The 121,896-nt window shown below is 40.9% G+C and overlaps 1 protein-coding gene across 2 annotated transcripts; it reads left to right on the top strand.

The window, feature by feature from the left end:
- The first annotated feature begins 1,641 nt into the window (after window positions 1–1,641).
- BCAT1 (branched chain amino acid transaminase 1) lies at window positions 1,642–61,758 on the top strand. 2 transcript variants are annotated; one of them, XM_019288773.3, is made up of 12 exons: window positions 1,642–1,841; window positions 17,632–17,703; window positions 33,523–33,723; window positions 34,914–34,970; window positions 37,023–37,133; window positions 38,026–38,145; window positions 39,969–40,132; window positions 41,448–41,590; window positions 47,404–47,489; window positions 49,181–49,321; window positions 50,468–50,542; window positions 54,441–61,758. In XM_019288773.3, the coding sequence occupies exons 1-12, from the start codon at window positions 1,833–1,835 to the stop codon at window positions 54,480–54,482; spliced, it is 1,221 nt and encodes a 406-aa protein (XP_019144318.2). In that variant the 5' UTR covers window positions 1,642–1,832; the 3' UTR covers window positions 54,483–61,758. The 2 variants fall into 2 exon arrangements, with proteins under 2 accessions (XP_019144318.2, XP_019144319.2); XM_019288774.3 differs by lacking the exon at window positions 34,914–34,970 and having other exon boundaries at window positions 1,649–1,841.
- Window positions 61,759–121,896: the final 60,138 nt, after the last annotated feature.

The following is a 121,896-nucleotide window of genomic DNA, read 5'->3' as shown; positions in this document are numbered from 1 at the left end:
ATTCAACAGCTGCCTGTAAAATCACAAATGACACCCAGGGGGTGAAATGCTCTTCATTTGTGCTTATAGTCTCACAGTATAAGAAAAATGGAGAATGATGTGAAATTTGCAAGAGGCAAATTCAAAATAAAGCATTATGAGTTTTTCCACAGAACAGAGCTAAACTGTGGAACTGATGGGCACAAGATCTGATAGATAGCAAATTTTATGTAGGTTCAAGGACCAAATTAATAGAACAAAAATCCACAAGGAACTGTTAAGCCTAGAGACTTCATCTTTCAGGAAGTTGATGTGGTATAAACCCTTTGAGGATAAGAGTGTGTGCTGAAAAGAGTATATGGAGCAAAGTGCCTCTATGTGCTTATTCTCTTCTTGAAACTCTTCTGCAGGCATTATTATTGTGTACTGTCAGTGACAGGATATTGAATTAAATGCACCCTGTCCTGATGATGAGTTTTATCTGCCTGAAGCCTCTTTGCTGCTTTCTCTGCCTCCTGTTTTTCGCTCCCTCTTTCTCCTCTCCTAAACAGCTGCTGAAACATCATTGCTCATGTGAACTTGCATTTTGGGTACTGTCACTTACCTGTGTTCTTTTGGAATCCAAAATGCTTGCAAATCCATTAAATGGCACTTTTTTACCTGTCTGAAGAGCAGGAGGAACAAAAATCTACTTATGTAACCAATCTCTGGCACTGTGCAACAGAGAATAATTTATGTACATCGTGCAAAGCAGAACTTCGCACTTCTGACAGTCGCACTGAGATGAAACGGCTTCCTACAACAACTCTAAAGGAGATCAGAAGGGGAAAACTTTTATGAAAACATTAGTAAAGGAAGAAAAGACATAAATGTAAAATCAGCTATGATGAAAGTAGGCACTTTGTGAACATGACACTGGCATTTTCTCTGAAAAATTCGTGGCTTTTTTCTTGTATTAGTTTCACTAGCAGCAGCACGGGTAGAAACAACACAGTGGACAGGCTGCTATCTTTATTCTTTTGTCTTCGGGTGCTGGTCAGCTGCCTGCCAGGTACCAGAACTCGGAGGGGTAAGGCAGGAGTGGTGGCCAATGGTGTGCAGAGCTGTGCAGGTACCTACCAGCCCTTCAGCATGGACTGGGGGCACGGGTGAGCAGGGAAACATCTGGCAGCCCCACTAATTCCAGCTAAAATGCAATGGCCTCCCTGTGTTGGGTGGCAGTGCTGGGGCACTAAGCACCAGCCGTGCCCGGAGCGGTGGCGGGGGAAACAGGGAAGAGCTGGCGATGGGAGGGATAACTGAGGTGTTGGTGTGTCAGCCGAGTCGGACGTGAGACAGAGGAAATGACTCAGAAAACGATGAGTGGGTTAAGGCTCGCTAAGGAGACGGGGCTGAGGAGAACGTGTCGCCCTCAGTTTGAATTACAGCACAAGCACTGAATTGTCTCCGCTCGGCCGGCGCCGTGCACGATGCGGGGCCATTTTAGGGCCGGGGCAACCCGGGCGGGAAAGGTGCGGGCGGGGGCTCGGTCGCGCCGGTGCTTCCCGAGGCTTCGGCGGGCGGGGGGAGGTGTCGGTGCCGCCGGGAGCAGCGGGGCGGGGCGGCCCCCAGCCCCTCGCCGAGCTCCCCGAGCGCCCGCCGTGCGCGCCGCCCTCGCCCGCTGATGCAATCCGAGCCCGGCGGCAGCAGCAGCCCCAGCACCGGCAGTCGGAGCAGCAGCCCCAGCCCCGGCGGCAGCAGCGGGCGCTCCGGCCGGCCCCGATCCCGCGCAGCGCCGGCGCCGCTGTATCCGCCCCCGGGGCTCGGCGATCCGCCGCTCCATCCCTCCGAGAGCCCCCCCCGCCCCTGCCAGCATGATCAAGGTAAGCGGAGCGGGTTTCCTGCCGAAATCCACTCGTCCATCCTTCCGGAGATGCGGAGCAGCAGAGCTTCTCCATGGCAAATCGGTAGCTCGCCGATTTGTGTCCGCAGATTTTAGTGCCCCGATTTACTTGTGCTCTGCGAAACGGATTTCTGTCCCCGATGGATTTGTTGTTTGAGATTTAGAGGCAGGATGTGTGTGATTCTACCTCTTTCCTTGCTCTTTCATTTCAGACAGCATCTGTGGAAAAGAAGTAATTCTGTGGAAAAGAAATAATGAGGGGGGATGGAGATGGAGGAAGGGAAGGTGTATGATTTCCTTTAGGGGAATTTCTTGTTTATGGGACTCTCAATGATTAAAAAAACCTAAACAAAAAAACAACAAACCAAAAGCCTGCAGAGGTTATGGTCTCCTGGCAGACATCAAGTATTTTTATGCCTGTGAGTTTGTTAAAGCTCTTATGTCTGCCCTTGTACTAAAATAGACTATGGGTAAAATCCAGTAACATGTGCTTAGAGGTTTTTAGTAATTTCAGAAATAACTTTAAATAATGAGAGAGGAGTTGTCGGTAGCAAACACTAATGTGGCGCATGAGCATCTGTGGGCACTCTCCTTTTATGAATGTCATGTTTATGCTCTTCTACTTAGTGAGGCTGATCTGGGGATTAAAAAGAAGTCTTCCTTGTCAAGCCAAAGGGCATGGAGTTAGCACTGGTGCTTTTCAATTAGACCAAGGAAACACCATAGCCACGTTACACCCTGTGGAACAACTGCAATAATGCTTGGGTTTTGAGGAAGGTCGGCGCTGGGCCGACTGTGAACTGCACAGCTGCAGTCTGATGCCAAAGTTAACAGCTGAGGAAAACACGGCTGAGTTATTTGCTTTCCTTGGGTCACTTTAGCAGATGGAATATAGGCGCAACAGGTATGTGACTGGCAGGTGTCTCCCCAGCTCCTCTCTGCTGCTGATGGCAAGTGTTCCTCACATCCAGCAATACTGTCCCCTGGGTGACTCTGGCAGTGGTGCAGTTGCTACTCATGGTGGCAGGGCTAGGATGGATGAGCCTCTGGAGGAGCCTTGGGATGCTGTCATAGCCCTGTTTGCCCTCCCTGCAGCTGGAGAGTGGCAGACCAGCCATGGCAGAAAACTGGTCTGAAACCACTCAGGGAAAATACCCAAGAGCTCCCCCAGCCACAATGCTCAGAGCCAGAATGGAGCATCTGAAGGAAGGGGCAGACTGCTGTGTTTTATTTCGTTTCTGATGTACCTGTTGTGTGTCAAGGAAAGAGGGCATGGCTCCGGTTTCCACGGTGTCCTCCAGCACCTCTCAGGAATGCGCTGGCATGGCCTTACAAAAAAAAACGAGTAACAGGGAAACCATAGACCTACCAACCTGTCTGCTTAAAGCAGCGCTGACATCTCGTTGGCTTCTTCTCACCTGCTCAAAACCAACCTTCGCTTTGTCTTTTTACTGAAGAAGACATGGAAGGAAGCAATAGCTACAGCAGTAAAAGGATGCTCTTGCCACTTGGAAGTGATGTGGCCTTGGGCAGGTCGGCGCTTGTCTGAGCCCTTTACCCTTTATTTGCCTTGTCTGTTCCGACTGTCAACTCTCCAGGGCTCTGGCTGTCACTGTGTGTTTGTAGCGCATTTATCAAAGGTACAGAAAATTATGATTTGATTATCACCATACTTATGTAAAAACTGATACATTTGTAAATGTTTCAGTAATCAATAGCATTATTGCACCTCCTTGTCCCTTCATCTCTCCCTTCATCATTTCCTGTGTTTAGTCACGACCCTCTATTTTTCCTTGAACTATTTCCAGCTCAACCACAACCCTCCCTTTCTGTCCTGTTTAAAGTAATGTATAAGAAATGATTTACGCCTCTGGTTTCTGCAGTCTCTGCCTTGTCCACCTAATGCACTGATTGTTACTGACAGGCCTAGCACTCCTGTGTGATCCAGTGGATATGCTGATTTTTTGCCATGCAAATTGAGCACTGAAATATGCTGCAAAGTCATAGGTAAAAGAGAAGATTGCAAAGTCATAAGGTAGCTTTAACACTACTGGTATCTTGCTAAAATAGTCCATAGGCCGTATTCTTGGTTTAATTTGATAGATGAAAATAATTCAGATGGATTTCATTAGTCATAATTTATCCCTGGGAGGAAAATGTTAGGAAAGGAGGTAAATCGGTTCATTAACTGTGTAAACACTCAGGTGCTCTGCATTTATTCAGGCATTTTAAAACAAATTAGGTGACGTGGGCATGGTAAAGAATTAGAACAGGCATTTTCATTGCTTCCCTGTGTTATGCCATTTTCTTACATGAATAATCATAGCTGAATGTATAATGCTGAAAATTACCAGTAGGTTTGAGGGTAGGACCTTCAGTGTCAGAATGAAGGAGCCAAGGGGTAAATTCTCTCTGTAAAATTCGCACAATCAGCCTTCTTAGGCCACAGATGTGAGGGCTGGCACGTTCGTGTTGCCACAGGGGCACATTACGTTCTTCATGCTGCTGGATAAGCTCAGCAGGCAGCTCCATGAGTTCAAGGCACTCAGTATTGATTGTGGCTTTTGATAATGAATTGTGGCTACCCGCCTGCAACGATGGCTGTAGTGGAGAGATTAAACGCCCAAACTTCATCTTAAAAGTCTGACTTTAGATGGTAGTTGAGCATAAATCAAAGTAGTATGTGACCCTAATATGTTATGTTCATAGTCACTTCCATGCTTGCATCTTAGCGCCTCCAATTCTAACACAGGATGAAGTGAATGGGTGGCCCTGTTTACCTTGGAAACAGCTTCATTATTTTATGGCTTTATACATTAGAGGTCCAGGTAAAATTGCATCATAAAATAGAGCACCTGTTGCAGAAGGGCAATTTAGGAAGTATTACCATATGCTGTTGCAGAGGAAAATCCAGCGTTATGCTTATGGAAAGCACCCTTTGGTGTGTACATCTGAGGATCCCAAACTTAACATGAGAATAGTTGAAACTATCTTTAAAATGATCAAGAACTTTTACCCATCGGGTTTTTTGTGCATCTTGGCCCATAGTTTATTACTGGTTTTGCAAACTAATGTCATAATACCATTCCAACAGAGTTATTCATTTACTTCTTCCCTTGAGGTCTGCAATGTGTTCCAAGTTTTATTTTAGAGTATACCTGAAGCATTAATGAAGGGCATCATATAACTTCCCAGCAGGTACACAGCTACTGCTAACTGCTGCTAACAGTTTGCCTGTTAGAGCATTTCACACACCATCTTGATAAAAACATTCCTAGTAAGCACCATTTGTATACCAGGAAAAAGTTGTTTTTCCTGGTATACAAATAGGGTTTATTTCCACAAGGTTCTGATTGGAATAATTTCCACTAGGATTCAGAGACATCACTGCCACACAAATCATGTCCACTTGTTTAATTTCATTTAGACTGTTGTCTTAAGGGTCATCACTTCTGTAATAAATGTTTGAATTTGCATTACTCTTACTGAGAATGAAGTTTTTGAAACCTTTGACACTGTGAGTTTGAAGGAACAGAGTGTGTTCAGTCCGGAGAAGGCTCTGGGATGCTGTAACAGCAGCCTTCCACAATCTAAAGGAAAATGATGGAGATGTGGCGAGGCTTAGCAGTGCTATATGGCAGGAGGATGAGAGATGATGGCATAAACTGAAACAAAAAAGGTTCAGATGGGGTATAAGGAGAAAATTCTCTCCACAAGGACATTTGGGAAGTGGGCTACCAAGAGAGACGGTGCAGTTTCCATCCTTGGGAGCTCTGAAGACCCCGCTGGATCAAGCCTTAGAAAAATGGTCTGAGCTCCGAGCTCGCCCTGCTTTGAGCAAGAGGTTGAATTAAAGACATCCTGACGTCCCTTCCAGCCTGGATTTTCCTGTGGTCCTGAGAAGAAGCTTACAAACTAATTTTTTTTAAGTCCAGTCTTAGTTTTTGACACACTCAGTGGTGTGGACCAATACATCTTTGTCCAGAGCCCTGACTGCTTGGCTTTTAACAGCACAAAGAAGTCTGTGCAAAGGTGGTGTTTAAAGTCACCACTGCAGGCAGATTTCTTTGCAGAAGGTATATTCTTTAACATGTCAGTATAGTAGTATTATTTTCGTTATTATCTTGAGGAAGTCCCTGTGCTTAACAGAAGAGGTTAAGCTGGAAGACTATGAAACACTGAATAATTTTTGATTTCCAGGAATGTGAACATTAAATTGCTGCATCTGAAATACAATTTATAAGGTTACCACATAAAATTGCATATTCTACTCTTATAAAATGATACATTTGCATATCATCATGCAATTAATTGACAATTACAGATAGTCCACCTGAAATCATCAGTAAAAATACAATTTCTTTTGATGTAGAGTTTCCAAACCTCCATTAAAATAAAGGAAATTCTTAATCAAATGAGTATGGAAAAGAAACTTCAAGTGTTAACATTTACTATGAAGTTACCCTTAACATAGCTGGCAGGCCAGTTGCTAAGTAAATTTCTTACCAGATGCATGATGCAGGTTTTATTTCCCTGATTTTAAAGTTTGAAGAAACTGGTGGAGAGGCTAAGTTTTTGATCCTGGATGAAGAAAAAGTGTAAGTTTTTTTTTTTTTATAGGCTCTATAGTTTATAGTTGGTTTGTTATGAACTATTTTTATAGATTTATAGTTGAGTACCATAATTATTGTTTGAGAACAGAACATCAAGATTTATTATCAAATTTTCAACATCACAGCCCTTCTGAATTCTGCCCTGTGGCAATGCCTGCTTAAAATTTGACAAACCCCTTCCTAATTGCTAGAAAGTATTGCCTGAAATATAGAGGGTAAAAGCTAGAAAGAATGAATAAGCATGAAGTAATAGTTTTAGCACAGGGTATTACTACATGTAGTGGCTACACAGGTACAGTTTTGCCACAGCTGTTCAGCTGCATGTCTACATGCATGCAGAAAAACCATAATTTTATTCACGTGCTCATGTATTTGAGGCGTTTATCCATCATGAGTACATCATCTGTGCTTTTCAATATTTTTAATATTATCCTTTATCTTTCAACACTTTTTCAGAGACCATTTTTGGCATTTACCATTTGATTCCCGTCTTGACACCTGGAGATAGAAGTTCAGTAACAGCATTCCTTTCTGATTGGTCACTGAGCTGAAAATTAGCATTTACAATTGTTTCCTTTTAGATTTTCTATTAAGGTGGTGTGCTGTAGCCAGCAATGTTTTCACCATGTTAATTGGGCAAAATATTTATTAGAGCATACATATAAAATTAATGTTCTGTCCTGCCATTTCCAGGTGAACTGGATTTCAGCAGTGGACAAATCAGATGCAATTCTAAACTGTTTTAAGGTGCTCGAGATTAGCTTCATACATTCCAAAATGTCAAAAACATTGATGCTCACCTAGATTGAAGCCCCACAAAGCCTTTTGTTCATGTTATAAATGAGTCATTCGTCAGTTTAGATTTGGGGAGCTGAGCAGGGCTGTGTGATCAATGATACAGATGTTGAACTGTAGGAGGACAAGCCTACGTTAGTTGTCATAGGCCAGTTTATTATCTTCATTACCAGTGCATTTCAAAGCTGTCATTTTTCTAATAGAGACTGCATCACTCCTGATTTATGTTTGTCATAGCTTTTGCCATGCTATGATTTGGGCAAAGGTCCTCTCTTTGCTTTGTGTACTTCATGTGTGCTGAACGCTCACACCTCTACAAATACCTCATCTGTGACCACACTTTTCCAAGGCCACTTTTAATGTGCTGAGTGATATTTTGCTCTCAAATTCCCTGGGCAGCATTCAGTTTGCTCTGGGCACTGTCAACAAATGATAGGGGATTTCAGATGAAGGACTTGCTCATGTTCTTTAGAAAGGACACATAGGATAAGTTTAACGCAGCTCCAAAATTTTGGAGTGTTATAATCCATGATTTTTTCCTCTCTTAGAGTTGTTACACAGTTGAATACATATTAAATAAGTGGGATAGCTCGTTCTGTCACTAGTTTGAAATATTTTACCTCTTTTGAGCAGATGATATTAAGAAAAGCAGCTTCTTCTGGGTGTTATCTTCTTGTACCACATTCAAGGGAGTAACATGTGACACTGCAGTGACCCTGTAGTTGTGCCCTGCTTTTCCTGCCTTGTTAGTAAGCTTCCGTGGGATTATTTACGTTTGCTTGGTGTGGTGGATAATGCTTATTACCTTCTGTTACACCCTCTGCAACTCATAAAGGATGTAAAGCAATTAAGTTCCTAGAATATTCTGAGCTGAACATCTATCATGCAAATATGCTCCCTCTTTGTTGTTACTGGAACAAGAACATTTTTGTAGATGCTGTCCTCAAACAGGTCCCAAGGATTTTCCCTTTGGTTTAGCTGTGTTCCTAGTGCTTCAAAAAGGAAAGCTTCAATTTCCTTTCTACTTTGTTGAACTGTGTCCAGAGCAGTGTTTGAACATACAGCAAAACACACATCACAGGGGGTATAACCCAGGCTTTGGAGAGGTCTCTCGTTGCTTCAAACCAATTATGCGAGGCTTAAAACCCACTGGAGCTGGTATAGGCAGGTGTTCTGCAGCCATCACCTGTGTGTTGGTAGGCAAGAAACTTGAATAGGTTATAGCTGTGAGTAGTGAACAGCCAAACCCACTGTAAATCAGTCATTTGGACCTGTTCTTCTTCCTTGGGAAGAACGGTAATGGATTTGATGGGTATGTTTTAGTTCCTGGGGGGCTGTGCATACCCTATTCTGGCACCCCAGTGAATTCCCTGAAGGAGCTGCCAAACCAGGTGAAGTGTGCCAGTGGGACAATCCATGCCTCAGTTTCCTGTTTGTAGAAGAGATGGATATTTCTGCCTTCTTTCACCTAGGTGTTGTGACTGTAGAGCCAGGCTTCCAAGTCTTACAGTGAGGAGATCCTTTAAAGCTTATAAATAATGAGGGTCTTGGTTCTGTATCTAGAACAAACAGTTCCAGCCTGCCATCAGAATCCAAGAGAACACAGTATTTGCAATATTTCCAGAAAGCTTGCTGTCCTGTTGGGGTTTTCTTGGGGGCTTTTTTTGTGGTTTTTTTTTTTTTCCCTACCCTGCCTTGCATCATCTGTTTGAAGAGATACAGGATAACTTTAATGCATCTCTTAACAAGACCTGCTAGATCACTGTGAGCCCTGAAAGCTCGGTTCAGGGTCTTTCTGCAGCATTGTGGCTGAATGTCTAGGAAGAGCCCACATCTGCGCGTGCATGGTTCTGCCTGCAAGCAAAGAAATGTGGCTTTGCTCAGTCATTTGAGAAGACTGACACAGCAGAGGAACACATTTTTAAGGAGCATTCCTCTGACTAGTGGAGCAGAGTGTGCCTGCAGACTTGAGCCCAATCAGATCCCCAGGTTAGATAGCTGCTGCCGTGCTTTATCAGCTTCATCTGTTGGACACTTCACAGGCATACCAGCCTCTTGGGAAACAGAGAACAGGGAATAACAGCACTAACAGCCAACACACTGCAGAAAGTCATGCTTCTTGGGCTTTTCAGCAGTGGCATTTGATAATGGATTATGATTAAATAGGCCATGTAAAGTTACCAGAGCTAGATGTGGTATCAAGTCAGCCTGCATCAGCCCTTTATGTACCAGCAACCACACGTGCACTTGCATTCGTGAGCCAGCTGTGTGAGTTACAGTTCTAGGATCGCTAGTGGGACTGTCCATGGGACTTACGGTGGAAAAAGTAACTCCTTCCTCCAAAAGCTGTTTTTTTCCCTCCACAGACCTTTCGTTTTCAGTGTGTCATTTTTCTTTGCTCAGTGTCTTATGTAAACCTTTATTCCAGTGCAAAATGGACTTAAGTGGGACACGGTCTGAGCACTCTGAGAATAGCTACAAATGACCCCTTATACAGGCCAGTGATTCTGGCCTGACCTCGTGCTTCTCCTGGTGCTGCTGTAGTTAGGAAGGAGCTTGCAAACAGGACTGTGTCCTTAAAAACAGGTTTTTGTCTGCTAGCTCTTTTCTTTGAGCATGTCAGTTCTCATTTTGGAATCCATCACTGTCTCTGCCGTGGTTTGGTTGGGTTTTTTCCCCCCAGGAGTCTACAATGATTTATTTTGCAAACTGCAGAAGCTTTGGTCTCCTGCACTAAATTGTCTGCTTCCAGTTCTAAGCCCTCAGTAACTCTTCAGACAATGATTTGATTTGTTTCTGCTCTCTATGCCTTCATGTTATTTATATTTTCATTTGGTAATTGCATAAAACCAATTGCCTTGGTCATCAGCTGCAGGATCTGTGTGGAGTTTCCACCATCAGGCAATTTCACAAATAAATTGCAAGCTATATTTTATGCATCTTTAAATCAGATCTATTGTTTATCTGTACAGCTGTTTCAGAATAAAAAATATAGTCAGTGTAACTGAATCTCCAAGGAAAATAAACAAATTAATTTTTATTGTTCTTAGGCTCATCTTTTCTGGTATAACAGTACAGTTAAAAGTGCATCCTGCTTAATTTTACTATAAAATCTTAAAATGCCAGTTTAGTACCTGGCATTATAGAATATGTGAGCAAAATGTTAGAGAAAACATAATGAACACAAGCTTGTGATAAAGAGCAAAACCCTGTTACAGTGCTAGGGGAAAGCATATAATAGCATTTATACCCTTTCTTGTTGCCAGTTTCATACAAAAAATCTCATATCAAAGAACGGGGCCTAGACACAATGAAGCTGTGGTGCCTTTCAGAATTTTCATTTATTTTGTTTGAGCAATCACTATATCATACAGCCATGAGACACTATCTACTTAGGAAACAAGCAGATGAATTTATAGGTCAACTTGATCCAGCTGGTTGCTTTAACATGTTTTCCTTCATGCCATTCTAGCAAACAATGCACTTGTTAAAAACCTAATTAATGCTAGAAGGGACAAACAAACCAACAAAAGAGTCACTTAGAGGCACTGTTCATAGGAGTTAGAGATGCAAGAGCTCCATTAGGTCATCTGCCTCTTCCCCTCGTTGTGCGAGGCTGTTTTCCCAAATCAGAAGGGAAGAGCCAGTAAACTGTGAAGACAGAGGAAATGGCACTGGGGAATGACAGAGCAACAGGAGGGTCATAGGAAGTAAAACAATCAAGAACAGTGTGAGCAGTGGGTTTAGAAATCGAGGTTGAAGCACACTGCACTTGGAGGTCATTTGTGAAGAGAATTTCTTTAGAGTACTTGCCTATTTCTGCAAAGAAAATAGGCAGGAGAATTGTATAGATGTGCAGGAAATGTATTAAGACCAAACTGACTGTTGATAAAGGGGCACCATGCGGAGATTACAGCTGCTCTGTGTCCTTTATTGGATGGGACTGGTGGGAGGCTTTCAGTATTTTTCCACTGGGGAGGATCACGCTTGAGACTCCATGTTGTATTTCACAGCTCATGTAAATTTTCCTGAAATATGTGACAAAATAAATTCAGCCTGAAGCTGAAGATCACTGGTCAGGTTCTCCTTAGGGTATTAGTTTCCAGCAAATTAATTTGTTTTCTATTTCTGCTGATCTCTTTGTTCCTTTACGGTTCTTGATAATTCAGCTTGTCAAGCACCCATTCTTCTTGGACTTCAGAAGTAGTTCTTCTTCAGCTTGCCTAGCCTCGCTATCTTTCAGGTGAACTGAGACAAGCTTTCTTCTGCATCAGTTCAGGCATTACTGAACTTACTCAAGTATTAAACACTGAGTCAAAAAATTGATATTAGTTCTGTAACAGGTTCTTCACCAGAGTGCTGCTTGCAATGGCTTTACTTTGCAAGCATTGTTCTGCCTTTATTTTTCTCGTGAAACCAACTTTGTGTGCTTTTGCAAAGTGATATAGCTATAACTGTTACTGAACGTGAGTCTTGGATGGACTAGCTGAGTATTTCCACTTCTTGATGGTCTCTGTTTTAAGGTTTTTCTAACCAATAAGTTGTGCTTATTGTTCATATAATCCGAATTGTCTTTTATTTAAGCATAATAAAAACAGTGATGCTTGTTTTAAGAGGAACATATTTCAGTTTTAGTCAAACTAATTAAACTGCATTAAATTAAAGACAGTAAACTGCTCAAGTCAGGGATAAGTGCCTGCACAGTTCTTTGGACTAATTTAATTACAATCTATTTCAATTCAGCTTTATTTTATGCAATTCAGCTTTCTTGGACATAGAATCTCTTGTATGTTCTAAGCCCCAATGCCTTCACTGTGAGGCAAAATTATTATTAAATAGCATGGAAGCCTTCTCTTTCTGCTACACTAGTTGCCTTGTGTTTTTCTTTGTTGTATGCTGTCATTGCACAGCCTCTGTTTAACCAACATTAGTGCCAGCCCAAGGCTGAACAAGCAGCCACAGTAAGGTGATAATGCCAAGCTGACAAGGCATCAGGGAAGATCTATGTAAAGAGGAACAGTCTTAAAAAATGTATTGGAAGTGCAGGAATCAGGACTGTAAATTGCGTAAATGGCCCAGCCCAACAGATGTGCTTGGTGACACTTGCATGGTAGCATATGTGTTGTGTATGTTCATGTTCACATACCTGCAATATAAAAACAGGATTAAAACACTTTTGTACTACTCTGAAGCTGAAATAAACATGCCTGGCTGTTGGCTTCCACAAATGAGCTTCTTAAACTATGGAAGTCTTTCACAAATGTCATTAAATAAATATTTTTTAGTTGATATTAAAAACAGTATTATATGACTTGGCCCTTCAGTAATTTCTTTCTGTCTGACAGTGTGCAGGGTTTTTTATTTTGTTTTGGTTTTTGTTTGTTTTTTTTGTTAAGCTGTGAACATTATTACTGGTGGGGGGGGGCATTCTGCAAATTCATCTTATGTGGTGTGGCTGCAAAATTGTATTAACATTTTCTAGGGACAGGTAAAAGCTGTTTTGAGGTCATGGAAGTGGTTTTTTTCTGACTGTAGCAATACACGGAATAGATGGCATTTGTGCATGTTGGATTCCATTGTATACCTGGCGCAGAAAGGCAGCTCTGATTTTTACAGCTGGGAATGACAAAGTACCTGTCACCACACACCTCATTTGGCTTGCCTGTACGCAGTACCAGGGTATGAGTCATGTATCGGGTTTGTTGATCTGCTGTATTCCTGCAATCTGGCAAGTGTTCTAATTTCATTTTCCTTCCAGTGCAAATTAGAGCATGAAATATTTCTTAGACACTTAGTAGCCAGAAGCAGGCCTGGGGAAAAAGCAGTAAGACACCGTTTTGGCTTGGAGAAATGTCTCAGAAACCACTTTCTTTGTTGAAAGCTGTCTTTCATATGACTTCTGACTGAGAGGAAATTCCTGATCCATCTTTTCTGGGGCCTGATGACTGCTACAAGATATGATGGTGTTTATAGCAGGAGATGGGTTTCCTTTGGTAGAAGGAACTCTGTGCAATCACTGCTGTGCATCTGTGGCTTATTTGGTTTCTTTAGGTTCTTGTCCTCCATGAATAGCTGATGCTTGCCCAGAAAAGCACTGTCTGTGGTTCTTTCATGGGCATGAAATTAGGTTTCCAGATGTTCCCTGTCACTGGTGGTACTCTACTAGGGCACTGGTGCTGTTGATGAAATGTTGATGAAATTCTCCATTAGAATGGAGTCTGTGGGGGGCTTCACACAGATGACTGGTGAAACCAAAAAAGATGACTAAGGATTTTGGGAGCTGCAGAACTTGAGTAGTTTTGAAAAGCATCCAATATGATTTCCTAGCTGAAAGTGTGAGCTCTGTAGACAACATTTTCAATTTATTTCTTTACTCTTGCCTTCTGCTAGGGAAAGTTTTCTGCTCCCTGGTGGTGAGAAGAGTTCTCAAACAACAGGGAAAATTAAGTGAAGAGAGAACTGATTAAAGAGTCAGTTTTCTTTGAGAATGAGTGACAAAGTACATGGCATATAGAGTTAACTGCAAAATTTTTTTGAGAACTGGTGACTTTTTTTTTTTAATAAATCATCTCATATGCTATAGATTAAAGAAATGCAGTTTGCAGTTGAAATTCACAGTGATGAAGCTCCTGGTAATCTTCAGTTCCTGTTTCATAACTGAAGATGAGCCAATGAGATAGAGTAGCTAAACCCCAAGTGCAGCAGTTTGACAAAGCACCTGGTGGAAGTTTATAGAACAGACAGTCCCAAATGAGAACAAAGATGCTGATGCTTCTGCTGAGTGTCTTAAAAGCACTGGAGGACCTAAGGCACACTCATGCAGTCTAGGAAGCCTGGGGAGTTTAGGGAGGAGATGGGCCTGTTTCTGTAGCAGAAGGATGAATGATCTGACTGCATAGAAGTAGAGAAGGTGGGCCAAAGACAGCAGGGAAAGCATTGACTGCAGCATCATGATACTAGAAGATGTTGAAGATATGTATGTCTAAGGCAGCCTGAGGACCAAGTGCAGGAGTTGAGGGTCCAGGTTTGGGAAAGCTCTAGCAGAAGTGCAGGTGACAACTATTAAGCCTAAAATTTGCCAGAAGTGCCAGTAAGTGTTACATACACAAATACCCACCTAAGGCTTTACCTCTGCCTTGTATAAGAGTTAGGTTGGAACTAAGTGCTAATGTGAGGGAGCACTGTTATCCAGCTGAGTGTATTGTGATCACTTGTGTCAGTGCTAAAGGATTTATAATGGTCATTATATCATTGAAGTCTTCTGTAAAAGTAAGAACAGAATTACTACTCAGCAGGTCTTTATTTCAGTAGTGTTCCGCAGAGATTAAATGACATATAAACCCCATTTTTTAACCAAGTTTAATCTGTTGTAAGACTTTACACCTCATTCTCATACAGGCTTTACAGTAATGTTAAAATCAATATGTTTTCAGTATTTTTGAAGAAACTCTACGAAATACTCTTCTATTTCCCATTTAGAAAAAGCGGTTACATGTGCCACAGAGAAAACGCTGATGTCTCTAGAGCACAACATAGGAAATAATGTCATGCTTGTGTAATTGTACAGCAACTTGAGACAGTCTTGAGTGACTTCTGAGAACATGTTGACCCAGTGGCTCAAATGTATCTTTAGGATAACATCAGTGTTTTAATGGAGGCAGTTTTAAATCTGCTGTGCTATTAAACACAAAGGGCAAATTTATGCTTGCCATATCTCCCTTGGCAAGGTTGGCACTAAACCAGGGAGCAATTTTCCTTATTGCATTTAGCAACATGTTTCAGATTTATAAGCCATGGAGCCATTAAAATATGACTCCATTAATTAGAAAGTAATTGTGGTATTTCTTTCTAGTGCCAAGGGATTAACTCAGTTTAATCTCAGTGTGGTTAACAAAGGCAGTTAGCTATTTGCTTTAAATATGAGTTAAATCTGTAAAAAATAATGACTTCATGAAGAACAGGATTGGCCCCATGGCATATACCCAAAAATTGGGCTGTTGACTTCACTGAGTTCAGTGGTAATCTTGAACTGAAGGGCAACATGATGGAGCCCCCAGGGGGCTGTTCCTGTAGGTGGTCTGTACTTGAAATTCACATGAAAGCTTGGTATCTTTAAAAAAGATCATGAAAGAGAATATTAAACTGTATCCAGCTTCAGTGCTCTGTGTTGATGCCAACTCTTGCTTTAGGGCAACTTCACAAAGCAGCAACAGGAAGAAACTGAAGCATAATGGTTGAGTACTTGTCAGTATTTGCTGTCACCAGTAATTATTAGAAAATCCAACTTGGCATAGTGGATATTAGACAAAAGCCAGCAATGGAGCTGGAGCTCCTTGAGATATTCTTGTTCCACAGCTGGCAGTTCCCATCCTGTTAGCTGGTAACCAGCACACTCTCCATCTTAATTTGTTGCGGTGCACAGAAAAATCAGTTGGCTCAGTTCATCTGTGGAATACTTCATTACTGTAAACTGATGGTGTCATGAAGGCTTTCTAGGATTTTACCAGTGAATTTGGAAGTATTTGAAAAATTACAGGGAAAGCAAGGACCTGTTATTATACAGTGTCCTTTGCTTTGGGTAACACTTTAGTCCTGCTTGGGTCTGCCACTGAATGCCCATGCACACTGCCGAAGTCTTGTCTTTCTGGAGTAGAAAACCGTAAGATTTAAGGCAAATAAAACATACTTTTAGTGAAGGATAAAGCATATTGAGATATTGTAAAGAGATTTATGATATCTCTTGGCACATTGTCCTTTAATGGATAGGGAGGGTCCTGTAGCCACGATTGCCTGCTTTGCTGTAGAGGGTTAGAAAAAAAGAGGAACAGAAGGGTTAAAGCTGAGAAAAGGCAGGAGGGATGTGGGGGGCTCCCTGGGGGGAAGGGGAGAGGAAGTGAGATCTGCTGTGGCTGAGAGTTTGCCTTTTACTTTTTGTTGGTAGCAAGGCTGTGATCTGTGGAAGGTCCACTGAAAATACTGCTTTTTGTTTTTTGTATGTTTTACCATGTTCCCAAGATCTGTAAAAAGGGAAAAGAATCATGTTATTTACTTTGTGTGTCATGCTTCCCAACCTGTGATGCGTGTGGTCCCAGCCTTGGCCCCACTCTTTGGTGGCTGCTGCAGGACTGGGGGGGCTGCTGTGTCCCTGCCACTGCCATCCACCTGCATGCAGCCCTCCCTGTGGGGTGAGGGCTGCTCCCTGGTGAAGAGCTGGGATCTCATAGGCTGACCATGAAAGGTTTTCTGTGCATCTTTTCTTGGGGGGATTATACCTTTCATCTGGGGCTTCCCCACCTGGACTGGGAGTTCCTACCCAAGATGCAGCCAGGCTGAGGGGGGTGGCAGGGTGAGAGGCAGCCACCAAGTTCTCTCCATCTTTCTGGCTGTGGTCCCTTATGCCATCATCCCAGCCATCCTCTTTCATGGCTCATCACCCCAGCCTCTTGCTCTTGGTTCCTTCTTCCCTCTCCCAAGCCTCTGCACCCACTTTACCTTTTCAGCTCTTTCTTAAAGGCTCCTGGGAAACAAGGAACCCTGTCAGGGCTGTATTTGTCTCCTTTGTTCCATGCTGTTGGGTATAACATGCATTTAGTGGCTACTGGCAGAGAAGGTCCAGGTAGTGCAGGAGGGATGCTAACCTGATGCTGTGGGAACTGGGAATCTTGTTTTTAGGTAGATGGCTTGTACCTGTCTGTTATCCCTCTGTTGTTGAACAGAAGGATGCCTGGAACTGGCACTCCTTTTTTTTTTTTTTTCCTTTCCCCTCCTGGTTCCTTGGCAGAAGCCTGAAGTTCAACATTGTAGATGATGCAAAATATTCTCATTATTTATTCATATAGGTGAGAATTCCTTATTACTGTCTTTGTTTAATGAAGGATTTAACGAAACCAGTTCTTTTTTTTTTTCTTCCATTCTCTTTGTCTACTCAGCCTTCTCTGAGAAAAGGCAAAAGCAAACCTGTTAGGTAGATACTTTAGTAGAGAAACTTGGCTCTGATGGAATTGTGTAAAAACCCAATTTATTTATTCAGCTCTGAATGAAAGACTTGTGATGTTGTCCATAACCTTGTACACTTCAGTCATAATCTAGTCTAGGATGTTATATGTGTATATATATATATATGTTATATATATAAAGCCCTGAAATGCAGTTGCACAAAATAATGCAAATGAAGTAAAACTGAGAACTGAGAAGACGGAAAGTTGTGCTAAGAACCTACCACAAAGTTCTTACTAATATATTTACTGATGACAACGTCTGATGATTCAATACAATCTGTCCCTGAAATGAATTAACTGAATGTGTGTCAGCTTTTCTGCAAAGTGCATTGAATTTGATTTTCTCTGGTTTTATTTTTTCTAGGGCTGCCAGAATGAGTGCACGGGTGGCGGATGTTCGGGAGAAACAGGAAAGCAAATGACTGAATCTTTCAAGGTATGTATCAGTGGTCTTCAGAAGCAAGTTTTTCCATTGGGTCCCAAAGTTGCAGAGCTAAGGATTGCAGAAGGACTCCAAAGTACTGCAGCTCTGGAACATTATCAGCACTCCACAACAAACAGGGCTATGACAGTAAGGAATGCTGAGCAGCTGCCAGGAACTGACATGAAATTGCATCCTTCTCTTTTTATTTTAATCTTATTCTTAGAAATGAGCTCAGTTAAGATACTGTTCTTTTCCTCTGCTTCCTTCCTGAATGCAGTGCTAGTAACTAAGAGCTGATTTTAAAAACTGTGTGGATACAGATGTCAGCTGCCAGTTTTCTGTTGAAAGTGCAGAGCCTGTCAGCAAGTGCTCCTTTGAATTCTACATCTGTCCTAATTTCCTTTTTTCCCTGCCTTTTATACTTCTTTTACCTTTATTCTTTATGACACACATCTGTAATTCTTTTCCTCTTATATTCCCTGATTTACAGTCTTTAAAAAAGCCTCATCTATATTTAGCAGAAATATAAAAGTAGTACTCAGAAAAACTCATGTTTTTTCAGCAGTTCCTTTCCTGTTATTTCTGACTATTGTCAGCAGTACATGAGATGAAAATATGATGATACACTTTGTAAGTGACATGTTCTTCCTGATGTTTTTGGTCAGTGCCACTGCTGCGCAGTCATCTGAATTATTCTAAAGTAATTACTTCCCCTTCAGTTGTTAGGCTTTAAATGGATATGAAAAATTAATGCTGCAATAAATATGTTGGACCCTTTGATAAGGTTTATTCTGATGTTGGTCTCATTGAAAACACGAAGAATTCTTGAGAGTCCATGACTACAGAATTTCACCATGTAGTAACATGCAGTTTAATTTCTATTTCCTCATTCTCAGCCCTTTCCAGTTCTTCTCTTCCTCATTTCTTCTTGTTGTGTCTCTCTGGCAATTCTGCCCAAGGAGGAAAACTCAGGATAACTTTTCAGCTAGAAGGTCTGATTTGAAAAATGTTAACAAAAACAGGCATGCAGCCAGTTTTGAAACCACAAGAAACCACACGTCTCGAGTGCAAGGGTTGTTTTGTGAATTCACCTTCAATAAATAGACAGATCTCACTAGATTAATTCAGCAGAGTGTGCTGGTGTATTTGCAAACAAGAATTGCTTTACAGAGAGGAGACTCTTGTGTAACCAAACTGAGCTGTGTCTTTCACTCATTGAGGCAGTCCATAAGGAAGGCAAAGTGACGACAAACTCTTGGTAGTGTTTGGGTCACAGGTGAACTTGGCATAAACTAAAGCAGACTTAAGGCAGATTTAATTATACCAGCAGTCAAGCAGGTGCCTTTCCAAAGCTCCCAGTACTGGGTGGCACAAAGTTGGATTTAGTCCAGATTTCTTTCTATTGATATTTGTGTGTCAGCCAGAATAGCAAATCATTGTAGTGGAGAGGCTGGGTGAGGGGAAAAATACATTAGCAGGTGGGACAGATGGTCATAAAGGGAATAATGCTAGGAGAAAGCAGCTGGCTCAGGCTGAAGTCTAATTTGTAAGACTTCATTCCTGCCTTATGGCATTGTTTCTGAAGATTAGCTGCAGTCATCAGAGGGGAATAGATTTCTAGAAAATACTGTACTGTGGGAGGTGTGTGTATGAAAGTTAAGGTGAGAGTATAGGTCCTGGTTGTAGTATCATACATTATAATAATTATTTTCAGCCTCTTTAACTTCATAGTAAAATTAAGAAGGAAAAACTTCATAAATGAATCAAAAAACAGCAACATAAAATGAAAATAAAATAGCATGGATTAATTCTAGGAAACTTCACAAACATTTTTTTGGAAGACAGTTACAGTTACAATTTCAGAAACTATAGCTAATAATATTTCAAAGGAATCAAGTTGACCCATGGGGCTGACTGTACTGAAGAAAACTGCAATTTTGTGCCAGTGACCTAAGCAATCCAAGATTGTGGGAATGTAGAAAACAGGGTATGGTTTTGGTTAAAGCTTACATAAAACATATTGTTTACAGTGGGTCATGCCCAACATTTGAATGCCAGATTAGCCCTCTGAAGACATTTCTGTTTAGAATGCAGTGCTGTGCTTTTTAGGTGGGGTGAGCTGCTTTGAATTTCACTGCAGTTTCTGTCTGACTTTGAAAGGCGGAGTCAGAAAGTCCCTGTACACTGGGAGGGAAGGAATGAATGTTACCTATGATTTTTGGCAGGCAGTGAGCCCCTCTGCTAACTGCTCGCTGTTCTCTAGTCTCATGAACTTCTTTAAAAGCAGCAGGTCGGAATTGGTACTTCCTTCATCCTGACTGCTACTGAACTACCTTAATTTGACTCAGTTCTGCAGTTAAAAATCTCATCCTGTCGGGTCTGTGATTTATTAGCATTTAATATATGGCATTTAGAGTTGACACATGAGCAGTGATCTTGGAACAGCTAAGAAACATTAAAGGAAATCGTGATTGTGCTACAGTTTCCTGTATTGTATAAAGTGTCAGAGCTCCAGAATTTATCTACTAAGCTCCTTCCACGTGAGTGAAGTCTTCCTCCCTCCCTCAACTGTTGTATGCATGCATTAATGTATCTGTTTATTTAAATAGCTGATGGTGATTTGTGCCCACACCTAAGTTGTAGTTTCTGTCTATTGCCAGCATTGGATCTCTGTGAGGGGGATATTGCACCAGTAAGGGAGAGTACAGTCATCCTTTGTGCCACTGAATGTTTTTTGGGAAGTTGAATCAAGAAATGCACGTCTGGTTTTATTCTTACACTTGCATCCAATAATACCACTAAATAGCACACAGTTATGTCTAAGGCACTAAATTTTTATGACTAAAAATCTGGTAGGTTCTTTAATGCATTCATTCTGCTTATTGTGCTGTCACAAGACAGAATGACTGTTGTTTGGAGAATGTAGCAGTCTGTTTCCATATGTAACTCTGATTTGGTTTCTTTTAATGTGTGAATTAGCTCTGACTTGGAATTCCTAACGCTTGATGTTAAGAAACTAAAGGCATCTGTGATGTCTTTTATTTCTCTCATATCCAGAAAGATGATTTAATGTAGTCTTTTGTCTTGGAATTTGTCTTTGTTTTCTCTTTGAAGACTGATACATGGAGCACTTTAAAAAGGTATTACCTACTCCTGTTATGTTTCTCTGAGTTTCAATGATCTGAAGCTCTGGAAAAATTGGCATCTTAGTGGTGCAAAGTTCAGTTCTTTTGTTTTACTTTTTAACAGCCTATTCAGTGTGCCAAAGTAGTGCAGACTTTCTAGGGAATTTCTAGGAAATACTGGCTAGTCTTGCTACACCAAAGCAGAATGGAGTAGCTGTAGCTTGCAGGCGCATCTGGATTGAGTTGCTAATGTGAAGACCTGTGGTGGCAGAATGAGAAATGTTTAACTGGGGCTTCTGTGTCTCAATGGCTGCTCGTGCTACTCTGAATATCTGTGTGTGCTCCCACACAGTTTTCTGCAGACAGACTCAACCTTCCAGGCTCCGAGCCAGTGGGATGTGAGCCCGTGGCAGACTGGAAGCTGCATGGGCAGGTTAGTGCAGTGCTGTGCTCCAGCTGGTGATCCCTGTTGGGATCTTGGACTTGCTAGACGAAGTACAGTGCTCTGCTAATATGCTTGCATGGCTTCCACTTTGAAGCTATCTCACGTCTAGCCAGGTAAAATGCTGGTTATATTGAATTTTCTGTAATGATGTATGGTTTATTATTTGTTTCTTGCATTGCTCTAATGTTTTAACGCCCAAGCTGTGAATTAGCTGACACTGTGCTAAGTATTGTACAAATCAGAACATAAAGATTATTTCCACTCTACATGCATAAAATCCCCCAAAAAATCCTAACCAAAGTCTGAAAATTTTTCCACAGAATCTAAAGCTGTAGTGTATTTTACACTAGAAGAAGCTGAAATTCTTTTTCCAGTGCAGGCATTTGTGGTTCAAATTGAGAGATTGCCAAAGAAAGTTTTCCATTGCTGTGAGCCAAAACCATTTTTATACTAAATGGGCCTATGATTTGTGGCAAATACAGTGGGATATAGGATTCCTTATTCTGGGAATTGGAAGAAGGAACAATCCATTTTGAAAAAATAGACGGTTTTAAGCTTTATTTTAGAAAACTATTTTATATGTGAAAGGTTTGCTGACAGTGATAACAAACAGTTCTCTGATCCTGTTTTTTTTAATGAAAGCTGAATATTGTTTTTTCACCAAACTTTCTTGTTTCCCATCCAATGCAAAGATCAAAGTGTATAAAATAAAGAATAGTCTAATTTTTGAATTAAGGTCTTAAAGTCTAAACTAATTGACTTTATCACATTAGCATATTAGTGTGACAGGGTTAAAGTTCCACTCCTTGAAGAGTTTAGGAAGTACCGAGCAGTTTTCCTTTGTTTAGGTAAAGTTACTGACATGCTCAGAGCATATGGATCAAGGGAACACTAAAGTAGTTTTGGAATGAGGAAATACACGCAGTATAGTTACCATATTACCTGCAAGGCCAGTGAATATAAAGCAATTTACGTGGGTTTTATGTAAAAAATATATATAGTTTTCAAATTATATACATGGTTTTAAAATATATATTATTTCCTCCCCAGCTTGTCCTCAATTTGTCATTTTCTACTGACATCAATAAATTATTTATCTGCCAAAGCATATGTACACTCAGTGAGGCTTTTTGTTGTATTGCAGCTGATGATTCTTCAGGGGTTTGACTGTTGGGTGGGGATATTAGAAGAATACCCTTCATTGCCATTTTAAATTCTTAAGTTATATTAGAATCCTTTTAAATGGATATTAGAATCCATTTTAAATTTTGCTTGATGAGACAGCACATTTCCTTTATATTAAGTTGTATGGGAAAAGATTTATTATAGAAGTTTAATGATATCTTGATGCCGTGATGAGCAGTAGCTCCCCAGAGTGCGTGTATAGAAAATCTGCTCTTATATAAACTGTCTTGAAGCAGTAAGAGACAACCAATTGGATATCTGTGTGTGGGTATGTGTGTGTAACAAGCTACAGTAAGGATCTCCAAATATTTCGTGAAGTAGAACCTTAGCCCATCCAGTCCATCCTCCCACTGAAAGTGCAGCTCTCATCAGCACTACAGCAGGACAGCTGTGGCTTTGTCTGCTGAATGCAGTGCTGGGCTGCTCTCTTAAAGAATTTTTGTTTTCCTGGTGTCCAGTCTGATCCTCTTAAGCTAAAACCATGTCAGTTACCATTTGGTAGGTCATCTCTGTATCACCTCCACGGAAGTACATAGCTGTAGCCACTGTTAGATCAGGAATACCAAGCTAGAGGCTGGTTCTGTTATTGCCATAACAGTATTTAGCATGTGTGGGCTGGGCATTGCTTGAGAAAAGGACATTCCGATTTTATCTTGATTTCAGCTGAATCTGTTTACTTTGTGTTATTGTCACTGGTAATAAAACTATTTGCTTTTTGTGATGTGTTGGATAAAAACAGATTGACGAGTAAATATTGCTAAATCACTGTACTTTCATCTCACCTGATTATCCCTCCTAGTAGGTATGTATATGCTGAAGAATTATTTCAGGTGATACAATCGAATCCATTCCCTCATCTTTACCTGCCAAGAGGAAAACCAGCTCCAGGACAAAGAGTGCTGAGTGGTTTCTGTGGTATTCTGCATCCACATGGGCATGGCATAAACTCTTTTGAGTATTACTATTAATAGGTGGACCAGACTGACACATATCTGCTGCTCTTGTTCCAGTTATTAGGAAAGAATTTGGGACCTGTGGCAGCTCCTTTCAGTTTCAGCTTGATGGCAAGTGGTTCTGTGTTTCTCTTCAAGTGGGTAATGTTCTTCAAATAGTTGCAGGCTTTTAGCAAATAGATTTTCTAAGCTGTAGTAGAGGAACTGATTGTCCCATTATCTGAAGCTGAAGGATTTGCAAATAAAGCTAATTGTCTTTAGCAAATAACAGGAGCTTTTAGCCAAGATAAAAGGAAACTGCTAAAAAAACAGCCAAGGGCAGTTTGGCTGAGTTGATTCATAGCACAAGAAAGTGATGCTTTATCACTTTTTGCACTAGGAGCTTAAGATGTAGTTGGTGTCTGTAAAAGCACAGAAATGGTACTGGAATTTTGGAGATTACTTTTAGCTTGTATCATTTTCTGGGTTCGTTTTTCCCAAGGTAAAGAGTTGCTTTTAAAATGCAAGGCTTAGCACCAGTCAGTGATTCTCAAAGTAAACTTACAAACTGACTCCAAAACTTAGTAAATCCATAGTGTCCATACCTACTTCCAAGATTTCTTAAATTTTGATGTCATTGTGATATCATATCCCCAGTTTTGATAGTGAATGTTTTCTTTGCTGAACACACTTGAATGGAAGCTACAATTTAGGAAGAGAATTAAGTTTGGTTGGTTTTTCTCCATAGGGTTCTCTTGGTTTTCCTGCTTGCTTTTGGAAGGATATAAGAACTTTCAATGAATTAACAGCCTAGAGAGTTGGAAGAGGTTTATGTTAATCCCATATTTAGTCCCTGTTTCTAAGAAAGTACTGAGTGGAACGAAATGGCAAACTCTGGCAGTTTCATTGGCAGATCAGACACTGAATTTCGTGGCAATTTGTAAGTTTACCTTCTGTCTACCACTGTGAAAAGGAGATGGAATCAGAGAAAAAGGCAGGTGTGGTTAACTGAATCTTTGAAATGGTTCCCATAACCTCTGTATAATATAGACACTGTACCATGAAAGCATTTTATATTTCCAAAAGGTTTTGAATGCCTGCATTCCATGAATCCTCTTCCCTGCATGTGTGCAAGCTTATTAAAATCAGGTAAGAAGATTTAATTGCAACTGCTCAGGACTTGGACATGTGAGATTATGATTCTATTCTTGGCTGTTCCACACAACATGTTTGTAACTGGCCAGGCTACTTAGGCAAAATACTTCCAACTTGTTTGTCTGACATTTAGGTTTGCAATTCATTTCTTCGTTCAGCATGGCTACTTCTTTCAGGGAAGATTAGTTGCAAAAATCATTTTTTGTTTCAGTTGCTTCATGTGAAATACAAATGATGTTTTCCAAATCAGGAGACGGTAGTATCTTGAATCTTTGTTCAAAGATGTGTTATTGGTGAAATGTCAGAGACTTCTTTATTCAAGACTTGTGTGACAGGCCAGTGTGAGCCCTCAGCTTGTATTAGACTCAAATCTTCTCCCAGGCAAACTCTTTCTAAAAATGAAACATTGTGTTTATGCTACAATGCAGAAATACAGTGGTTGTGAGGCAAGGAGCAGCACAGCATCAGGAATTGGATTAACCAAGCTGTCAGATCTTTGAGAAGAAGCAGTTTGTGTTAATACTGGATCATATGAATTAGGTAACTAGCCAATGTCTTCCATTAGTGAAAAATGGTCCTAGTTCTGTTTTGATGGAACGGTTTGTGTACGAATGCATGAGAGGACTTTCTGCTATTAGAGAATTGCAGTCTGTGTTTGCCTAAATGGAATTGCTTCTTTCTAATCTGAATCCCAGGTGTGTCTACACTGCAGACGTGAAGTGCAGTTGCACAGACAAAGAGGATTTTTAGAGTTGAATTGCCCAAAAGTAACAGTGGGCTTGCAGCAGTGTGTTTTTCACACCAGTGCAATGACTGCATTTAAGCCTGCTCACACTTCCTGATGACCCCACTTAGTTGATTGGAATAGCTGTTACCAAACAGAAATGATTCATAGGACCGAAATACAGTAAGTGTGTCTGGTTTTTATTCCAATGTTAAATAGTCTCATCAGCACCTTGGTGGTTTGAATTATATAGAGAGAATCATATTTGAAATGTTTTAGAGAACTTTTTGATAGAAGAGATACTAAGTGACTGTTCCTTGTAGATCTGAAAATACAAATACCTGGAGTAGAAGAGGTAGACCCCACTAAATTCAAGTAGATTATTTTCTTAAGATTTCCTTAATATCAGATGGAAAGTTTCCTTAGGATATGTAGGAGCCCCATCCCAGCTTCTTTCTTAGCCTTAAAAACACATCTTTCAAAACTTCTCAGTGGAGAACAGACTAATGAGTAATGGAGAAGAACCCCCCAAACCTAACGATTATAAATGCATGTAATTTTCCTGAAGCAGAAGAAATGGATGAGGCTGTAAAGATTCAGGTAGTTTTACCTGTCTTACAATCCAGATTCCTACAAAGCTGGAAGAAAGGGTCTTTATTAACTTAAATGGTTTCTGGAGCAAATCAGTGGGAAGTTATGCAGACAGCATTTCAGCAACATGGAAAAACTCATAAAATTTAGCTAGTGCTATTGAAATGAATGATATGTTTTTAGGGCAAAATAAATTTCTTCTATGCTTTCTCTATCATCTAGCCTGATTGTAGCTTTCCAAGATCTTTATTTCCCTTCTGTTGTGTTTTGAGGGCTTTAGAATATATTCTCAGCTGTGCTGCTGCCCTAGGTGCCCTTTTCACTCCTTTAGGCAAGAATTTTACGTCAATTCCAACCACTTCTCTGTTTTCTTGTCAGAGCAGGTTTACTTCCTGCCTGCTGCTCCAGATCAAACATTGCTGCACCAGAGTTGGAGCCTCTGCAGGATCAGGGGAAAGGTTAAAGAAGCCAGCAGTAGGTTATGCTGCCCTCATTTTCTTGCAGAGTGTAGCAGAATTTCATTCTTTGGTTAGACAAATATTTGAGAAGTATCTGTTATGAATAGTTTAGGTTAGATGTCTTGCATAGGATGGACTAGATATAGTCCTTCCAGCCATATTTTCTGCTGTTTCCATGACTGTCTCACAACTGATTCAGAGCCTTGACTGTCTTTTGCTTTGTCATTTGTTTTGTGGTTTATTACCCAATGTACAGCCAACCTGATGCAGTGATTCCAGGCCTCAGTCCAATTACATGTGCTAACATATTCTGAGATTAAGTTTCTGGGAAGCTTTATGTTGAAAGATTTCTGATATTTTTGATATGTTCCCTGGGATCGCAGAAGGATAATTTTTTTAAAAATTTTTAAATTTTTTTTTTTTTTTTTGGTAGTAGTAGTAGGAAAAATAGGCCTTTCTTCCTCCTCAAATCTTACTGCATCTTGGCACACTTTCCATTCTCAAGCCTTAGGCTCTGCTGTAAATTTAAAATAGTATTGATGGTAAAGGGATTATAGGATAGCTTACATGAACGTTAATTTTATACTTACAAGCTGGTAATAGATTTCTAAGAATTTATTTGACTTTCTTACTCTTGTTTTGAGTTGATAGAATTCTGTGTTCTTATTATTGCTACTGTAGACTTTATTATTGTGATAAGAGCTATACAGGGCTCTGTATAGAAAGTGATGGTCTCTGCCCCCAGAACTAGTAGTCTTTTCCGAAGAAGATGGTGATGGGAAAAGAAACAGGGCATGACTGGGAAATGAATGTGGGATCTCCCACTGCTGACGAGCAGAATGACTTTGTGGTGGGTGAGGGGCCTGGCACATGCCTGGTTCTGTGGTGCTTTCTGGGCTGTCTGTGGTGCTTTCTCACCCACCATTGTTTCTGAATTGACCCAGGCTGACAGTGGTTGTCCATCTTGTCTGCCATGGAGCTGTGGGAGAGCCACGTTGGGCTGTGTGGCGTTTGTGACTGCTGTTCATGTCCTGAGCAGTACTGGATCCTGTCTGCTCCGGGTCGGGGGGAGGTGGCTGCTGCTCAGGATGCCGCCTGGCTGACAGGGCAGGGGCTGCTGGTCTTGGCAGTCTGGGCTGGCCCATGGCTGGGGGACCTGCGGTGTTTTTCAAGCTGTGTGTCTGAGTTTTGTGCTCACTGTTATCTTTGTGCATCAGATGTGGTCTGTCCCAGGGTGCCTGGAAAGGCTGCTGCTTTTGGACACCAGAGAGCCATGGGAGAGCCTGGATGTTGCCTGACTGGAGGGTCTGGGGCTGACAAGCTCTGTATTGTCAGTGGGGTCTGCAAGAAAAGGCACAGCAGCAGTTCCCAGATGGGAAGCAATGAGTTGCTGCTTGTGAGGACAGTGACAAAGGACAACAAGTGATGGCCTGGCACAGCCCTAGTTCTTAGTCCTTCCTCCCCGAACCCCCGCGGGGAGTTGGAGCTCCCATGCAGAGCACTGGATTGCTGCTTTGGCAGCTAACCCCTCTTCCTCCCTGTGCTCCCTGCCTCCTGGGCAAAGGCATATTCTGGCATGGTAGCAGATCTGCATCTCATCAAACTGCCTGACTGCTTGGTCAGCTCCCATCATGGGGCTCTGCCAGAGAAGGAGGGGGAAGTGTTGATCCCCAGCTGTCCCAGCATCAGGCAGATCCAGGCAGTCCCTGCTCTTGTGTCTGCCCTGTTTTCAGCTTCCCTATGAAGCTGAGGACAAGTTATGGGACAGAAGGTGACCAGGCCTACCAGGGAATCCCTGGGCTGGCACTGTGCTTGTGCCTGATGTCTCATGAGAACACCAGTGCACAGAGCATGTGGATTGGTTCAGGATGGGATCAAGTTAGCTTTGTGTGGTGCTGAGTTTCGGATTTGTGGCCAAAGCAGCGTGGGTGACATGCCACTGCTTGAGCCACAGCTGAGCAATGAGTGCACAGTGCCGAGGCCTTTTCCACTCCTCACCCCAGCACCAGTGAGCAGGCTGGGGGACACAGGATGCTGGGAAGGGGATACAGCCAGGACAGGTGACCCTGCTGGGGATAGCCCACTCCTCATTACATCTCAGCAACACAACTGCAAGCTCCTGCTCCTCCTCCTGCACTGGTGAGGCATCAGGTGGCTGGTAGTGTGAGCCGTTGTGGCCTTTTGCATCACTTGTTCAGTTTTCTTTTGTTTTCCTAATTCATAGAATCATCAAGGTTGGAAGAGGCTTTAAGATCATCAAATCCAACTGTCAATCCAGCACTATCATTGTAACCCCTAAAGCATATCACCCAGATATTAAACTGTCTTAGCCCGCGAGGTTTGGTCCTATCACCTACTGAGCTGTAATATCCTAAGTGTGTTGAAAACCAAGATCCGTTCAGTGTCCCATCAGCATTCCCAATACCAGTGACATAAAGACCTGCACAAGCTTGGTTCCCCACCCCTGCCCTGTCAAGCTCTCCGCCACAACTCACAACAACCCCAGGCAATACCCCAGGCGTGGGGAAGAGTGGCTGGAAAGCTGAGTGCTGGAAAAGATGAGCGAGCCACAGCCATAAGGACTGAAAGGCAGGAAATCCTCATCCCTGGAGCCTGCTTCAATAGCATTCTGTATAGAGCCAAACTCATTCTCTCCGACTCTTCTCAGCTATGCTTTGTTACCTTTCCCCTTTATAGTAATTCCTTGTGCTTTTTGTAATCTGTGTCCTTCTCAGAATTTGCTCCATTGCTGTTCACAAGTGCAAGGGCAAAGCAAGTTACTTGATTTTGCCTGTGCTTGCCTGTTTGTTATTGCATGAGAAGGCCCTGATCTTTCCTAGAATATGCTTAAAAACTCAGTATAAGATAAAAAATTATTGCAGTTGCTTGTGATCTTGAATTAATCACCTTGACTGGAAGTCAGGGATGTTCATACCCTTTTACTTATTTCATTAGAAGATATTGCAGTGAGTCTCACTGGGTGCATGTTAACATTTTGAGGATCTCTGCTGAAACTTGCTGCTGTTGTTAGGTAACCTGTGAGCTATTTTATAGCTGAGGCTGCCAGTTGTGTTTTTACTCAAGTAAGTGATAGAAATGCATGGCCTAGCACAGTGTTTAGAAGGGTTTGGGTATGTCAAATGAATTACAGCTGTTACAGCTGCCCAACCTACTGCTTATGGTCTAGGATTTTCAGTGAAAATAACTGCAGCCAAGGATGATTTGGGAAGGCATTGACTTGGTAGAAAGAGTAGGACAAATATGATCTTGCCGTCTGCACCTACCTGAGACAGCTGTGTAGGGTAAGAAAGGTAGGAATGCAACGATGAGAGTAACAGCTCTGGCCAGGGGCTGCTATCAGCTGCAAATCAACTTAAAGCTATTGCCAAGGCCAGGTAGAACAAGCATTAAACTGACGGCTCGGCCAGGGGCACCAGGATGTCTTGTCACAGCTTCGGTTAGAATTGACATGGACCAGCATGTCACCTTTAATTTGACCCATCTCATAAGTGAGAAGATCTGTTTTGATCAAATGATGAATTTTAGTTTCAAGAGGTCACAGTCACATTATATCTTCTTTATTTGGGCTGGGTAAAGCTTTGCCCTGAAAGAAGCTGCATTGGAATTAACAGGCACTTTTCAGATGAGGGGGTTCTCAAAAAAACCATCTTTTTGAGCCAGTGGCCCTTTGCAGGTATAATGTTGCCATATAAGCCCTGAAAATCAGCAGTATCCAGCTGGCTTCCCCATCACTCCATTTTGCCTCCCACAGGCAGGGCAATCTGATGCTTCCTATTCCCTTACCAGAGTGTCCTGGGCTGGCATATTGGCACGCACATCTTGTATGTACGTTCCTTTCTGCTGTGACATGGAGATTTTGCAGGCTCGGGACAATGTCTTTATCATTTTACTTCAGGCAACAGGTGCTAAATAACTGCCTCACCATGTGCCACATCCACTTCTTTTTTTAATCTCTCTTATCCTTTTTGTTCGGCATTTACAGGTTTTCCTTCCAGTTTAATGGTTTTATTAGGCAACAGCGTCAGGAGGTGCTTGAGAGCATGTTGGATAAACAAAGCCAGCAAAACACAAGTCCAGCTGAAAATTCCCCTTTGTGTTGGCAGTACAAACTGTGGAGAGATCTGGATGGGTGCTAATGCCAATCCCTAATGCATCCTTAACATGCTGCTTTCAGGGCTTGGGGAATGTTGGCAAAGGAAAAAAGTAAATTGCTGTTTTTAAAGGTCATAGGAGATAGCGGGGTAGCACTGTGATAATCTTTTAATGAGTGATATTAACATAAGAGGCATTGATACTTAATCAGTACCCTGGCATTTGTCACCTGGCTGTGCTCTGCTTCCCTTTTGTGGGTTCTTCTGTGTGATTTCCCTCTTGGTGCTGCTTGAACAAGTGAAGCCCAAAGGGTTTGTGAGCCAGGTGAAGTGTTGTGTAGGGCATCCTACTTCTCAGGGACCCAGAAGAGGCTGAGGGTGCTAGTAATACTTTGTGCAGACCACCCTGTGGTGGGAGTACTCCAGAGATGATCCTCCAACACCTCCTCTCAATGTGTCATCCTTCACAGAAAAAGAAGACCAAATGCATTGCAGCACTTGATGCTGTCTTGACACAAAAAGCATTTAGATTCTGAAAGATTTGGGTGCTTTTGCATGCTGTTAATTTGCACTGCTTGGTAAAAACAGGGAGAAAAAGACATAGTGGATAGAGTCCTAAGAAAGGATATTAAGAAAGTAATGGCCAAAAGAGTGGCTCTCCAGAGATCTTAACAGGATTATAAGAATGAGAAAAATTGCCTCTTTTCCTGTTGGATGATTGTTGCCCTACTGGTCTGTGCAGTTTAGCCTCTCTCTGAGGTCTTACCAAGGGTGTTCCTACTGTTGTTTGAAGGAATTGTTACGGGTCAAGTGCTGTACCTGACATTGTTGACTCAGGCATTGGCACGGTGTCTGGAGGAAAGCTGGTTTCCCCAAATTCTGAAGGAGGTGAGAAAGAGCAAGTGGGATCCCTGGTCAGATTGTGCACTTCCAGGAAGCTCTGTGGTCTGGGAACTGTTTCTTTTCTGGATAAGGATCATAGTTTCTTACCTCTCTAGGCTTTCTGCCTTCAAGGGACTCAAACTGAAGTGCAGTGAGTGTATTCACTTGTGGCTGCAGCTTGCTGCTCCCTCTACATATGCTTGTGGGTTTATGAGAAGAGCCAAGTTAAAATTCATTCCCATCCTTAAATAAAAGCCATTTGTTAACCCCAGAAAACTTAACAAACTGTTTTGGAGTGATGCCTTTCAAGCAGTTGTGCTACCACCACTGAGGAAGCAGCAAACAGGCATAAAAGCAGAAATCAGCACACTGATGGGAGTTCTAGGGGTAGAGGCTTCATATGATAATTATCGTCCCCAGGCCAGTTTATTGTAAAGATAATTACCCTAATGAAAGTGACCCGAGATGCAGAAGGCTGGACTCGAGGGAAAGCAGATGATACCACTGGAACAGGGAGTTCTTTAGAAGCTGTGGTTCTGTGCAGAGATAAACACAAAGATATGGTTGTGTTCTACATACTCACTTAAGCCCCACTGACATCCCTGCTCCCATGTAATTGCTTGAGCTGTCTTGCACTGTGGATAATAGCAAATACTCCTCTGTGGCTTTTATTTTGATCCCTGTCTTCTGTGATACCTTTTTTTTCTAAAGCATGGTAAGAGTGGTAAGAGGTTGCCAGGTAAAATTAGTTTTAGGACATCATTAGGTAGTGCTTCTCCCGTTGGAGCATTCACTGTCAGAAGAATAAAAGGAAGAGTTAAGAAGAGTAATTGTTGTTTCATCAGATTATGTATTAATTCAACCAGACTAATGCACTGTAATATCTCGACAAGCCCTATAATTGGAGATAGTTGAAACAAGCTTTTAACTATTAATGTGCTCCAGCTCTAAGTTAATTTCACATCTAAGCCATTAAGCAAAAAAAACCACAACCAAACCTAAACCAAAACAACCAGTCAATAAGAAACAGGTTCATTAAAGGCATCTTAAAAATTAGGTTGTTTAAAGAAGCAGGGGTACACATATTCTTTTTTCAAAAGCTTGGGACCGATTTTGCCTCATTTTGCAAAATGTGTGCAGGGGCTTAGAAGTCCAAGACACTGATATTTCTTGCGGAAGCACCTTTTTACAGCATTTGCGAATCATTTATCACTATTCTGGATTACCTGTGTTCCAGTCTATTCCATATGCGCCCAGCACAGAGGACCAGGATTTCACTTGGGGGTCTGTAATAAGGGACAGTGCTTTCTGACTTACATTAGGAAGGAAAATGGAGCTTTGAATGTGATTCTTTGAATTCTCCCTTGCTTTTGAGCAGCACGGTTTAAATGCTCAGATGGTATAGGAAGAGAAGGGAGAGGGTGAATCAAGGCTCTGCCTGCTTTGTAGCCCTTTCTAGTTGTTCAGCCCCTACCTGTGAATAAAAGGGGAGTGACGTGCCAGAGATCCTGCATTCCTTATTTCCCTGCTGTTCTTTCGGATGATTCACACCACAGGAGCTACCATAAAGAAAAATTAACTATCCCAGCCAAAAACAGTACAAACCCCTGTAGTGCATGTCTGCAGCTAGTCATGGCTTACAAGAGAGTCTCTGCAGTCCCTCATGCAGGGAAACATTTAGCCTTCTTTGCTAATGGGTTCTTTCTAGGAAGATAAGCGTGTGAATGAGCAAGTTATTGTGACATAAGTAACTTGCTGCCTGCAGGCTCTGATCTCTCACATTGGTTTTATGTATTAAAGGAAAATCAGTGTAACATCTACTTAGTTGTGATGGGGATTAATTTCTGATGATCAGCTTATATTCTGTGGTACAGCAATTGGGTGTTTCTGGAACTTGTACAGGGGTGTTAACCTTACTGTCCAAGTGATTTCATGTGCTAATTTTCTGGTTTTATACCTTGTACTGCTACTTTAACTCAATTCTTAAACAGAATTTCAAAATATGCTACTTCTTGTATAAGAGCACTGTGTATATGTTTGTGTGCACTTTATGAATATTTCTCCAGCTACGTAGAGGTTAGTTGCCTTTAACCATCATGTCATTAAATATCCCTACAGAGAAAATGTTAAGGCTTGTCTATGTTCACTGATGCAGAATAATTTTAAATCAGTCTGACTTCATTATTTTGATACACTTCATTTTTGTCTCTGTGTTCCTTCAGGCTTCCGACTTGATTATCACCCCAGCTACGACGTTCAAGGAAAAACCAGACCCCACTGGTTTGGTATTTGGAACTGTGTTCACTGATAATATGCTGATGATAGAATGGTCCTTGGCTTCAGGATGGGAGAAACCCTATATTAAGCCGCTAGAGAACCTCTCATTACATCCAGCCTCCTCAGCCCTGCATTATGCTATAGAAGTGAGTATTAAATTGATTTGAAAACCACTATTTTATTAACTCTGGAAGACACAACTTTGTAATACAAGGACTATTACTGCCTTAAGTTCATTAGTATTGAGTTACATTTTGTTTTGTTAACTGGTGTTCTTCCAGAATAATTGCATTATTTATAACAGGGTTATGTGTAACACAGAAGCAGCTGTGGCCTGGGGATTAGAGCACACTTAAAAGTCCTGTCCTAGGGAAGGTGAGCTCTTTCTTGTGTGGTGATAAATTTATTTGAAAAACCATTCTCGTTCACTGACAGTAGGTTGGTCCAGTTACTGTCTCTGATGTGGCAGTGCAGGACTGTGTGAGCCTGTGAGAGTCTCAGAGTAGCTTTAATTGGGGGACTGAACATGCACTTCGTGAAAGTGTCTTGAAGCTGATTTAAAGGTTGATAGCTTGGATTGCAGGACAAACTAGATAGGTGCTTGTTTGGGACTCTGAACAAATCCCTCAACCTTGGAACTAGATCTGATGCACTCAGTGTATACAAGTGTCTTTAAGGAGAGAACATACACCAAGGAACTTTGGGAAGTGGAATGTCAAGTCGGAAACCAGCGTGGTTAAAGTTTCTGTGCTTAGCTGATTACTGCCTAAAGCTGCCTTTTGTGCCTTCAGAGCAGCTCTGGCTGTACTCACACCTGTGTGGGAGCCCCAGCAGGGTACAGACCCTGAAATGGAAGCCCACTTCTCCTCCCACTTCTGGGTAGGTGGGAGTGTCTCCACTGAAGTGTGTGGAGTTGCTTGTACTGCTTTTACTATTTCTTATATTTTTCCTTTTTTCCTTTTTTCCTTTTTAAAAATTTTTTGTATTTTAACCACTGGTATAAGGGAAGCTTTCTCTGCTTGTTGTTCCTGAGCTTCTAAGCCTTCACCATTTTTATTTTGACTGATTTTTCCCCATCTAGTCACCAAGCCTCCAGAGGTCCTGTGTAAATTACAACAAGACCCCTGTGACCGAGGCTGCAGCTCTTGGTCTGCACTTCTTACTTCTTGTAAGAAACCACGCTGGAGTCCCAAATCTGTATTTCACTCTTAGTAGCATATTGTTTTAATGCTTGGCCTCTGGCCTGGTCTGAAATCATTGCTAATATGAATATGCTCTTATTTTTTTTTCCATTTTTTTTTATTCTTTTACCCGTATTGCATCACGTTTCCTCTAGCCAAGAGGACAGACAGAGGAGAATCTGGTGTCATTGCTGTGGCTCAATGAATACACAGTGGGTATAATAAAAGTGATGAATTTGGCATTCCCTCCCCTTTCTCCTTGCCCTTCATGATGCAGTGTGGTAATCTGGATCTGCTGAACTCCAGATCCAGCTCTCGTGATGTACAGATGTCAGACAATACTGTTTTCACACCACTGTAGCAACCAACCATCGAGCAACCACAGCAGTTGCTTTCATTAAAGCTGAACATTTCTGGAACACATCACTGTCTCCATTTTTAATGAGTCAAAGGTTTTACTGAGCTCTGGAAGATTAAAAGCATTTATTTTTAGAGAAAAAGATTTAACATCATGAGAAGGCTTTGTGTTTCAGTAATGATGTGATTTTTACTTCTGTCAAACCATTGATCAAATCTTAATAGTGACATTCCTCCCTTTTCCCTCTCATTGAAAGTTCTGTGAATGTGTTTGGGAGAAGGGCGAGGGGGGGGGAAATGTGTTCTGTGATAAGAAAGTAACATTCCAACAATGTGCCATCAGTTAGTAACTGGCCCAGTAAAAATCGTATCAGCCAGATGACCAGCTATGCTATCCTTTATTAAAGATTTTTTTTTCTTGTGGCTACAATGTCTACCCTAGGAACAACTTCTTTTTCAAAACTGTGCCAGGGTTTCAGAAAAGTTGGCATTGCCGTAGGACTAAGATAAGTTTTGAAGGCAAAAAGTTGTGGGTTCTAATTCTGGTTCTGCTACATAATTGGCATACAGCCTGAGGAAAATTGCTGGGATTCTGCAACCCAATTACAACCCAATTAAAATTTGTCATGTGGAAGGACCTAGCTCTGCCATGAAACTGCATGCAAGCTTTCTAAAGATTGCATTTCACTGATCCTTATGGAAAAATATAATAGAATTTGATAATAGTGAAACCTGAAATATTCTGTTAAAATGACTTATGCACAAATACAGGATTATTTTTTTCCAAATAAAATAATGCCTGTCTAGACTTCCAGCCACATAGGATGCAGTTCCAGCCACTTTTTGTGGAACAGTCAGAGGAGGAGAAGCCTGAGAGGCTGACAGCAGTGATGCAGTTAAATTCATAGCACTTACACTGGAATATATTGTATCAAGAAATGCTTTGGAAGATAAATTCTAAGAATCTGAACTGTTGTCTATAAGCATAACTGAGCCTTTTATACTTAATCTAAATAATACCTGTGTATACATATGTATTAGTGTGAGTTTATATAATACATGTGTTTTCTGTCTATAAGTATAACCAGAAATTACCAATCTGTAACTGAAAATAACTGGATATTTTGTGGGCATGTTTTTTGATGTGGTTTGGAGATGCTGTAAGGCATTTTTCTGGGAGGGCATTGATAGGATAAGGATTTCTGATTGTCAACACCAGTTGTCTGGATCCTGCAGTCCGATGGGGGATAACTATGTTTAAATTTCCTGTGAAGTGTATAGAGAAAATATTTTCATGCACTTTGTCTCTAATGTAAGGCTTCATCACTGTCATTCAGGCTAAACACCATTCCACAGCATAGGGGTAAAAGGGGGAAATAAGTGACCAGTTCCTGCTACAGTTACAGCAAGAACTTTACAAGAGTTCTCTCAATTACCTTATTCTATGCTTCCTAACAAAGATGTGTTTTGGACAGAGCCCTAAAAATAATTAACATGTATTTAATAAAATTCTGTAGATCCCTTATGTAAGTGAAAATGCTGTTTTGACTCAGATATTAGTCAGGATGTGAGGGAATAGTTAAGTCAAACACATGCTACAAATTTTAATTGCTGTGACCAAATTATGAAAAAAGAAAAAAAAAAAAAAAGGTTATCATGAAGTTCCTTGACAGAGAAAGAACTATGAACTTTGTATTACAAAGATGACCTGCCTATACTTCAGATAAATGTATCTCACAGGAATGTATTGCCAGAATTCACTAGTTAGCATTTTTGTGTTTGCGTACTGTGAGCAGGAAGGTGAAGATTTTATTTCCAAAGGGTGTGTTCTGCTTTTGCACAGATCATCATGGGGTAACATCTCAATTACTACTTGATTTCTTTTCCCTCCTTCTCTGGCCTGGTAGTTGTTCGAAGGGATGAAGGCTTACCGAGGAGTGGATGGCAAGATCCGCCTGTTCCGGCCAGCCCTCAATATGGACAGGATGGCGCGATCAGCACGGAGAACAACTCTGCCAGTACGTACCCAAGGCATCTCTTGCTCCTTAAGTCAGAGCATGTTTTCATTTTCAGAGTGCAAATCTCTAAAGCTTTTCAGTAGTAGTATTTACCAAACGCTCTTAAGTCTTTGGTAGCTCAGTAAAACTCTTGTTAACTGATATTATTAATTGAAGGAAACTGTTTGAATTGCTTATTTTAAAAAAGTCAGAACACTGAGTGCTTTGCTTTCATTGTTGTCTCCCTGCTGCCTTGGATGTACAGAGTGTTTGAGGGATGGGTTCTGTTCTGCAGGTATTTGCATGCAGACAGCTATCTGATTTGCTCTGGTGCTAATGTTCTCCCTTTTCTTCTTTCCACTTCAGTTAAGTTGTTTGGCCTCTTGAGTGCCTTTGGTTTTGGTAATGCCAGTAGCCTAACACTGCTTTTAGCAATTGTACCTTGACCAGTGAACTTCCTCCCAGGCTTTTTAGCTTAATTGCTGTAAGAACTTGGGAACTTTGGGAGACTTGCTGGCCCCTTGGAGTTGTGAACCAAAGCACTCTTCTGTAGAAGAGATGGTGCAGTAACTTGCAGCATGCCTGGCTGAGTTGGCTGCACAGAGAGTTCTCCACATGCTTTGGAGGCAAGAAGAGTCAATGGTTCCTTTTTACCATCTCAGGAGGATACTTTGGAGCAAAGGAGGTCATTCAGGATACTGCACAAAAAGGCACAGTAGCTAAGACCATGGGATATTAAATTCTGTGAGGAGTGAACTCAAGGAAGGTGATGTGTGTAGTCCTGTGCACCTCTACAGTGTCACTGTTGCATATCCTGAGGAAGTGGTCCCTGTAGCATATGGATCTGTAAAGACCACAAAGTGTTCTGGCTTTATTTCTCCATTTGCTTTCATCCATTTCTTTTCCTTCCCAGTCTTTTGACCAGAACGAGCTGTTAGAGTGCATCCGTAAGCTTGTGGAAGTGGAACAGGAATGGGTCCCATACTCAACCTCTGCCAGCCTGTACATCCGCCCTACCCTAATTGGAACTGAGGTGGGCAACATTATTTTTTTCCTTTCTTTAACTCTTGTTTATTTAGGTACGAGGCAAAATCCTCCATCCATAAAGGGAAATACTCAGCAGTCCGTAGGTGACAGGATTAAGTTCGGGGCAGATAGGTTTTTTTGTTTTATTTTGGAGTCCCTCGGCTATAGCGCCACGGCACAAATTTAACCTTGCCCACACCGCCACTTAGTGGCCACACTGGTTCAGAGCACGGAAAGTAAACCGGGTAACTACTCGCAGTGGGAATGTGACAACAACACATGTCAGTTTTGGGCTTGTGCTGAAAGGATAGTTAAATGTGACATGGTTATATTAAAATCCTAATAATTCGGAGGGAACGTGATGGAACAGAAATTGCTGTGTACATTTTGTGATTTCAAGTCATATCTGAACTTAGTGAGGAGTTTTTGGAAGATTTTACCCTGTAAATTAAGATGTCTCAGAAGAGACGCTTTCAACAGAACTAGGGACTAGTTCCTGTGTCAATTTATTCTTGAAGCTGACCTTCTAAGAGGCTCCTTAGCAAATAGGTATTAATGTCTCCTCTCTGAGTTTCATGTGTGAGTCAATTCTATAGTATTGATAAAGGGAGGTAGAAAGAGAGAGTTTATTTTATTAAATCCTTCAGGATTCTGTTTTTCAGCAGTAGCAAGAGAGAAACTTATAATGGTAGAGCATAGGGCAAGAAGCTAAAGAATGTGGGTTCCAAACTAGGTAAGCTAAACTTCTGCAGAATCCATATCTGTAAGTATTTACCATACATGAACAATTTACATTTCACATAAGTTCTAGGACTCCATTAATTTAATACTTTTAAACTAGTTGCAGATTTTCAGATTAAAAAATCTCCACTGAGTAACTATAAAGTACTGGTATTAAAAATTGGGGGGTTTACCCCTGGTTTTGTTCTTGGAAATTCCTCTGCTTTAAGCTTTGTTTCAGGATAGCCAACACTGTAGCCTTTCCACTGTGTCACATGTTGTTTCCAGATTGCTGTCCTACTAAGCTTTTATGAATCACCACAATTAGAAACCCAGGCAGCACAATCTTTTGAATGATCATGTCAGCAAAAATATGAAGATCTCAGTTAATCCTGTTAGAAGTCTTTCTGAAGCAGTAAGGTAGACAGAAATCAAAAGAACCCTTTCAGCACCTGGGGGACTTTGGCCAACACCAGACTTTCAAGTATTGATGGTGATGACTTGGAGTGTGAGAAGCCATCTCTCAGAGAGGAGGGGGAGGAGAAACTGTTACATTCTTGGTTATTTCCTGTGCAGTTGAACTATAGTGAACTATTTTTAGCAGGCAGATAATTTTAGCTATCACACAGGCATTCAGAGAGCCAGCACTCAACTCTAGCAATGTCAGTTCTAAGTGGCACTGGCCAGTTCTTCTCACTAATGCAGCTGACAGTGGTTTCTCCACTGTTGTTATTGCTAGGAGTGGTCTTGACACTCCTTCCCCCAGAAGGCTTTGTGGGCTTCTGGTATGATTATATAGCACTTTGTTAAGCTAATCTTTGAATTCTCAAAAGCTTGAAACTATTTGAGAACCCTAGAATAATACATAGATAAATTGAATGGCTGTAAGTGGATGGTGACAGTATATAAAATCAGGGTTGTTATGTTGTTTCGATAGGGGGGACATTATAGAAATATTTTTTTCTTCATTGCAGCACTTTACACTGTCCTGGTAAAAGCACTCTCATGCTGCAGTTCTGCTGAAAGCAGTGTTTCAAAAGCTGATGGTGCAGCACCTGATGTTTGAAGGATACCAGTAACTTTTGATTTGTTTACATTCCTTATTTTCAGCCTTCCCTTGGAGTGAAGAAGCCGACTAAAGCCCTACTGTATGTCATACTGAGCCCTGTGGGCCCTTACTTTGCAAGTGGAAGCTTTAATCCAATATCCTTATGGGCAGATCCAAAATATGTAAGAGCGTGGAAAGGGGGAACGGGAGACTGCAAAGTGGGAGGGTAAGAAAACATTATTCTGCATTTTCTACATAGCTCACAAAGCAGATTTGGGTTTTAGTGAGGTATCTAATCCAGCAGAAATAGAGATATTAAATGCAGTAGTTAAACAAACAACATACTACAACGAAGAGTTCAAAATTGTACTTTGCAAATACTCAGTTGCATATTTTTGTTTGAATATTACAGTCAATTGATTTTTTTGCAGCATCTCAAGCTGAGGAACTGCATCTGGAAGGTGCCCATATAATACTTTGGCTCTTGCCCTTGCAGCAGATGACACTGAAGTTACCACTTTGTGCTGCATCATCAGTATAGCAGCCTGCTGCCAGTAGAGCAGGGAGCAGCTCTGGCTGCTGACCTCCTTCCTTGAATTGTCCTACCCAGGAGTTTCTTTGCTAGGCAGGAAGTCAGTAGCTGTTAAGTGCTGCTCAGCTGAGCTGGTAGAATAATCAGAGGGCAGGAAAATAACTTTAATTCATTCAAGCTGATGTTCTGAACCTTTGCTCTTTGTTTATGAGATTTTGCTTACTTTTAGAAATATATTGTTTCCTGTGCATCCTTCATACATCAGCTGTGAAAAAAAGGAGTAGTCATTACTGACTTGATTTGTGCCCAGAGGGGAGAACTTGACTTCAGTGTGGTCAGCATTTTGGAGCTGCTGACTTTTCGTCTTGAAGGTTGTTGACCATCAGAAGCAAAAAGGGGTATTTTCCCCCTCAAAGCAGCAAGGATTATTCAGTCGGGTTCACTCTGTAGGCAGCATTTTAGAAAAACATTTGCTCCTAAAGGATATGGAATTCATTGAGACAGTTGCATTTCCTGAAGATGCTTGTTCTGTGACTATCTTTTACTAGAAAAAAAAATAACTCACCTCTGGTGATATTTGTGCTCCAAGAGTTTCACCTAACGTATATTACCCATCTGACATGAGGTAGATGATTAAAAAAAACCAAAAATCCCCTAAAAGCTGGAGGGCAATTGTTGCTCTCTCTCCAGGATGCCAACTGCTAAATAAAGAGAAGTGCTTTCTGAGGATTTTTAGTTGCAATAATTAGAATGTCCAGAATATGGGACAAGAGATATGTTTAAGACAATTTGGATGGATATGCTTGAGTTGTTGGTGCTGTTCAGCCCTTCAAAGTTTTTGGGTTGTAGGTACAAACAATCTAGTAAAATACTAGTGGGATACTTACAATGAAAATATCCCAGGGACAAGCAGAGCACTTGCTCATAAGGTAGATGTGTACAAAATCTTGTTTAAATTGAGAAGATGCCCAACCAGCTACTCATAACTCTTTGTTTTTTTTTTCTGAAGGAATTATGGTTCTGCTCTTTATGCCCAGCAAGAAGCCCTGGAGTTTGGCTGCCAGCAGGTTTTGTGGCTCTATGGAGAAGATCACCAAATAACTGAAGTTGGAACAATGAATCTGTTTCTCTACTGGATAAATGAAGATGGAGGTATGGTAACATAAAGCATGAAAACTTTAACAGAGTAGACATTTGGGACCGTAATCCACAACATGATTATTAGAATACAGATCATAATCTTTTTAATGAAGATGATTCAACAAAGAAAATGCCTGTTCTCTTCTGAAAATTACTAGGTGGCTGTTAGTTGTGAGAGAGGAGATTCTGGAGCAGCTGTGAGTGCTGCCTGCTGATAACAGACTAAACTGCTGGGCTAGTCCACATGCTCAGAACGGCAGAGTTTAGCCATGCACAAGGTCACACATCAGCTTTGGTGTCAGCAGGATGTTTGATCTCCAAGGAGGTGTTGGCTTGGAAGCAGTGCAACTTATGGCTGAGCAACTCTTCAGAGTCTGTAGCTTTGAGTATGAGTGGCTCCCATCATCACGTGGTGACAAGTCAAATATTCCTGAACCTATCCAAAAGTGTTTCAGCATCCAATTGATGAAGAACTCTTTTTTCTTTGAAGAATTCAAAGTTCTGTCCAGTGGTGGCAGGGAGAGAGATACATGTCAGTCAGTGTCCTGTATCACTAATGCTCAAAAGATGCTTTCAAGACATATCATCATTTTTGAACCTGTTTTTACCTCTTTCTACCCACAGTCATCTCTGAGCAAAGTACATGCTGATTAGAAAATTGTCTAGTAAATGAGCAGCCAACTATTTAGGCATCTCAAAACCACCCATTGGGGATGCAGGTATTCAGTGCTTGAGATCTGATAGCTGCAATAACTGGTTATGGGTGATAGCTGCGCTGGTTCAGAAGACTACAGGCAAGTGAATAAAAGGATACCTCATGACTTCCATGAATGTTGGCTCTCCATGAAAATGAAGTTACTGCATTTTTACATAGCAGCAGATGCAGGGGGTCAGACTGATTTCATTGTAGTGCCAGGGGTACCTTTGAAAACTGTCAGCTTTCTGACAGCGCTCAGCTGCAAAAAACAGGCAACTTTTTGTGGGGATAGCAGTGTGCTGTGGATAATGTAGTGTGATCAGGATCCAGCTACCTGACTCCCATCTCCAGTTTCGGTGCTTGTTCTTCTGCAAAATCTTTACCACTTTTGTAAGAAGAGGAATAATACTCCCTCAGTGTTGAATGAGTCTGCAAAGCTTTATGAATGAAGTGATAAATATTAGATATTTTCTTGTTGTTACAGCAGCAGTCTGTTTGTCACTGTAGATAGATGGCCAAATTTATGCCTTGTGGAACTTCGCTGGAAAAACATGAAAATAGATTTTGGCTTGTTCTTCCCAGGGAAAGGACACTGAAGCAGGGACATAATTAGAATTCAATGTTCTCATTGTACTTAAACCAGGAATATGCTGGAATTATCCAGCTGCAGCACCGTAGTGTTCCAAAGATCTGCCAGTCACTGTGTTACCAGTGCACTGCTGAATAGTGCTATTGTGAGGTGGCTGTAGCAAACAACTTGTAATTCCTGCCACCCAAGCAGGCTGTGTGCTGGCAAACCTGTCATTTCACAGGACATGGGTATTATCCTCATGGAGCACTTCACTGTCTCCCAGGGTGTTGAGTAACTCTTAATTTATGGGATCTTTGGCTGGCAATCACTCACACTGCACACCTGTGTCATCACATACCTGCCTGTGGCTTTGCACTGGGATTTAGAGCATGCTTTTCATTGTGTTCTGCCACTTCACAAAGGACACTCACTTAGGCTGTGGTTTGGTTTTGTTATGCAAATGCTGCAGCTGAGAGGGATCAAAAAAAGTGAGGCAGAAATTGCAGATCATCATCAAAAGAAAATGCCCTTCTTTGTGTGTTCTGAGGTCACTGCCGAGCTGTCTGAACTTCTCTGCTTGGTTTATAACCAGAGGCTCATCCCAGTAAAGCCTGGACTGGAGGACAGCCAGGCTTCCAATGGGAGTAGGCTTTCCTTGCAGCCTTTGCTGTATATTTTCAGTTACAGCATTGTGACTAAAGGTGACATGTTGTCCTGGATGGCGGGAGGAGGCTGAAAAAATATTTTGTTTGTAACATCAAGGAGGGAGTAGGGAAAAAAACTGCTCAATTTTTGGTGAAATAGCGTGACTTGCTCTGTACTGTTCTTGTATTCTCACTGCTACTCTGAGGCTTATAATATGACCAAAACTGGATCCCCGCTGTTGCATAAATACAGGAATGTGATACTTCATTCATCAAATCATATTTACAGTTTATGTTCACTAAGTGAAAAATTTAGTCACCCTACAGCCCCTTCCACCTGCCTCTTCAGAGCATGTAACTATCCCCAGAAGCTCTTGACGTTGAGACTCGCTTCCTGTCACAATGTCTGTTCTTCTGCCTAGAATATAGGCTTGGCTTTATGGAAAACTTTAAAATTTAAATATATGTCCAATCTGAAGGTTGCTAACTGTGAAATCTGTGTGCAGTTTTGAAAAATTATGTTTCTTCAAAATGATCTGCAACCATTTGGGCTCTACTTCTGTCTTTAATGTTAAGGCATTGTGAACAGTATTCAGCCATTATTTAATATTTTTGTGCTGCTATTAAAATGGTGATTAATAGTACCCACTTCAAAATTTCATAAATTAAAAGTAAATCTGTTAAAAGATTCTCTGGAACAATCTGGTAAAATTTAAGGCAAGTTTGTTTAGTATTCTCTAGTTGGAACATTAGTTGTGCAACAGAATTGTCTTGTACAATTACAGTACTAACAAGATCAGGATTGTAGCTTCTGTTCTAACAGAGAGCCCCAGCAATAGCATGGAGGGGGGAGCAGCAAATGAACGAGGTGGCAGACAAAGCAAAGGATGGAAAAGTAATTGAGGAAAGCAAATTAACAGACAGATGCCAAGATAGTGATTGCATGAGGGAAAAGTTGGAGAAAAGCCTGAGGGAAGTAACAAGAAAGACCCAGAACAAAGTGGTAAAAGTTAGCTGTTAATATTAGTGAAACAGGGTTTTCTGCATTCTCCTTGATCCTGAAGTTCACTTGGAATTTGTTATCACTTTGGTAAAATACATATTTAGGTGGATTTCTCAGCATTGTTACAGCGTGACTAGTACTGAAGGCATCCCATGATTGTAATCTTACCTGCTCAGTGTTCCTAAGTACAGGTGTGTAACAGGTGACGCTGTGTAATATGGAAGACCTCATTTTAAAAACCCCTTTAAACACTCTGATGGAATTCTATTGTTAGAGCAAGCCTATACCAGGTTTAACAGGGCACTGGGCAGACAGTACTACTACTATAACAATAGCAGGAGTCAACTGAAGAGCAACCCTGACACTTCCCTTCAAATGCTTTTCTCCCCCTTTTTGCAACTATACATTTTAAGGCTTCTATCCCATCAAAACAATTCAGAAGGCAAATGGAGACTGTGAGCTCACAGTCTGTTTTTTGGGAGACGGACAAACTGATGTCATATGGAGCTTGGTTTGGCATCAGTTCACAGAGAGGATGAGCTTTTGGCATGCCATGTTGGATAGTGCTACCATCTCTGCCGGATACCAGGGGAGCAGATGTTCCCTGGGTGGCCCCAGGCTGGTAGGCATCATATGTATACTTGACAGAATTCTACAGAGCAGCCTGTTTGGAACAATTTGAGACTTTCATGTCCTGTCTGCTTAGTGCTGTTTGGCGGCTGGTTTGGCCTGGCACCTTTTCAAACTAGCTCAAATCAGTTAATATATGTTACTGAGCTTAAGCAGGTCCTGGACAAGATCTGTGGCAACATCACCAAGCAGAGAAGTGTAATCACAAACTTTGGTATCAAAGTCCACAGTATTTGAAGTTTTCTGTTAAAGAAAGGAGTGTATTAGATTGTGACTGGGTCATAAATGCAGAATGTCAGGTTTTCAGTGTTTAGAATCAGGTGAGCCCCGTGGCTCATGGAAAGTTTTAAAGTCCTCACCTTGTGATAGTTGTGCCAGAATTAGGACCAGACATGCATCACAAGTAGGAATGATGCTAGACAGACTTCAAAAAGGGAATGCTGTTATTCCTGACTGTATGAGAAAGAAGAGATGGCTGCTGTATTTAGAAGTCTGGGATAGGTTGGGGAATGTGAGCTAGTCAAACCAGAGCAGAACGTACAAGCCTGTTCTGGGGCACCTTTTTTATACATTTTGGCATGGCAGTTTATACCTAATACTTATGTGTGTAAAGTTCCTCATAAAAGGAACATGGAAGCACTGGTAGGAAAGTCCAAATTAATAAATTGAGGGGTGGCTGCATTAGAAAGTACCAGGTATTTCCTGAGAGAATGGATAGTGAGTAGCAGATTCAGTGAATTTATCCTCCACTTCCCCTATCCTATCCCAGCTCCCAGTACCCCCTCTTGCAGAGTGGGGGAGCCCAGGATTTAATCAGTCTGAAGCTGGCAGGCAGTGTTTATGCACAGAAATATCTTGTTGAGTGTTGAAAACAGAATTGAGCAGCTGAGCTCAACCTGCTCTCACAGACCAAGGACAAATACCATGTTTCTCTCTTCTACCCAGCTGCAAATATTCACAGGACGTATAGAAATTAATTTTAAAGAGAGGTTCTCCTTTGAGAAAGGTTCAGTTGAGCCTAGATTCAGTGATCCTTTTGCAACCAGGGAGAAAGGGCACACAAGATACGTATCTTCATGTTTTTATTGGGTTTTTTATGTGACCTAGGTAAAAAATATGCAAAACTCTTAATGGTTTGTGGATTATTGAGCAGGGATAGTATGCTTATAATGTCAAAGAAGAAAAAGGATTATAAATAGGGAAAGAAAATGGTTAGGGAAGAGTATGAAGAGTATTACTGAAAGACTCTGGATGTCTTGACTTAGTGCAAATTTGTGACTGTCTTAAAGGCTCTGTCTGAAAAGAGTAAAAGGTCAGTCTTCTCTGATAATAGAAACGAGTGAGTACACTATGTGATGGTTTAAAATGAAAAAGATTAACTCTGATTGCTGCAGAGACCAGATGGAAGAACAAAGTCTACATACAAACTTGTGTTTTAAGTCAAGTATTTACCAACTATGGATTGTTTACCAAGTGTTTGTTGTTTACCATTTATCTATAATCTCATTAGTTGTTAGATGAACTTTATCTAATGTTCTTTTTCAAAAGCAAACAAGAAACACAAGCTAACAAACCGAACTAGTTGAACAAGTTGAATTATTGTTGTTGGATTTTTCTTAGGATTGCTCTAATTGTGTGAAGAGAAAATTAGCAGGGAAAAAGGGTGTCTAGACTACAACAAAAGATCATTAAGGAAGTCTCCTTCCAAGGAGGGTTGGCAAGATTTCCACTGCTTTGCTGTTTCTGTAAATGAACTTCAAAATTTTTGGTAAATGTTTCATATTGCTGCTGTGGAATGGATATACTAAATCCCATATTCCCAAATTAAATAAAACATTTCAGGGAAAGTTATGATCTGCCCTGGGATCATCAGACATGGCTTTCCCTCTGCCTTTCTACTGTGAATTTGAAGACTGAACCATTTCATATTTTACAGTAGTTGCACAGTGCAGTTATGCAGTTATACCTACAATGTATTGAGGAGTAAAACCACCTACAAGGCATTAGGCAAGTATATATTAATGTATTAAATATGTTTCTTCCCCACCCATGGAAGTGTACTCAAATAGTTTCAGACACTCAACAACAACTTACTTGAACTGAGTATCTGTTTGTGTTCTTGAAGAACTCTGCTAAATATGTCGCATCTTACTGGATAGGGAATGTTTTTGATGCCACACAATCATGGAATATCCTGAGTTGGAAGGGACCCACATGTTTGGTGTATAATTAGTAAACTTTAGTTTGTTTTTCAACCAGTGCTTCTCTTTTGTTTGGCAGAAAATGAACTGGCAACGCCACCTTTAGATGGCATCATCCTTCCAGGAGTGACAAGGCAAAGCATTTTGGATCTGGCACGCAACTGGGTGAGTGTTTTGGCAGTAATGGCTTCAATTATCATGTTATAACATCAGCAGAAGTAAACATTTCTGGTGCTCAGTATCTTAAAGTTCAACTGATCTGGTTGAATCATAGGATCATAGAACAGTCTGGCTTCCTAGAATCGTACAATGGCCTGGGTTGTAAGAGAGCTTAAAGATCATCTTGTTCCAACCCCCCTGCCATGGACAAGGACACCTTCCACTATCCCAGCCTGCTGAGAGCCCCATCCAACCTGACATTGGAAAGGACCTTTAAAAGCCATCTATTCCAACCTCCCTGCAATGAGTAGGGGCATCTTCAACTAGTCAAATTGCTCAGAGTTGAGCTCTGAGTTGCTCTGAGTTCAATTGTCAGAAACTCTGCTTTCAGGTTACCTCTGGATGGCACCTCTTCCCTTCAGCATGTCAGCCGCACCACACAGCTTGGTGTTGCTGACAAAACTTGCTGAGCATGGATTCAATCCCTTTAATCTAATGGGAACTAAGGGCATGCTAATTCAGGGATTCTCAGGAACATCATCAGAATTCCCACACCTGTCACACAGAACAATACCAAGCTTGTTAAAGTAGCTCCGTGTAGTATTTAACATGAAAATTGTAATTAAATCCACTGGTAGCAGCAACTCAAAGCAAGGAAACAAAGAATTACCATGCATGACCATAGCTATACTTCAGTCATCAGCACATTATTTCTGCATTTAGTTCTCATGCTTCCAACCTTGTTTCTTCTAACTAGCATGCAGCCTACCCAGCCACAGTTTTGAAGTCATCTGTCTGTTTCCCATTCCTGTTCTGTAGTGTAGCAATCCAAGAACTTATTGAACACTTGGGACTAGGTCACATCTTGAAATGCAGCAAACTCTTCCTTACTGTATTCAAAGGTTTTATTGCAGCCTGGGTAAGGATGCTACACAGCCAAAGGCTCATCAAGCCCAGTATCCTGTCTGCTGGATTTGGCTGGGCTAATGCTTAGAGCGGGATAACAGGAGTAACGCATACATGAAATGAAAATTTCAAAGTCTGATGTTTATTTCTTTTCTTGAAACACATCCCTTCAATTGATTCCTATGCATTCTTCACTCTTGTAGGTGGTAAAACTCTTCCAGAGTTAGACTGTCCAGTGCAAATGGCTTTACTCATACCTGTGGCACAATTAATTTTTGTGTGTGACAGCTGCATGCAGACTACACTGGAAAATTTCACTAGCGATTAAAAATATATATCACATAGTTGGCCTGGCAGGTGAAATTAATCAACAGAATGTATCTTGCTTAGGAGAATTCTGAGACTGGGATGCAAAGGCTCTCGTGATATAATTGAGCAATTTTTGGACAAACTCGAATGCGCTAGAGACCATGAGTAGAGAGATCCAGTGTCCCATAACAATTCTTCTATGTTATTCCCTAATGTGATAATGATATTCTGCACCAAAACAGAGGCAAGTGCCACTTAATCGTCAGCATTCTATCTGGCAAACCACTGGCTTCTTTGGAGGGTGTCCTTTGATGAAAATCTAGCTTGTGCGATACTGGGATGTTTGAAAAGATCGCAAGATCAGAGTCAAGACTTATTGTCACTAGGCTAAAAGTTTTATTGGAAGTTTTTCAATCTAGAAAACAAAAATATGAATGGTTTTAAACTCTTTACAATTCTTATGGTTTCTTCTTCTTGTGCAGGGAGAATTCAAAGTGTCTGAGCGATACATCACCATGAGTGACCTGACAGCTGCTTTGGAAGAGAACAGAGTAAAGGAGATGTTTGGTGCTGGAACAGCTTGTGTTGTATGTCCCATCTCTAAAATTTTATATAAGGGCAAGGTAAGGACATGTCTCTTTTTTTTTTTTTTTACCCCTTTCCTTCTTTCTTCTGAATTTTATCACAATTAATTGCAGCTGAAGCCAAAACCAGGGGAGATAGAAAAGGTGCACTGCCTGGAGATGAACACTGTCAGTATGTTGTTTCCCAAGTGAGGCTGTCAGAAGGGAACTTTTCCTCTTGTCTTCTGGTGTTTTTTTAAAAGCTGAAAATACAAAATCTCAAGTTCTGGGAAAGTGTAAGAAAAAGCCAGTTCCCAGCCTGTTTGCAAATGTAGAAAAATACATTATTCTGCATTTCTTTTATTCACTGTTTTTTGCTAAGGTACCTGGGAAGGGTGAGGAGAGAAAAGACTTCCACAGGGAACCAAATTTCTGAGCCACTGCAGTCCTTCCTTCTCAAGTTCCTCTCTTCTTCACCCCTCATTGCAGGGATCCCAGCTCTGATGGAAGAGCTGTTTCAAGACAGTGCACAGCTGCTTTCACCTACTATTCTCCATATGGGAGATTTCTCCTGCACAGGTGGAATTCCGCAGGCATTCAGACTGTTAAGCTGACTTGATGCTATTTAGTCAGCACAAAGTTAGTTCAGTGGACTTGGGATAGTGCAGCTGCATAAAGCATTGTGCTTTGTCCTTTAAACATAAGTACAATAAATGTCTGTTAAGTGATACTTCCTGAATGAATAAAATAGAATAAATGTATTGATATTACCTGATGCTAAGATAATGAGACATCGAGGTGCCGAATGATAAGTACTGTCAATATGTGTTGTATTTCTACACAATATACTTTGAAATGAAATACTGTATGTAATATTACTACTCTTGCCTGCACAATATTCCCTCCATTTCGGACAGATCTCTTGGAAGGCTTAGATTTGCCTTTATTGAACAACAGCATAACAATTTGACTCTCTAACTTTTCACTGGCTCAGCAATGCCCTCCTGTTTAAAAAGAACCAACCAAACAAAAACCCAACAAAAACCCAAAACCAACCATCCTTGCCTACTCATAAGGAGGGCTAGCCAGTATGATAAATATTTATTAAAATTTTTGGCAACCGTAAGGTATTCGTATATATGTAAAGCTATTATTACATGTTATTCTCTTTCTCTCCCCTTCTCCCTCTCCTTTATTCCATGCCAGCACTTGCACATTCCAACGATGGAGAATGGGCCTGAGTTAACAACCCGTTTCCTGAATAAGCTAAGTGATATCCAGGTAAGGTGTTTCCTCTTCTATAATGAGATAAAATAATAAAAGGTGAACATTTTAAAGCTTTGGAAAATAATCTTTTTGGTAGTGATGCTATAGGTGACATTATATAATAATATAGATTCTTTTGTCTGCTGTGATTATTCTGCCAATTTTCTTTCCTTGAGAAAGTATGATAGCAATGAAGTATAGTATAACTTTTCCCTATTCATCTTGGAAGCTGCATAAGAGCTGCAAGATATTGCTGTTATCAGTGAAATCTAATGCTGTTGTTAGAGGTTGCTTTTTAAGGGAAAAAGACAGGATTATGAAGCATCTTAACCACAATCACAAGTGAGTACAGGTTAATCAATAAAGAGATGGGTGAGGAATAAACACTCACTGGGCGCAGCCAGCTGATCACCATTTCCATTTCTCATTATCTTTCCAATCAAATAGTCACTTGTCCTTCTTAAAACAGTTCCGTCATCTGACATTTGCTAAATATCAATGTCTGTTTGGAATCTGTGCTTTATCTCTGTGTCTGGGCATAGGAACCAATACCATTTCAGGTAAAGTCAATAAGCAGCAGGTGATGGCCCTTCTTATTTAAGTTGCCTGGGTTTTTTTCCTTATTTAGTGTAGTTTATGGTGTGGGGGATTTGGGGATAGGAGAAGGTCTTGGCCCTTCGAGGGCCTTACGAAGCCCCTTTATTTAAGATCTGATAGCAGTTGCTTGGCAGTATTGTCAGGATTTCTTCAAATTGATTCTGATGGTTTCCATTCTACATTTTTGGCTCAAAGTGTTCTTAGATTTGCTACTAAAATTTTAAACTTCCTGCTGGTAATCCTGTGATCTGTGTCTTTCTCCCTTAAGATAGTGAGCAGTGTAAGACAAGTTTATCCAGTCTTTTCCCTGAGGCATCCTTCCATGCCCTCCCTGGTCACAGAATCTCAGAATGGGTCAGGCTGGAAGGGCCCACTGTGGTCATTTAGTCCCACCTCCCAGTTCCAGCAGGGCCATCCCAGAGCACATGGCACAGGATTATGCCCAAACAGTTTTGGAATATCTCCGGTAAGGGAAACTCCACAGCCTCTCTGGATGATCTGTTCCAGTGCTTGGTCACTGCACAATAAAGAAGTTCTTCCTCATGTTCAGGTGGAACTTCCTGGGCATCAGTTCCTGCCTGTTGCCTCTTGAGTTATCACCGTGGTTTTCCACCACCGACCAAGGCTCAGGAGGAGGCTGAAAAAGTGTGGATTGTTACTACACAGTATCTTTCTTGGACCTTTTCACTTTACTTGCCTGTTGATATGGACCTTTTCATCTTTCAGCTGTGTACATAGTCTGAGTTCATCAGTTACATGCCAGGAGTAAATTTGTTACTCCTGGAAAAATGCTGGACCATTACGTATATGCTTACTTCTGGGTTCTCTTCCTTCTTTAAAAAAGTCAGGAGAGTTAGAACACATAATCATTGAAAACATGATTTTAAAGAGACTGATGGTTGCTTCCCCTATAAGAGTCAATCAGTGGTTGCTGGTTGTGTTTCTTCACCTTTCTACCTGTGGAGAGATGGGCTCATTTGGAAGGACCCCAGGATGTCGCACAGAAAACAATGCTGCAGCACAAAAACGGGACTATATAGTATTCTTAAAATGTCAGAGGAGAATCTTTGACCAAGATCTTCTATATTCTCTACCAGGAAAACTGGGGCAGTGTATCCATTTCATGTTGAACAATGGGAATTTGTAAAAAAATAAAAATTCTCCGTACCACTATGTCCTGCATGTGAACCTGTGTCCAAGGGATGCAAGCTCCATATCCACTGTCATTATACCCCTTCTCTTGTGCACAGTACATGCTGCTTTTATTATTTTCATATTTTATTCAGTATTATGTTTCCAAGTCTGTGTTCATGCTGTCCATTGTTCTTTTGCAAGTCTGCCATGTTCAACAGGATGTCTTTGGATGTGAACAGCTGTTCAGTGGAACCAGAGCTGGAGTGACAAATTAGAAACTCATGGGCAGAACTGATTCAATTTCTCATGCCAGTTGAGAGAGACAGTGGTGGCACTGCAATACACATTTCCCTTCCTGTCTCTGAGTAGATATTGTGATTACTGAAGGCTGATAAAGACTTCAAATTAAAGCATGTGCATTATATAAATTAATGGTGTGCTTATGAATGAGTTAGTAATAGTGCTCTCTTCCATAGCTGCTTGAGTTAGTAGATTTAGGGATGAGGTTCTTTCTCTGGGAATACTCACACTGAAATACCACTTAGATTTTTCTGTGGATTTACATCCATTCTTTGAGAATAAACAAGCTTTTGCTATGCCCTTTAAAACATAGATTAAGGTGCAACTTCGAAGGGATGGATAGAAAGTCAGACACATTGCTTATGTTACATGTTATTAAATACATTTAAACACTGCAGTCAAAGCAGCAGAGAAGAGACATTTAATCAAACCCTTTTTCTTTCTCTGCGTAGGTCAGTGGAAAACAACCAGGAAAGGACAATGTATGTGTTAATTTTTACAAAGAATGACCTGGAGGTGGTTGACAGTGGAAGAGGGATGGGATTGACTAGCCTGAGGTCACAAAGCCCTTGACAGAATTAAAAAAGGAAGCCAAATCTGCTTTTATTTGCAGAAAGAAATGATCTTCATTGTGGTATCGCATCCTAATTCCCCTTTTAATTCTGGAAGCAGATGCAAACTGTAGTCAAATGGCAACTCAGACTAGTCCTTGCACCAATTTCTGTATCAGAACATTAGATGATACTACTGCCTAAAGATAGCAAAATTTACAAATAACTCAACTGCAGAATAGGAACAGGAGAATTAGTAATGAAAAGAAAAAGTAGATGTGATACTTGTGAAGGTCAGTTAGAGGCCTTGCCTGCTAGAGTAAAGAGTAAAACACAAGCACACTGAACACCATTCCTTTGTGGATCTAGAAGTGTGTTTCTTCTGGCTCATCCTGATTTGGAGCTGTTGTCTTTTCCCTGCTTTTAGTGATCTGTTATCTCTTTTCCTGGTGGTGCAGGACCTGTACAGAGGAACTTCCTTTTCTCCTCTGTGGAGAAATTAGGTGATCTTTTTAGCCTACATAAAGCTTCTAAAATCAGTCTTCATTTCTTGATTGAAAGTGTTTTCAAGCTCCCTGAACATAACACTGTAAGGGAAAGGACTCCCTACTCCCATCTGCTGCTGTCTTTCCACCTCTGAATTATTTACCTTCTTGAGCCCTGGGTGTGTTTTGGGGTCTATCTGGAGCATTGTTTACAGGACTGGTGACAGACCTTTAGAACATGGAACCAGTCTAGCAATCAAAAGTGCTGCCTTGGGGCTGTATCCTCCCCTGGAAGGGATATGGCTGCATGCCATGGGTTGCCTTCATTTCTGCTTGTTGATCTCATTCGTTTGTATACAGAAAGACAACTTGTTTTATTTTGGATTACAATTCTCCCTAATTGTACTCTGTGGGATTTGCGATGGTTTTATTTCACATTCAATCAGAATGTCATAATAAAAAGCCACCTTGACAATAAAAAGAAATAAAATGAAATGTGTTTGTTTATTGGAGCTTGAGCAGGGGCATACTTATGAGTGAATTAGTGAGCAGGCCTCAGGGAGTAACTGCATTAAACTGGTGGAAGTGAAGCAGGACTGTTCTGTGTCATCTGTAATGAGTATCAGCATTGCCCTTTCCTAAACCACCTATTGTAATATGGATAAAGCAAGCTATCTTTAGGCTGTGCCAAATCAAAGACAGAAGCAATGGCTTAAGAAATAATGTAAACTACTCTCCAGAGCAATGGATATGAATGTTTTTGAGGATAGACCTAAGAAGTTATCATAAACATACACTGGTTCTTCTAACTTTTATTCTTAAACTCCATTTTTTGCTTTGTTTCAGTATGGAAGAGAAGACAGCGATTGGGCAGTGCTGGTGTCATGAAGGTGGCAGAGTCCAGACCCTGCAGACAGACCTGACATCTGAGTAATGACAACTTCTGTAGCTGCCAGTGCATAGCATAGTCTCAGTATCAATTTGCTCCCCAGGATGATTGTTTCCACAATCTGGCAAATATGAACACAATCATTTTGATTTCTACTGTAATCCTGTTGGTAGAAGCCTGTCTTCTTGGTAGAGGTGCTAAATGTTAGCAATAGAACTTTCCTAATAGTTTTCTTAGTGCCTCCTTATATACAGTCTGAAAACTTGTAAAATGCTCTTCAACTGCTCTTCAGTTTGGTTTGTTTACTGCCACCATCAGCAGAACATGTGTCACATGAGGGTGTTGCCTCTTAGCTGCCCACAGGGTTCTGTTGACATTATTCTGCCTTTTGCTCTGTGGTTGGGAAACAAATAGGTTTAGCCATACACTCCTTCCTTTCATACTCTGCTTGTATGGGAGATTCCCGAGTTTGCATAGCCTGGTAGATGCCCTCATACTCTGTCCAATAACTCTGGCCTTTAGCCCAAAATTCTCTGAGTCAGTCTAGCCTGCAAGATAGTCCCTGTTGGCCTACTGCCTTTTCCTCCATGGGGATGTGCAGTGGCTGCCTGGGCAGTGCATAGCTCTCTAATAGTTGAGTACATCCTTCTAGACATGATTTTAAAGGCTGGGTCAGGCCCTGCTGAGACAAAAATTCCCTTTTGGCCTAGCACAGAGCTGGGTTCTGCAGACACAGTGTTGCCTTCCAGGTGAGTGTCTAGAAAATGAGATTAGACAACTCTGGCTGTGAAAATTGAACCATTCTTCACAGCAACCAAAACTTTGGATTGAGGAATTTCTTTCATCATCCACTCACATAATTTAAGTCAGCAAAATGTTTTTCTTGTCCCTTTCACGTACTTGATGTATCCAGCCTCCACTGACACAGGTACTGTAGAAGGGCCTTCCTGTTAAGGAACAAGCAATGTTGTCAACAGAAAATGTCTAGAAGGAAAGAGATTTCATTCAAACCCTGATTTCATTCTGGTTAAGCAGATAATTCATATAATGCTGCTTTCTCACATGCAGTCTTGATGCTTTGGAAGCAAGACAGAGCGTGTAGCCCATAGCTGGGGAAGTTCGTTCTGCAAATGTTCACTAACAATCATTCTGTAATATTTATTAGCTTTCTCCTTCTGCACACAGCTTTGTTGAACAGCTTTAAGATACCTCTTGCCAAAAAGGATAACCATATTCTGTATCAATGTTCCAAAGTGCTACTTCAGTATAAAACTAGTGGAACTTTATTGACACTTTATTGGAGTCCTATAAGAAGTAAAAGTGAAACATTTCTTGTTCTAGTTTGCAGTGGAGATGCACCAATATTAAGGGAAAAATTTAGCACTTTAATTTTTTTAAGACCAACAGTATCTCTCACATGCTTTATAAGTCCTTTGTAGTTACTGGCATGTGTTAACATAGTTTTAAAAGGAAAGTATAATTTCTAATGGACCATCCATGCCTTATGCAGCTGTTAAAGAGCAGCCTTACGGCTTCCTGTTCATTTTTGGTCACATTTTGAAGATCCTCCTTAGCCATCACTTTCTTTTGCTCCCTCAGATCATGACTTTTCTTGTCTTTAACTGCAGTCCAATCTGATCTTTTAATGAAGAACAGTTGAAGGTTCTCTCTGACAATGTAACTATTGTTAAAATTGATGGATTTTTTTTTTCTTTAGACTACAACTTCAAACACAAAATGTTGTTTCACTTACAGTAGCCATAGTGTTGTGACCATTTGAATCTGTATCATGTGCGGCTCTTTGTTCAGTATCTTACTATGTGTTACAAGCTGCTGGTTTTTCCTTTTTTATTTCCTTTTATTTCATTAGATGGGTGGAAAAATTAACATGGGGAATATGTCAAGATGCAGCATGGGGTAGAGAGTTTTATCCAACGAGACCAGTATTGAAATTAGAGTGCCTTTAACCAGAGTGTGGCATGGAGCTGTCTAAAGATTATGTAATGAGCAACCATATGTGGCTTACTGGTACTGAACTATCTAATCTTTCCCTTAAGTTCATCTTTGATTTTGCAGCAAAAGGAAAAGTGAAAATATCTAACTTCAGATGCGTGGCAGAGTGGTTGTGCAATACCTTACTATCTCAGCTTTGATGGAGTTGATATATGATACCGTATATCGAAAATCCCCATGAAGGCCTCAGTATACAAGCAGTAATCTATTCACTGGGCAGAATGAATAAGGACCAGTTAGAAGAATTATTTTACTGAAATGTAAACCTGAGAGTTGCATAAAACTCTTCTTAAATTGGTTGCAAGTCATTTAACATGAAGAAACCAGGTGGTTTCATTTGTTGTGCTTTGCACTGTTTCCTGTACTGACCAGAGGGACACCTCTCTTTTTTTTTGCTGACAGAGACCTCAAAATGAGGAGAGTTGATAGTGGAATGACCCACAGAAATGAGTGGTCTTTTCTTGCAGGGAAGAATGAAAACGTGGAGTGTGTGTATGTTAATTGTTGACTTTAATATCTTGGTTAATTGCCTTACTCTGGCTACATCAACTCAAAGCTGTGCTTGTTTCCAAGTGGAATCCAGGGCAATAGGTTATAGATTTTAAACTTTGAAACCTAAGTAAGAGAGCTGACAGGTCAGTATAGTGCAGGGAATTCTTCTGGTGTTGAATGCTGTCCTAGTCTGAATTCTGGCACTGCATTCTATCCTGTTAACCAAAGGAAAAAAAAAATACGTGTAAATAACAATCAGTATTTGATATTGCATTCTCCTTGTTTTCGCTTGTAAAATTTAGGAGGGAACTGTGGTATTCCCTGAGCTAATAACAGATTGTAAAAGAACATCTGCACATCTTTTCTCCATGTGCCCTATTTGTTTAATTGCAACAGATTTACATAGAAAGAGTATGGTACATCATAACTAGGCAATTATCCATTCTTCATCACTTAGTTACGGTTCTGGTAATTGATCATTTAAGACATAAGATAGTCTAACATTAGGAGAATTTGAAACTGTTCAAAAAAGATCAACAAATTAATATTGTTGTGTGGTATTTGCATAATTGGCTGCAATTATTTAATGTTTAATTGGGTTGATCAAATGAGATTCAGCCTTTCACATGCTTATGTTTTACAAACACTGGTACTTTAAAATGATAATAATGAAATCTAATTTTCATATGTTCTTTCTTCTCCCCTTCATTCTTTTGATTATTATTTTCAGTATTGAGCATGTCCTTAATTTTCAGTTTGGTTAGCATGATCCATGCCTAGGAAAAAAATCCTTCAAATAACAGAATTTTCATGAAATTGGCATTTCATACAAGCTGTTCTGGTGCCAAGATTTATGGCTTCAGCAATTGGCATTACTTAAGCAGATTGTTAACTGCAGTGAGGGCAAATTCGCTGAGAATTTACAAGGACAGACCCAGGTGAGGATGCTAAGAAAGGTTCCTAGGGTAGATAATCTGTTCAGTCCCTAGCAGTGCAAAGCAAACACGATTTTTCTGGGATATAGAAGAGAAGTCTGATAAGACAAAAGCAAGGTAGTGGGATCTCTCTGCCCAGCTGTTGTTTACACCTGTTCAACTCTTTCAAGCCAAAAAGCAGTTATCAGCCACTCCTCTTTGTACATGACCTCTTGTTTGGGTTTGCCTAATTCAACATAGAGATACCATAGATCCTTTCCTGTATACTTATTTTATATTATTTATCCTCAGGCATGAAAAATGGTAATTTGGAAAAATGATACTTGAAAGTCATTTGGAGTGCAAGTTATTTGAAATGTCTGCCTTCCAAGAGGTAGACAGAAAAACAGCTGAGACTGATCTCAGAGCTGCTTAATTAAAGGAGGAACCCTCTTGAATTCAATGGCCTCTCCAAAACAATCTGCATAATCCCAGCAGATTTCTGAGTGTGAACTGTCTGTTCACTGTGCCTTGCTATGGAATAGAATACAAAGATGTACAAGGATGGTGGCACAGCCTGGCAGACTATGGTACAATGTCTTTCTCTGCATGGGATCCACCCTACTGAGGGTAAATTTTAATGTTCTGGTGGCAAGCTGATATCCTGAGAGTGGCAGCTGTAATGATGGCTGAGCATGCCCTGAGAGAGCTGCTCCTTGTTGTCTTTCTCTCCCTTTCACACAGACTTGAACCCCTTTTTCCCCAGCCTTCTATTGTTGTCTCATATCTGAAAGTAACTATTTAAGCAAATTTGCATCCTTCTTGCTTTTAGCAGTAGTAAAAGTTAAAAAAAAAAAAAAAAAGAGTAGATTTTTTTCATATTCCAGGTTTTGAGGGATCAGAATTGTGCTTTACCACTGGAACGATAAGTTATCTAAACTCTGTAAGTGCAGAGTAGCAGTACTACCACTTACACCACATTTAACTCTAATCCAAACTTTTGCATAAAACCTTATTTTATTACAGATCAAATTAAACTTTCCAGAAAAAGCTTTTTAAGCAACAAGAAAGATGCCATGTAAAGTCCAGTATTTCAAGCATTACATTAGAATAGACTAACTTGATTATGCGGAGAAAGATGTTATTTAAATGAGAAATACATTCAGGGTTTGCTGCATAAACCCATAAATGTGTAACGTACGTAGTTCAGAAATAAAAAAATTAGAATACAGAATGATCTTGACAAGAGAATTCACCTCAAACTGGGCTGTCCTATTAAAAAGTGATGCTTGAAGGAATCATGATACCTCTCAAAGGAAAGCATGGGACTATTTTAGAGGTGCACTTGGTCATGTAGCACTGAGACAGACCTCTTCATCAATCTTGACCAAAAATTTGCTGAACTGCAATGCTTACCAATTTGGAAGTGTGAAAGACCTATGTTTTACTGTATTTTTTTCTCTATGCTCAAGATTTGGAAAGGTAATTCATAGGTCCTAAATCATTTAAGCTAAGAAGCTTCTTAATAAGTTATTTGTATTTTTAGCCATAAGAGCAAAAGAGAATACTGGCATTGCATTGGTGAAAAATACTGTTGTAGCAGTCCTCCTGTCCATGCCTTGCTTTGAGCATGATGCTTATTAGTAGGAATTCCAGGATATTTTCTCTGACTGTGCAAAATCTGAGTACCATCTATAGTACACTTGGCAAATATATCCCCATCTCTGTAAACAAAACTAACCTGGCATTACCTTGAGCAAGAACAGTCAGGTATATTAGGACTTAGCAGATGAGGAACAATACTGAATTACAGTAGTAAATAGATTTGAAATAAGGTTAGTCAATAGATTTGGAATTAAGTTTTGGAATTAGTAGCTCAGATAAAGAGAAGTCTCATTAATCACTCTAGCAAGGTTAACCACAACCAAATATACTAAAAATAATGGTAGTTATATTCACCAGTAGTAACAGCATGACTCTCTCTGAACATGAATTTATAGTCTTTGCTTATCTTAAAACTTAATTTATCGTGTCTGATTTTTACCACAATCCTGGATTGTCATGCCGTGCTTTTAAAAAAGAAAAGTCTCTTAAAATTCATGTTTGTGGGAAGATCTTAAGGAGGATTTAAGACCTTGATATAGAATTTTAAGCCTTTAAAGTATCTCTGGGTAAAGTTAAGGTAGAAACAGAGAAGACAACTTTGTGGAAGTATTTGGCTAGTGTTCCAAATGGTTTACCAACACTGGCCGTTTTTGGTTTTTACCAAAGAGGTAAAATGCAGGGAATAGTTGATAAAATAAGCTTATTGCTTGTTTTTCTAAGCAAGAGTTTGGGAAGTTTCTAAGAGCTGGCTCTCTTAACACTAACTGTATAGTTCTTGATTCTGTCAGGCTTAGAGCAGTCATGTCAGGGAGAGGTGGAGGAGCTCAGAAGCTTATCTCAAGCGGTACTGTCTTGCAGAAACAGATTTTTTTTCATTGTATGATCAAAGTGATCAAGGTATGAACATGGAATCTTTTAAACTTTGCGCCTTTTTATAAAAATTTTGTTTTTCATTTTAGAATTCCGGTACAGTGTTGCTGAACTATTATCTTACACTATCATATTTCAGTAGCTTATAGGAAGAAAGCAAACATTCTTTATGTAATCACCTTTCTGTATGCCAAATCCCCTGTTCACTATGATTCAGTTGCCACTATTATCGTGATCACTTCAGGTGAAATAACTGCACCCTACTTGTACTTTCAGTAAGGACTAAATGCTTGCAGCAAATGCCAGAGCAGTAAGTGAAGTCTGCTGTGTCCAGAACAGGCATGCCAGGAGCAAGAGTAAAAATACCCATCAGGTCAGTGAGGGCAGGAAGTCAGAAGAACATCATTACCATTCTTGTTCAGTCCAACTGAGAGACTACCCAGGTACACCAAAAGTATAGCAGGATCAGAGATTGGTGTTGATATTTAAGAATGCTCTTACTCAGTTGCTTAAATACCTACATCTGAGCCTACATTTTCATAACTTGGGCCCCTGTATCTTAACTGAAACTGCAACATACTTTATATGTTGTAAAATGGTGGAGTATTTGGTCAAACAGGTAATGCTCTGTACCATCTAACAGGTCAGTGATGTATTCTCTTCCCATAATTTGTATTAAGCCCAGTGGTTGACTAGCGCTGCAAGTAGGAGGCAAACACATCATTAACACTATTTCATAGTCAAGGATGTTCACAAAGAGTGGATCTATTCCCTTCATCTCCCGGGGAGACGGCTTAGATTCACCTTGGCCACTGAGTGACAAAATGTAAAAGGTTCTTTGCCATAATGGAGACAAGAGTTTTATCTGAAGCTATATACAAACAGTTTCTGTCGAGGCAGAAATTGAGAAAGCCAGAAGTCCTGATCTACTTGACCTTTGAGGCGTTTAGAAGGGTGCAGTAGTAGTTACTGAAATTTTAGCACATAAGCAGTGGGAAATTAGCAACTTACAGAGAGAGAAGTAAACACCTCTGAAGGGTCTCTGTTTTCTCAAATATTGAAATTTAACTGGGTATTTTACAAGAATCTGAAGTATATAAAAGCAGTAAAGGACAGATGTGTGAAAAAGTACTGGATAAACTAAAGGAAACTCTACCTCATTCTTCTCTAAAGGTTTTGTAGAAGCACAATTAAGCGCTCCTAATGGCATTGTTACGTACTGACCATCTGGCATGAAAGAAGCACTATATTTGTATGTCTATAAATCCTCTAAGAGCTGTATTTTGCTGGCAGTAGAAACAGTCTATACTATTTGCAGTTTTCCTCATCAAATCTGTAATTATGCAATGTTTCTGTCTCCAATAAAGGAATTTAATTGGCACCTGTTTGTGGCGTGTTATGAAATCATCAGTGTTGAGTACAGTTAACTAAGTGTAATGATCCCATAGATGGGAGCTGCTATGAAATAAATTCTTGAAGGCTGGATTAAAAGAAAAAAAAAGCTCCTGGATGAAGTGTGGCATGTAAGAACAGCAAAGCAAGACTCAAGTGGCAGACATGCACCTACCCTGCCAAGCCTGGAGGCTGAGCCAGTTATCTCACTTACAGTAAAATGCTGGACAAATTAAGCAGCAAAAGTACCTACCTGCTAACCATGTAGTCATGAAACAGTTTTTGATGTGCCAGGACTGTGTAGCAGTGATTGAATACAGCTCCCATTCTAAGGGTTTGTGGGTGATGAAGTCAAGGGGGAGAATGCCAGAAAACAGCTTTATACTTGGAGCACTTACTTCACAGGGCATTTTTGAACAGTCATTTCTCCAAAGTATGTCAACCAGTGGGAAGCCTTTTGAAGATGGAAAGTACTGAAAGTGAGTGTCATTAAAATCTTGACATTTGCCATGTGTGGTGGCTATATTTACCAAAAAACTTCACGTATTCCCCCTTTCCAGTGCAGGGAATACTGTGATTAAAGGTAGTACTGATCCATGCTGTGGTAAAGTAAACATAAGGGTACATTTTCCACCTGGTGTGGTTCTCAGTGACTTCAGAGGAAGCTGGCATGGGTACAGGACACTTTAAAGAAGCTTTAGCTCGGTAAGTACTAAGAGTTATTAATTACTGCTAGGAGAATGAACCTAATATGTCGGAATCTGACTTTTTTCCTGTGTTTTGGCCTCTCCCCCTTTAATCCTGAGGGAATCTTTCTTGATCATAACTCTAGCTTGAGCTCCAGCTTTCAAAACTCACTTATCCCAAGTAGTAGTAAGTTGAGGACTGATCATACAAGGTGCTGATTGGGCTTCAGAGACAGACCTGTGCCTTTTAGCAAAGTTTCAAAAGACTTTTTGTTTCTCCTCCCCTTTGAAACATCGCAGTAGCTGGCAATAGCTTTGTCTGATAAAGCACTTGCAGTAACACCACCAGCACTGTGTTGTCGGGGCTGTAGAGTACCAATTCTGAGGACTTTGATCCAGGGTACAAACTCTTGTGAAGTTGATGTGACCAAAAAAAACCCCAAACCCACTGTTTTAAAATAATACAGTGAGAGGGCAGAGCAGAAAGCAAATAACCTGCACTGTGTTCATATAAAGAAGGCATGAAAACAAATTTGGGGATTCCAGTATAGGCAGTCAGAATTAGAAGTGCCGGCTTTGAGAGCATATCAACAAAAGTGTTGAATTTAAGCTGTTCTTCTCCCTTTAATTTTGCTAAGTGTTCTCATATTGTGGCATCACAGTGGTGATTTTAACAGCTGCTAATGAATTGCCCTGTTGGCCAAGAAGAGCAAAATTTTCTGTACTAGCACCTTTGTTGTTCTGGATGCTTCTCCAATAATGAACTTGTAAAAGAAAATACAAGAACATGGAAGGTGTGTCTACTACTCTATTTCCCAAGGGGATGATTTTTAATGGCAGGTAAGAGAATGTTTGTCGTGCTTCACCTGCAGTTGATACTATATTGTATCTGTACAAATTAGGGATTTTGAACTCTGAGCATTCAAGGAAAGTGTTCTTCTGAAATTATTTCAGAATAACCTCTGTTTATTAATACTTCTCCTTTTGCACATGACATAATTCTTTCAGAATGTTCAACTTCGGTTTATTCAAGCTCTTAGTGGTATTTAGACAATTATCCTTAACTTTGATGGTGCTGTAAGTTAACCCTTTTTTTTAGCATGGTGTAAAGAAAACTCATACACAGAGAAAGTATCCTAACCAAACTGAGTATTTGTGAGATAAATAGTTAAATACCTAACTGAAGCAGAAACACACATAGCAAAATATTTCAAATGGGTGAGTTCTAACCACAGACTGTAAAGTGCACCAAAACTTTAAATTTTGACACAACATAAGTAATATAGTATTTTAAGTTGTCTTAACAGTTACTTCTGTAAGGCACATGTGCATATTCACAGCCTACAAGACATAGCCTTTCAAAGAAAAAGCTGATTAATTCAGTACTGATTTGCTAGGTGGGAAATCTGAAGGGGCATTCTGCAAATGCTCAGGAGCAGACCAGCCATCCTCAGTACACAGCAAGTATACAGGGAACCTTCAGGGTCTGCCCAAAGGCAGATGCAGGCAAAGCTCTGGTCTAAATGGGGCCTGTGCAGGTGCAGCTAAGGCATGATCTGGAATTGTGTGCTTTGCAGGATTGTTATGTGTGAGGGAGTTGATTTTATATCTGTCCTATATAGATACACAAATTAAATATGGGCTGGGAGGCTGCCACTACCAGAAACACCATCCCCTGTAAAACAGCCAGGGCAGTTCTGACCTTATTTTGACAGGGATGAAATTCATCTAATGTACCACACCACAGCCTGAAAACAGACTTTGACTTAGCTGCCTTTTAGGTGACATTGACATAGTACATCACCAAGCAGAGCCAGTGGAAACACCGGTTTCATCAGAGACTACAGCTGGATTAGCTCAGAACCTAACTTGAGGTGACTTCTGTGCTCTGAGTGTGATGAAGAGAATGGTCCACTCCTTTCCAGCTGCCCTATCCCCGACCTCCCCTTTGTGGCACTGCTGGCACTATACCCGTTGCAGGGTGACCAGATCCCTGCTTGGCCACAGGAAGGCAAAAGCACATGCCCAGATGCCATGCATAGGAAGAGCAGGGCTGCTCTCTTACCTACAGCAGCACTTGCAAGGAACTGAGGCCAGTTAAGGAATCAGCCCCTATGAAAAGTCAGGATTTGAGTATCTCCCAGGTGCTTGCCACTTTTATTATGGCTCTTAAATTTTATGCACCAGACCTTGCTTAAGTCATTGCTGAATTCTGGGTTAACTTTTTTTTAACCTTCCTTTAGCTCTTACAAGCCTTGTGCCTCAATGAATTCTATAATACTTGGTTTACTGTGAAGCCCCAGGCTGGATAAGAAAGGACCTTCTGAAGGTTTTGTATCTTCATCATGAGGGCATGTCTGAAAACTGACTAGAGCAAAGACAGTGGAAAATACACCCATCTATTTAGGAAACCTTAGTGCTTTAAAGTTTGCAGGAAAATGTCACAGATCAGCCTGCTGCCATAGGATTTCTTACCTCTAGGGATGGGGTTCTGACCATCCTATTGCTCTGGATCCTACTAGCTAAGATTCACATTGCGTTTAAATGCTTATAAACTTCATATCATTCCCATCCTCCACGGCAGAATCTATCCTTGTAACATGCAAAGAACATAAAATATGAGAAGTTTGTCAGTTGTTTATATTCCTGTCTTGAAAGTGCTCTCTGGCAAACACCCACCTCTACGCATAACTCATAGCACAGGTACCCTTTGCTACTCCCTCCTTTTGCAGGTGGAATATTTTTATGGCTCTTGAGGAAAAAGCAGTTGAGCCTGATCTAAGCTCAAGGTTAGAAATTCTCCCTAATTCCAGCTGCCAATCACTTTTCCATGGACGGGTCTCCTTTTGAAGGAATGGGTCAGTCACTCAGCAGTGGGGACAGATCCCACCTGTCCTCCGTTGCAATCAAAATGTTTGCTTTGCCGTCAGGTGGCAGCAATCGCCACACAGTTCCACTTGCAAAGTCATCATTTGGCTTGTGAAGCTGAGAACAAGGGTTGGTTATCCAAGACACATTGCCTTGCTAGGAGAAATAACATTTCCCTTTGCACTATTTTCATCATCGGTGCCTGTGTTAGGCTGGGAAGTGCTAATAGCTGCTGTCAGGTGAGTCACTAATCCAAAGCTCTGCAGATTTCTCAGTGGCTGTGCCAAGGACTTCTCAGACTGCTGAGTTTGTAGCCTCTGTGTGTGTTAAGGTGGGAAGCAAAGAAAGTTGGTGTTGTGCCTGTTTTTCTGAAGGAGCAAAGCAACACAGTTTTGGGAATGTAGGCTTTGCTTGCATAGCACACTGGAAGAATTCTGACTGAGGAACCTCTGGCTTTTGGTCCCATCACACTCCTGAAATAAGGCTTTTGAACAAATAAACAAGTTGACACAGTATTACCTGATTACCTATATTTTTGGTGTCATGGAAGGAATCTAGTGAGACCCCAAATGCTGCACCTTTTTCCTTGTGCAGTATGACTTCCTAAAGAGGCAAAGCACAATTTATATATTTATTTTTTTACTTAAGGGAATCCAGACTGCAATCTGCCAGCCTGGGCAGAGGCTTATGTAACAATATGTGCATGAAAGCCTTGTAACTGAGGCTGGTATTATGCATATGGACCATAACCAATCAGCACATTTTTAGGTCAGATGGCTGCCTGTTTTTGAGAGATAAATGTTATTGAATTCCTACCTTGCAATGTTTTACATCTACTGGGGTGAATCTTAGAGCTTGATTGTACCTCTTAGCTCTTTGGCTCTCAGAGTCCCCTGGAAGGATTCCCTTACGCTGGTATATCCAAGTGGCACAAAGGAAGTCTCCTTATTCCACATTTCACTCACATTCCAACAACAACAAAAAAATCAACATCTGTGTTACTTCCCCATTTTTGTGTATGTCTAATATCGACAAGTTTTTAATACTGAGATAACCCAGAAGTTAAGAGATATGTCAATAAGGCAAAATTTCAGCTTGACAAAAGGGAAATCCCCCCAGTTTTACAGGATAAGATCATATTAAAACCCCAACTTTATTTTCTGAACACGTGCATATCTCTGCCAAGCCTCACAGCCTCTTTGTGGCAACTTTTTCCTGGAAAGAGAGACTAGCATGAACAAGGCTTTATTTTCTGTTACTGCAATTTAAGCAGCATGAAGGAGAGCCAGTGTTTGACTCAGTGAAACTCATCAAATTATATATGAAGTTCAGGGCAAAATTCATGTGCTGTAGAGTTGTCTAACCTGTTTTTTTCTCTGATAAAACAGATATCATCAGGAAAAATAATTTTGTGTTTGTGTAGAGCTGGTAGCCAGAAAGTGGTACAGTTTTCATTGTAAAAAATGAAAACTGAAAAGTAATTTTTCAGGGAAAAAAGAAAATTATGACCCACAGATCATCAGTAATCAACCAAGAATATTTTAACAATTGCTATTTCATTCAGTCATAAGATGATTAGTTTGAAATCTTTCCCAGGAACACTGAAAATCAAACTGCAATTACAGTAAATTGCAGATACCAGGATGGCTTGTAATGATTTATTTTTAAAAGATACTGCTTCTCATGGTGTGCATAATATGCACTTCTCTGCAGCGCATAATATAAATTTATCAGATAAGTGATTTTCTTTAGGGAAAAATTATAAGCAATCTGGAAAGGAAGAAGGGATTACCAGTTATCTTTGATCAGTTCCTTTCTGTGCCTTTGAGAAAGACAGGTAACCCTCCTAGCTCCTATATTCCAGCTGTAAAATGGGGGTAATATCTCCCCAGAAACAGAGTGACTCCTGTGAGGGTAAATGCATGACAGGCTGTATGATCAATGAGCAGTGGAGGACCATATGGACCTGAAGACAGATTCCACCATGGCTGCCTTCTCCACATTAATTTGTAATAGCAGGCTTATTCTTTCAATTAAACTCTACAATCACATTCTGCCAAGTTCAGTGTTGCTTCCAGTTTCAGTAAAACTTCACAAGCTGGAACATTGCCTACAGCTGACAGTGACATTTAAATGCAAGAAAAATCAAGCTTATGCATGGCCAAACCTTCTATAATTCCAGGCCTTGTCAGCCTACAGTATGGATTCTGGTTTAAACAAATAAACACCCAGCTCATTTTCACCTAACGTTGGAAGAGTTTGCATTGCCTAAATGTTCCACTCTGAATCCCAGGTGATATCTTCTGGGATTATGAGTGTTCAGAAGCAAATTAATTATGCCAACATCAGGCATCTGGGCACAGTGCTATGTTTTTCATAAGAGTGTCTGGCCAATTTAAGCCCTTCTCCTTTGTGCATGGGGACCAAACACAACTTGAACCTCAGGGGCGGAAGGCAAGTTGCAAGAAGGACTCTGGAGTCTATTCCAGAAAGTCAGGTTTCTGTGCCTGCATGTCTAGTGGCCATAATTTTTGCATATGCAGTTTTCCTAATTGAGGACCAGATGTTTTGCAAATACAAAGTTCTTTTATGTCACTAACCAGCACAGAGTAAAAGAACCCACACAGGTGAGACTTGAAGCATTTACTGTGTTTACCTTTGTGATCTTGACCTAAGCCCACACAACAGGGAAACCCCGCAGCCATCTGTGGAAAAAACAACATTTTAGTTATTGCTTCAGAGAGAAAAGATGGACTTGAGCTGCAGTTCAGTGACTTATCCAAAGTCTTTCAGCTCCAAAACTGCCTGGCTGCATGTGGAGCTCGTAACTGCAAGAGCCCTTTGGTGCCTGTGTGTGTGTTAGTGAAGAATTGGGCATTGTGGCCTCTTGCCTGGCCAGGTGAGGATGTGGTCAGGCTGGCTCTGCTCACTGTGCCTGCAGCAAAGTCCCCTCCACAAGGAGGTTATTGTACAGCTGCCTTCTTGCTCCTTTATGTGTCACCACAAGTGTTTAACTGACCAGATAATCTTAGGGAGTACAAGATGTGGTAAAGTGGCTGAGACACACAGAGTAAGACCCGTGTTTGGCCTCTTCCTTCCTGCTCATGAGTGAACTATTTTTTCTGGTTAAACATATGATATAATGCTGGTTTGAAAGAAAAAGGGAAAAGAAAAAAGAACCAAAAAGGTTCTTCCGTGACCTCCACTGCAGAAGTAAGAGCTGGCATCTGCCCTGGAGCCACTGCAGTCAGTGTCTATTACGTTCATGTCTGTATCTTGTTGCTGCTTTTGCTTTTCCAGGTTAATGCGATTTTCAAATGCCTGAACTGCAGGAACATTTGTTCCCTGATAAAACACTGAACTCCCAACTTTTCTTCCTTTATCTTGCGCCTAAAACTTGCCTTGTCTCCAGCAATCAGGTTGTGACCCCTCTGATTTCCGCAGGCAGAATGACTCTAGGTTCTTCATCGCAATTCTAAGCAAATTATTCTTTTAACTTGAGATGCCTGCTTGGCTCTTTCTTCCTACAAGAAGAAAGACATCCATCGAGGGCTGTGTGTAGTTCTCCCCTCCCCTAGAAATTGTAGGGAATGCAAGAAGTGTTGTTTTCCATGCACAAAAGAAAAACAAAATAACCTTGCATATTTTCAGTTCACAACAGCTCCCTCTGAGTAAACACAACACCGCAAAGAGAACAGCAAAGCCTCTGTGAGGGAGCAATGGATTTTTAGACCTGCTGTACATAATCAACCTTCATCTCTGCTTACAACCAAAGTGTGACATACTGTGCTCTTGTGCCTGTGCTTAGGGGCATTTCATCAGTGCAGACAGACGGCTGCAGATCTGCCAGTGAAACTGCATTTGGTGTTTATACAGTAAAACCATACCTGGCCAAGCCTTGCACAGGAAAAGTTGTACAAGGAAAAGCACATTTTTTTTGCTAGAACAACGGAGTCATTTGGGGCTTCGGTTGGCACAGCTATGCTGGGGAAATCACAATTCACCATGCTCCTAGCTGGCATTGCTGTTAGCAGAAGTTTGGAACGGAGTCCTAGTCTCACAGGACTCTCATAGCTCAGGAAGAACAGATTGCCTTTAAACTTACTGATCCCAGGCGACTCGGGTCTTTGGTGTTTTCTTGACAGCCCTGGGAGCTTGTGTGAGCTAGAACAGGCTTTGCAGAGCTTTTGTAATGTACTGTGATTTGTTTTAAACTGGAATATCCTTCCTTCATCCATAACTGCTTCTACCACCTTACTTTTTGGAGCAGATTGGAGTACCTCTCCAGAAGGTAATTTGTAACCATTTTTGCTTTAACCCATAACCACTTATTTATCTGATACAAGAATTTCGCTGATAGTCTGGGAAGTTGGATCTTGTTTTGGTTACCTTCCCAGCTTTAAATGTGGTGTAGGAAAAAAAAATAGGTCAACCCTCCAAACAAAAAAATATCCTCTCTGTCCCCTGCCATCCAGCACCCTGTCCTCTTAAAAAAAAAAAGGTTAAACCAAATACAGAGAACAGAGGTAGTGTATTTCAACATGAAACCTTCTATATTGGTCCTGCCAAGAAACACAACAGTATTAATTAATTTTGTACTTACTTAAAAGCTTTAGTACTATGTTTCTTCCAAACCAAACAAAAACTGAAATAAAATTCCTCTTATACCGAAATAATGTACAAAGGGGAGCATTTGGGACAGTCTACCTAAGAGTGGACCACAACCATCATCATCTTAATCCCATGAGTGCTGCCTTGTAAGTTTAGTTTCTTACACCACAATCTCTATTTTTTCATTACTACTCCCCAGATTATTACCAGCAGTATTCATATTCATAACAAAGTAATTTTTAATCCTTTGCTGTTTGAATTTCAGCCAAATTCAGCCTTTACGATGGTCTGTTCAGTGAAATTCTGGTGGGAGGATACCCTAGGCAGACACAGGGTGGGGTTGCTGCTCCTGAACCCTCTGTGCTTGTCTGCCAGAGAGGTGATGGATTGGCCAAGTGTCTCTGTAATGTTGTACCTACCGTGTGTCAGAGCTGAGTCAATGTGTAGGTGTCCTCTCAGGAATATATTCGTCTGCTTCAGTGTCTCTTCATCCCACTGGGGATCCTGTCTAAGGACCACCACTCTTTCCCTGAGTAGAAGTAGCAGCCACAGACAGATTTGGACAAATTTTCCACCGCAGTCTGTCTTGCCTTGTCCTTCATATTGCTCTCATTTTGACCTGGCCAGTGGATGGGTGAGATCTGCTCCATAATAAGGTTGTGCTCATACCTTCTGTCCTCCTGGCAATGCTGACAGGACAATCTGATTGCTGCTACTGCTGCTGCGAGGCTCTGGGAAGAGGGAAAGAGATGGGGATAGAACAGAGTCAAAGTCAAAGCTGTTGGGACAGGCTCAGCCTCAGGGCCATGTGAACCAGCCCATGTTCTCCTAACGTATTGGGAGATGAAAGTGGTCTCCTGCCTTTTGGGCACCAGTGAATAATTTTGTGGGCTACAGGATATTAAACTGAGGGAATCACAGAGTCTCAAGGAGAACACACCTGAATTTGAATTATTTAATTCTTATTTTGATTTCTTGTTTACCTTTCTGTTACTTAGTGAGGAAAACCAGTTTTTATTCATTTACAAAAAGCAAGAAGTTATTAGCATGCTGATTGTGCAGTTTCAGTTGACTTTTTTAGAATCAGTAATAAAGCCTAACCCAAAATCATGAGCCAGATCTTAGAACCCTTCAGAACAACCTTAAAAATCCTAAGGGTATTTTGCAAAATAAACCGAACATCTCTCTTCCTTGGCTTTTCTGTTTTTAAACTGTCTGATACACATATTTCACCTTTCATCTCCATCATATGTGCTAAAAAATAATGTTTAAAAATAATTTTTCCCCTTCTACAGCATGTAGAGCTTTAGGAAAAAAGGTATCAGGTATTATGGAGCTTGTAACAAACACAGCTGTTTACACTGTATCAGGGATATTTTTTTTTCCCAACAGTTTGAAGATGTCCCAACTTTATGACTGCAGACACTTTGAAGTGGTGTTGCTCACCTTTTTTTGTCATCTTTACTCTCTCCTTTTCTCAGGAATCTTTGCAGCCATATCTAATGGAAACATCACAGACAACCTGCTCCTGGTCTTTGCAGCTTGTGCACAGCAGCACTTTGGTTTAGTGCTTTCAGATCTCTACCCATCAACCCTCCTAACTTTGTCCTCACTACAAATTTTTGGGGAAAAGATTGCAATAGTTGCTTAAAGGGAGAAGCAGAAATTAACAGCATCATCATCTGGTGCTAACAATTAGCATCATTTCAGATACATTCAAAAGTTGTATATGAAAAGATACAGCTTTTGCTTCTGTCACGGAAACCTACCCACCCTAGACTCTTGATAGCACTTTCAGAGTTTTTGTCTTATTAAGGATATGCATTTGCAAATGATTTTATCCCATGCAGGAAAGTCCCAAGACGTTCGACAAGGAAATGACCAAGTCCTCTTCCCACCAGTGGCCATGCTGACCACTACTGTCTTCCTCAGGTTCTTGGAGGGCCCCTTGGCTACAGATGAGTGGGGGAAGATGCTTGCTTTGGAGGTTACTCACTTCTTTCACACCAGTTGCTCACAGTTGCAAAGGGGGTACAGCCAGTGTTGCCAAAGGCTTGGGGCTACAAACTGTGTAGAGACCAGCTTTATGGTCTGCCTGTGTTAGGTATAAATACCAGAGAGAGATTAATGCCATAATATTTCAGGGCAAAATTAATTACATAATTGTACAAATACTGCAGGAAAGCTGGTTCTCACAATATTTCAGGTTGAAGAAATTAGCTAGGGACACATCCTGAACTTAGAGATGTATTTCCTGGGAAACTGCAAGGCTTTAACCATCAATTCAAAGTAGAATTGTTTCCGGTGGCTGTGGGGATGCTGCTGGATTGCAGGAATCCCGCAGCAGAGGCTCCCTCCCTTTGGAAAAGGGCTGTAGTCTCATCCTCACCAAAGCAGCCTTTTATTAGTTAGCAATAGATGGCGCTCAGTTTCCACCTGTCCGACGCCGTCAGGCAGAAAATGTATTTGAAGTAATTAGGGCTGCGAGATAACACTTAAAAGGGTTACTGCTGAAGTTGATGAAAGTGTGTGGGCATGGAGAGGCAGGAGCGCCAAGATGCTTCACCAGCTGGAGAAGTCTTAGGTGAGATAGTCTGGCTGCCAGAACAGGCTGCCAAGATAGTCAGAGGGAAGGAGCCAGGAACTGGAGAACGATTTGCAAATTCTTGAGAACAGCTATCGCGATCCCCGAGCTGGCTGGGTCAGGTAATGCCTGTCATTATCAACGATTGAGGATCCCAGGCCAGACGCGTTAAAATTCCACTTGGGATTCTCAGTCTAGTTTGTGGTTTGTCACAAACTCCCCTCATCCTGGGATTAACCCATTCCCCAGCTCAGGGGATATGCTGGAGCTATGTCATTTGGAGTGAGGCTGGAATGGCAGAACCAGAGAGAAGGGCTTCAGCAACTTTCTGACAGTCCTGCTGGCTCATCACCTCATGGCTCCTGGCATTTACAGGTGTGGGGGGCAGACACAGCCTTTCTTTACATGAAGCAGAAGGGGCAGGGGAGAGGCTTCCCTACAGAATTTTGTGCTCATTTTTGGTGGCAGCAGGGAGCACCTTCACAGTGTAGGGCTCAGAGCTTGCAGTTTTCATTGCACTGTCTTTTTCTTTTGTGTGATAGCTCAGCAGCCCGAAGGTGACAGGTACAGGTGAGGAAAAGGACAAGAACAGCTTATTGCAATAGCGAATCACTCTTGTGCATGCTGTGGAAATTATATTCATTAGAGGAGAGGTTGTCCTGCTGGGAGCCAGAGCACAGCTGGTGCCATATGGCCTTCCCTATCCTGCTCCAATAGCTATCCTCACCTGGCCACACTGAGCAGCTGCCATCACAGCCCGTGATGGATTCCTTAGTGCTGTGCGGTCTGCCCTCATGCAGGATCATGCCCCAAATCCCTGCTTTTTAAGGTACAGACGTGGAGTTACTTAGAAAGATGTGGAGTGTGTTTGATGTGATTAGCTGGGGGGTGTATCACATGCTAGACAGTTGTGGGTGCCACTAGCCCGCAGATGCTTTGCCAAAATCAGACATATCATGAAAACCATTGACAAACAATTTTTCTTAAACAGTTTCTTCCCCCTGCTGCCAGACACACCTCAACATACCTTGCAGGGCTCTTTTTTTTTTTTTTTTTTTTGCCATCATGGAAAAATCTGTTTCTGCATTTCCAGAAGGCTTCTCCTCAGAGCTGTTTTGCATAATGGAGTGAGCTAAGTCAGAGTGTTTTGTGGATGATGGCTGCACTGTGCATGCTTTGCAGTACACTGGCTTCTTTATTAGGTGGGCAGGAGCTGGCACTGCAGCAGTGAACACAAGTAAGGGTATACAGAAAGAAAAGGAATAGCCCAAAAAATGAAATCCTGACCAAGGATGTGAATGAGGCATGGAAGATACAGAAACACAGTGTCAAAGCAAGGAACATGGGCAAATTTTGCTGAGAGACACACGATTTGAAAATTAAAAGCAAAATGGAAATCTTGTATTAACTTTGCAAAATCATCAAAACTTGTCAGATGTGACCCCGGGTTGCTCATCAGGAAGAACCAGGCTGTGACTTGCCTTGTCTGAGGAAAGGCATCCAGGTTTATGAGGCTCACCTGGACTCTCAGTCCTGCATCCTCCAAGCCGCCTGAATGTTGCAGGATTTAATAATCCTTCTTCTGAATAATGCCCAGTGTTTTGGAATAAGGCTGTTCACTAGTTTGGTACCATTAAAGCAAATTTTGTGATTGAAATGTGTAGCCTCAAAGTTTAAATGTTGAAGCTCTTTTGTCCCTCTCTTGTTCTTTGATAGTGTTTTTCACCAAGGAATTCAGTTTCTCTCCCTGTTTCTCTAGTAGAACTCATCTTTACAGCAGTGGTGTGAAAATGATTGCTTGCACCTCTGTTCAAAGATCTAATTAGAGGTGGTATTGTTGTTAGTATTACTGCCGTTACTACTACTACTGCTACTGTAATGGTATCTTTCTGCAGTGCTTTGCAAAAGAAAATATTGCCATAGATCGAAGTTAAAGACAGTCAAAGGAGTCCGCCTGCCACCCACCCCCTGTTTCCTACTTGTGTTTGCAAAGCTGTCTTCTAGCAACACTCAGAAAGGGCCGCCTGTCTTTTTTGGCAAAAATTTAAAAGCCCCAATGCCAAAGGCAGTTAAAGGCTCTTCAGGGGCAGAGTTTTGTTTATGAAGACACCAGGAAGGCTATGGTGCTTATCTAAGTTTGTAAGACTCGGCTGATGTTAAATCATTTGCCAGTCAGTGGTTTTGGGAGCTCTGCTGCGGGGTTTGGGAATGGGTTTGGGAATGCTCCTCCTCATGCTGGCAGCTCGTGCTGTTCTGAGGGGAGAAGAAGTGGCTGCTGCCACCAAGCAGCAGGGTGCTCCTCTGTTTTTTCATATCATCAGACAAAGGGTGTGCAGAGCAGAGACTCAGACCCATAAATCTGGTGTAATTAAAAACCTGAATATTAACTGTTAAAAGTACTCTGAACAAAAAGGCTCTGAACAAGATATTAAAAAAAAAACAACACGGAGTTTTCAATTACTGCTAAATGAAGCAATAAATGCACATACAGTTAGAGATGTATTTTAATTATTATTCTGAGCTTCTGCCTTATTAGTAATGTACAATGGCTGGTGAGTGCAACAAGCTGCAAGAATCAGAAAGCATTCTCCAGTGTCTCCCTTCTTCCAGAAGGTGTTGCTATTATACAGCTCTGCTACAGACTCACAGAGTCATGTAGGAAGCACGGCGGAATAAAATGTGGTAAAACTGGATAAAAAATGTAAACCATACTAAGTATATAGAATTCAGTCACAAGGATTTCTATTATGCAGGGAAAAGAGAGCCTTTAGTGTAGTATGTGTCCACAGTATAAATAGTTCGGCAAAATGTAAACACCAAATATTTCCACCGGAGTTCTTTGCAACCTCACATACAGTAGCTCTACTTTTCTTTTTCATTAAGGACTACTTTTAAGAAAGAGGCTTTTGTGGACTGAATTGGGAAAAATAGCAGCCACCTGTAACTTTTTTTAAACCTAACAGTACATACAGTACATCTATCAAAAGTGGAGGAATTTGAAACCTGCAGACTTTTTAAAGAAGCAAGTTCCACACATGATATAAAACAAATGCCATGTGTGCACCAAGCCAAGCAAATTAACAAAAGGGCAGGGGCAATTCTAATATTGCTTTAATAACTCAGGCTTAATAATGGGCTCTTTTCACACAAGCTCACAAAAGCTAAAATGTGCTTAAGAAGAAAAACATGCATTTTTATTGTATTGTGTGGCAAGAAACCTGATTTTTAAAGTTATTATTATTTTTTATTAAAAGCTATTAGCCTAAGTGCATGAATTCTCTATGGGGTTTTTGGGCGTGATTGTAGCACCTTGGTGTAGAGCTGTTCTCTGTGGATAAAGGGGAGAGATTGGTTTTCCTGGACCACTAGGTATTGCTGGTCTATCAGAAGTATTCTAGGCATCACAGAAGTCCCCTGAGTGTTGCTTTGTTTGTTATCAATGCTCAGGGAGAAGCCAAGTGTATGTGGGTGCAGAGAGTGATGCAGTGAGAACCTGGTTTGCAGAGAGGCAGAACTTGTTCTGTTACTGTGAGAGCCAGGTTGGTGTCTTTGGATGCTCAACAGTTCTATGTGTCAAACTGTGAAACATTCCCAAAGGTAGCACCTTTGGGTCAGGGCAAGTGTATTCAGTTAAATTATTCTTCAGAGTTAGCAAGTCCCTTATTTTTCACAGCCCCAGATAACTTATAAAACCCTTGGCATGACTTTTCAGCTTCAGCTCTTGGTAGCTGACATGCTTGTGGTGAACCATGGTGGTGCTATATAGAGATCTGGAGTCACTAGGGTTTCCTTACAAATGAAAAAAAGTATTTTTAACATGATCATGCTTATGTTTTTCAGTTCAGTGGAGACTGACAAAGAGACAGGACAAAAAGATACTAAAAAATGACTCAGGCAGGAAATTTAAGATTACGTGTTGGTTGACATAAACAGTTCTTTGTATGGAACTGTTGTGCCCCATCTTCATTGGCTTTGAATAGGCAACACGTCACACTTTGCTTTTCCTGTTGTCCTGTTGTCCTCCATTTAAACTTCTCCATTTCCTCTGGCCACATCAGCATTAAAAGGTCTTGCACATAAAATATTTGTCATCCTTCCAAATAAAAAACAAAGGATCTCTACCATGGATCCACTAGAGATGATCTTCTGTCCCCATGATACAGAGCTCTCTCTGAATACAACATTTAAAAATCCTTTTGACTCCAGCCCTGTCTGATTGTGTTCAGCCAGAGATTAAACACTGAGATACCGCTGTGCCAATGCTATGCTTGCCAGGTATCTTGGAGCTGTTGGTGGCTTGCTCCGTGTCTCAGGTGTTACTGAGCCTTCTGCACCAACTGCTCAAATGCAATTGGCATTCAAGACATTCCAGAAATGCACCAGAAACTCTCCAGGTGACATTTTGCCAAAGCCAGGGGCCAAAGGTGTGAACAAGAGCCACCTGCACCCACCAGAGACTGTCACAGTAGGGTAACCTTCAGCAAACAGCTAGGCTTTATTATGGTCCCTTTGTGCTTCCATAGTGTCAGCCAAGATTTTCCCTCTAGTTAAAAGTGCTTTGCAATCATTAACAAATAACTGCAAGATTCAAGATTTTTGTTTGCCTTTGGAAGACACAGATATATGTCAGGGAAACTGAGATGACCAAGAATCACAAAGTCACATCAAGGATGTGAATAGAAATTAGTTCCCAGTTCCTCTTTTTCCAGCCATGGGGTTTTGTTCTGATTTCTTCTTAGTGATCTCCTATTGTCTTGCCATGAGATTAGAGCTTTTTGAGACAGAGGACATCACCTTTCTTTTGGTCTGTTGCAGTCCTCACTAATTGCTCCCTGTAGGGACATAATGAGTGTCATGAACATTACTGTTGGCTTGGACTTTTAGCTGTTTGTCTGTGTGATTTCAGTTGCACTTGAATTAGAGCCTGAACCTCAATTCAGCTTTGAATGCAACAGTTCAGATGCACAACCAGGTCACCCTGGACCCACCAGCAGCTGTGCATCAGCTGAGTGATGCAACTTGGATGCTGAGGCCTAATGCTGTTGCAATTCCTCAGTTTTGCTGGTCATTTTGGAAAGATGTGTCTCTGTGTACAGGCTACTGTGGCCTTTCCAGATTACCTGAAGTGCAGCTGTTATGGCTGCTCTCTGCTATGGTACTAAAAAGAGACTTCTTTTTAATAAGTATTTTTGATGTATAAATTGCATCATAATATATCTGACATATATCTGTTAATCTAAATAATTTAGTCTACCATGTGTGTTTGCACATCAGCCAGTGTAACTAAGCTGGTGGCTCTGAAGCTGGTTGAAATTTGGTTGTTTTTTCCACATGGGCTTCTTTTTATTTTTTATCACTTTTTAAACAAACAAACAAATTTTAGTTTTAACTGAGAAGTAAGTGTTCCCCAGCCTCTCACCACATTCCTCAACAAGGAAAAAAAAAAGAAATTAAAAAAAAAACAAGGAAAAGGAGGAAGTCCAACAGTTAACAAAATTGCTTTAAACTGAAGACTCTTTAAGAGCAGAACAGTTATTTGCAAAATGCTCTGATTTTTAAAGAAAAAAAAGTTGGTTTTTTTCATAACAAAACAGCCTTCAGGATGAAACATTGCAACTGCTTTTCTCCACTGCTACCTACATTGGTTTTCCCTGACCTGGCTCTACATTATTTGACTGCCTGGGGATGCAAGGGGCAGCCTCAGATCAAACAGGGATTGCTGGCACTTAATGACACCCATTTTCAAAAACAGACAGGCTGAGTATTTCAAAGTCCTCTTCTGGGCAACTGTCACTGTATCAGTCAGATTTTGAAACTGCTCCTGATCTACCTGGAGCAATAAAAATGGGCCCTCCTGAACAGCCCAGGAACAGAGCAATCCCTGATGTCCAGTTTGACCAGCACAGGTCACTGTTGTCTGTTTGCAGCCTGTGTCTGCTGAGGAAGCTTGTTGTGCCACCAGCTGCAGAAGCCAAAGGAAAACAGTTGCATCACACAGGGATATTTTTTGTCTCCCGTGCAAGGAAGGGCGGCCATGCAGTAGTCAACCAGCTGCAACCTGTAAGGTTTTGTTTTGTTGTTCAGTGCAGAGCAATCTGGTCAGATGCCCGCACTCAGCCACTGAACCTGGTGTGTCCTAGTGCCAGCTGCTTGTGGCCTCAGTCTGCTGGTCAGTCACTAAGACTGTGTGGTTTTCAGGCGATCCAGATTTTAACAGGGCTCCTCTGGGGCTCTCCCCTGATAGCTTCAAACATAACCCTCACAGACAGTAGGTGAGACCCATATTGCTCTCCCTCCCTCAGCCTATGCCCTTGTGGCACCTGTAGCAGGGCACAGGCAGAAGTCAGCTCCTGCTGCTGCCCTCCCCATGCCATCCTGACTATGGGAGCTTCTTTTGTGGCAGGGAGGGAGGAAGGGAAACCAGGAGGAAATTCAGCTATGATTTTCAATAAACAGACTAATTTTGCTAGGGAAATGGCCCATACATGGTTTGCTGGCTGGATTCAGCAGCAGGAGAGCCTGTAGTTAATCAGCTCTGCCTTTGCCACTAGGTCTCACAGCAGCTGGAGCCACATCCCAGAGGAGGCACAGATGATTCAGCTGCTGGAAAAACAAGGAATTAACACAATAATATTAAGCAAGAAATATCACCATGAGCTTCTACTTCTTTGCCCTCTTCCCTTCCTCCCCCTTACTTAAGGCTGTACTAAAAACAGACCTTGGCTGGTGGTTTAGAGAGGCACATTTGACATGGAGAGCTGGATAATTGGGAGTAGTGTCAGAGCTTCCTTTGGCCAGGGCACAGCTGGGAAGGAGGCAGCAGAGTCTGCTCTGCTCTGCTGGGTGCTCATGCATGGCCACAAGTGCTTCCCACCTCCAGCTTTTTGGCATGCCATGCTGGAGAGAGCTCACTGTGTGTAGCCATGGCAGTGTTTTTGAGGGCAGGCTGATGGCAGCCCAAGCAGGAGTGTACCTCTGCTCCTCGTCTGCTCTGAGGGCAGAAGAGAAGAGATGGGGGAACGGGGGCAGCTCAGGATGGTCAGGTGTGCCACAGCATCACTTCATCCTAATGGGGAGAAGGCCTTCCTGAGTTTGGGGTAGAGCCCTGAGGGAAGTTGCTCCTTCCCTTTACTGTCCCAGCCCTTTCCCCTTCATAAGCAATGGCTGAAGTCTGCTCAAGGCCAAAACAGTGTTAGTGGGAAGCTGGAAAATATGGGAATGCACGGTTCCTTCACTGGTTTGCAGGATCTCAGTGCACCAGGGATCCAGACTTCTCTTTGACCTTGAAAAACTTATTTGGTGGGTAAACAAAGAATATCTCAAGGTATCTGCCTAGGAAAAAGGCACAAGAAGGACACCTGGTATTCCTGCACTTTCCTGCTCAGTCATGACAAGTAAATGACTGGTGAAGTACCTGAATATTGTCTACCCTTATGTGATCCAAAGTGGTAAAAAGAGAAGAGGGTTGCTGTTGTCATCCAATTAAAAGTGCCCAGGCAGCACTCAGATGAAATCCTATGCTGGATATGATCTGTATTTTTCATAGATCAGCCCACCATGTCAGCCAAGAGTGAGATGCTGGACATTTGAAGGACATGCATTACCCTCACAGTTGGAAGGAAATTATTTGAGTTTGTAGTTGTCCTTCACTATTCCTTAATATTATTTAATGCTCCCATTTCAACAGTGCCCTGAGGCTTTGATTAAGAACTGGCAGTGAACCGGAGTGCAGTCAGCCTGCTCTTGCTCTTCCTGCAGTTGTACCCTGTTACTGAAGAAACCTCTTTCCCTTCAAATACTGTCCTCCAGGTCTCCTCTGCTCTCCCTAGTCGGCATGTAGGCATGTTGTCAGCTTGCTCTCCGAGGAGTGAGCTCTGCTTATGAGATATTTATGCATTGCCTCTTAGATATCAGTCACAGCATTTATTTTTGATTTGTATGTGCTTTTGGAGATGCAAAATGCTGAGCATATGCTGACTGGTATGGGTGGCAGAAAGTAGATGGGGAAAATAATATTGTTCTTTATCGAGAACTTCACAAATTTTAAAATCTGCTACACGTTCTTTACATTTTAGTCTTGTTCTGTAATGCCATTAGGAACAGATATGTATCTTGGAACTTACTGCATCACTTTAGTTTACTCTCCTTGTCACTTCCACTATGTTTATTATGTTTTATAGTTGTCACATCCATTTGTTTTGCCCAGCCACTGATCTTGATGTGATATGTCCCAAACCTTGATGTCCTTTACCCAGTCAGTGCCCCGGCAGAATGTGAATAGCAACAATCCAAGTGACCTCATGCAATTTCCATAAGACAAAACTTTCCTTAATCCAGTCAGGAAAAAAACCTAAACCCTAATAAATCCCATAGAAATAATCAGAAATTATTTTAAAAGAAGAAAAATACACCAATACCTGTGTCATATAAACTAGTGAACTTTATTCTAGTGCAACTCCCTAGTCTTCACACTTAAATATTCAATAGGATTGATCTTTCTACCACTAAAGATAAACACAGGGTATTCAGTGTCCCTAGGAAGACATGGGTTCTCTGTAACAAATAGCATTAAAAAATCTGGGGAAAAAAAAAAGTTATAAAATATCTAGATTAAGGAAAGTGGGAAATTTGGATGTATAGGATAAAGTTTGAATGATACAACAAATAATGAGATTGGGAGTATCAATTGTAAAGTCTTAATTTATTCAAAGAGATAAATAACTGGGGTTTTTATTATTGTTCACTCACTCCTAACAAAAATAACTATTGTGCAGAAGCCTGCTGGATTTGTAAAATTGGTTTGTTTAATTTACAAGGCATTTGTGAAGCACATGATCACTGTGGAGTTAGAATGCTTACAAACATGACCTGTTGAGGAAACTAAGTGTTAATATTTCCTAATTTCACAGGGAGAAATGGAGAATGAAGAGATTAGTTTCAGACTACAGTCTGAAAACTAAGCATTTCTCCTTCCTGTGCCGTTGTCTGCAGGCATTAGTCCATGGAATGGAGATGTCCTTTCCACTACAGAAAATACAGGATGCAAAAAGACTTCCAGAGAAGTCATTGATGACAGCTCAAGTAAAAGATCTACAGATGCTGTAACCAGTAAGTACTTACAGTATTTTCCATGTTTTGCTTTGCTCATATATACTGATCCAATCTCATAAATTCATGTAATTTTTCAATACTCCATGTTGACTATTTTTAGTTTCTTGATTCACAAGAAAGTTCGGGATCTTGACAACCCAGGTACTTGGCAACCCAGGAACTCTCTCCTTTGTTTGTTTGGTTGGTTGGTTTTTTTTCCTCTCAGGTTATAGCGTATTAAAGCTAACTAAATTGTTGAAAACTTTTTTGCAACTCAAGGAGTCAAACAGTTAATTGAATTATGCAGTCAAGGGTCTGCTTCTTCCTTCCCTTGCATCCTAGTTGGCAACTTACAACTGCTGTGAGTATGAAAACAGCTTCGATCCTGTAATATTTAGATGATTAATTTATTCTAAGGGATTGTTCAGTGTGCCATGTGATGAAAAATATTATTTATTGTCTTCTCTGAGCTAGAGTGGGTGCTGGATGGTCCTCCCCTGCTCTGGTAGTAATTCAGTGTCATATTTAGAGTGGCCAGTTTAGCTGAGTACATTCTACTCAAAGTTAGCATGAAAATAACTATCCATTAAGTTAGATGTTCATGATTTTTTTTTTAATGGTAAATGTTGGAACAAATACTATCCCATATTGGTTCTGTAATTAAAATATGCATATGTTGGCTCCAAAGATCCCTAATTACATCTGCTTTGGGGATGCTGTTAGAGAGAAGATAATTGTATACAGTTGCTGCAGAGATAGTAGAGGAGCTTAATCTGAAGTATAGGGAAAGTTTAGAATAGTAGCTTTGGACCTCCATTTATCTTGTGAATTCTTATCCACAGAAATTACTGCAAGTGTGCATTATCCTACATGTTCTATTTTAAAAATGAAAGATATTTATATTTTGGATGTAGCTTTTCTACTCTGGGCTTCCTCTTGATTAAATCAATGACAAAACTCCCATAGATTTCAACAGCGTGGTCTCAAGACCCAAATAACTGATACTGCTCCTGCTGAAAAAGGCTTTCATTACATAGTTTCTTACATCCAAAGACTCCTGAAGCATCCCAGACTACATGAGCCAAGTTCAGCACCATGAGGGATTCTTAAGACCAAGCATACAACTTTGTCAAAAAAGATGTGTGGGTATGTCAGTAGAAATCTCCCATAGAAGATTTTTGCTGGTGGGATATGTGTTGATGCCCTTTGTGTCTCTGGGATGTCAGAACACAGGGACCAAGGAGCACACAGCATGGCAATAAAAAGGCGAGATTCCATGGAGCTTCTTCCAGCCCCAGCATACCAGAGGCTTGTGGCAGACTGCAGAAAAAGAGCAGTGGTGAGCTGGGTTAGACATACCAAGGCAAAATGGCTACAGCCTGCCAATGACTAAAAGAGTCATTTTAAAATTATCCCTGGATGGATGCTGTCTGGTGTTGTGGGCAGGATTTGAAAGGATGCTTCCCGTCTGTGTGCTGGCAATCTTGCAAACAGCAAGAGTTAAAATTTAACAATCTGAGGACAAGTCAAAATACACTCCCTGTCTGTAAATCAAAAAGTACTGCTTCAAGCTCAGCCAAATCTGGCTGCTCCCTTATCCCCCACAACCACCATCATAATTACAGCAGCTGATTTTCCTCACACCCACCTCAGAGATTTCTGGGGGTTTTGGCCAGGTTTGCATCCCCATATGATTCAGCCTACTTTTACTTATGTTTAGCTCATTGTGTAATAAGTGAAGCTTACATAAGCTAGGGACTGTGGCTCCAGCTCCACAAACCTTCATCAAAAATAGGAGTTTGAAAGCAGAATAACAGCTCATGTAATTTTTTCCTTTAGCACGGATACAGAATCAACCGTCTTTGGGCTAAATGCTCAGCTCTTTCAAATCTGTGCAGAATCATTAATTTCTACTCAATTAAGCTAATTTACACCTTGCTGAAGGTCTGGTTCTCATCAATAAGTGTCCCAGTGTTGAGATCTTGACAGTAACTAGTCAGAAAGAACAGGGATGGAATTTTGACACATTAAATTCATGGGGAATTTTCTCATTACCACCAGATAAACCCTCACCTTACCCCAGAACAACCAGCTATTCAAAGTAAAAAAAGACCCTGCTGTGTATCTCTGTTCCTGTCCTGAATCTGTTCCCACTAGAACAGCCAGCAGTCCCCGCTCCAGCTCATTTTATCTGGAAAAAGTAAATAGAAACCTCCAGTTCCTCACAAGAAGATGTTTGAGTGTCTTACTGAACTGATACAAACTGCAATCAGTGAGATTCAGATGCATGGAACATTTCCACAAGGTCCAGACCATAATAAGATTAACTGTGTTTCTCTAACACCTTACTAGCCAAGGATGTGTTTCCTTGCAATAGGTATTGCAAAAATATAGAGTAAGAAAGGTTATGAAGAAGTCAATGCTGTCTACATGATACCTACTAGCCTGAATGATGTTTTCTAAAGGTTAAAATAATTCTACTGCTATCATTTGGGGTGAAATTGCTTCATATATATATATATATATATATGTACCTTCAGTTGTTGGGTGAGTCTATGACTGCTGTTAGATGGATGTAGACCCAGAACTGCACCGCTGAAGTCAATAACTATTGCAAAGTTGTGCTGTAGTGGAGACCCATCTCTGGTCTTGTATTTTAAAACACATGTGTTCTTGTAAATCTAGTGGGTTTTACTTTATGAAAATAAATTGATAAAAGCATGGCTAGTAATGAAAGAGTTAAAAAGTACAGTCCCAAAAGGGCTGAGCTACAACCCAGACAGTTTCTGTATTTAAGGATTTATTTTTTCAGTGTCTCTGCACCTTCAAGTTTTTGTTGTTTATTTTGTTTCTTTTTTCTTTTCCTTTTACAATTTAATCTTTTCCATAATGGGACAGACACAAAGCCTTGGTTGGAAATCTCCCCCTAGCCTGTTGCAATATTTATAAAGCTGTGCTTTTTAAACATGCTGCAAGAGGTTTAGTAAAACAAAAGGCATTATAATTTATTGTTCCAGGATTATTGATTCAATAAATTAACAATAATTTCCGTGGAGGGTAGGAGCCCTGGCACTATAAAAATTTATTTATCTGCACTTTAACTAGCATTGATTAGAGTATTCAAATTGTCCCAGTGCTATATAATTGCTCTTTATAGGTGGAAAGTCCTCTGCTGTGCAGGAGACAGTAAAATAAACATTCAGCTAGAAGTGACAATGGCTCTTTTAAAAGCCAGGATTTTTTCTTTTCTTCTTTTTTTTTTTTTTTAAGAGGGAAGAAAGAGTTTGTGTAATGTTTTACAAACACAGCCAGCTTTGGCCAAACTACCTTGCAACACAATATTGCAGGGACAGACAAGCAGAAGGTTGCTAAAGGTTGCTATTGTTCTATTGAGAGGCACAAGGCATAAATATAGCAGTTATATCTTTATATATTACTATATCCAAATGAAGAAGCCTTTCCCTGCTGCTGTTTTAAAAAGCCATTCTGTGTTGCACTGAAGTGCCAGGTGGAATTTTTTGTTGCACATGTTTTTCCCTTTCTCCCTTTTGTTTCTAAAGTGCCCACTGAACCTGTTCAAGGTAACTCTGAAGCTATTGTAGATATGTTAATAATTCAATCAAAACAAGCCATACTTCCTGATTCACATTCACCAGGCAGGGTTGCTCAGAAAGGAACATTTTGCCACCATGGAGAACAATAGCTGATTTAGTTCACAAGCAATTGTGTTCTTATGTAGAATACTTAAGACAGTCACATTTTTCAGACATGGAGTTCTGACAGGTCTATCTTCTGATACTTATGATAACCCTGCTTTTATTTTACGGCTCTGTTGATGGAAAAGATTAACAGCACCTTTTTCCTCTTTTGGTTTTAATAAAACTTCCAACTGCTAGAAATGTCACTTAGAACCACGAGCTTGCAATAATGAAAACAAATTATGCATCTTAGTAACCCAAGGTGGATGATTAATGCAGGCTTTAAATGATTGTTTGTGTTAAATTGTTTCTCCAAATGCAATTCAGGAATTTGAAGTTGTCAGATTAACTGCTGTATTTACTGGTCTGTTTGATTAGGTGAGCATAGTTTTATATTCCCTCTTGGAGACCTAAATAGCAACCATTTCCTACCAAAACAGCACACAAAACAAAGGCCCCATTCAGAGGACTATTCGGAGTGGGCAATGCTCTATAGCCCTTTGTATCCTGAAACAACATGGTTACTGAAGTGCCTCTAAAAGGTACAACAAATTTTAAGAAGAAAATAATAATGGCCATTATAATAATAGTTGGAATATTATGTTTTTGTCTAGAGGTAAATATATTCCATCACCAATTAATGGATTAATTTCATTAATGAGCTTAAAGACATCTGTCAGAGTCCTTTATGATTAATACTGTAAAATTTGGTTTAATGAATGCTTCTAAAAGGATGGCTATTATTCATTTGAAACTGTAATCCGCACTGCCAGAGTTTGTCCACTCTGGACTCTTTTTATGAACATTCATGGAATTGAATTTTAATAAGCATTCATAGGAAATGGATTCTAAGCTTGCACATTTGAATTTTTAACCAAAGTGAATTTTGATTTCTTCTTCTTTGGGACTTTTGCACCAGAAACTTGGTCATCAGAGACAATCAGGGCACAATGTCACGTGTCTTCTTTCTCTTTTTACATTGAACAAGTGTTTAATAAACACAGCTTGAACTTTGATCATCACAGTTCAAACATCAAAACAAATGGAGTGTTTACAGTAGATTTTGATTAAAATTGCATAGTGTCTTTCTATGTCCAGATTAGATACTAAGCATTTTTCTCCTAGTTTGATGATAAGTGGTTTATGCACCTTTCAAGAGCAGCTGGCTACCAGCTTTGCTGGGACAGTGGAAAAACACCGAGGAATAATAAATATTATTAATAACTCCTTGGTATTTCTGGGCAAAACCAACCTGATTGCCACATCATTCCTGAGAAGGGAGGGAAATTGGAGGACACAACATCCTTCACCTTCTCTTGATGCCATTTCTTTTATTCCTTTTGTTCAAGACAGGGTAGGGACCCAGATAATCTGACCCACTGCAGGTTTTTTGCTTGTATTTTTTTGGGATTATCCTTTCTAGAGAAATGGGGTCCCTTTGTCATTCCTATGGACATAGGTAGAGTAATGCAACACGTGCAACATGAGATTTAGAGAGATCAGAAAATATCTGCCTTCACAATTACTGGTTTGAGGGAATCAAACATCACATGGGATGAATTCCAGTAAGATTCAGAGAGATGGTTATGCTTTTCCAGCTCTGGAAGCTATAAAGTCTTTAGCAGTACTGAATCCAAAGCATCCTTGGTAAGAAGACTTGGCTATTGCATTTTAGTGATCCTCATGGAGAGATCCATGATGCTCTGGCTGGATAGCAGCAAAAAAATGTACCACTGGGAAGTTTTTGTGTCTCTGTGCCCTGTATTGCTAAAACCATATTAAAGCAGCAGACAACTGGAAAAATTTAATGGATGTGTTCCTGGCTATGAGGACCCAGGCTCCTTCTCCATAGATCTTCAAGGCATAGAGTTAGAGATCTTCAGAGGATGCGTCTGCATTCTCCTTTCTAGGACTCAAGTGAAGTATGTTGGATGGCTGTCAAAAATGGATGCACTACTTCCCACTCTGCTTCCCAGCCACTGGCAACAAGGAGACACAGCTGGGCTGCTGGCTACATCATTACATCAGGAGTGAGACAAGGGTAGTACAACCAGGGGTAGCTGTAAGAGTTGGAAAAATGCTATTTGGAGAACATCCACAGGGTTCTCAGAGATGTCATGGACAGTGTAGCAAATGAGACACTCAAAGAGAAACTCTTACACTGAAATCAGTGATGTGATTTGATGAGGTGCTGCTGTGACCATCTCAAGTGCAAAGGTGTAAGCAAAGTGAGGAGACACCTTCATCCAGTAGGAATGGTAGAGCCCTGGGGAAAAAACCAGGAAACCTATTAATTACATTTCTTTTATTTCAGTTAGAAATTTACAGCTCATAAGGGTTCATATTCCTAACAAAGAGGAGTATATTTCAGAAAGTGGTGAACAATTTCTCCTCCTTTTCTGTGGTGCTTAGGGGAAGATGCTTGTACCAGCCACACAGAGAAAAGCAGCCTGGGAAGCTGGACTGTGATTTCAGTTTGAAGGAAATGTGGATCATGGGAAACTGCTCTGGTGTTGCCTTCTGATATTTACATTTGAAGTAAAAGTATTTCAGCTCAATTGTGTTGCTAGAAGTGCTCCAAGTTGATCAGCTGGACATCAGCTTCCATAAAAACCTGCCTTGGTCCCTGGAGTTTGCTCCCCTGGGGGTCAGATGCTTGCCGTGCACCCATCCACTCTCTGGTTGGGCTTGCAAAGTCTGCCTCAGTTTGTCTTAAAAGATGACCCTCGCCTGTGGGGAGAGATAAGATAGAATTGGGTTACGGGCTGTGGGATACTCCTGCAGAAGCACATGGCAGCACGAAGAAACACTTGGCAGCACAAAGAAGCACATGTTGGCACACAGAGGCTCGTCTCCACCAGACCCTGGGAGGAGGAGGTGTCACATGGTAGAGCCCTATGGAAAGGAGCCTGCCGGGAGCTGACGGACGGGTGAACAGCAAGTGATCACCCCATGGAAGGACATTTAGAAAGTGTGTTGCTGATGTGGCAACATGGGATAGGTCATGTAGTGAGGATTGCCATGTAAGGAAATGCTGTGCCTTGGAAAAGTGTATAAAACCAACTCATTTCTTTGAATAAACGATTCAGATTCCCTGCCGGTCTGGGTCCTTGCCCCGGTCACTCACAAATGGCGCCCTGCATCAGGGACTGAATGGCAACTGGCAGTCGCTCCAGTGACTCAGCTGAACTTCATAGAGGGGCTGAAACAAAGCCCAGGGGCTGAAAAGAAGCCTGGGAGCTGAAACGAAGCTTGTAGCACCAATTTACCTTTCCGCAGGACGGAGGGTAGCAGCTGAGAACCATGGGGGATGGTGTGTCCCAGGAACAGAACGCCGCAGAGACGTTTGAACGGATTTTAAATAAACATGGCAGGAAAGTTGAGTCTACAGATTTGGACAGACTCTTGTTCTGGGCAAAAGACTGTGATTCAACTTTAGATAGTACCAATATTTTTGGTCCTCGGACATGGGACACTTTAGGGGATGCGTTGTGGGACTGAGTTACACAAGGTGATGCAGCACTGACAGAGCTTTTGTGTCCATGGAGGACAGTGTGCAAGGCCCTCATGGCACATGTGGCACCCAGAGACCGGACAAAGAAAGATGCTTGTGCCACCATGGCAGCTGTGCCGACCCCTCCTGCGCCGCCAGCGAAACGCAAGGCTCTAATTGTAAGCTCGTCGGGGCTGTGGGAGGAGAACCAGAGCATGGCCCCTGGTCCCCCAATCTGTTTGATCTTGGGGGCAGTCAGGTCTTTTCCCCCGATCCGTGTGGTCAGTGGGTGGTGCTCACACTCATCCACTGTCTTTTATGTAGCAGTTTACTGATCAGCATATTTGTTTCCCCTTCCTTTTCCTTGATTGGTTATAACATGTAAAATTTGGTACTTACAGGGGGACCAGATCCTATCTCTCCTGTTTGTTAAGGAACTGCCTGGTTGCAAAATTTCAACTTTTAAAAATGCTTTTCTCTGGAAAAGCAAAAGAAATCCCGTCACACTGAAGTAACTTAATTTCTGAAGGCTGTTGCACTAGAGCAGCCACCTCTGAACAGAGCACCCAAATGATGTTCAAAGGCTGGCGGAACAACTCTGCAAATATGAAACAAACGTTGCACAGCCTATGCGAATTACATTGTTTTGATTGTATTAGCTGACTTTCATTTTACATTGGATATTGTATCGGGCTTGCTTAGCAAGGTTTAGGTAGCAGGGGGGCTACATAAGTGGCTTCTATGAGAAGCTGCTGAAGCTTCACCCTAGTCTGATGCAGGCAAATGCCAGCTGGTGAGGCCGAGCTCCTCAAGGATGGTGGTAGCACCTCTGGGATAACATATTTAAGAAAGGGCAGCTGCATAACAGCAATCACACAGAGGAGTGACAGTATGTGAGAGCAACAGCTCTGCAGTCCCTGAGGGCAGTGAGGAAGGACAGGCAGGAGATGCTCCAGGCACTGGAGCTGAAATTCCCCTGCAGCCCACGGTGCAGCCTGTGGTGAGGCAGCTGTGCCCCTGCAGCCCAGGGAGGTCCATGGGGGAGCAGAGATCCACCTGCAGCCCAGGAAAGACCCCACACCAGAGCAGGTGGATGCCCAAAGGAGGCTGCGACCCTGTGGGAAGTCTGCACTGGAGCAGCTCCTGGCAGAACCTGTGGAGAAAGGAGTCCCCACTGGAGCAGGTTTGCTGGCTGGACTTGTGACCCCACAGGGGACCGACACTGGAGCAGCGCGTTCCTGAAGGGACTTCCTCGCCATGGAAAGTTCCTAAAGAACTGCCCCTTGTGGGAAGAATTCAGATTGGACAAGTTCATGGAGGTCCCTCCTGTATGAGGGACCTGTATGCTGGAGCAGGGGTGAGAAATTCTCCCCCTGAGGATGAAGGAGCAGCAGAGACAATGTTCGATGAACTAATGACTCCCATTCCCAGAATCCCTGCACCACTGCCAGGGAGGAGATAGAGAAATAAGGAGTGGAGTTAAGCCCTAGAGAAAGGGAGAGGTGGGGAGACGGTGTTTTTAAGATTTGGTTTTATTTCTCATTACCCTACTCTGATTTGATTGGCAATAAATTAAGCTAATTTCCTTAAGTCAAGTCTGCTTTTACAGTGACAGTAATTGGTGAGTGATCTCACCTTGTCTTTATCTCAACCCATGAACCTTTCTGTTGTGTTTTTTTCTCCCCTGTCCTGCTGAGGAGTGGCTTTGATGGACACCTGGATCCAGCCAGGGTCAACCCATCATATATATCAAAGCATTCAAAGATGACATAAGGACTTAACGATTTAAAAAACCCTGAAGACAAGTCTTATATATTGCATTTTTTCAGTTCATTTCTTTCTCTCTATCAGGTATCTCTGACACGACTAAGTGCCACAAAAGAAGTCAGTCTCTAGGTCACAGGTGACACATATCTTCAATATCAGAGCTTGAGCCTGAATGCTCAGTGAGACCCACTGAAGTTCAGCGCTCAGCTTCTGCTGAGTGTCTTCATATTTTGGAAGCTAATTTCCTTTGAAAATCCCAGCACAAAGGAACATCAAAGAGCAATGACTGAACATCGTATTATTGTGAAATGAAAGAAGTAGGGAATATACAGTGAAGGGGTTTTTGCTTTTTTTTTTTTTCTGCAAGGCTCCACTAGCAGTAGAAAACATAGGGAAAAGTGGAGTCTAGTATAGGTAACCTCAAAATATTTGTGGCTCAAACACTCAGAGCCTTTTTCTTTTCACAAAGTTCAGATTCTTTTTAAAGAAATATAACACTAATAAAAAGGCTGACTAACAAAAATCAATCTTCTAACACAGAATTAACAACAAAAGTCTTTTGGCTAGGTAAAGATGTACAATTGTACATGAGGCAGGGTCAGGGGACTGAGTTGTTCCTAGCACTAAGGTGAAAGAGATGATGCTTTTCTCTGAAGATGTTAGTTGCACTGGCAGCTAGAAGAGAAGATCCTGCAACTGGATATTGTGCCTCTTGCAGAAGACTGCAAGTTAAGGCAGTTTGTTTGTCCTTATCACTGTGCTGGTGACAGGGCCTGGAGTGTCCCTGCCCAGAGTCCCTCTGCCCAAGCCCCAGTGGTGCCACAACAGGTCTGGTCTCCAGCTCCCCACAGCCATTCCCTGCCCAGCTGTGGGTCCACTCCACACTGAAAATGCTGTCTGTGGTGGCACATACAGCACAGAAATAACTCAGCTACCATTGTACAGGCTCCTTTTTGCAGTGCTTATATATTTTTAAAAAATCAATAATTGAGAATTTTTTTAATGAAAAGAAATATTTCCATTGTCTTTAGTCTTCTTCCACTGCCTGAAGTGAGATTTTTTTTCCCTTCAGTTTTCGTGGATCAAAGGCAGGTCAGGATTGAGCATTTTGAGATCTTGTCCAGTGTTGTAAGTTGAAAGCACTTGATACAGAAGTCACTAAGGGTCTGTTTTCATTGAAGTACGAACAAGTGTATTGCCCCTAATATGAATCCTGCTGACACAAAAAACTCCTTAACTATTAATATGAGTTGTCTGGCTTGTTACAGAAAGGAGGGGGAATTTGCTGTGGTTCACACACCTCAGCTGTTGCTAACCCTGCAGCAACTCAAGTACTATTTTTCAGCATGACTTTTCTCACTTAAGCCTCCCTAGCTGTAGAAGTGGGTAGGCAAGTGGAGCTAATTCTGTAGCAAACGTATAGCAAGCGATGGTTAATTTTACTGAATTGTTTTGCAGCACAACATGCTGAATTACAGCTCATGTGGCATAAGACCAGGTTTATACATATTTTCTTAAAAAATTTGAGTAAAAAAACCCAACCCTTTGTGCAGAGCTATATAAGAGTTTGCAAGAATTACCCTGAAGAAAGAAATGGTATCTGTAATTGGTGACCTTATGCTAAAAGGAGCTACTGGAATTTTTGTAGACAACTTTAAGCAATGACTGTTGACTGGATTAACGTTCTGCCTTGCCTTCTGCTGATCTGTTACTCTTGACCAAAAATGGTTTGCAGTTGTGGAGTGCTTGCACTATGCACAGTCCTGGAAGCAGTGGATTCACTGGTAACAATCGAACCAGTTAGTTAATGAGTCTGGGAGATCTGGCATTGGCATCTCTGAGCTCACAGCAGTCAGGAATATATAGAGTCTGTGTGTATACATGCTGAAGCTTAATTTGCAATCCTATTTAGAGTGGAAAAAAATGCCACACTTAAAAAAAAAAGAAGTGCAAACAGAGTTCTTTTCACAGTGGGCAGAGAATACTGTTAAACAGAGGAAGCACAATATCCCTTTTCATAGCAAGAGATCAAATGTCTGCAGAAGAGTTTAATTTATACTTCTTCATGTGCCAGAGCTGTGTCTGAGACATTGCAGCGTTTCAGTACTTTCAATCAGGTCATAGTTTCCAGCACAGATGACTTCATCCCTTTTAAAATAGAACAAATAGAATAAATGGAATTCCACATAATCATGGTAGGAGTTGGGATTATAGGAAATTAAAACACATATTTAAAAGCAGAGGTCTGTGCGGTAAATAATCGTGACATGGTGCTTGGAAAGCAGAGCTTGGTCCCTTCTCGGTAGTTAGTGGGCGACGAAGGTCCTTGGCTCTGCAGCTTTCTGTGGCGTGAGGGTGTGGGTGTATCCGAGAGGAGGATGAGGAGAGTGATGGTGGATAATGTACAGCGTCACACGCAATGAAGTTGCTGCCTTTCCAGGAGAAATATTAAAATGACGCCATCTGACTCCAATGCGAGTGAGACGAGCACTGGCTGCTGTGACTCAGACATGGCTTTGGAGGCCATGCACCTCCATGCAGCTTTGATTGCCTTCCCCACTTAGGTCCTCTGTTCCCTCACTCTTACAGAATATTTCACATCTCCCAGCCACAGCTCTGCGTTGGCAGTCAGAGAAAAGGTGTTGATGAATTCTGTCTCAAATTTCTGCATGTCTGAAGAAAACCCTTATAAAATAGCAGCATATATTATACTGATATCCCCCAAACAGACAAGTAGCTCACTGCAACCTGGAATGCTTTGAACTAGTGCTGTGAGACAAGTGTTTGCAGTATTTATTACAACAGGAGAAAATGAAACTAGAAACATGTTGTTCCTTAATTATAGAATTTGCCCAACACTACCCTCATTGTGATCCATTTTTGGCATTAAAAAAAAAAAACAACCTATCAATAACTTATTTGTGACATGACTAAATTCTAACTCATGTCAGAGGCTATTTCATTAGACAATAGACAATCATGCAGTGAAGAACAGCCTTTGCCCCCAAAGGCCTCTTGTCTACATAAGTGCATGAGAGACTGAGATACTACACGCATCACATGTCCAAGACATAGAAGAATTCAGGGGCAAGGCTGGGAACTGAGTTATTCCGGAGTCACAATCCTTTGTCATTAAAGATAAGCTCCCTCATGCTATGTGTGTTTTATGTATGTGTATGTATGCACGAATACAAATATGGTAAAGATTACACTGACAGACTCATTCCGTTTGCAGAGGTTTCTGTTTAAAAGCAAGTGAAACTCTGAAAGAGAAGGCAAATTCATCACTGGTGAGTTGGCTGAATCCAGTCACATGCTGTATAATATAACTTATCCTTAGGAATTCATGCCTCCACTGGGTCTGCCTACCAGATAAGCTACAATGAGATGAAAGAGTTGCATCAGATTCTGGTGCCGAGAGCACACAGTTCAGGCTCTGTTTCTCTTTTGTTCAGCTGGATGCTGTGTAACAAACAGCATTCCCTCTCTCAGAAAAGGAATTTAATCAAGGGGGAGATATACAGGTAAAAGTTTTATGCATGGCACTCTTAATAATATCTCTAAACATTTCAAAGTATATGTGAGTTACTTGTGTCGACTCGGCTTCTTTAAAAGTTTAACCTGGATTGCTTTAGTTGCAGAAAACAGAACTCTCTTGCTTGATTCTGGTAAACGCAGTCTCCTAGTGACATCAAAGATTATAGCAACTGCAAGGCACTAGTTTGCCTTTGTAGTTCCAAGTTGCTCAAAAAACTTTTAATGTATTCTTGTAGGTGTAACCATGTGTCATAAATATACCCGCCAACAAGAGATAAACCCTAACTTGAAAACAACTGTTAATCGATTACTGCAGAAAAACTGACAAACTAGAAGTGAATAATGCTAAAAGGTGTTAATTTGTGGATTTCTGTAGGCTTTGAAAAGCAAAATTAAGTCTATATGGGATTTTGGATGTGTGACATAAACTGTGGGCCATGTGCCTGCTTTGCATAAATCAGCATCATTGCACTACGAGCCAGGAGAGCTCTGCTGTACTCAGCTGAGAAAGTGGCCCATGACTCTGAGCACACAGTGATCAGCATCAGTTTTTGTTCAGTTTAATTTTTTTTGGGAAGGAGGAAAAAGCATGTAATGGGGATTTTTTAAACTACTACTCAAGTCTGTAATAATTTTTCCTTTTCTGCAGTAACATTGCTGCTCCAGCCTGGTGCGAACTGAGTATGAACAATGCTTTATCCTTGAGTGAGCTCTAGACACCCAAGCCTAGGGAACCCTGGCAATGATGTTGGGAGATTATATGATCCACAGCAAAATGATTCCAGGCAGGCAGCAGACAGTAGCCAACACTGGCAGTCAAGAAGGGCAGTGCTGGAAGCTCTGTCATTGTCCTAGCTTGCTAAATGGCTCCTCTCTTTTCATGCAAAAATGCAGGCACACACAAAACCACTCATCTTCAGAGCTAGGCAGAATTTTTGCAGTGAAACTTCTTACCAGCTCTGCATATTTAGCTCCAGAAGAAACAACTTCACAAATCTGTCAAAAAATTGAAATTTTTAATTTCAGAAAGAAATGTTTTGACTTCTTTTATTTGAAGTGCTTTGCTTTGTTATCTTAAATTTCATTTACAATTATAATTTTAAAAATAATTATGTCAACAAAATGAAGGGTGCATTCAGGTAGAATAGAATTAGAGGAAAAATGGAATGTAAAATTAGAAGAAAAAACTGAAGTTTTGTTGTTTAGCAAAGTAAAAGATCACCTTAGTCATAAACTTCACTGCTTGTTTTCCTTTACTACATCCTTTTCTGCATGGTTTTGCAATGTGTACAGGAACATTTAATGCAGAACTAACTCAGATAAAAGGCCATTAGAATATTTGTAGAGATGGATACCAGATGATAGCTACTCCAGTGTCCTAGAAAGTCAGGTGAGCTGTACCTTTGCCTTCCTGGTAGAATTGGTGTGGGGAAAGGCAAAGGAGAGAGCAAACAAGAATGAAGATGGATGTATGTATGTATGCATGTACACTTTTTTTTTTTTAATTACTTCAAGCTAGAATTGGAAAATCTCCTTCAGCCTGCTTTTGGGTTGTACTTCCAACACCGTCTGTGTTGCTTTAGCCTGCTCAGCGTAGATTGGGCATAACCTGTAGCAGCACAAAGCACCTCCATGCCAAAGCACTTCTGCCTTCTGTGTGGGTTTTGGTCACCTCTGGAGTGGGAGAAAACTACTTATTTTTCAGCTGGAATTACTCCACAGTGGCACAAACTACTGAGGTAGCTATCCTAGCATGTGGGCAGTACCTTCCCAAAACAACAACAAACAAAGAAGCTCAGCCCCACTCATCCTGCACTTTTCATTTTAATATTATTTGCCTGGTTTACAACCCTGATGGTTCTGGGAATTTTTCTTTCCAATGAGGAAAAAGTGTCATACTGTAACTGTTAGTTGATCTCGAGGTGAACTGAAAATTAAGCCTTTCTACTCTGGGGTTTGTTTGGACCTGTTGTACTGAATCTCTCATTGTGCTGCCATCAGTGAGACTTTTTTCACCATCCTGCATGACTGGGACTCAGCAGACAGTAAATTTACTTTTCACAAACTGATGCAAAAGATGAGGTATGTGCAAAGTGGCTGAGTTAATTGTGCAGGAGAAACATGGGGCCAGATGCATGGCAATTATCGATTGAACTGAAGCCAGGGGCTCAGCCCCTTAACTTTTCCAATCTCTGACTTCCTGATGTTGCCTCTCCCTCTATCGCACTGCATTAACTCACAGCGTAGCTGGAACGTTCCACAGTTACTCACAAAAAAGGATCTGTGTGGGAAGGTGAAGGAGGATGGTGGGGGCGACAGGCAATTCATGGGGAAGGAAAAGAAAAGAGCTGGAAAAATCAAGAAATAGAAGGAACATAAGGGGAATTGCATCTTTCCCTAATTTGAGTGGGATACTCTTGGCATTTCTGCCACTATGAAGTTATATATTAGGTCACCTTTTATTCAAATAATTTAAGATGACATTTCAGAGCAGTCAAGTTTTTCATTACGCTCTCCCTAAATATGTATTGCTCCATCAAAAATCAGTGGTGAAATAAGTCCATTTAACTCCCCTGAAATGTTGTCTGAGAGTCCTGAAATATTTTGGAATGTGGATGACATAGTTTTTTTGATAATTATCATCTGCAAATGTGCTCCTTCAGAAACCCCTTGGCCAATTTACCTCAGGCTTTGTTTATTCAAAAGGGGCTAAAAAAAGAAGGAAAATGCATTTGAAATGTCTAACTTTGGCAATTTTTTTTTAAAAGGCATTTGAAACTTGCAGCAAAAGTGTTTTCCATCCTACTCTCATGGCATAAAATGTCTAAGCAGACTATCTTTCTCAAACTTTCTGTGTTACCTACCATTGAGACCACACATGGAAAATTTCAGTGCAGAATTTATTTCACAAAACACACAGTAACAAGAGATTAGAGTGGAATTCCATGGTACTTAACTAAAGCGTCTGCTCTTCTCCAAAGTTTTATGTCCCTCTGACACACGTGTGCACGCATACACACAGAACTACTATAAAAACGTAAAAATCACCATCTGTCAACAGACATGGCAAGTAATTGCATTTATTTCCTGTTCAAAGCAATTGAGAGGAGCCACTAGTCTATCAGGTCCTGGTGTGTGATAAATAATGGCTGGTGAAGAGATATCTATTTTTTAAAATGATGAGTGTATGTGCATATACTCACAGAGCTGGTGGGCAGCTCTATCTTCTGTGTGAGTTTGGAAGCTGTTGGTGTGCACACAGAGTTTACTCATAGAGACAGCCAGGAAGGAAGGTCATTCCCAGAGTGCGTGTTGGGGGGAATGGCTTCCAGAGAACCATTGAGACATCCATGGTGGGCTTGAATATTAGGTGGCCACTGAGAGTGGAAGCGTAGCAAGGACACGATTCCCAGATTTCTCTTTATAATCTTATGATCACCACACAGTGTAAGGTCTGTCTTAGCATGTGTTCCTCCTCTGTAAAATGGTTGGTTTTCTTCCTTGTCTAAAACCTCTGGGTCTTGACTGATACCTGTAAAATATCGCATGCTGGGGTGGGATGTGCTACAGAAATGCAAAAATAGGATTAATGTTGCTGTCCAGTGGTAGAGCTTGTTCTGAAGCCCACTGACTTTCCTTGATCTTGGCTCAGGTAGAATGATTTGTAAGTACTACAGTTGCACTGTAACCCTACCCTGCCTCTCTGATGGTTTGATCCTCAGTTACACAGAGGATGTAAGGAGCAGAGGGGAGAAGAATTGCTTCAGGTTCACTGCTGAGCACCTCATAGGCAAAATTGTTATCTGTACGAGGCTGCTACTGCCACCTGCCACCATCAAACCTGCGAAAGCACTGCTCAGTGGAGCACAGGCCCTACACTTTCTTTTAATGTTTCCCATCTCGTTCTCTGCTTAACCTGGGCACTAATGCTCCGTGACAGCACCTGAGAGTAGGGACCAGCCTGAGCTGCTCCAGGCAGGAGAGCCAAGGAAGCCCCAGCTCCAGCAGCTCTTGCCAACCACAGGCAGCTCCGGCTGGAGCCAGGGGCAACCTCTTTGAAGTGCAGCCACTCTTCCCAGCCCCATTCCCTCCCCTCTGCTAGGTGTTAACACAAACATCACCCCAGCCAAAAGACTTCCATTATTTATTGGAGGCTACTTTTCTGCCAGCTGAGTTCCAGACTTCAGGAGCTTTGAAGGAGCCAAACAACTGGATATATGTCTCCAAAGATATCGTAAAAACCTGGGTAGAATGGCTATTGAAGGTGCACGCAGAGCACCTTGTGAAAGCAATCCCCTGTGAGTGTCAGAGTGCCAAGAGAAACAGCGGGCGAGCCCTCTCTGCAAAGAGGTGCTGACAGTGACAGGTATTAATGCTCAGATTACAATGGAAACGTTTGTATATTAATGGCAAACCACTGAGACTTACCCTCCTCCCTGGTTTGCCTTTTAAAAATTTTTTTTAAAGAAAAAAGGTGGAGGAGGGAGGTTTTCATTATTGCTGATCAGGGAATATTACTTGCATCTCTCCCATGGCATATGTTCATACGCCTGTAGGCTCACACACGGAGCGTTCTCATTTCAAAGCTGAACAGCTCTCTTAGCTAGTTTTCTTTTCCCTTCTTCAGGACTTCAAGGAGTGAGTAGGATGTAATCTCAGAGTGAGGAGGCTTGGTTCTGTGCCAGGCACTACTGTCTTACCACGTTGTCCCTGAGTAAGTCACCTCACCTCTCCTTCATCTTGCCACCTGTAAAAAAAGGGAGTGTGATATTCTCCTTCCTTTGTTTAATTAACTGGTGGCACTTTAAAAATTCATAGACTGAAAGCCTTCACATCCCTTCTTTTTTTTTTTTTTTTTTTTTTTTAATTAAAACCTGATTTACTTTAGGGCATTGTAGAAACCTCCAGAAACATGCAGTTTGAGTCTTACCTTACATGATTACTGTAACCTCACTGCTTTAAATAACTTCCATCATTGTAAGTGCCAGTCTGCCTGTTGCAGCTGTAGTAAGAAGGCAGTCCTGACCCAGCAAGGCTCATCACTGGGACAATACTTACATGGGCCTTTACTGAGCACTTGTGGGAAAGTCCAGCTTCACCAAGGGATATGGGAAGGAGATTTTACCTTAAGTAACAAGAAATGGACATCTTCCCAAAGCAGGGTTAGAATTTATACCATATTGTAAAAGAATCCAAGTCACAGGGAATAGGTGAGGAGAAAAACCACACTGCTGTCACCTGGCCCAGCTTTCTGCTTGTTGCCTGTCCTATGCTTTTTAATTTGTCTGTATTTATATCACTGAAACTTAAAAATTAGAGGTGGAAAAGGACACCTGGGTCTTTCAGTTTGGTTTTGTGTGCTGCAAAGTTGCCTCCTACATCATATCTTCTGTCTTATGTATGAGCACAAAGGGCAGAAAGGAGCAGAGAGGTGACCAAAATAAGGGCATTTGCCCACTGCAGAGATCCCCATTCACACTTTTCCTGTAAGCCCTTCTTTCAGGTAGCAGCTGGGATCTGATTCTGTGGTTCCTGCTAATTTGAATATAAGCCATTTTTGTATGCAAAGGATTGCTGACACCAGCAAGTTTCACTGTAATGATTACTATGGAAACGTTTATCTATAAATATAAAATTCTTTAAAGCTTAGCCTTTTATCTTTATAGAAAAAGGCCTGTTTATGTCACTTCTAAGCTTCCAGCTTTAATGTAGACATGAGCTGTTCTCATGCCAAACAAGATAACCTTAGTGTTAGAGCTGTGTGAGCTTTGAAACATGGGAATTTGAGCTAAAACTATTATTTTTTTAATACAATACTAATAGCTGAATGGAAAAATATTTTAAAATGCCTTTCTAAGCCCAAAGCTCTGGTTCTTTTGCAGTCTTCTTTTCTATGTTTTATTGTAATGGTACTTGTATGGAGTAGCTGCTTTCAAGCGCCAGTCAGTCCTTAAACTCTGTGTGTGTGTCCACATACATGTGTGTGTTTCGTGGTGAGGATTGAGGGGGCAGAGAAAAAACGGAGAAGTTCTGTACTCATTAACCTTTTCCCTTTGTGTTTTGAGACTTTGGTCTTCGAAGCCTTCAAATATGGATTATAAGTTTAGGTCCCCAAAATATGTTTTGGATGTTTTGGGATTTTTTGCTAACTGACAAAAAAAAGATACATGATTTTAAGTTAATAAGATTAAGGGGTTTGTTACTTAAATCCTCAAGTGAAAAGGGTGTATTAGAAGGATGAGGACTAGTATTTTTTCCTTGCATTTCTATCTAAGAGTTTTTTAAAACTATTTTTCCTTGACTTTGACAATTACATTTGAGAAATAGCTATATTAATATAGGGTTTTTTCAAATATACACACTAATACCACAAACACCCACATCTGCAGATACTCTAAAGCTATTCCATTAAAGCTATTCTCAAATAAGATGGAATCATGGGGTTAAGTAATACAGATTTAGGGTCAAAACTTCAATGTTCCAAAATGTTTGCAGAATCAGGTCCCCACAGACTTTGGAAACAGAATTCATGACATACACAGAGCGAAATCATAGCTGATGATGATCAGAAGGTTAATTTGTTATTCATTGCCAAGGAGCAATTGATAGCAGCAACCTTGTCTACAAGGGCAAAATTCATATATATGTATTAAACTTTCTCTTTGTGTAGGTTTTGATTATTAATACTGATGATTTTTTGTTCCACTTTTGGGTGGAATGAGAAAATGGACAATTAAATATTTCATTTAAAATTCAGCGCTATCCTGATGAGCTAAAACTAAGAAGTCAAGTTCAAGGATAGGGGGGGCTTTAAGCTACCTTTTATGGGAGAATTAGGCATAATTTAGACACTGGGCAGAGTAATCTTTTATAGTAAACTGTCTTTCCCGAATTATTCTGGGGACTACAGTCCCATCCGTAGTTCTTCCTGTGCAGGAGTTTGTGAGGGAATTCTGTGTTACAGGACTGAAGAGAATGCTGGCAGAGACATGGTCTGATCCACCTCTTTGAGTCTCCCTTTGTTCATTCCCTCTCCTTGGTTTTCCTCCCCAGTGCACTGTTAATAAAGCCCTCTGAAATTTTAACTGGAAGTTAAGTACAGACAAGGCATCCCAGATCTCTGCCTGCCCTCACTGTGCTCTTCCAAGTTCACTCACAGTGTCATGCTCTGAGAAGAGCAGCAGTCAGAGGAGTCAATTGGACACTGTCAGTAATTGCACAGATTGCCTGGAAACAAAAGATCTAAGAACCAGCTTTAAACTCTTAAATAGGACATGCAGTAAAAGCACAACAATACACTGTGGCTCCCATAGGGCTGAGGAAAAATCAAATAGTAAATATCTCATATTGGATTCAGAGAAATACTCCCAAATTTAGAAGCTCATTTGAAGCCTATCCCAATAATTCAAACTTGTTGGATCTGTAAAATTAGCCTGTAAATCTCACAGGAAAGGCTGTGGGGTATTTCAGCACTTTCATTTGTGCTCCTGGCAGGAGCATGAGTATTAGTATAAAAACATAAAAATGACCATGAAAGTAACTTTTAAAGCAGTAGCAGCTTTTTATTCCCTTTCAAATCCTACAGAAAGGATTAGAGTTGTGGGGAAAAGATTTAGCTTACTTTCTATACAGTCCTAATTGGCTTGCCCAGCCTTGATATACTAAACCATACATTGTTAATGTCTTTATCACATCTTTATTTCTTGTCCTGTTTCAAGGTTCAGATCACGGTCATCAATCCTCACCAGAAAACAGTCTCCTTTCCTAGAGGGCTCCCTTGTAAATGCAGCAGTGATTTAAACTGGGAGGACTGAGAGTAGGGCCTCACCATGATCACTGCTACCTGGAAGGAGAGGTCTGGATGAAGTTCCTTGAAGTCAAGACAGGAATGTCTGGACAAATTATACCTCTGTTCTCCTTCTCACAAGCTGTACTCACTGAGGTGCTCCAGTAGCACCATAATCAGGAGTAATGTAGTGGAATCTTTGGGATGTGAAGTGCTCCCTACTGGAAACCTACTGGAAACCTCTACAACCTCTCACACCCCAACAGGCTGTGGGGAAATCAAAAAATTGTGGTTTGGGTTGGAAGGGACCTTACAGATCATTTAGTTCCAACTTCCCTGCCTAAGGGCTGGCTAGTATTTGCAGAGGATAAGGGATAGTAACCTCTGCTACCTGCAGACTGACTCTAGTGGGATGCTTTGTCCTTCCTCCAGAAGATGAAGACCGTGTGACAGTAAAGAAAAATCAAAAAAATTTTGCCTTCTCTGAGAGAAATATGTAATAATGCAAGGCACTAGTATTGGAAGAGGTAAAAATACAAGGCAGCCCTGCCCTGTTTGGTCCCACTGGGATATTCTGGGTTTGCATTCTGAGAAGGTTCATGTGGCTTTGGACATCTGGAGATGTTCACACCATCTTCCTGGCATGACTGTGTCATGCAGAGCAAGGTGTACATCTATCACCTGTACATCTATGCGTACATGAATATTTGGCCTGAAGCTTAGGGGGACAAATAGGTCACAGTTCAGTCATTCAGTTTAGCCAACACCTTCTTTGCTGGGAGATACTGCTGCTACATGGTAACAAACATCAACCTTCCTGATGTGCGTGAAGCTGGAGGATTTTAGCCTTCTTAATCAAATGAACGTAGAAGTGATGAATTATCCAAGGAACTAATCCATAAGGCTGGACAGTTTTATAAGCCAAGAGATAGAAAGTGTTCTTTCTAAATCAAACATGTTGTTGTGTTTCTTTGGGTTCTGTTTCCATGTAGTTTGTGATGGAAGTACCTGTTTCCATTTACAAAAGGATAAACACAAGAACACATTTACTCTTCCAACTCTCTGTGAAAAAGTTGGCCAGCAGGCTGACATGGAGGGGGCCCAACGTACCTGGAATGATATGAAACACCTTTTTTGTATGTATTAGTTTACATACTGTGTTCAGGAAACAGGGTACAGAAACTTCCTTAAACCTCCCGGAACAATAGCTATTGTTGGTTGTTGATATGGCATGAGCTCATACCCAGGATACACTGAGAAAGGAACTTCTGACTACAATAAATAATATACTTAACTCCCGGTGTGAAAGAATGTATTTATTGTTTTTCCAATGAGAGATGGAGAAAGAGGGCTTTAAAAAGAGGACTTTGCTTGGTAGGACAAAATCTCCGATTTTTTTTTTTCTCTTAAAAATTCAATTAAGTATTTCTTATGGAAGAAAATAAGTTTTATAGTCAGGTTCCCAACAATCTGTGTTGAAATCTATTTTGAATTTGACTGTATTTTATGAAAATGGTAAGATTAGTGGGACAGGTCTATAAAGCTCTTCTTTCTAACTGTTTTTTTTCTTGCCTTCATCTACAGTGGGGGTGGAAAACTCTACATCACAGAGAGTTCAAAGCTCTTGGTCAAAGTTATACAGGAATATGTTTCTCTGGATTTTTACACAGTTGATTAGGGTGAAGGAGCTTCTTTAATGCTACACTCTGACAGTCCTTTAGGAGCACAGCCTTAGTTGTTTGAAAAAGAAATTTGCAGAACCCTGACTGTTCTATCTCAAACTGACACTTACACTAGATTTAGTGGATACTCATGACTAAATTGTGCACTACAAAAGGAAAGGCCTTGAAGGGAGCCTAATCTTCAAATGGAATGTGCCAGTTAAAACACAGGAGTGGGAGTTAGGGGGCTCTGCAGCATTTCTGATACTGTGGCACTGGTCATGTCGCTTTGCAGTGAAAAAGGGAAAAGGCTCCTATCTGTCCTGTGAATCCTCTACCTCCAAGGAGTGTTACCTCTTTTCATCCCTTTAAAGCTTCCCGAGAGAGCCATCTGGAGTACTTGGGGGAAGTAAAACTTTGTCACATACATCATTTCATTGAAATGTTATCCTCTGCAAAGCTTTGCTGCAATGAGTTTTGTGTTCAGAGGGAGTGCTTGCTGGGCTTGCTGGAGGTCTGGACTGTGTAACACTGAAGCCAAATCCTCACTCCCTACTTGGTCAGTTGGGGCAGATACTCACACCTCTGCCTTCCCAGTCTTGCCATAAGCACCCAGTCAATGCCTCTGAGGTAGACTCCCCTTGAAAATTGAGTTACCTCTCCTTGTTCCTAAGATAAAAGGAGGTGGACATTCAAAACTATTCTTGTTTTTTAAAAATGTCTCCTGCCCTGAAGTCTGATTTTTAAATACCCAAATGGCTATTTCAGTTGTTCTGTGCATAAATGTTTCTGTACAGGCATCTTGTAAGGGCAGCTATTAAGCCTTGCAGTGACACTTCTTAAATGAAATAGTAAATTTAAAACTCCAGTAAATTCTAAGTACCAATGTCTAGGAAAAGGGTTTTTTAAATAATGATATAAACATTCTGAGGCACCAGTTTCCTTTAGAATTACATATTATTGGCTACTGCACTGTATAGGTGTTCCAGAAATAGAAATGCAGTGTCATGGGCTCCTATCCAGAGCTGAAAAATTGAGAATGACCTTTGAGGGGTTATTTTGTCTTGACTTCTCTTAGTCACTTGCCCCTGCTAAACTGAACCACTCTTGGAATATCAAAGTCTTTTGCTAACTTTTTCGTAAATAATTCTTGGTTAGAGATAACTCAGATTTTTCTTTTTAAATATGTGCACTTTACATGTGCTTTGAAGAGAACATGGCATTCTTTTGGTTCCTTGGTTGCAGGGCTTTAAAAATAAAACTCAGTGCAACGTTGCAAATGAGATAAGATACATACTTTGACATTCATTTTTGTTTCTCCAAATTTTAATGAGAAATTTACATAACTTACTACCAAACATGCCTAGGAAGTGGTAAAGCTGTGCAGCAGGTGGCTTCAAGGGAAAAGGGGTCCGGTTCAATTTGGCCTCTACAAACAGGCCAGTATTTGCTCAGGCTGGAGCTGCTGGCATGCTTAGGCCTAGCTCTTGATTTTCCAGGTGAAAAGCAAGAAACTTTGGGTGACACTTGTTCTGTGGTCTTTTAGACTTCCTTATTTTGAGGGAACATAGGAAAAGACTGGGAATCAAACCTAAATCCCTGCAGGGTGAAGTTATGAAGCTGCTTCATAGCTCTGGGGTGCCAAGGCTGTGACCTTGCAGGGACACTTGGGCAGATGCTCTGCACTCGTTCAAAGCCCTCTGCACACACAGAGGGACTGACCTCCACTCTGTCAGCAGCAAGGGTAAAACACACTCTTACGAGACACACTCAAATTTGTAATGAACCCCAGCCAGCACTCCCCCAGTAAAAATGAACCCATGTAGGTTTAAAACCACTTGACAAAGGGACAACACCCCTGCCAAACCTCCCACAACGTTCTGGCAGAGATGTGTAAAACCTATCTATCAGAAATGGGACCATGTTCTGATATCTGAAAGACAGGCACTTTTAAAATTAGCTTGGGTTTAAAATGAGTGATAGTATAAGCATAGTTTTCTTCTATTGGTTAATCAAAAGCCAATTCCCTGTGGAATCCTCTTGTAGAAAATTAGGACCAGTTTGTCTATTGGTGGTTAAAAATCACACCACTTAGTGCTGAAATAATGAAGACTTTCTAGTCTTATAACATTCTTCAACACTATTGCTTGTAATACAATGTTTGTAACTCATGTATGATGGCGAGAAAAATTGTCTAGTTTGAAAAAAAAAATCACACTTGACAGACAGAATTAAATGAAATAATCTTTAAGAATGCAGAAACTTTGCTTATTTGAGAACCCTTTTTTGAATGTTCATATTCCATGACAGCCAGCTCATGTAGTATGAATCCGAGCAAGGAGAGAAGCAGGTTTAGAACAAATTTTGTAGGATTATTTTTGTTTCCTTGGGAAACTACAGAGATGTTGGTTTAGCAACTTGCAGCTTTGACTAGAAGGTTATATATTCTACACTTTCCTCTGTATAATCCAGCTACAAAAGCTGCTGTAGGGGCAGCCTCTTAGATGTCCAAGGGCAACCTTGCCAAATTAGAATGACAAAACATTCCTTCCTAATGGGATAAGCCTCGTTCTCATACCTTCTGATGTGTTTGTATCTCCTCTGATTATTTTACAACAAAAAATAGAAGTTGCTACACCAAAGGTATTGAAAATACTTAATCCTCACATGCCAGCTTTTTCCTGCTGATCTTATTGCCAGTTCTCTACCAATGTTTATAGACATCCTTCTTCTCCCCCCTCTCCTGCTTAGATCACCATGAAAGAAACAGAGTAGTTCTACAAGTACCCAAAACTTGGCTGTTGTGGGATGGCACTGAGACAAATAGTTTACAGAATTAATTTTGGTTTTTGTAAATAGATTAGGCACTTCTATTAATACAAATAGCATCTGTGTCAGTATCTGGGACTAAAAGAGAAGGACTCCAGTCAATATGACTCTCTGCAGGGGGCACTTGACATCTGGGGCTGTGACTCATTCTCTTCAATATTAGGCTGAAGGACTGTGAAGTGCATCATGAGAAGGTTTTTCTTTCTTCTGATGTACCACGCAGAAACTTTTGTTACAAGCATGAGGCTGGTGACAAATGGTACTTACCCATTTTGTGTTTGCAAGCCTTAAAATAATTGTTATCCTCAAGATCCAGCAACTCGCCCACCAGAAAGGAAAAGTATTTTCCTTACCTTCACCCTCACCCTTTATCTATTTTTGCAAGTCTAAATGAGGAGGTTGAAAATTAGTTCTTGGTGCAATTGAGACAGTGCTTGAGTTTTGTAAAGTTCAGAGGAAAAAGAAAGATAGGCAAGAAATATGTAAAAAGCTAAGTAATGTTTTGTCATCTGGGTTCCAGTCTAAAAACACAGCTTAAGGAACTCTCCCAAAAGAAGTTAAAGCAGTCTTGATGGGTGCTGGCATATTAAAAAAATACTTGTACAGGTTGTCCAGAATTCCCAGTCCCCTTCAGAATGACATCTACAGTAGTACCTGCAGAAAAATGGCCATATGTGTTCTAGCCTGTCATGTATGATTAGAGGCCATATACCACAGTTGCCACGTGAAGAAGCCAGAATGAGTGCCTCTGACTTTTGTTAAAATAGCTGCCTTTTTAAGTATGTTTTTAGATGTGTGTTAGATAAACATATCTGGGATTTCTGAGAAGTATTCTAAATGTACCAGAGTAGTTAAAACATCCCCCTTTATGCACAAGGGGTCAGACTCTTTCTAATTTACTTTCTATCGGACATCTGTTGGCTTCATTCTTGTGACAACCAAGATTCTTTTAATACACCTTCAATCTCTACTTGGATGAGCAATTTTTTTTGTGCAAGCATAATTCAGCTTCTCAGACTACCTGAAGGCACATTTTTCTGTGGTATATTGCAAAATTCAGAGGAGAGATTGTTTTGCCTTTCTTTACTTTTTCAAAAAATACAATCGTTCACATCCAAAGGAATCCCTTTGGTCAACCTGGTGTACTCCAGAATAATCCAGTTGCTGTAGTTATGAGCTTCGACCTAGATAAAGACAGAAAAGGTATAGTAAGATAAGCATCAACATGAGATACCTCTGTTTTGTAGTTTACAGGAGCATTACCATTACGATGGCATAATCGGGATGGAATTGCAGGACACTGCAGAAAGTATTTGGATAGCAGATAATAAGACAACATATAATCCAAAACTTCTCTGCCACAGTCAATATAGATAAGGGAATGGAAAACTGATAGTAGAGAAGAGGCGTCTTCCAGCTTGTTCTGTTTCTTTTTAGTGTCAGACATTCAGAGTCATCAATTCAATGACTTTGGTTTCATCAAAGCATTGCAATTCCTCTGCAAAGCTGATACAGACAATTCAGCAAGGGGAGGTGGATCCACAGAGCGCCTTAGAGGGCACTGAAACCAGATCCATTTGTGGCATCAGCACTTCTCGAAGCCATCCCACAAAAAAAGGCATGATTTTGCTAGGGCTGACCTTTACAGTTTCCTCTAGTACTTTTAGCTTTTAGCTTTCAGCTTTAGCGTTGCAAGTGACTTTGAATAAAATTGTGTTTGTGACATAGCTTTATATTGCTATGCCATGTGGCTTTTTCTTTTCCTTTCCTTTCCTTGTTTTTTTTTTTTTTTCCTTAATGCCAAGCATTTGGAAGCTCTCCAGTATTTCAGTATTTGCACTCTTTGCATCCGTCTCTACTGCTGCTATTTGGAGCTGTTGCATTTCAAGCCATTAAATTATAACCCCTTTTTTCAGAGAGCAACTGACTCCATTCCAGCAATTAGGTGCCCTTCAGACACGTGAGACCAAGTCTCCTGTGCTATTAATGACTTTTTAATTATGGGAAAAACTGCAACCATTTCAAAAGGAAAGCCAAGTATCCCTTTCCTCAGCTTTTCTCCCACCTGTAGTTCTGCATCCATACCTGTAGTTCTGTATCCATACACCACAACAGACAAGATCACAGTGTATTAGGAGGTAGCTTTTTAAACTACCCCTCTAGAATGTGAGCCATCCATATTGGAATTCCAGAATTTAATCATACAGAGGAAGAAGAAAAATCCAGAACACTTAAAATCCCAGCTGACCACTCAAATTCAGAAGATACTGGCTGTTTTGTACAGCCGAGATTAATTCTAGTGTTCAGAAGGAAATTGAGACTTGGAATTAGTTGAAAACTTTGAAGTTTGTCTTGATGATGAGGAGGATGCTGCCTTCCCTGTGACTTTCCTGTGAGGTCTAGAAAAGAACCTGCTTCAGCCTGCTTTGTGAGCTGATAATGCCCAGTATCAATTTCTATTTTATATGGTAGACATCCCTTACAAACAAGGGACTGGACAAGTACAGGATGGGCAAGAAATTAGTGAGTTGAGAGGGAGCTAGCCAATTTCTGGAGGCAGTTTCTGGCATGCCCAGATGGAGGAGGGCAATTGCTCTGCATAACTGTGGGTCATGGCTTAGCTTTATTGTTGGGCGCTCAGGAGGAAGCTGTGACCAGGGCTTTTGTTCATTAGTGTTTGTCAAGTCCCTCTTCTCAAATGCAACTTCCCCAAATGGAAGCAAAGGAGTTCAGCAGAGACATAAAGCATTAAATCAAAGGCAGAAACTAATCCAAAGTATTTCTTTTGCAACGCTTTGCACTAGGAGTGTGTCAGAGCACTCATTTCAAGTCAAGTGAACATTCATGTCCCTGTGAGTGGCTGTGTGTGGGACATAGCCAGCTGTTCAGAGACAGAAAATTGTTTAAAGAGAATGTAGAATAAAGACCTAATTGGCAATAATTTGGATTTTTTCACCTAGCTGGTAATTTTATCCTTAAGTAAAGTGTTTCAGGTGGGGCTGCTCCTTTTAAGGTGAACTGCTGAGTGTGGGAGTGGAGGGAAGTTTCCAGCCCACAGTGATCAGGTGGAAGCAAGGTGAGTGTGAGGAGCAGGAATATGAGACTGATGCTCAAAAGGCAGAGAGCAGTGTGTAAACTCCACAGCTAGGTGTCTGGAAATGGGAATGAGTGGTTCCTCAGCACCAGAGAGGACTTTCTTATCTGTGCAGCTTGCTGCAAAGCAGAGCCATTAACTTCTTTGAAGACATGCTTAGAAGCAATGACCTACTTTCAGGAATGTAGCTAACGGGAAGACTTGGGTATAAACCTTTTTTATTTCTGTTCTGCTTTGCCTACCCTCTTTTGAGTTTTCTCCACTTAGAGTCAGCTAATTAGTTTATAATCTAATTAAATTTGGCTTTTTATTTTAGTTTGGTCATCTTTAGGGAGCTCGCTCTAAGGAAAAGCTCTGGGAAGATGTAGTTCAAAGCTGTAACTGATGAAGAATCCCGTCAGGCTTTCCCCTGCCTCATGCCGGGACACCCAGCCTGCACAGCTTGCTGCCACTTAATATTTGGGCAATGGTACAGCCTCATCCACACCTCAATTCTGGCAGTGCAAAGAAAGGAGCTGGTGGAGGCCAGAAGCTCCAAGCCTGCCGAGATGAGCTGTGCTCCTGTTTTGACTCGGAGTATGAGTGACAGCCCTTGCATGAAGGTCTGCAACTTGTTCTAGTTGTTCTGGGCGGAACATTTTTGTTACAAAGTCTGTTGAATCACAGACTTGCTTTTTCTGATGTTGTGATTGTTGTGTATAATGCCATTATGGAACTACCTATGACCTTCAGATGAGTTGATAACCATGAAAAAATAACCAAACCATCTGCAATACATCTGGGCATAGGAGTGCCTGGCTGACATCTTAGAAAATGAAAAGGGGATTTTGGAGAAACATTTCCTATTAATTCATGCTTCCAGTTGGTCCTAGAATTCCTGTGGGTATTACTGGGAGCCAGTCATCTAATTATGAAGGGCCTTCAGTGACCCATTTGGTTCTCTTACACAGTGATAGTTAGAATCACAAGTTTCAAGAGCTTTATTTTTCAGTTCTTCCTCCCTATAAATTTACTGCTGCCCACCCATCTCTTAGAAGGGACTATTTTATATTAAAGATATTCATGCAGGTTTTATTGTTGGGTTTGCTGTTAGTTATTTATTTCTAAAGCAAACTCAAGGTTAGAACTGACTGCAGGCACTAGAGTGGTGATTTCTTACCATAACTAGTATCCAAGCAAAAATCTCATTTCCACCTGTTTTGAAAAATCTTGGCCTTCAGATTTTATTGTAAAGTTCTTACTAGGTCATCCAATTAATAGATTGACCTATATTTATTTCATTTCTCTTGCTACAGGTTAATTTTGACCTCTGGAACTCAGAGAAATAAAGCACAAAATAATGCATCAGATAAAAGAAACTATTGCAATGTAAGCTGAGAAGCCAAAGCTGAAGGGCAAAGGTGGCAGGGAAGAAGGCACAGTACATAATTTCTGGTGGTGATATTCATGGCATCTCACAGTAAGTGCATTCAAATACATTTCTAGCAACTCACATTTGCTTCTTATGGATGAGGGGGATTAGCAGTAACAGGAGGTAGGACTTTAAAGTGAAAACGTATTAAAATAGTCTGCTTACAAAAGAGCATGTCTCCTGCAATCCTTCCAAGGCTTGCATCTTCACTGCTCTGTACTGTGTTTGCATCAATACAATAATTTGTATTTGCAGCCTGTAGGAGTTTAACTTAGCACCTGCTGCCACCTTATTTAGAGGACTGTATATTTTCTTGCTGTTTGTTTGTTATTTTTTTTAAAGTAGGTGCAGTTCTTTAGCCTATTTTCTGCCTCCAGAAATAAATATATTATAGGCTAATTCCATACTGAAGGAATCACCTGCCTTTGCTTAGTCTGCAAGTAGGACTATTAGGATGCGGGCTGGCCTGCGTTGGAGCTGGTTTGGGCACCACAGGATTTAGAGCTGTAGCCATTCAGAGGGCATTAGCATTTTGAAAGGTTTAACCAACAAAAGCACACTTGTGGCTTGGGGAATACAGATGCTGAGAAAATGTTTAAATTCATGTAATGGTTTGGATCTTCAGGACTGCTTGATTCACCCTTGCAACCTTGTCTCCAGACAGTGCCACAGGCTTAACTCACCTGCCAAGAAGTGTGAGCATTCCTTCGAGTCTCTGTAAAATGCATCTGTGTGCAACTTTGATAGCTTTTACAAGGCATAAAATTACTGTTCAGAGTAACTCCCTTCAGCTACTTTTAAGTCAAGTGAAGTAAGAGTAAATATTTCTCAGCAGGTTGGAATTCCAAATGCCACTTCTCTTTCTGTCTTTGGAGTCTCTTTATATTTTTGTATGCATATAATTCATGCAGGTTCAAGCTGAGATGTTTAGGGGTCAAGGGAAAAGAAGTCTGGAAAAATCACAAAACATTCTTGATAAATATTCACCAATATGGTAAATTCCATGAAAGTATGGGTTGTTTTTTTTATAAGAAATATGTATACATGAAGTGCTAAATCCATATGGAGAACTTTTTGTGTGATGATAAATAAGAAAAATTTACTGTTACCTTGAGATTTTCTTGGTACTTTTAGTATATAAAATTTCAATTAAACATACAAAATAAGTAATGGATATGTTGATGAATATGGGTTTTTCTGAGAAGGAAATTATATGCTGATGTGATGGGCATTGCACTGTGGTGGAATAAGCCTTGTAGGGAGTTGTGTCTCTGGAGCAGAGATCCCGTGTCCCTGCTCAGTACCAAGGGTTGACTCTGAAAGCAAGTCACTGTGCTGTGCTGCTTTGGGCTTCCCAAAGGGAACCCCCCAGAGTACTGTGAGAAACAATTCTTGCCCTGACCAGGAGCAGACGCAGCCTTGATCTAAATGGGGCGTAGATTTTGCCCCAAGAGTATGGGACTGCGTGCTAGAGCATCAGAACCTCTATGATTCTTACTTTTTCAGTCCAAATCCACTTCCTAGTAAGGCAGATGAGACATTCTGCTCTGACTCCATTAGTCAGAACATGAAATTGGGGGTTTATTTTCCCATTTTCAGTCTCAGAACTGAATCCTTCTTCCAAGGGGCAGGGTCAACATGTTGAGTCCAGGCTCTTAAGCCTCTAAACAGGCTCTTTTGCAGTGGCAGTGAGCACAGTGCAGGTAAGAGAACTGTCAGGTAACTGCAGCTGGATTAGGCTTTTTGCAAGTCCTCAGCAAACACCTTCTCCTTTGGAATCAGCGTAATGAAGGTCATGAAAGATGAACTTGTTCCTCGTTCAGAAGGTGTGCTGGCTTTGCCTCTTTACCCCTTTCTTAAAAGGAACCTTCATTATCTCATTATACAAGCTCTGTTCTGGTTCATATTTCAGACTATGCTTACCTTCTTACAATTCTTTAGGTTTTGTTTTCATTTTTTCTGAAGTCATGTTATCACCTTGTGTTAACTGATTAACACAGAAAAGGGCTGGATGAATAATTCATTGTGTATGATTAAATCAAAGAATTTACGTTTCCTTTTGTTTAATAAAATGTCTGCAAATATATCAAAGCTTTCTTTCAGCTATTTGTTTTTGCAAAGTTATTTTGCCAAATAATTGCAATAAATATTCCTTTGTGCTGAAAGTGAAGCATTATTTGTGCAAGAATTTGACACGGGTGTGCAATACCATTACAATGCTGGTAGAGACAAAAAGGAAGGTTGTTATGCATTGAGTTGTTCGGGATTTTTGAGCTCCACTCCAGTAATTTTTGTGCACACCTCACTTGAAGAACCAGTGGAGTACAGGACTGCTCTCGAAGTAGGAAGGGAACCAGATTTAGGCAGATGATCATGTACTAATTACACTTCAATTTCTATTTTAGAGCTAAAAAGACTAGAAATAAGATGTTGTACACTGATCCTCAATATATGCCTAACTCCTGATGTTTATCTGAGAGTTGTGTTATTAGGCATGCACCTTGTAATGTGTACAGAGCAGCACAGACTGGCTTCTCCCCAAGAATACAGTCCTGTTATCTGTGCTGTCATGGATTTCTTGCATTCTGTCTAACAAAGTTAGAGAAGGAAATGGCATTTGTTATTTGCAATATTTCAATCACTTTTTGAAATCCACAGACAAGTACTTCAGCTGGTAGAAGCAGATTTAAAATGGCAGAAGCTTATTTGGTGGAGGAAAGATTTACTAGGCTGTACAGAAAAGGCCTGGAATCTGGGGGCAGTGGATGGGCTCTGAGCACTTCTTTCTCTGTAAATGGCTAAACTGATAAGAAAATATTGGTATTTGGTGGTGCCTGTCAGCTGGAGACCAAAGCATCTTTACCAAGAATTTTCCACTGCAGATTTCGGGTCTTACAGGCACTTAAAAAAAAAAATTATAAATAAGTACATTTACTTTTTACTGTTGCACACAATGTGTGCCTGTGTGTGTGTTTTATTTTCATAGCCATTCCTAAGGAGACAGAGGGAAGATTTGCCCTCTTAAAATAATGGCAAAAATAGCAAATCAGATGGTAGTGGGGGGGAGGAACAGCCTTGAGGAGACTGTTTATGAAGGCTTTCATTCCATCATGTACCTTGGACATAGCTCAAGTGAGCGAGAATCTGCTATGCCAAATCTAAACTTGGCCCTGGTAGAGGCAGATAAGGACCTGTGCCTAGCGCAAGCCATGGGAAGAATCATCTTTGGAGACAGGCACAGCTGATGGAATCAAAGATAGTGATAACCTGTGGATCAGACTATGCATCTTTTTGACAAGCATCAGCTGTTCGTTCCCAGCCTCTGGGTGACTCCTTTATACCAGATGCAGTATTTCAAAAAACAATTGCTAGTGATGTGGATTAGGAGGGGAAAAAATGTAAATTGGAAGCGACCCAAGTTCCGACTGTGCACGGGTGTCCCATGGGTCAGATGAGAGACTGTTTCCCAGGAATCGCAGGCCAGATGACATTTGCAGAAAATGTGGAGGGAAAGGCTGTTAGAAATGGGATTGTCTGAATAGGAGGAGGCTGCATAAGAAGAATTAAAATTTGCTAATGCAGCAGGGTCACCATTAGTATCCCCATTGTGGGCAGCTATCCCTAAACTGATGCTATTACATTTCTGGAGACATCAAGAGATAAAAAATTACAGTGGACAGAGGATCCAAATTTGGTGATCCCTGGAAAATGACCAATGTAGAGGAAAAGTACACTTCTTACCAGAGGAGTTAAATTGGTGGCCTGTGCTCCCATCCAGCAGGAGCAATCCAGCTGTTTATCTGATCAAGGCTGCTGCACAGCTACACACTGTTTCAAGCTGGACCAAGTAAAAGTAAAAGCAAAGAGGATTACTGTGCAGTCAGGGGAAAAATCGGATGTCTAGAAAGGAGTTTCAAAGTCATTCACAAGGGAGAGAAGACATCCACAGCTTTGGGCAGGACTTGCCAGAAGCTTCTGCTGATGACAGCTGACAGAAATACACAAGTAGTTGCTTTTACAATTTTTTCCAGGAACAAGGTCTTTGTAAGATTGTGCTGAAATAAGGGACTGCTCAGGCAGACAGATTTCATGTCTTGTTTTTCAGGAACAGGTACCTGATGTCTACCAGGTGTCTGCCCTGGTTGTCAGGTGAGTTTTTCAACCTCACATGTGCTCTGTGCTGTTGCATCCATCCTGCTAGCAACATCTGTTTACTCAGTTCAGGGAAAGCCTGGGTATATTTCTGTGCTCCACAAAAAGCATTTACCAAAGCCTAGAAAGATTTGTTCTTTCTCCCACTCTTTCTCTCCTACTGCAATTCATCTACCTTTGACTTTCCCTCCAAGATGACTTCTGAGAAGTGTAAAATCTGTGCAAGCTGATGCAAGGGCAGTGGCAAGAGGCTTCTACAGTCAGCAAAAAGACCTATGACAGAGCTGAGCAAGGCAATAGGCGGCTATCCTGGTGGGAGTCTGTTACAAACCACCCAACCAGGATAAAGAGGAGGACAAAGTATAAGTGCCTGGCTGTTGTTTTAAGATTGCCAGCTCTTGTTCTTGTGTGAGACTTGAACTTGCTGCATGTCTGCTGGAAACTCAACACAGCAGAGAGGAAGCAGCCTAGGAAGTTCCTGGAACGTGTGGAAGAGAACTTCCCAACACTAGTGGTAAATGAGCCCTCTGGGGTGGTGACCTGCTGGATTTGCACTCCATGAAGAGAGAAGGGCTGGTGGGAGCTGTGGTGGTTTTATAAATACATCAACAATAAAAGGAGGGCCAAGGAAAAAATCCATCCTTTATGGAGATCTTGATGTGAATCAAGCCCAACTTCCAATGAGAGCCAAGCACAACTCCTACAGTAATGGCAGAGGCATAAGGCAATTTGGTGCCAGACCACTCAGAAGTCACAAATCCCTTCCCCCTGTGTTTCATCTGGAAGGACAATAAGCACGTTGCAAGATGACAAAGATTCAAAATTACATGGGAAGATTAACAGATTACTTTTCTCTGTAATATTCTCAGAAAATCTATTACAACTTTTTAAGCATGTTAAAGAGGAGAAGAGGAAAGGCTGGTTTTAACGTATTTCAGTCAACTGATGGCAGTCATTGCTGTGGGATAACTATGAGCCCTGAATTTTAATGGATTTAAAAAGGAGAAGTGGGCATACTTAAAGGGATGGGAAGATTAAAAGATTTAAAACAGAACCACAGAGAGCTGTACTCAGCATCGTGAAGATGAAATCTAAGCACAAATTGACAGGAACGGGCAGATGTTTCTTTTTTGGGTGAATCTTTCTGTTAATGTCCACAAGGGCTTCTTTGCCCTTTCCTCTGAAGCTTTAAAGCATGATTCCTGTCAAAGAAAACAGAAGTAGCACAGCTGTAAAAAATGCTGTAATGCTTGAAAATAGCACTTTGTAGTGAGCACTGGAAAGCAAAAGTTCTCAGCCATGAAAGGTAACTGGTGGTAGATGTTTAAAGAATAAAGTAAAACTTTTACCCTTTATCCAAAGAGTCTACTTAAGGCTTCCATTAGAAGGATTAGGCCTTTTCTTCTCCATCAGAGTCTATTCTCAGCTTGTACATCAGTCTTCCAGCAACATAGGAGTAGGGTTGTCCATTTGAGTCAGCTGAGTCCACTTTGGCGTGGGAGACAAGGGATTGTGGTTTGGAGAATAGCTTTCAAGCTCCAGCACCTTAACCCAGAATACTTCAGGATGGTAAGTGCACTGTTCTTTAAGAGGAGCAATTAGGAAGAACCAGGCAAAGACACTTCCCAAAGTGGCAAGTGGTTCATGTCCCAATTATGACAAGGCAAATGAATAATTGTAAACTTTCCTCATGTGAGGTTAAGTGTGCATATCCATTTATATGTGTATATACATAAATGTACAGGTGAACTGAGCTGCATTTCTGAAGAGGCCAGGCCAAATAGCTTCATGAATTGTCAGGTGCAAAGCCAAATAACACAGATTCTTTCCTTTCATTTGGTTTTAGCATGAGAATAGCTGAAACCCACAAGCAGTTTTATGTCCAGAAGAGTATTAAGTGAGAAGTTTTGATATGAAATCATTATCTTCCCTCTTCTAAATCCAAATACTAATTGCAACCTTGCTGTGAGCCTACAGTATTAAGGCTATCATAGCCATGGCAACAGAAAGCAACATTAAATGGAATACATATCCACTGCACAAGATTGGGTTTTTTGTTTTGTTTTTTCTCCATTTGGGCAGTAGGCACACATTTCAGCAGCCATGGTATACAGATCAAAAAAGCTTCCAGTTCTTCAAACTGCTGAGCTATTTTGCCACATATCCTCTTCTATCAGTTAATATTTTGTGTATCTGTATAATTAATTTCAGTGCAGGATGGTTTGTTAATCCACAGACACAAACAAAAACACAAATGAAAATTTCAGCATGCATTTTGCGCTATTTACCTTTCAGGATTAAACCCATAATAAAAACTTTCGTGTAGTTATAATTGAGCTGATTTTTCTTAAAATGAGGAGATAAACATCTATGTAAATAGCCTCAAAAAGATATTGTCTTTAGGAAAAGAGCACTTCAAATGAGCTGCTTAAAGTCACCTTCTATGCTTTGCATGATAATTGTAATGCAAAATAATAAACAGCACAGGGCACCAAGCACAGCACTTCAAGGATGGAGGATGATCTTGTGCAATTTATATAAAGAAAATTAGGCATTTAAAAGCAACCAAAATCACTTAAAAACCTTACAATTAAAATAAATAAATTTAAAAAGAGAGAGAGAGAGCGTGTGAAGGGTGTGTTCAAGGTAAGATTATTGAAATAAGTTTCCATTTGCTTTATTTTCCTGAGGGTATGTGTCTGTAATGATCTGCCTGACACCAAAGCATCTGAGTACACTGTGAAATTAATTGCTGGGGACATTGCAGTGCACCACAATTCTGTAGACCACGGGTGATGTTTCAGATGTGGATGTACTTTACCTCTTTTTTAGTACATATGAAGGTTAGTTTTAACTGGAAAAGATGCTGCCATGCCCAGATTGCTATGTGACATAGAGGAAAACTTATGTTAACCAAAGACCTTATGGCTTAGATTGCTTATTCTTGTTTTCAGAGAGGAAATCTGTGAGAGAAAACTGTATCAAAACAAGTGTCTTTATGCAGGTATAATTGTATCCCTCCTAACGAGACCTCTCTACCAGAAAAAGCTCTAAAACATTGCACCTTAATTCCACGCTACTCTGTCAGCAAAAATTTGTATTCTGTAATGTAATATTTATGTGTGTTTATAAATGGTTAAGAAAGGGCTAACATAGTCAGACATCATTAGCATGGGCAGAAACTACTGGGAGGTGTTAGAGATTGGCTCCTTATGCCCGTGATTTACAGCAATTGTCCTGCTGGAACCAGTAATTATCCAGCAATTGATTATTAAAACACCCTTTAGCGAATTATTTATGAGGATGCTTTTGATGTAAATTGCACCAGAAGTTGTTCAGAGGAGAGTTTTGCATTGATAAATAAGTATTTTACTGCAGACAATTGAAAAAGAATTTTCAGCAGGTGAAAGCGTTGCTTTTAATGGTAGAAATGTGTTCAGGTAAGTCATGTATGCAACAAGGAAAACGATGAGTGTTATATCTGAAGGAATGAATCTCTTGTGTCCCACGGCTGTAGTTGCAAAGGGCAGCAGTGGAGGAGGTGAGATAATCTAAACCAGAAATCTTTGCAGTGCTCAGTGTGTCCTGAGCCATTAGCAAAGAGCTTAGATGGAATTGAAAATGTATCTCTGAGCTTTGCATGGGCTCTCGATTCTTTGATTCTTTGCTTGGGAGGGAATATTCACCTTTTCAGCTCTGTGTGGCCATGTTCTTGTGCAAAAATTTTTAAAAAAGGATCTTGTGATGAGTCCCAACTGTGAGGTACTCCTAGCTGAACAAAAGACTTGATAGTGGCACCAGTTGTTCTGATCTGAAGGCATCTCATCTTGCAAACTGTATCTTCATGGGTGCTCAGACTATCATGGCTACAACTACTTTACAGTTAATACCATTTAACTAACTCTAGAGGGGCCAGTGTAGTGTTCAACTAAGTTACTACAGGTATTTTGTTTACCCTGGGCATGCTCAGAACCTTAATATGAGTTCTCTGTACCTACTCCTTGTTATTTCCATGCCAGCTCAGTCATATTTTGCTGTGCTAACAATGGGACACCTGACTTTGTGTCATAGTTGTAGGAGGGAGAGTAAAGGTAACCCTCATAATTTCAAATATGCTTAAACCATTTTGGCACAACTTGTAAAAATTAAAAGCTGATTGTACTTTTAATAGCAATCTTGTCAGTAATATTCAAAGCAGTAAGTCTCTAGTATTCTAAAAGCACAGATTACCTGAAGTGACTGAAAGAGACTTCAAAGAATCTATAATTAAAATCAGTAATATGTACTGTATGTTTTAAAATCCTGAACTCTGGGAGATTATTTTCTTTATATAGTACTTAAGAACACATTCAGATATATTGATACCACTATTGTCTTATTTAATGACCATTCCTGCTGGAGACAGGCCCATGTTTGGCTGAGTCCTGCCTGTGGGACGATAGGCCACTGTGCTGTCCCAGGAGTAAGGCCGACAAAGAAACATGTCTCAGACACAATGCTGTCCCATTCTGCTCTCTCAGGCCAGAAAAAAAACATTAAAAAGGTGCAGTTTACTCCCCCCTGCCTGTCTATGGCTCCCCTGGCAAGCATGGCAGGAGCAAATTCCTCTTAGTCTCCATTCATGTGCAAAGGCACAAAAGGAGAGAACAATATCTGCATTTTCCACTGCAACCCATACAATATCTGGGTAGGCAGTGTGGCTAGACAGGGATTTGGGCAATTGTTCTCGTGCTTGGGTCTGAATGACAAACTGTTCTTGCAAGAGCAGACTGCTGGTGTTGTTACACTGAACTGTGGCTGATACACCTGGAGTCGTCTGTGGATGAAAGGCACTTTATAACCAAAATCTGTGCCCTTCAGAAGGATTTATGAACCATTTGTACAAGAGTGTAAATTTAACAGTGATGTTAATAAGCTTTTGGTGATTTCACTGGGAGTTCTGTATGCAGAAGAACTGAGGATTAAGCTCTCCTTGAATGTTTTGAGGTTTAAAAAATGGAAAGAGGGAAGGGGCTGGCCTTCATCCATACCTGGGATCCTCTCCTTTCTTCCCATCCTCCACTCTCTAAGGCAGACACTGCCACAGTAAGATCTTTAGGTGTATCATGACAAACTTCACCTGGAGAACTGGCTTAAATACCTTTAATTTATTTATTCTTTTAACTCTTTCTCCCCTAGTCTGACATTTACCCTTATTCTATTATTAACGTTAGTTTTGTGGGCACATCTTGTCATGACTAACACTTTGTGTGGAGATGGCTGCAAGAAAAGGCATGGGACTGTGTTTTCCTTCTGTCATCCACTGTTTATTGTTACATAAAAAATATTTTATTTTTTATTTATTAAATAATGGAATTAGTATTTTCTTTGCCTTATCCCTTATATTGTAGTAGCAGTAGTAGATACGACTTCTTTCTTGGTAAGCTGGCTTGTTAAAAGTTGAATGGTACTTTTCATTGTGGAGACAGGTTTTTGATTTTAATTTTTTTTTTAATTATTTGAATAAAACTAATTTTCAGGCCTCATCATCATCATCTGTTCTCAATGAGCTTTTAGAAGCCCCCCCTTTGACTCTGAGTGTGAGAGGTCTGAAAGCAAAATGGATTCTCTCTTAAACTGTTATCGGTATGTTGTTTGAAATACAGTTTGGACCAGAGACAAAGTAGTTTTATTGGCCTACTAGAGAGATAATTCTCCTTTCTCCTTAGTATTAAAGTCCAGAGCTGGAACCAGCAGGTCTATTAGAAATAAGGAGTAAAGGTGAATTCTCTCTTTTTTTTCCTTTCATTGTGTGCAATGGGGAGATAATTCCTTAATGCTAGAATTGCTAGCTGGAGGTAGAAGGAAAGGCTATGTAAAGAGAGTGGTAAGAAAGAAGATTTGGATTTAAATATTCATGTTTTGGGGGCTATTCAATGATATTAGGAATAAATTACCAGCTAAGGACACACTTGATTGATTCTGTCTGAATTTGTTTTATAATAATTTCACATAATTTCATTTATTCTCTCCTTTAACATCCATTAGAGGAAAAGAGAAAAAAATATACAGCATATGAAAAGAACACAGGGAAATTTTTAATATAATGTTAATAATAGTTGATATTTAATTGAGATCGTATCTTTAATCTTTTCTTCTTTTCCCCTGCCAGTGTTTCATCTCTATACTTATTATCTTGTTTGCAGTACAGAATTATCACCCACTGGTTTTCAATTACAGTGATGCCCATATTGATTTTCCCCTTGATTTTAACTCGAAGCTGAAAAATTACTCACTTAAGCCAATAAAAGTAGATGATGTGCTTAGTTTTGGGTTCCTTTTTTAAAATAATAAATGAATAAAGAAGAAGAATGAGAAGCTTATAATGATTCTGAGCTACAGCAAATTCGTATGGAAATGCATTTTAAATCATTAGAACTCAGAACAGTGTTACAAATTTATATTTATCTCTTCATGTTGAAATGGTCCCTAAGGACATAAAACCTATGTCTGTAATTCTAAGTTGCATTTGTCTGTGAGTTCTTGGGCACTGAGACCCCCTGGCAGATAATGGATTCTGTCTGCACTTCTCTTGGCTTCCAAAAATAAGGTTTTTGTGTGCAAAATGCCCATTGGGAATGGTCCATGTCCATGCTAGCTCACAGACCGTGGCCAGGAATTGTCTGGGAGTGCCAGCTGGCATGGGCCAAAATCACCACTCTTTTGGATTAACAGTAGAGATGATCACATCCTCAAGCTTAGGGAAGTTCCCAGGCACTGCTAAATTTACTAACAGAGATGTAGCCAGAGAGCATTGTCCCATCTAGAAGAAGTTACATCACTTCTCCAAACTCTTCTGTGCATACCTGTCTGCTCAAGAC

This window comes from Corvus cornix, chromosome 1A, assembly GCF_000738735.6.
Source record: "Corvus cornix cornix isolate S_Up_H32 chromosome 1A, ASM73873v5, whole genome shotgun sequence".
Taxonomy (NCBI): domain Eukaryota; kingdom Metazoa; phylum Chordata; class Aves; order Passeriformes; family Corvidae; genus Corvus; species Corvus cornix.
This window is presented reverse-complemented; position numbering and strand designations above follow the sequence as displayed.

Bases quoted from the DNA above. Each gene is read 5' to 3' on its own strand.
- BCAT1 (XM_019288773.3), top strand. The intron at 33,724-34,913 runs GTGAGTATTAAA...CGTTTCCTCTAG, and splicing joins CCCTGCATTATGCTATAGAA to CCAAGAGGACAGACAGAGGA. The intron at 37,134-38,025 runs GTACGTACCCAA...TTTCCTTCCCAG, and splicing joins CACGGAGAACAACTCTGCCA to TCTTTTGACCAGAACGAGCT.